The sequence below is a fragment of the Nothobranchius furzeri genome, chromosome 16 (genome assembly GCF_043380555.1).
Source record: "Nothobranchius furzeri strain GRZ-AD chromosome 16, NfurGRZ-RIMD1, whole genome shotgun sequence".
NCBI lineage: Eukaryota > Metazoa > Chordata > Actinopteri > Cyprinodontiformes > Nothobranchiidae > Nothobranchius > Nothobranchius furzeri.
In genome coordinates this window covers 39,776,320-39,909,392 of record NC_091756.1, presented here as the reverse complement: position 1 = coordinate 39,909,392, position 133,073 = coordinate 39,776,320, and the positions used below count along the sequence as shown (strand labels likewise).

Below are 133,073 nucleotides of genomic sequence, written 5' to 3'. Positions count from 1 at the left end.
TAGTGAAAAAGTCTCTTGGAAAACTGAATGGAGTAAAACATACTGATGCCAAAAGAAATACAGTTCTTAAGAAGATTATGAACTTCTTCACCGAGAAGTACAACTCTGTCAAACCTTATTTGTCTGCAACCTGGTAGTTTAATACATATGTAGAACTTGTTTTAGTTATACTATTTGTACCAAATTAGTACCAAAAATGGGGCTGCATGGGACACACTTACTCAAAGCAAGAAGATTGCAGGTTCAGGTTTCACCTGGGACTTCTCTTGCGTAGTTAACACGTTCTCCCAATGCATGCGTGGGTTTTCTTTGGGTGCTCCAGTTCCCCCCACAAACACCAAAAACATAGCAGGTTAGGTTTATTAGTCTATTTGAATTATCCTTGGGTGTGAGTTAGTCACCTGCCCAGGGTGTCTTATGTCTCTTACCTGGTGACTGCTAGAGGCGGCACCAGCTCATTCAGATAGTGAGTTATTTTCTGCTAGACTGAAGATACTTTTAATTACTCCTGTAGACACTAAGAAAAGCTAGGGAGACATTTCCGCTGTTAGATTCACCCCTTCTTTCCATCGGCCATGAAGGCAGTCACGTAATGTAATGGTGATGTTTTAACCGCAAACTTATTTCCAACTGGAAGCAATTCTGACGCGAACCGAGAGCGAAAGCGCTCCACACAGCTGATCCTGTGACGTCCAAAAATTCACGGGAGAATCACCACAACACACGTGATTTCAGAAGTCCACGCAAAGGCAAGGCAGCTTTATTTGTATAGCACCTTACAGCGGTATAAATCCGACCAAAGTGCTTCACAGAAATTAAAACATTAAAAAACAATACACAAGATAAAAATGCATCCAAACTAAAGCTTAAGAACTAACACTAAAAAGACTCTCATGCTGAGTTAAAAGCCAAATCATAAAAATAGGTTTTCAAAAGAGATTTACAACCAGACAGTGAAGAGGCCGATCTAACGCTCAAAGGCAGCGCATTCCAGAGCCTAGGGGCTCTGCAGAGACCTCTGAGCTTACATCTTGTTTTTGGGACTTCCAAGAGCATCAGCCGACCTCAGAGACCATGCAACGGAGTAAAAAACCATAGCTCAGAGAGGTAATCTGGAGCAAGGCCATGCAAAGAATTAAAAGCCCATAAAAGCGCCTTGTACTGGATTCTAAAACTAACAGGCAGCCAGTGCAGTGCTAAAGACCAAAGGTGACAGATCATTTGCTGCTGTGGCCCCCAGACTCTGGCACACTGCCATTGAACACACAAAATTAAAACTAATTAATTTTGTATATAATTAACTGATTAGTTTTTACAAATTTAGAGTGGCACACACTCAAAACAGAAAAGATTTTTCGATGTTTTTTTGCTAATTATTTCACTTTGGTAAATTGAAACTCTTAGAAAATTGATAGCACAACTCGCATGGCCGAGCCCCTCGATTTGATGTATGATTTGTGGGGTTGGACGCTTCCATTCGAGCCGCATTAACGTTTGCGGAAGAAAAATAACTAGAAACAAATTTCCTGAAGGAATTTTGAAAAGGGAACTGCCACCTGGCACAAGATAGTATTTATGCATATGTAAAAAATGCCACACACTCAAAGTCTGAATGGGTAACTCAGTCTGGCCAAAACTGAGAATTTTTGTTATGCACACTCCAGGTGCATAACAATAAGGGTCCTGTTTGCTGGAGCTTGGGGCCCTGTTAGTGCAGGGTTCCTTAATTAGTTGCTTAATTTATTCCTTGCTGCTCCCAGATTTTTATTATTTTTTTGCAGTTGCAAGTTCTTCATTCCCCTTGAATGCAGTTAAAACGTATTTATTTACCTCGGTTTACACAAAAACAAATTACTTCTGATCTGTACACAAAACATTATTAGTGGGCTGTGGTTTGAAAGTTTGGCATCAACCACCTCAGATATTTGGTGTATAATGTAAATAAATACAGCTTTATTATAAATAAAATTTTTAAATCAGGATTATGACGTGTTTTAATTGATCTGCTGATCTGTTGAAAGTGACAACTTGTTTTTGTAGTTTTACCAAAAAAAAAAAAAAAATAGATAAATGATAAATGACCCGCACTTGTATAGCACCTCTCAGAGTAAGGACTCCAAAGCGCTTTACACTACAGTGTATCATTCATCCATTCACACACACATTCACACACTGATGGTGATGAGCTACGATGTAGCCACAGCTGCCCTGGGGCGTACTGACAGAAACAAGGCTGCCGAGCACAGGCGCCACCAGTCCCTCCGACCACCACCAGCAGGCAAGGTGGGTTAAGTGTCTTGCCCAAGGACACAACAGCAGAATTCTCTGTCCGGAGCTGGGATCGAACCTGCAACACACACAAGAGGGTGACACCATATTTTTTACTTTCCTTTTATTGAGACAGAGCTTAATGATTTTTAGATTGATTCATTCCATTTTTGCTAATCCGTTTGTCTTTAATGTTTTAATTGGCCACAGGAGGGCAGCATTCGTGACTCTCAACTGGAAGAGTGCAGCCCTTATTAAGTGCTTTTCAGATTAAATTAATTCAGATTTTTGCTGAAGAAGGGGTGGGATTTACTAAGAATACTAAGATCATGTTCTCTTTCTGAAAAATAAAGTCTACTAGATTCGCCTGGAGTCTCATCTACAGGCTTTCTTTCAGACATGTTGATCTCTAAAAATTGAGTTACAGCCGAAGCAGGGACGAAATTTTGATTTCAGAAGTGGGGGGGACACAGCAGGCTTGTGCGGATTTGGGGTGGGGGGTGTTATGTAAATACCCCTTGACACGTCACGTGCCCATCTCAATAATTTTTCCATCCTCATATATATATATATATATCAAAGTTAAAAAATGTACAACTCTATTATTATTTTTATTTATTATCATTATTGAAGTGCAGTTTTGGCTGTTGACAATGGATAGGCCATTGTATTTATTGTTTTGGGTCTTTTTTATTGTTTTTGGTGCAACATTTTCTTACAGGGAGTGAGATTCCTTTTTTATTCAATTTTTGTTTGTTATTTTTATTCATTTAGAAGTTCTGGTTCTGGACATTTCAATGTTAAATGAAGGTTTATTTGTTGCATTTTAAAGGGTGTACTTGCATTATTATGATATATTAACATTATATTAGTGGTTATTTTGGTCTAGATAATGTTGACAATATCGTTTATCATCAACAATTTGTTGGACAAAATATCGTCCAGCAAAATTTGTTACATTCCCAGGCCTAGTCAAAAGTATAAAAATTATTTATACATAAACGGTCCTCCTGAGATCTGGCCGTTAGTTCATTTGCTGTGTTAGAGGACATGCTGAACTAATGTTTTACACATGATCATCACCCTAACATTTGAGTGTATAAAAACATATTAAATATGTTTTTTCCCTTAAAAGTGTTTAAACAGTTGTTGCATTTCAACACACAAAAAATAAATGGAAAAAATAAGATAAATCTAATGAAAAGTGTACATCTTTGACATTAAGCTTAAAAAAATCTGTTGACGATGATACTGTTCATTTTTCAGAGCTTTTTAATGTGAACATATACATTGCAATAGATAAGTTTACAATAAAGTTAAATGATAAAAGTTTTGAAGTTACACTTCTACTACTACTACTACTAGTAATAATAATTATGATGATAATAGTAATAATAATAAAACAATAATTATAATAATACGAATAAATTGTGTCTGAGGAGTCAGTTATGTGGAGGAGATGAGTTTGTAAAAGTTAGTTTTGAGTATGTGTGTGAAGGAGGAGGTGAGTCTGAGCTTAATGCAGGGGTGTCACATGTTCCAACTTACGTTTTGACTTTGAAAGAAGTCTCTTATATCCACTTTTCGTTTTCTTGACATGCTGCCTCCTGGCTGTGCCTAACTACCAAAGACTCACAAATGAACACTTATTCAAATGTTATGTAATGGAAGCTGAGCTGAGCTCTGATATTACACAGCGTCTAGTTGACGATGTGACTCAGTACCGGTGTTCCCTAGCGGCTCCAAACTAGCAACGTGAGCACGTTCTGACTGTTTCCAACTTGAGTGACAGCAGCAACAGCCAATAATACGTTAGCAAGTATCAGCAGAGCCAATAGATTAGCTTTTGGGCGGGTCTAATAGTAAACCGGTTTCCGTTTCGGTCCTAGTGCTCAACCAAATCCATTTAATGGAGCGTAACATTGTTTTTGGACGGAAAAAAGTGCAGGGGACCAAAACTGCCTTTTGAAAAAGTGGGGGGGACATGTCCCACCCGTCCCCCCCCAAAATTACGTCCCAGAGCCGAAGTAAAAGTGACTGCTCTAAACGAGACTTTAGTCCGACAGATCTGACGAATATATTGCTTAAATTTAGTGACGTCACAAAGGCACAATTTTTTCAAAAATTTTATTTATTTATTTATTTACAGGTTTTATTGACTTAATGTCGATACATTCAGAAAATACATTCAAAATTCCATGTATCACATTTTACAGTTGTATACAATTGCAATAACATATATGCAACATTAGGAAACTATTAAACAAAAAAACAAGTAATAAACAAAAAACTGACGAAAACATATATAACTTAGAAACATAACACTTAGGGCTCTGCTGTGTCTAAGTTGAAATGATGAAATAAGTTGATGGTCTTTGTTAGTTTGTTGTTCTTTTTTTAATTTTTCAATGCTGTTCCAATATTTCATAATGTCTGTAATTCTGAAATTATAGAAGGAGGGGATACTTTTCTGAAAAATCATTTTATGTAAATAATATTTTGCTAAAATAATGACTGAGTTAATTATGTATTTTTCATTGGATGATTTTACTTTGTGTCTTCGTAAAAAGGACTTGATCTCTACCTCTGTGGGGACGGGGTAGCGGGAGTTTGGGTGTCCACTACAGGTGTTTTGTAGACGACTTGGAGATGAGTTTTGAGCATGTCCCCCTGGAAACTCTGGGGGGGAGTACCAATAGGATAACAGAAAAGCTGGTTCATGTGTTTATTTAGTTTTCTCCTGATCACCATCTTCTGGATGTTCTGCAGACATGTCTCACTGATGGCTGAGCCAGGACTTACTGAAGAGGGATTGTGTTTCTCCTTTGTCCTTGGAATTCCTTGGCATAACTCGGGAGGGGCAGTGTCGCTGGAGTGAAGGATATTTGAGGTTTTCTTCTGGATCTGTACTCCTGGGTCTGCCGTGGCTCTTTTAAAAGAGGAAGAAGATGGACGGACGGATGCATTTTAAATACAGACTCAAGAATGAAAAAGTCCCAACATTTGACTTTTATTTACTTTTCATTCACTGAGAAATTAGAAAAATGTCTAATCTTGCTAAGTTCATGAAATCAATCCTAAAAACTTACAAAGATGTTCCATGTTGATGAGCTCTGATGTGTTCAACCATCTTTATTTTGCATTATAATATCATACAGATGTTAAATTCAAAATGTATGTTTTGTTATTAAAGCTCTTAATGGTCTGGTCCTCGTGGATATCAGAACTCCTTTCTCCTCTAATCCATCACGCTGTTATAGCAGAGCAAAACACTTCCTGTCCCCCACTTGAGTTTCACGCGACTGCAGAGTCACTTGAGTGTAATCCAGCAATAGAGCTTGGTGTCTAAGATCTGCAAACCAGTTTACTTTTAACTGTCCCTTTGTCTGGATGCATCAGAAAAGGAGATGGGACGTTTGCTGTATAGCTCAGGAATATTCTTCCGATTTGTGTAATTTGGAAACATCTATTTTCTTTAGCTTTTGGGTGTTCGTAAAGGTTTATTATTGTTTGATTGCTGTTTTTATTGTAATTTTATTGTTCTAATTTGGTTTTTCTGAAACACTGCTCAGCACTTTGGTAATCCTTGGTTGTTTTTAAACGTGCTAAACAAATAAAGCTCATTGATTGATTGATATTTTTAAATCAGAAATTTTTAAATAGTTTACAATAAAAATTAGAAAAAATGTTACAATTTTGGTCATATTTTCAATTAAAAATGTGTTTGAAATAGGGATGTCCGATATTATCGACCTACCATTAATATCGGCCGATACTGGCATTACAAATTAATGTCAGAAAACATCAGTATTGTTTTCAGTCTTATAATGACACAACCTTTACATACCATATCATACATATACACCATACATACTTATACATCAAAGTCTTCAGCTACTTCTCTCTCTCAAAATGTCAAAATATGACATATCTGGGGTTTAGTTTTTGAGATATTTGAGTTTTTTTGGGCACAATTTGTGAAGTAGAATTTTGTCCTGTGTAGTACTCATACGCTGTGTCCTCACAGCACGCAGCTCTGTTTCACTAGACACATAACAACAAAAACAAGAATCTTTGCCAAGTGCTTGCTTTTCTTCTCTGAAGATCTTTATAAATGCTTTATTACCACAGCTGCAATATACAGAATTCATACTGACATGAACATGCATATTTGAGTCCAGACAGAACAAAAACACAATTTTCCTGTGCAAGCTTGCTTTTGTAGTTCTGTGTAAGCTTCTAGCTCATTTAGTGGAAAATAACTGATGGGATTTGCATGAAATGCATGCAAATTTTCTTGCTTAAACTGATGCACTTAAGGGTTGCAGCTGAAAACAAAAAGAAAATCATGCATATCTGCTCTGAATTAGGACAAACTTCTAAACTTCTATTATTTGATCCCTTTAAAGCGACACTAACCAGTTTTGCTTGCTTTTAGCACCCCCTAGTTTCCATTATTAATTTTCTCTGGTCAAACTGAAAATTAAACTTATCTCCTTGCTGTGCATTTGTCTTTTTAACACCTTAATTTAACAGCTGAAATGTTTCCCCGGCCTTCGTTATTCTCTACTGGAATGATTCATCACTAAATTAAACAAATAGGCTGTGTTCATGATCTAAAACATTCTGGAACGATGCTGGAAGCAGACTGCAGTGCCAGGCATGTCAGCTCCATTTTTTTTTCTAAATCCAGTAGACCGGACCAGCACTCTGAAGTTGCAAGTGTGGTATTCTGGCCACAGAGAGCAGTGAGGTCTGAGTGACATTTCATTAACTCTGTAAAGGGTCATTTTAGCACATACTGGCTCAAGAAAGTAATTAAAAGTATGAAAAATTTGCTATGTATCCTTTTAAATTAAATTTTGTCTTGCTTCCACCTCCCAACATGATGCTTGTGTTTTAGAATCAGTTTACTCCATCAGTCTAGCATGCACAGAAAACCACAACACCAGCATATCTTACCCCTAACCATCTCATGCATAATGGTCACTACATTGACAATTGTACAGTTTTTTGCTTTTAAGCACAACTGTTGACGACTTTATTGCATGTGAGACCTCCCCCCCCCCCCATTGGAAGACAACATATTTCATGTTCAGAACACACGCTGTCCACTGAGGTGGACATGTAATAAACTATTTGTAAATAAAATGTTGCAAATTTATTTTGCTAAAATTTGTTTCATTCATACCTAAAGGTGAAAGAAAAAAATTGTTAAAAAAAATCATGGGTGAAGATTTTATAATTCATGCATGAAAGGGTTAAAACCAATCTAATTGGATGAAAATGTGCAATTCCATGTTTTTATGAGGAAAGATTAGTTCTATTTCTTCTAGTCTTAGCCCTTAAGCTAGCTGCTATTGGAAGGATGATCTCAGCATCAGCCAATCATGAAGAGCTTAAATGTACGCCCACTAATGGTGGGCACCCCTTGTGGGTATATAAGTGGAGCGACTCCACTGTTCGCCTCCGTTATCTCTTCAAGCCAAGCTTAAGAGCTTCCTTTAAAGAGCAATTATCCAAGAAGCATTCTACTCACCGACCATGTCCAGCGACGCCAGGAGTCGGCTGGCTCCTACCGACTGGACGATGTCATCGACAGTGAGGAGTACGACGAGGCTGGCTGCCATTGCCCTTCTTCCCTCCTGGACAACACGGAGGTCGACGAGCCTCGCTCAGCGGGTCCTTCTGCCCCAGTGGCTTCTCACTCCTCCCTGCCAGCAGTTAGAGCACTGCTCCAGGAACTGCCCGCCATCATCTCCGCGGCTGCGGTCCGCAAGGGGCTAGCCGTGCCAGAACCGGCTCCGCCTGAGGCAGATGATTTGGCGGGAATTTTCGGGGCAACACAGACGCACTGTCCAGACCCCGTCTGGCCGCGCTGCCCCGCTGCCATGAGCCGCTGGTCCGCCGCCTTCTCCGAACCTGCCAAGCTCAAGGCGCAAATTTCCACATATGCGCCCATTACCAAGGTCGAGGGCTTCTCCAACCAGGGCTGGCCAACCGTTCCTCCACTGGAGCCGGACTTTGCCTCGCTGTTTGGCGCCAAGAACCACCTCGCTGTCCCGCGAGCAGTTCCCGCTTCTAAGCATGACCAGCTGCTGATGCGGCTCACCGATCGCGCACACCAATGCGCCTTCCAGACCGGCGCTGCAGGAAATAACATCGTCCTTCTTGCCTTTGGCGTTTCCAAAATGGTGGAGGAGCTTGATGCTCCTGACGAGTCAAAAACCATCATTACTAAAACTGCTGATGCCATTCTCAATCTGTGCGCTGCTGTACTCACCGGATCTGCTCGCATTGCTGCCTGGCAGACCCTTATCCAACGGGCCTTGTGGCTCAAGGACCTGCTCTCCATTCCTGATCACATGCACAGGGAGATGCTGGAAGGCCCCATCACCTCTGACGTTCTGTTTGGTCCCCATCTTACGAGCGTCATCGAGAGGGCTCAGAAGACAGCTGAACTGTCAGCCACGGTGCGAGACCTGGTCCACCCTCGGTCAGCCTCGCACTCCGGCCGTTCCTCCAGAGGATGGGACGGACAGCGCGGAAACTTCAGGCACCCAGCTGCACCGCCCGCCCCGTGGAGCCGGCCTCCCGCTTCGGCTCCACCTCAGCGAGACCAGGGAGTTGGCGGTCAACGGTTTCGAATGAGCCAGCAGACACAGTCTTGGCAGTCATAGTCGCAGGAACCTCGCCGAAAGCAACCGCGAAAATGACTCACTGGGGGGAATGTGTGTGCTTCTGACTGTAATGTTAACTCTGTGAATGATTTTGGTTTTGAAATAAAACCCAAAAAACGTCACATAGAGAGCACAATCCTACAGTCCTCTGCTGAATCCTCACACATGTTCTCCACACCAAGCACTGCGACACATCTGCATGTTCCCGCAGTCAGTCATATTTCACGGCCAGCTGTATGGGTGCGCTCTGTTGAGGTTCCACCCTCATGAGGAAATTACTGTGCAGTGATTTTCTCCAAAAGACTGTGCTAAAGTGCTTTGAAAAGCATCTTTAAGCATCAGCGCCAAGAGACACTTCATTTCCCATGACGCTTTGCACACGGAAGCAGTGTGATGACGTCACCAAAGCGGAGCCGAGAGCACGAGTTCTGCACATGTGCGAGTTTTCCCGCCAGCCGAAAAAGCTATAAATTATAGCGAAGCGAAGTCGTTCTTTGTCTTTTGCCCAGAGTCGACTGGCTTGAAGACGTTTTGCTGCGGCCGCACCGATCAACGCGAGCACGCGGGAGGTCTAAGTGCTGAAGTGGAGCGAGCACGGGACAGCTGAAAAGCCAGGCCACACAAGCCCATCAGGTCTGCTCTCCTGTGCTGATCTCCAGCCAATGTGTGAGGAAACGTTCGCTGCTACGATCCAGTTTGTGTGAGGACAGAACCTGGCTGGGAAACAGTGGAGGACCATCAAACCGACGGAGAACGCTGGAAAACAGCGGAGGACCATCAAACCGACGGAGAACGCCGATCAAATCAACGGAGAACCGTCAGATCAAACAGTGGGGGATGCCTCGCTGTTCTGGTGATTAGAGTTCTTCCTCTCCCTTCTCTCTCTCTCCTTCTCTCGTTCTTCTTATAGTTCAGAATAAGCAATAAACCCGCGCTATTGCTTAAAAGTAGCTTCGTGTTTCTCTTTTTCGTACCAAAATACGTCATCGGGAGTATTCCAAGAGTACGCCGTTTCATTGGTCATTGTTTAATATCTTAAAATGGTTTCTGCTGTGGCCAAGCTGTTTAATCTATCAGATATTAATTTAAGATTAATCTTTGGTGAAGCTTCATGATCCTTTTGAAATGTTTTGAGTGATTTAAGGTTAAGTTACTCTGATTATAAGTGCTTCGGAAGTTGAAGTGCAAGTTGCCACCCACACTCAAACACACCTTCAGCCAGACAAAGGGGTCAGACATCTTATATTCAAGACTCCATTTTGAACACACACACACACACACACACACACACACACACACACACACACACACACACACACACACACACACACACACACACACACACACCTTGAACACCATTTTGATTACCACATCCTCAATTATATCACATTATTATTATTCATTATTTCATTGTTTATTCATTTGATAAATAGGATAGTTAATAAATGTTGTGAAATTCAATCCAGTTTGTGTCAGCAACTTTGTCTGTGTCGGCTGAAAATTTCTGCTCCTAAAAGATTCCACGAACTTCAGACAGATTGATAAAGTTTTGGATTCAATTAATTTTCCCTTTCTAATTAGATTGGGTGGTGGCCCGTAGATATATTTGATATCCAAATTAATTAATAAATCAATAAATATTTCCATATTTACGAATTTATTGAAGAATCCAAAAAGTAAGTAAAAGCTTACTAATTATTCGCCTTTGTTACCACTCGGCTGGATTACTGTAACGCACTCTACATTGGGGTCAGTGCATCTTGTATTAGTCAGCTACAGAGAGTGCAAAATGCCGCAGCTCGTCTTTTAACTGGCACTCGAAAGTTTGAGCACATTTCCCCTGTTTTAGCTTCACTTCACTGGCTGCCCATTTCTTTTAGGATTCATTTTAAAATTCTTTTATTTGCTTTTAAAGGTCTTCATGGCCTCGCCCCCTCTTATCTCTCGGATCTGATACAGCCTTACACTCCCTCCCGCTCTCTCAGGTCTGCTGATCAGCTGCTCCTGATTGTACCCAGGACTGAGCGTAAATTTAGAGGAGATCGCGCTTTTGCTGTTGCAGCTCCGAAACTGTGGAACGAACTTCCTTTAGAGACAAAACAGGCCAGTTCCTTATCTGTTTTTAAGGCACTCCTGAAAACACACCTCTTTACCCTGGCTTTTAATACCTTGTGAGATGTTCGTTTCTATTTTTTGTTTTATTTTAGCTGTTTTAGGTGATTCAAATGCGGTTTTATCAAGTTTTATCGAGTTTTTATTTTTTTAATATAGGGCTAGTTTAATTTTATGTATCATGTGTTTTATTTATCTTTGTTGTTTTCTGTCTAGTCAATTGTTTTAATGTACTTTCTGTACAGCACTTTGTTCCTGTGCTGGGTCTTTTAATGTGCTTTAGAAATAAACTGGATTGATTGATTGATTGATTATTCGTTCACCTAATAACCCCAACAGCTCCATTTGCGCATCGGCCCTAGCTTCCAGCCACGGGTCGCTCCCAGTTCTCTGGTGCGAGCGACGGTGGTAAGGGCGCAAACCCAGTCCTCAGATGTCGTTCACGTGACCTGGAACACACGTCCGCTGTCGGAACGCGCGCAAGAATGGCGCCGCCTTTGTCTCATGAGCAAATGGATATCGGACACCATTCATTACGGTCACACACTCCATTTTCAGTGCGCTCCTCCTCCCTTCAACGGGATTGTGGAGACGACGTTCACGTCACAGGAACAATCTCAGGCCCTGGAGCTAGAGCTGCGGGAACTTCTGTCCAAGGACGCCATTTCCCAAGTCCCTCGCGGACAAGAGCTCTCAGGCTTCTACTCCCGCTACTTCGTAGTACCGAAGAAGTCGGGAGGAATGAGACTAATTCTCGACCTTTCCCTGTTCAACTGCTCCATAGCAGTGATACATTTCCGCATGTTAACAATGAGGCAAGTCCTAGAATACGTGCGCTCCGGGGACTGGTTCACGTCAATAGACCTGAAAGACGCATACTTCCACATCCCAGTAATTCCCAAACACCGGAAGTTCCTGCGCTTTTCATTCAAGGGAGTTCAATACCAGTTCAATCGTCTCCCTTTCGGCTACTCGCTAGCCCTGCGCACCTTCTCCAGATGTCTGGAGACCGCTCTGCCGCCATTGCGCATGGCGGGAATGAGGGTTTTATTTTACCTGGACAATCTGCTCCTATGCGCCCGGCCAAGGACGAGGCGTCAGAGCAAACCAGGAAGTTAATAGAGCATCTGTCAACCCTGGGGTTTTCCATAAACTGGGAGAAGAGTTCCATCCTTCCATCCCAGTCGACTGTGCTTCTCGGAGTGGAGCTGAACGCCTCCCTAACGAGAGCACGTTTGTCTCCGGCGAGAGCGGCAGATCTCACCACGGTGATCTCCCGCGTGCAACCCCGCAAGATCGTGAGAGCCCTGTTAGTCATGAGACTTCTGGGCATGATGACTTGCTGTTAGGTTTACTGCACACGAGACGCCTACAGCATTGGTTCATCTGCCTCCGGGTACACCCGATACGTCAGAAGAGACGTATGTTATGGGTTCCCCCTTCAGTGGGCGGGGACCTCGCTCACTGGGGGAATCCCTGCATCCTCTCACACGGGGTCCCCATCGGACGTCCTATGTCACACATATCTGTGTTTACGGATGTGTCACTGTTGGGATGGGGGGGCACGTGCTTGTCCCATACGGTGGCAGATCGCTGGCCCTCCCACACGCACGAGCACATAAATGTGTTGGAGCTTATGACAGTGAGGAATGTGATCAGACACCGCTGCCCTTCTCGAGGGCCGTCATGTCGAAGTTCACACAGACAACCAGGCGGCGGCAGTGTGCATCTGAATGAATGCAGTGATTTGTGCCTTTGTACCTTATGTAGTACAATTCACCATCTCTAAGAAATAAAAGAAATACATGAGTAGTTTTAATCTGCTATAATATAGTCATAAATGTGGAATTATTACAGTACTGTAACATGGTCAAAAACAAATGATGTGTATGTGTAAATAAAATTATTTTCTCAATATCAATGTACCACACCAAAGAGTTAATGGTTAATTATAAATATTTCTTGAACAACACACCATAGTTCAGTATGAATTACAGTTATGAGTCAATGCACGCATTTAAAAATCAAAAGCAGGGCATTTTTCTTGAAATAAAAACCTCATAAAGGGGCAGCGGCAGATGTATTATTGACACGGATAGTATTAGCGCAGCAAAGTTAAAACAACAACATGCGAACAGAACACGTGACCTCACCATATAAATTCCTTATTTTTTCTAAATTTTCCCATTTTTCCAAATTATGTTTTTCATTTTAGAAAAATTACAAGACAAGAATAAAATGTTGTTGGTGTCATAAACAAAATCCCCATTTTAATTGTTCAAACAGAATTAAGTTGTAAACACTACAAACTTCTAACGCTAGCCAGTACTAGTTACAACACCGTCACACCTAGTAATGGCGGTGATGGCGATGATGTTGGTCACTTGGGAATTAGAACACACACTATACATGTTTTAGGAGAAATATTATGTATTCCTCAATGGATGTAACTAGGATGCCCTACTTTTGTTCGCTGTTGTGCGCAGCTGTAAATTGAACTCAAATTTGGCAAACAGTGGAAAGTTGAAAATTACGTAAAACATCCGACAAACTCACCTTGAACCTCAAAATTCTTTGCCTTTCGACGAAAATTAGACTTTTGTGTGGTGGAAAACCCACTGGGCAAGGTTCCATTGGTTTTAAACGAGAGGATATTGGCATAAAGAGTGGGGTCCATGACTCTGTAACGCTTTGCTTGCACTCTGCTAAATGAGGCAATTTGGGCCTACCGATTGAGCTCTAAGCCAAACAACAGGATGTAGAGTAAATTTAAATCGGAAAAACATTTTTTAAAGGGAAACGAAAAAATAATATTCTAAAACATCAGAAATATTTTATGAAAGAATGACTGAAAACCTTCCAAATCGTGAAATTCTCCATATATTTAGATAAGACAATGTATACAATCTAAAACAAATTTATTTTTATTTTCAAAAAGAAATGTCATGTCAGTATGTGCGTAATAAATTTTGTTTCTCTGACAACATATAGGCCACAATCACTTTTTGGCTTGTTGAAAATTGCATATTGTCAGTTTTATTGTTCCCTTTATGGTTATTTAGCAGTTCTGAGGGACTGTTTGAGATGTAATATGTCACATCTGACGGTTCTGAATGACATCCACCAAGTTTGAAGCAGAAATATTGTTTCAGTGAAAAGATATAGGCCACAATCACCTTTTGGCAGGTTGGAAATGTCATATTATGGGTATTAATGGTTCTTTAAAAGTAATTCTGCATTTCTGAGAGACTGTTTTGGATATGATGTGGCACATATGATCCTTTTGGATTATATCCAACAGGTTTGAAGCAGAAATATTGTTTCAGTGACAAGATATAGGCCACAATCACTTTTTGGCAGGTCGAAAATGTCATATTATGGGTATTAATGGTCCTTTAAAAGTAATTCTGCATTTCTGAGAGACTGTTTTGGATAAGATGTGGCACATATGATCCTTTTGGATTATATCCAACAGGTTTGAAGCAGAAATATTGTTTCAGTGACAAGATATAGGCCACAATCACTTTTTGGCAGGTCGAAAATGTCATATTATGGGTATTAATGGTCCTTTAAAAGTAATTCTGCATTTCTGAGAGACTGTTTTGGATAAGATGTGGCACATATGATCCTTTTGGATTATATCCAACAGGTTTGAAGCAGAAATATTGTTTCAGTGACAAGATATAGGCCACAATCACTTTTTGGCAGGTCGAAAATGTCATATTATGGCTATTAATGGTCCTTTAAAAGTAATTCTGCATTTCTTAGAGACTGTTTTGGATATGATGTGTCACATAAAACCACACTGTTAGACTTTACCTATCCACTTCACAGTAATAAACTGGCAACACTGTTGCCAGCATGATACCGTGATGCATGGTTAACGGTAACTTACCAATTAGTGTTGATCCCAGAATTATACCGTATGTTTTATTGCTGTAAAAAACCCTCTGACTGCATGGCGGTGAGATACTGGCAACGCTGTTGCCAGTATCTCACCGGCAACAGCGTTGCCAGTAAAGTACCGTAATATATTTCACAAGAAAATTACATCAATAATGCAACATTATACCGTGATTAATAAATATGTGTTGTGCTGTATCTTTATGGTATGTTACCGTAAGCTCATTTCAAGGTATGCTGCAATACCTTTTCCAGTGATTTACCGTAAACACACTTTTGCAACTGAAAATAGTCAACGCTGTCAGAGGGTACTGTGTTCTTGTGGGCAGTAATTTACCTTTTTCATGTCATATTTTACTAAGATATGAGTAAACGGTAACATACTGTAATGAAATAAAGGCTCCCAAAATAAAAGGTTTATACTTGTGTGCGCACACACACACCTGCACACTTGTTTATGTGATTGTTGGATATATTTAAAATCAATATGTAAACAAAATGCACAGGATTATCTTTTTTTTATTACTTGATTTCTTCCATTAAAACAGAAAAACATACCAATAAATTGCCTGTGATTTGGTTTCCCCAGGGAGAGATAATACAAAATTATGTTTTTTTGGAAATATTTGGAAGACAAAGGTAAGAAAAACAATAAGCGTCATACAAAAACAAATATATTTAACAGCCAGTTTCTTGGAACATGGGGAGAGAGGTTGACCATTCTTCTTAGCTTGTCAAGACAACTTGGGCCATGAGTGATCTGTGGAGACAGGTACGTTCCAAAAAGCAACAAGCTACACTTTAACACCTTGCCTGCTTTGCATAATTTATGCACTGTATTACAATCAAATTTAGAAAAATGAAAACTGTGCTACCTAGTTTGAGGTTTTCCACTCAAATTCTGTCAGCCGTTGGAGAAAAGTTGTGACACGAGGATTAATGTGGACAACCTTCCGCTTCACACTTGTCCCAGTCTTCCTGCTTGTGCCAAATTTGGAAGTACATTTTGTCCCTTCTTCGGGGTTAATTCTAACAACAAATCTTAAGGATATAAATCAGTATAATTCAAGAACCCTGGGTTTGTAGGAAAATGATGACTAACTTGGGGATAGTTCATTCATCATAGCACTGATCATAGAATTTTTAACATACCTTTGAATTAACTCCAATGTTGCACATGATGCCTCCTGGTTTTCCAGATTCAGGACATTAAATGACCCAAAGAATACTGACAGTGCATCAGCAAAGCAGTTTGCTGAATGCAGTTCAAAGATGATGTGCCTTTCTGCGCTCACCATCCAGCAGGTGGCAGTCAACAAACTCCTACCTAAATAAATAAGAGAAACACATTATGCAACATGCCATGGTAGCCAGTAGACGGACACTAGCTGGCATCTTCCAACCTGCTCAAAGTTTTCTAGCAGATGGCCATCCCTCTTTCCAGACACTGTCTGGGGCAGAGGTTTCAAATCGAAATGTGGAGACGTAAAAAGGGGCGAGGCTATATATAGATTTGGCTGCTGCTAGGTTACCGTTTTGCCCTCCTTTTCCAGAGAAAGCCCTTAAATTGAGAGCAAAATGTAATCAAGGAACAAAAAGATAACAGCTCACCAAGCATTATTAGTCTTGGTGTGACAGGCAGATTTCCCTCTGCTTCCAGGGACATCCTGGTAGAGATTTCCTGAAAGAAAACAAACCAAAACATTCTATGTGAAAATTAAATAAATAAACAGCATTTGTTCTAGAATTGCTGGAGAAAAAAAATACGTACATCTGCCAAAAGGAAAAGGGAGTCTTCATTTTCATTGTAGTACTTCATCATGAGAAGTATAGCTGCTGTGCCGACCTTGTTGTTGGTTAAAACTCCTTCATCTTCTATCTCCTGAATGAAATTTCTAATACCAAGGTTCCATTTGAGCTTTTGGCTGGAAAAATAGTTGAGTATTCTCCTGCCTTTGGTAATGAGGGCCTAACTCAAACGTTCACAGATTTCGATACCTGTAAGTCTTTCAAAGTGGCTAGACAAACATTTACGTGTAAACAAGAAAGGCCATTGCTCATGAATTTGAGCTACTGAAACTGAGGGACAGTTGTTGATGAGCTGCCGCTGAGAAATGTATGTGAGGAGTATAAGATCCTCTACCTCAGGTCTTTCCACAGCTTCGGGGCCTTGAGAACTGAAAATTGCTAACAATCTATTCTTTTTTTCTTCCAAAGAAGCTTGACTTTCCCCCTCAGGAAGCTGAACTGGATGCCAATTGATACAACCATAGCGATCAACAAGGCGCCGAACCACTTTTGAAGTATCATCTCTCTCTGGACTGCAGTCTTCCTCATTCCTGGTTCTCTTTGGTCGACGTAATCTGTGTGTTACATTATCCCAGTTAACATGCTCAACTCTACATTTGATGCTTCTCAGTAATGAATAATGGCCAGAACCTAGTCTTTCTCCTTTGTTAGTAAAATCTGCAAATGTTTGTGGATGTGTATTTACAATGAACTTGGCAATCTCTTCACAAGCTGAGCGTTTAGGAGTTTTGCAGTGAACTTGCATGGCCTCCACAACAATTCTGACCATACTCCTCCTGTCTTCTGGATGAGCTCTCACCCCACTGGTGATTGCCTGTGACAGTCTAAGTGGAAATCTTTGCCAAGGAATCTGAAAGTCTGAAACCCATGAGCTGGAATGATAGCAAGAGGTGGATGTTGAGGAAGGTGGATGAATAGTTTGCGTTGATGTTTCCTCTGATACAGCAGGGTAAAGGTCCAGAGTAATGGTGTCATTTAGGTCCTCTGCTTCACTGCGTTCTTTAAAAAGAAAAATAATTATAAAACCAATAGTCTATTCATCTAACATGTTCTCAATAAGAAATATCTTCATTGGATGTAGAGCAATAAAAAGGGCAGTAATGGAGACTGTGAGGAGGAAAATATAAAGAAGCAATCTCATCACTGCAAACAAAGAATGAACTCATTATCTGTCTTGTATGCCACAATTTGCCTGAATTTCCAAACTTTATTTCAAGACTACTTATGGAAGGTGAATGGTGTAAAATTTAGTGTCCACCTTTAATGTTTTCCATGTTGATTTCAAAAAGTCTCTTCAATAAAATGCTTTGTAGTTAAACATCCAGAATGGTATAGTGAGAAGAAATTGGCAACTGATGGTCATAATGTACAAAAGAAATGAATCAGTGACCTGTGTGACCTACAGCTGATAAATAGTCAGATTTATACAAAATGTATACAAACCTTTCTTAAATGCAAGTAGTAGTTTATGTAATTGAATTGGTGTAAGAAAATGTTTGAGATCATCTACCTCTACCAACAGAAGGTCACTTTTTTGTTGGACACTGATGACATCTTTCAGGTGGTCTGCAATGGACAGTACTTTCTGTCTCTCCAATTCCGGCAGGATGCATGTGATTTCATCCTCAATTTCCATCACTGAAATATAAGAGGAAAAAATCATGAAGAAACTGAATGGTGCAGGGAGACAACAAAAAGATCTGCCATGTTATAAAGGGGTACTGGGTAATAATCCATCAGTCTGTCAGCATTTACACACAAACTTCTGTCTGTAGGGCAGTGTAGGCAATAAAGTCCAAGGTCAATAAGGCGTACTGACTGATGCTATTCTAGCAAAAAGTACAATTTAGAATCATTAACAAGTATCACAACTATCTACCCAAAGTCAGTGCTCTCATCAGTGTGATCTACTACAACAACATGACCTTTGACACATTTGGTACCTTTGTAGACAACTGCTGACACATCTAGCATGTTATGATTTGAGACATTTGCTTTTGTCACAGCATCCTGAGTGGCAGAGTTGTTAAGATGATGTCTATAATCATTCGCTTCCCCAATGATTTGAATTGTAGGTGGAAATATTTGCCCTGCCAAGAGGTAGGACTGCAGTAGCTGATGCCGTTCAGCCAGAGTCTTGCATAAATTGACAAAGTTATGCACTTTTCTTGAACATTGTTTGAAATAAGAAAGCTTGCTCTCAAACCTAAGAGTCCAAAAATGAATAAGTGGCCCAAAGTGAAGTATTAGCTCTGGATAATGTCACAATTAGTGGTGCTTCGGTTTCAAAGCCTTGTCAGGAAACATACTGTGCCTCAGATATATATACTCCTCTATCATTATCTTTAGGTAGGCAATGTCATTGTGACTGATTTGGGGGGCACATACAAGTTCAACAATGTCTCTGAGCTTAAGACATAACTGCCAAACCTCATTATCCACAGGATCTTTTATCTTTTCACCAATGTACAGAGGTGTAAGTCGCAGAAGGCACCGGTTTTGTGCTGCTGAACCTGCCAACCTCTGTCCTGTTTTCACCTCACATGGCTTACTTAAAGCATCACTTCCTATGTGTTTGAACTTTGCAATAGCTCTGTTTAACTCTATATGTGAAATGCTTCTCAACTCGAGCAAGGGTATCAATATATAGTGACAAGTCACCTGAAACTACTCCTTCAAATAGGTCATGGTCCAAAAATGGAGGTAGCCCAGAGCACACATGGAAGTACTTCAGTGAATTGAATACAGAGTTACATTTTATGCCATTCACTACAGACTGGTCAGTTGTGGAGAGGATCTCTATACTATCTTTATAGTTGTCAGCAGTTCTTTGTGGGCCAAGTGCTAGTGGGTTTTTAATGAAGCCTTCCCTGTCAACTAAGCAGTATCTGCAAAAATGTTTGCTGCAACTGAAATTCTCAGTAAAACCACCAATGCAGTGTGAGCCCAGATTGTCCCCTAAGAATGCTATCAAAACTGCTTTGATCATGTTTCTGTCTGCTGCCAGAAACCCCGTCTCTTCCAAATCTTTAAGGTCTGCAATAAGACTGGCAAAAACTTTGTTGTGGCCAAAAGTCTTGAAATCGGCTTCTCTGCAAAGCAAAACAAGTTGCATCGCATCAACAGAAGACCGGTTGTGCGGTAAAAGCTCACCTAGTGTCATGTACACTGCTAGGATTTTGTGTTTTGTTTTGCCTAGACCTAATGGATTGACCACTTCGAATGCATCTTGGTAGAGCATAAGGGACAGAGATAATGGATACTGCTGCAAAAGTAAATTATCTTTGACATTTTGACCATCTGAGACATCCTCTAAGAGCATGTCTTTTGATTGATGGAGTTTTGACTGTTTGTACTGCTCCTGCACTGTGGGTTGTCCTAGGAGAGACTTTAGGGTTTTTTTAATTGGCACATAATAAAGAAAACACTTTTCCCCTGTACAGTCACACCCTAAATAAATTTGAGTGGGCTCTATATAGCTGAAGTTTTCTTTGAAAAATGTCTTTCTTGTTTTGTCTGACCTCAACACACCTTTATTGCACTGTGTTAGGAAGTCATTTTGTGAAAGTTCCTGAATAATATTGTGTATAGATGCTTCAGGTATATCAAATGCAGAAAGTTTATCAAACAGTTTTCCAAGAACATTGTGCACTCCAGAGCTGTGAAGATCTTGGAATTCCTCTATGATGCACTGTATAGTGCTGGCTGGCAAAAGCATTTTAGCTTGCATTTTTAAATAAAACAGTGCCAATTGATTTAGAAATGGCTCTTCAGTATTTGTAGCATTCTGTAAATGTCTGTCTTCTAAGGTGTCCTGTTCTGTCCTTGTGTCTTGTCCTTGTACCATGTTAATGTCACCAATTTCTTGTTGACTTGTCTGTTGAAAAGTCTTTGACTGCATGTGTTTCTGAGAAATATGACTAGAGAATGATGTTCGAACACTGAAATATTTAGAGCAACCTTCAAATGGGCATAATACTTTTTTCCATCTTTAATATGGAACCTCAGATGGACACAAAGAGTTTTAATATTTTGTCCAACATACCCACATCCAGGAACTTGACAGCTAAGATTTCCAGTGAACTTCCAGATCTCCTCCTCAATGTCCTCCCCTCTTCTATGATTTCTGTGCATATGGGAATGAAAGGCAGTGAATGTTTTAAAAGTGGCTTTACAATTCTCAATTCCACAAGAAAACATATAGTTTGCATTGTGTTTATGGCTTCTAACATGTGAACTAAACAATATAAATTTGTGTGCACGGAATCCACAATATTTACAGAGAAACATTCTAAGTACCCTATATCTTCAATAGTTTCTTTTCCAGGGATATTTCGGCTCAAATATGCCTAAAATGTAACATCCCCTCAAAAATGGCCACAAAAAGGAAAATTATTTGACCTCAATATCAGAGTTAACCTCTCCAACTTGTTCTGCATATCACAGAATGCACTGCCAGCAGCCTTCACCTGCAAACACTTACTGCCAAATTAGCCTTTGTTTTTTTTGCTCCTAACTTTATTGAAAACAAATGTCATACACAAGAGAAGTCAAGGAAACAAACTGACTTTGATAGCAGTCTCCATTACAGAAAATGTGAAGCAAATCCTTTTACCTTTGAAAAGAAAAAAAGAAACATAAAAAAATGATCAAGAGCAAAACAATAAGTAGCAGAAACATTTTGGCACAAGCAGTTTTCTTATTCATATCTGAGATGTGACTAAAAATATAGGGAAATGTTATTCAAGAAAATGGTAAACAGAGAACTGTTTTTCCAGTTACATGAATGAATAAATTATTTACATAGAATATTTACAAAAAGAAAACATCAGCTATTTTAGAATCTGGATTGTCCATGAGGTAAAGAACATCATTAAATGTGAAGGAAGGTGGCCTACATTGTATATTTTAAGTTAAATCTAGCTTTGGCTATCAGTCCAAAATACAATCACATGACAATTGAAAAATAGATTATGCATTGTTTGTAGATCCTAACAAATTTGGTTTTAAGCATCACATTACTTTGCATGGGTAGCAGCTGAAAATTAATCACGTTGTTTGTCAGTTTTTAAAACATTCGGGTAACTTCAATAAGGTGTTTACACATTTATGGACAGGGACCATTTTGCAGAATGTGCATGAAGATCACAGCTATAGCTAGTTTAAAAGCCAAAACATGCAGTAAAATACTTACCAGACTGACCAAATCTATGGCGTCAGAGGCGTGCCACAACCCGTGCACGCGGATTGGGTCCACATCGCGCGTGTGAACGGGAATCGCGAGTGAAAATATACATGGCGAGAGGTCATTTGTGCACTGAGAGGGAGCAAACTGTGTCTGTGAGCGCACAAGGATGTGCACAAGTGACAAACCTGCGTGCGCGCGTTGCCAACGAGCACACGGCAGAGGAAAACGTGTGCGCGCGGCAGCCTGCGCGCTCGGCAGCCTCTCTGCGCGCTCGGTTTCTGACTCTGCTCTCTCGGCTGTAAGGGTTTTGGCACTCTGGAGGCGTGGCCTGTGGCAGATCTTCTCTGTCCTCTGATTAGTTAGTTTACCCCGCACTTTACCCTCTACCTATCTATATAAGAAAATCCAATGTCCAGTAGTTGTTGTCATAGCTCAGCTGGGAGAGCAGGTGACTCTCCCCCCGGAGGATCCAGGTTCGAGGCTGGGCAAGGAAAATAGAGTAGATGTTGTGTTATTTTTTCCTAATTCCTGTGATATTATTTTGTGTTATTTTTTCCTAATTCCTGTGATATTATTTTACAGTTGTGACCGTTCAACTGTCATTAAACGTCCGAATGTTTGCTGGGCAGTGTTTTAAAAAGTGCACATAAGCTAGATGGTTTTAACCATATAAAATTATATTTTTTGTGATACTGGAAAAATACATACTGAAATAAAACTACTGATTGAAAACTTTATGACTGTGGTTGTACTCACTAATACACTGCAAACCCCCTTAGAGTGGGGCTTCCAGAAAGAGAGAGAGAGAGAGAGAGAGAATTTGTATTCTGTCAAAGTTGTAATATTAATTCAGCCACTCTTGAGAGGAGACTCCAGGTAAAAATAGACTTGTGGGTGTAGGTATGTTCAAGTTTAAAAAGTTCTTGCCTCATTAATGTATTGTTTATTTTTTTCAGCATTTAATTGACAAATTATCCATTCAAATAATTAATTGATGAGTTACATAATTGTCCATTTAGAATTGTTGAATGGACTGAGTCAAGTTTGGTGTACTTTATATATTTCAAAACATGTTTTTTTTATTTTAATGATGCATTTAAATAATTTAAATGTTAATTTAATGAAATATTTCTATTTTTTCATTACCTCACTCTTGTTTTGACAAAAACAAGACCTTGCTGGATAATATCATGGAGAAACTATTTGTTCACAGTACTTGGCTCAGTGAGGATCTGTATACCAAAGGAGGAGATGCTCTGAAATCTGTCTGCAGATTGTTACAACCCAGACTGGAAGTGGTGGGCTGTAATAAGAAAGGAGACCAAACAGAGGAGTGGGGGGTTCAACAACTGATTTATTTAACCAAAGTAAGGATTGAGTGAGTACGACTTAAAGAAACCAGACTGGTGTGGAGGTGAGCAAAACAGCTGGAAAAGTGTAGTTGTTGAATGATCTCAATAAGAAAAGTGTGTGTGTTGCATCCCCCCCATCCCCCACGGGTGCGATGCCCATGCGAGCGACCGGTACCGGCTGCTGTCACCTGTTGTGAGCAGCTCTCTGCTGTCTGAGGGTAGGCCCCGCCCACAACGCTGCGGTTACTGCGGTGTTTTCTTTACTGTGGGAAATGGGTAATAATGGCTCTTTGATTGGAAATTCTCCCGTTCCCAGCAAGCAAGTAGCCACATGCCCCGTGTTACTCGCTCCTCTCACACTGTCATTCCAGCTAGTTAATTGCTCAACTTGCACATCATGAGGAGTTCCCAGTGCACATGGATCAATTACTATGTGTAATATTTCACGCTGTGGACCCACCACCCGCAGGAGGAACATGAAGGGTCCGGTGCAATGCGAATCGGGTGGCAGACCAAGGCGGGAGCCTTGGCGGTCCAATCCCCGGACAAGAAAACTAGTTTTTGGGACATGGAACGTCACCTCGCTGGCGGGGAAGGAGCCGGAGCTTGTGGCAGAGGTTGAGCGGTACCGGCTAGATATAGTCGGACTCACCTCGACACATTGCATTGGCTCTGGAACCCGAGACCTGGAGAGGGGTTGGACACTCTACTTTGCTGGAGTTGCTCCGGGTGAGAGGCGGAGGGCTGGGGTTGGCTTTTTGTTAGCCCCGAGACTCTCTGCCTGTGTGTTGGGGTTTACCCCGGGGGACAAGAGGGTAGCTTCCTTGCGCCTTCGGGTCGGGGAACGGGTCCTGACTGTTGTTTGTGCTTATGGGCCAAATATCAGTTCAGAGTACCCACCCTTTTTGGAGTCCCTGGGACGAGTGCTAGATAGTGCTTCATCAGGGGACTCCATTGTCCTGCTGGGGGACTTCAATGCTCACGTGGGCAATGACAGCTTGACCTGGAGGGGTGTGATTGGGAGGAACGGCCCACCTAATCTGAACTCGAGCGGTGTTTTGTTATTGGACTTCTGTGCAAGCCGCAGTTTGGCCATAACGAACACCATGTTCGAACATAAGGATGCCCACCGGTACACTTGGTACCAGGGCAGCCTAGGTCACAGGTCGATGATAGATTTTGTAGTTGTATCATCTGACCTGCGGCCGTATGTTTTGGACACCCGAGTGAAGAGAGGGGCGGAGCTGTCAACTGATCACCACCTGGTGGTGAGTTGGATCAGATGGCAAGGGAACATGCCGCATAGACCTGGCAGACCCAAACGCATAGTGAGGGTCTGCTGGGAACGCCTGGCAGAAGAACCTGTCAAGACGGTCTTCAACTCCCACCTCCGGCAGAGCTTTGACCACGTCCCGAGAGCAGTGGGGGACATTGAGTCCGAGTGGGCCTTGTTCCACTCTGTGATTGTCGAGGCGGCTGTTGCTAGCTGTGGTCTTAAGGTGGCCGGTGCCAGTCGTGGTGGCAACCCCCGTACCCGCTGGTGGACACCAGAGGTTCGGGGAGCCGTCAGGCTGAAGAAGGAGGCTACAGGGCGTGGCTGGTCTGTGGGTCTCCAGAGGCAGCAGACAGGTACCGGATAGCCAAGCGGGGTGCAGCAGTGGCAGTTGCCGAGGCAAAATCTCGGGCGTGGGAGGAGTTTGGTGAGGCCATGGAGAAAGACTATCGATCGGCTCCAAAGAGGTTCTGGCAAACTGTCCGGCGCCTCAGGCGAGGAAGGCAGCAACTCGCTCACACTGTTTACAGTGGGGATGGGGAGCTGCTGACGTCAACTGAGGCTATAGTCGGACGGTGGAAGGAATACTTTGAGGAGCTCCTCAATCCCACCAATGCGCATTCCGAGGAGGAACCAGAGCTGGGAGGCCTGGGGATGGACTGTCCGATCTCGGGGGCAGAAGTTGCTGAGGTAGTCAAACAACTACGCAGCGGCGGAGCCCCGGGGGCGGATGAGGTTCGTCCTGGGTATCTCAAGGCTATGGATGTTGTAGGGCTGTCATGGTTGACACGTCTCTACAACGTTGCGTGGTCATCGGGGGCAGTTCCTAGGGAGTGGCAGACCGGGGTGGTGGTCCCCATCTTTAAGAAGGGTGACCTGAGGGTGTGTTCCAACTATAGGGGGATCACACTCCTCAGCCTCCCTGGAAAGGTCTACTCCAAGGTACTGGAGAGGAGGGTCCGATCGATAGTTGAATCTCAGATAGAGGAGGAGCAATGTGGTTTTCGTCCTGGCCGTGGAACTGTGGACCAGCTCTATACCCTTGCAAGGGTGATGGAGGGGGCATGGGAGTTTGCCCAACCAATCCACATGTGCTTTGTGGATTTGGAGAAGGCTTATGACCGTGTCCCCAGGGGCACCCTGTGGGGGACGCTCCAGGAGTATGGGGTGGGTGGCTTTCTGTTAAGGGCCATTCAGTCCCTTTACCAGAGGAGCGTGAGTTTGGTCCGCATAGCCGGTAGTAAGTCGGACCTGTTCCCAGTGAGGGTTGGACTCCGCCAGGGCTGCCCTTTTTCACCGGTTCTGTTCATCACTTTTATGGACAGAATTTCTAGACGCAGCCGTGGTGTGGAGTGTGTCAAGTTTGGTGGCAGGAGAATCTCGTCTCTGCTTTTTGCGGATGATGTGGTCCTCCTAGCTTCATCCAGCTCTGACCTTCAGCTCTTGCTGGGTAGGTTCGCGGCCGAATGTGAAGCGGCTGGGATGAGGATCAGCACCTCCAAATCTGAGACCATGGTTCTCGACCGGAAAAGGGTGGCTTGCCACCTCCGGGTCGGAGGAGAGGTCCTACCTCAAGTGGAGGAGTTTAAGTATCTCGGGGTCTTGTTCACGAGTGAGGGTAGGAGGGATCGGGAGATCGACAGGCGGATTGGTTCGGCGTCTGCAGTGATGCGGACGCTGAGCCGATCTGTCGTGGGGAAGAGGGAGCTGAGCCAGAAAGCCAGGCTCTCGATTTACCGGTCGATCTACGTCCCAATCCTCACCTATGGTCATGAGCTTTGGGTAATGACCGAAAGAACGAGATCGCGGATACAAGCGGCCGAAATTAGTTTCCTCCGTAGGGTGGCCGGGCTCAGCCTTAGAGATAGGTTGAGGAGCTCGGACATTCGGGAGGGACTCGGAGTAGAACCGCTGCTCCTCCGGATCGAAAGGAGCCAGTTGAGGTGGTTTGGGCATCTGGTCAGGATGCCTCCTGGACGCCTCCCCGGGGAGGTGTTTCGGGCATGTCCTGTCGGCAGAAGGCCCCCGGGTCGACCCAGGACACGTTGGAGAGGTTACATCTCCAATCTGGTCTGGGAACGCCTTGGGGTCCTGCCGGAGGAGCTGGTGGACAAGGCCGGGGAGAGGACGACCTGGAGCTCCCTAGTTGGGATGCTGCCCCCGCGATCCGGACCCGGATAAGCGGAGGAAGACGAGACGAGAATATTTCACGCACCCCATCCCCAGCTTCAATCGCAGACCGTCTGCACACCATTACGTTTCCTATAGCAAATGGAGGATTTTGAGCCATGATTGCACTATGACTTTGTGGATACCTGCGCTTTATCGCCAGCGCAACACCAGATTCTGATGTACCGTTCACATTAATCGCATTCACCAATGATGCTGGAGGCTCGAAACACACTCTGGAATAGTCAGAAAATATCGCTCGCACTCTAGCTGGGTCATCACGAGCCCACAAGCTCTCAATATCAGCCATTCTCTCACCGCGTTCCTCCTCCCCGGAGACATATTCGCTTACTGCAGCCATCCCTAAATTTCCCTCAGTTACACGAGTATCTTTACTCATAAAGATCACCTCGCATCAAAATCGTTGTCCTTTAAAGGCAGGGTGTGCGTGCACACACACCAGCAACAACTTAGCGGCTCTGCCTCGGATTCCGTCCATGAGGTCAGGAATTGCAACCTGCGATTTAATTCTATTTTGTGAGAATCTTTTACGAGGCCACTCACTTTCCTGCGTGTGAGAATCTTTTAAGAGGCTCCCACAAAACCTCCTTGCGCCGTGTGCACTTGGTGGAGGGAACGTACCCCCACAGAACCGATTCAATCAGACCAGGGCGTTCCAAACACTTCCAGCTACTGGACTTCAGAATCAAAACTCATAGGCTTCCCTAAGCGGCCTCGTGACCAATATAGCTGGCTCTTTGGGGACAAATTGTCCGCCCTTGCGGAGAATCTCCCAGTTCCGGACTTTCTAAGCTCACAAACAGGCTTCTTTCTACACAACTGCGAAATCACCGCCCCACGTTACGGGCGCCATGTTACAAGTTATCTTCCCAAACTAGCTGACTCTTTAATAAACACTACGTCTCAGGGTTGACTTGTACTTCTATTTATGCGTGAGCGTGATTATCCAGTTGACCTGCACACTAATATGAGCTGATCAGCGATCATCATTAACCTAGGTTTAGATTCTGGCACACACACTACTACTAGCAGCTCAAAGGAAGACTCTGCTCAAACCCAAACACACCTTAGTCACCTGCAGCTTATGTAGTGCTCAGGTTAATGACTCTAAACTGTGTTATGAACCTCTTGGAGTGGGATTGAAAGTAACCAGCACCTCACCTTTCTGCGGTTATGCGACACCAAGGAGACCCCAGGCAGGAGATCCGTGTTAAAGCTCCTTATAAGAAGGAACAAAAGTTTTTATTTTATATGATGAAGTAAAAAAATATTCCAAATTCCCGACGCAGCGGGTCAAAAACACCGAACAGGTACAGACTCAACAACAACCAACAACTCCCCAAGAACTCTCTCTCGAACCAACCGGGCCCCCCTCTTTTATTGCTTCACAACAACTCCCCTTCTCGCCCATCTTCGTCTCCATGACAACTCCCGCCTCGGAAGCATTCTCCGGCCTTGAGACTCCTCCCAGCGTCTCTCGCTTGGTGTCCTTCTTCTGGTTATCAGTACACAGGGGGAGGTCTCCCCCCCTTCCTTCCTCTTCTCCAACTCAGAGATCTGCTCAAGTCAACCATAAACAATTTCCAGACATGGGTGTCCCTGAAACTCTAATCACATCCTGGACTACTCCCATAAAAGTCAGTAAAAGGCTAAAACTACAACATATATTTGCCATGAATAGCAGATTAGTGAAGCACACTCATTATTTACGACATCAGGAGATCAGGAGTCAAGTCATGCACACACATTTTACACACAGACCTTTTTGTGAACCCTGCAGCCTGGTTTCATTAACACACAGATTGAGATGTAATTCAGAACTGCTTTAATATAATAAAACAGGTCTGGAGAAATCGAAAATCCTTGTTCAACAATCTGCAGCTGGCTTTATTGGAAGGAATGAAGGCTGGTTATGTAGAAAAAGAATCGTTAGATTATCTGGCAAATCGGTGATCTCTTTGACATGATTCTAGACTTTTTAGTTAACTTTTAACCTGTAGTAAAGTAAACTAATAATAGTTACTGTGATATAAAAAGCACATCTTGATTTTTTAAGAGAAAAATATAATTTTTCTTTTTTTAACCATCGCTATTTGTTTTCTGGAATATTTTTCGTCTTAATTTCAGTGTTCAGATAAAAATACAACTTAAAATGTTGCTGCACTTGCATTGTGTTTCAGGGCAGTGCCAAAATACTCAACCAACTGAAAAGAAAGGTTTGGGCAAGTTTTAGGCAGCAATCACTTTTTGGCAGGTTGGAAATTGCATATTATCAGTTTTATTTTTCCCTTTAAGATTATCCAGCAGTTATACGTTATATCAGTTGCACAGAAATAGCTAGCAACGCAAGTAATCCAGGCGCTGCAGCTTTTAGCAGCTGCGCGCGCTCCCGCGGATGGCAATCAGTTTCTGGCAGACGATCACTTTTGGGCACAACACCTGGCCGACCCGAGGGCCTAGGGCTTCAGTGCAGGGCTCTAGTTGAACCTTTAAAATGTTTTTTTTTTTCCCCTGACAGAGAAGAGTAGCAGGAAGCAACTGCTTCCTTTCCCTTCAAATGTTGCTAAAGAAATTGGTCAGCCGCATGCACCCTAGGGGGAAAATTAGTTTTGGCAGGGATCCATGGGAGTTTATTACTTTGATGATAAAGTGGCTTACACCGAGACTGGATGTCTCGTTTTCACATGTGGATTATTAACATCAGGTTCTACTGGTGACTCCTCCAGCACATGTTTACATGTGTTCATGGAGAAGAATCTCAGATCAGCTTTGCACCACAGGACCTGACCACTATTACTTGTTTGGATCAGATTTAGCTGGTAATCTGCGGTCTTATTGCAAACCAGTGATTTCTGCAAGGTCAGGTAATGTTATTTGAGTAAATTCACCCTTTCGTGTTTGTAAAGCATTTTACCGCAATATGAACTCAAGTGCGGCCAGCATTTATAAAATACTATATGCAAACCAAGTGCTAGTGCAGATCCATATTTTATTGTAGGTGGCACACAAGTGAACTATGTAGACAAGAGGAGACAGAGCTGTAAGTTTATCTGGGCTTTAGGCAGATTGTCATAACAAATAAAAACTTTGGTTGGGTACATTTACTTGAGTGAGAATAAAAGCAACTTTTCTTTTAGGGCAATTTGAACAAATCCAGCATTTTCTGTACAAGAGTTTGTACAAAACATACACACACCTCCAAGTGTTAAAAATGCTTTATTACAAAAACTGTGAACAATGCTTAAGCAGAATTATGTTCCAACACGTTTAAACCCAACAAAGCTGCATATCCTTACAAAAAAAATAAACACATGGTTTGCATAGAGAATAATGTGATTATTTAGAAGTCCTAAACCAGGCCCAGCTTTCAAAATAAACCTTCAACAAAAATAGTTTGAACAAATTACCACTAGGGCAATTCGTATGAATGATATTAACATTGTAGAATTTGTTTCATTAGAAATAAACTTTATGGCAAGGCACATAAATTGGCATTAGGTATTAAAATGATACTTACACACACATTAAAAATAAAGAATCTTCAATTGTCACAAAAAAGGCCGGTTGTGTTTAGTGTTGAGACATACCAACATTCATATCAAAGTTCTGCTCTTTCCCTCGATTATCTTGAAGAGTGCTATTAATAAGTAAAACATGAAATGTGCACTAAAATACACATTATGTGTTGTGTTTACATAAGAACATCTGACATTATTGGTGTTCTGTTGGCTTGTTGAGGGAAAAAGGAGTAAAGAAAATTGCTTTTAAGCTTAAAAGTGAAGGACAATGCTGTTATTGTGCACTGTCTCAACGCAGCAGTAACACTCACCTTGAATGAACAGAGTTATTTAGCTCCTTAAAAACCCTTCTAAAATATGCATTATGCAATATGCTGTATATGTCTAGCAGTACTAAGGACTGCTACAACTCCTTTACAGTGTTTCTCTTTCACTCATTATGATGCAGGATATTGTAAACAAATGCAACACCACTGAATCTGTGCTTCAGCTGTACTTGTAACAGCTCCTAAAGATCACGTGCTTATCCTAGCAAAACTGATAGTGATCATAAAATAATCAGTACAAAGATATAAAAACATCTCAACAACAGGCTATCAATCAAATTTAAATTAATGTAGTCGGGTCTAGAACAGGCCAGAAACAGACACCTTTATAATGCATGGAAACAACTTTTGATCTATATATATGCATCACCCTGGGATTTATCAAGATAAGCCTTCAAATATATTTGTACACACTTGCCAAAACGCACTGACCATAGAACTAACAGTCCCATCATTACTTTAGATCAGAACAGCAGTCATTGGACAGGACATGCCCAGGTATCATAGCTTTGATGAAGTCTGTCCCATTAATGTCCTAATGAACAGCTGGACAGATGCAGCACAGAGCCCATCTCCTACTGGTACCAGGGGGTCTTTCTGACCCAGTGGAGGGTGAAACCTGCATCTGTTCTGATCTTAATAGAAGCTGCCTCAGCCTCTCTGACCGTCTCCTTTACCGACTGCATCAAGTTCTGAGCGTTGTGGACCAACATCTCAGTGGCCTGCAGGGGAGAGAACAGTGATGAGTGAGACTTCAAGACTCGACCCAAAAGCTGTTGTAAAATTCATCTGGACTGCACCCACCTGTTCGGACTCCTCGTCACTGATATTGGTACGACCCAACATGGTGGCCTTGACTGTGGACAGGATTTTAAGCTGTGTGCTGATGGTGGGAATACGCTCACACACCTGAAGCAAAGAGGCAGGTTAAGTTCAAAATAATAAGGAGTTAAATGCTGCTGCTCCACCAAATGCTGCCGTGTTCAGACCTGGAGCAGGTTGGTCCGGATACGTTTGTCAGTACACTGCTTAGCCACCTCCTTAGCCAGCCGTGTGACCTCATCAGAGGCCTTAGCTATGTCCTTGGCACACTGGATTAGGGCACGCTTGTTTCCACTTCCTCCACGCACCAAACGGGACATCTCTGCCATGAGCAGGGCCATTCGTTTGGCAGCACCGATGATGTCATTTCCCTACAAGAGACACATGATCACCCTGAACACAAAGGTTTTCAATGCACCTGTCGGGAGTTAATATATCCTTAAGGTTCGTGCTCATTGGACAGTAAATCTAAAAGTTTTAATCCTGCAGAAACATAAATAAAGGCATTTTAATAGTGGTTTATGGATGACTGAGAAAAAAAATACCATTTCTCTTATAAAAAGATGTTTTACACTGAAACCAAGCAAATGCCAGGATGCAAATAATATGCTAAGTGTATGCTGAATAAAAGGAAAGATCATCTCAAACTGAAATTCAAAGGCAGCTGTCCCAGCTGTACACTGAATAAGTCAGTTTCAGTTATCAGACAGCTGATCCAACCTCAGCTTATCAAGACACATGATCCCTTTTCACAGATGAGAACCATCTCACGTTGTTTTCCTTTCACAGGCCTTTAACACCTTCTATTGGTGTGTTTTTCGTTGTTTGGACCACATGTGAAGATTTAAGTGTTTAAATTCCACTTTTTGTTACACAGTCTGATTAATGTTAGCTGAACAAGCCAGTCAGCTGTTGTGAGCAACAGTTATTAAATCTAATTTATAACACCACAAATCAATTAAAATATATTGTCCAACATGATGGATGTTGTGTTTCACATCTACTGGAGTCATGTTTTATTATATCATTGTTTAGAGAGCTGGTATCTAATAGACATCACTCATTAGATGTAAAAGGATCATTAATGGTGATAGACTGGAGATCTGAGACAGATCTAAGTATTCAGTTTGCATCAGCACTCAAGTCTGCTTCCAGGATGGACTCAAGCATCAGGTGCATGCTGGGAAATAGTGCTGACTTACTTTGCTGGACCATTTTCGGGCTTCATCGTGAAGCTGCCTGGCAGCCACCATCATGGGCTCATTGACGATATCGCCAGCCTTGTGTTCAGGGAACTCCTCATCTTTCTCCTCAGGAGGAGGGGGCCTGGGGGGAGGAACCTCACCCTCTGGAAGAGGGGGCTTAGGAGGTGCTGGGTAGTCGTCAATCTAGAAGATCACTTTTATTTCTTAGTCAAAGGTGAATCAGTTTTATAAAGTTAGTTTTTTCTGATGACTTACATTAAGCTGTCCGATATCAGGAGGAGGTGGAGGGAAGTCTGGCTCTTGGGGCTGGAAGGCTTCCCTGACCTTTGCTACAGCACCAAGAATCCTATAGCCCGAGTCCAGAAAGCCCTTTTGAAGATCTGGCAGTGAAACACAAATACTCATCTGTTAGCTCCACAGAAACAAAACCAAATGTTTCGATCCTGTCGGATACAGAAACCTACGTGGATCCTGAATGTTTCCAGCCACAGCCTTTGCATTCATCACCATGGGAGAAATGGTCTTGCTCAGTTCATCGGATGCAGCCTTCACCACCTCCCTGAATTTGGGATCTTCAGAATTTTCCACTTCTCGTTTTGCCACCAGGAGGATCCGGTTGGCTCTGCGGGCGATGCTGGTGGCCCCAGCCACCAGCATCTGAGGCTGGTGATTGGCCATGGCCACACGGCACTTATCCAAGTCCTTCTTTATGGCGTCTTCTGAGGCATCCAGCAGAGATTTAGTATCGATGGCCTCATCCACCAAACCTAAGGAAACCACCAGGGATTTAACTGGAGGGTCTTATAGAGTGTCCATCAGTGATTTATACATTTATGACACCCTTACCAGTCATTTTCTCCACGTTATCAATCCACTGATTCTTCATAGTCTCAAAATGTTCATAAGCTGCTTGGTTGCCAGGATTTCTCAGCAGAATTCGAGCGGCAGAAACCACCTAAAATAATCCCATCCATTAATTATGAATCCACTGACGGGGAGAAACTCCTAGGCTCTGTGGCTCAGGGTGGAGGGAGGACCAAAACAGAAGCAGACAAACACTCAACTATCACATACTTGTGGCGTCAAGTCTCTTGTTGACTTGACGGCAGCCTGGATTCCCTCCACGGTGCTCTTGTTCGCTGTGCCGACAGCGGCAGCCTTCTCTGCTGTGGCACCCAGCCTGTTGGCATGATTCTCAAAGTTGGCAGCTCTTTCATCAAAGACCTATAAAAATGAAATAAAGCATTTTTCTGAAGTGTTGCTGGAAATAATATCGCACCCTGCTGCTAAGTAATACAGTGACATGAGGAGCGGCATGACTGTCTACTGACCTCATCTCTGTTGGGGGCATCCAGAGGGGCAGTGGCAGCCACCGCCAGTAATTTGATGGGAGTTGTTGTGTCACTGAAGATATCAGAAACCTCCTGGGTCATCGCTTCCTGCATCTTTCCTTTCAGGTCCTGAATGGAAGACAACAACATGTTGAAAACAGTCGGCAACTTCAGAGAAAGAAGGTTGATACTGAGCTGCAAAATAATTTACAAGAGACTAGCTGTTTTTACCCAGCTCAGGTCTAAAACACTCCCAAAGCACATTTAGACATTCATGTCTAAGCATTTCTCGTCAGAAAAAAAATAAACAAACAAACATTTTATTATTATTCTGTTAATTTATACAGTCAACTTATTTTCTGGAATGAAACTGAAAGTAACATCAAATGTGTGAATTCTCAAAAAGCTGAACAGTAGGTGAGAAATAATTTCTGTAGATTTACAAGACCTCAACCTGTTTTTTCACAATGAAAATGTGTGATTTCCCTGCAGAGTGCAGCTTTAGTTTCAGCAGCAGAAGAGATAACTATGACTGGCTTAGTCTTCACATCCATTTAATGTAACTACATTGAAGGCTGACTAATACAAGATTATCTCACCTGAAATAAGTTCAGGAAATTTGGAAGAATAGTAAAATTTTATTTTCATATTTATGAAAAAAGTAAAAAAATCTGTAAGAATTTTATAAATTTGAAAAGATGCATTTTTTGTCACCATTTCCAACACACACTGTGCATTTTTGTTTTCCAACAAGATTTTTCCATCACAACTTACATTTTCCATCCTACATAACCAGCAGGGGGAGCTGTTCCCCCAGAACCCTGTATGAATCCTGACTGAAACTACAGGTCTGATTGTTGGTCTTACTTTCAAGGCCTCTCGGAGCTGCTGGGCCACAGCCCGTGCCTGAGGGGAGTCCCCTTCACCTCGTGCTGCCAGGTCAGCCAGCTGGGCCATGAGCTGCTCCACCTGCTCGCACTTACCCTGCAGCTCCGCCCTGTACGGGCCGGGCATAGCGCTGGCCAGCCTGCGGCCCTCTGCCACCAAGCCACGGATGGCTGCTTGACCTGAAAACACACAGATTTTTGGATTACAATAAATGAAGAAAAAAATTGAATGGTTAGATGTTAGTCATTAATTTTGGATGCATCAATGAAGAAAAATCTGAAAATTAGAGGAAAAAAGCTAAATGATGCTTTAAGGTGCTTTTTTTTTCATCAGTTCTCGGAAAACAAATCAGTCACAAATCATCCACCCTCCTGTAGAGACGTCTAAAATGGTGTTGGTGGAGTCCTGCCAAAACCAACGAGCACCACAACAAGCCTAATGCGCATGTTCACTCTCTACAGTGTGCTATTAGGTCACAGCAGAAGTGAAGGGCTGTGAGGAAAAACAAAGATGAAGACATTCGAGGGAAGATGAAAGCCAGGCTCACCCACACCACTGTCATCCACAGTGGGGTTGTCGATCCAACGCTGAGCCTGCTCGGTCTTCCCCTCCAAGTGCACAGCTGCTTTTGCTGGCCTGCTGTTGGCCACGGCCTTGTTGGTCTTGGATTGCAGGTTCTGGAGGGCCGTTGCGATCTGTTTGGCTAAAGCTCTAGCCTCAGGCGTGTCACCTTTACCCCTTTGAAGAGTTAAGCTTCATTTATTATAAAGCTTTAGCTGACATGTAGGCAACGAGTTAAGCTTAATTTATTATAAAGCTTTAGCTGACATGTAGGCAACGAGTAGGGAGATTACTGAACCAATTTATCCAAAACTTGTCCATTTAGTTCAGAACAGCATGACAAATGCAGCTCCGGTTTATAGTATGAAGCCCTTTGGTTTTTTTCTTTCTTAGACACAGAAGTTAAAACTTGAGCTTTGGTGTTGTGATAATCACACACAATTCAGATCATCAAAGCATCTGAACAACTGTCAAAGTGTGAGAACAGTTCAGCTTGGTTAATTTTGACAACTGGCGATCAGCCTCAGATTTAACCTCAACCATAAACCCGTTATAAGCAGGACTCGTGTTTCAGATGGTCATTAACTTACTGTCTTCTGAGATCTGAGAGCTTGGCACTCATGGCAGCCAGCTCTCCGACTGAGCGCAGAATCTCATCTCTTTCTTTGGGGTCTTCACACAAGTCTGCAATCTTTCTGGCCTCTAAGAGGAGAGCCCTGATGTTCTCCTCTCCTTCTGGTCCGCCGTTAGGGTCTGCGAGCCAGCTCTATAGGACAAGAGAAGACAAAGCACAATTAAGACACCATAAAAATAGTTACAGTTACTGCTCTGTGAGCTCTCAGCTAAGAAGCATTTACTTGTGCAGCATCAATCCTTTTGGCGATGGCCTGCTTGGAGTTAGTCATGGCCTCCAGTTTACGAGCAGCATTTTCCACCTTGCTGGTGAGCACGTCGAGCCCCTGGGAAACCTGCTGTGCCTTCTGCATGGCTGCTGGGGACGCTCCCTGACCTCTGAAGAACACAAAAAGCATATGGATGTCATTAGGAGAAGTATTCAAAAAGCCACTGCTGCTATTTTGTTGTTTGTTTATTCAAAAGGTTTGTTTGGAAACAGTAATTTCTAACGAAGACTTCATTTTTAGATAATGGCTCAAAGCCTTTTCATCAGAGTGAGTCTGTCTCTGGTGATAACACACTACCATCCTATATACCCCTCTAGTAGAATTTCGACAATAAACCACTTAATCCATTGGGATGCAAAGTGGAAATTATGTAAATGAGGAGCAATCATTACGAATGAAAATTATACTTTCAAACAAATATCAAGTAAAAGTTTCACATTAAATTAAGTATTATAATCCCAGTAGCTAATAAGGAAATACAAAGTAAGGTATTTTTAGTGAGCACCTTACCTGGCTCTCATCTCAGACACTTGGTCGGTCATCTGTCCCAGAGTCTTGGCTGTACCCAGAATATCTCTACGCTCCTTCCCAGCACACAGTTCACCAACTTTACCAGCTTCATCCAGGATCTGTCGGACAGCCTGCTCGCCAGCATCACCTGAAAGCAAAACCGATCATGTCAGATGACGTTCTTACTGAACCTGATAGAAATATTTGTGTTATTGTATTTAATCATTTTCTTACCAGGTGAAGCGTTTGGATCCCTAAGCCAGTTTTTGGCCTGAGCCATCTTTGAGTCAATCAGCCCCAAAGCCCTCTTCATGGCCTCAGTGTCCTTTAAGTGTACATAGGTGGCACAAAATTATTCTCACAAGGAATCAATTGAGACCAGAACAAGTAGGTGATGGAAACTCAAAATCATCTTGAGCAGACACGGGTTTGTTTCTATTCTGCACTCCTGTTAGGTCTAGCATGTTAAAGCAAATCATTATTTTCTCAATCGGGTCATGATTAATGGAGACTGAGCTGGTTACTTAATAAGGCAGAGTATTAATGCTCTGGTCATCGTCATGACTAACCCACAGCATGGAGTTATTTCAGGAACAGAAACATTTGATCATAGTCCTTACACAGCATTGCTAACATCTGGCAGGCAAAACGATCCAAACCATGCTGTTTCCATCACTCTTCACAATGATCTAAACAAGTGTGTCATGTTATAAAAGCCATGGTTTCTCATTCAGAGGATGGAAACACAAGTTTATCCAACAGCAACGAGTCAACAATGAGACTCCTCATTACTGACGACTACACAACAAAGCAGAGTCCTTGTGGGAGATGGAGCGCAGCAGGAGCCCGGGTCAGAGAAAGGAGATGTTACTTTAGCTCGTTTCTTATTGCAAAATGGGACAAACTAACAAAAAAAGTTAAATTATTAGAGTTACAATTCAGTTTCTGAATCAAATCAGTTTAAAAACTTATTTAAAATGTCACAAATAAAGTGATTACATTTTAAGCTAAAACACAAAATGTGTGTTAGAGTAGATATCCTGTTATGAACACTGTGAGAGAAAAAGAGGAAGTAAAAAGGTGTGAGGTGACGAAAGAAGTGGAAGTGTACGTTGTTATTGCTCAAAAACATGCAGAGCATGCAGCTGCTGTTCTGGTGTAATGCATTGTGTGTGAGTGGAAAAAGACAGTTAAGTAAACAAATAGACAAGCACATGGGAGTTAAGCACCAATATCCATTCTGAAGTAAGAAGAAAAGATTAATATTGTTTAAAAATGATATACTGTGTGATTTACTGGAATAATATTGTGGACAAAGCATGTTTAGAGCTGTAAATTAAAAAGACATTGTTGGATTAAAGCAGAGAGCTTGCCATGAGTCTGCTCCATCAGGAGAAACCTGATGCTCATGACCAGACGAGATTAACCCTCAGCGTTCTCCTTAATGACACTAAAATCAATACTGCATGAGTCAGGTCAATCAATAAGCAACCGTCAAGGATGTAGCAGGGTTTTAGTGTCAAAGGAGAAGGACACACAGATGTTGTCACGTTATTGAGCAAAGGGAAAGTAACTAAAGGCTTTATAAGCCAACATGTCAAAACTTCAACCTCAAAACAAAAAAACACTTTCAACCAGTAATGCAGAAATTCTTCATCTAAAGGTCTCTTAGTTGTCCAACAACTGAGGAAAACTGCAAAGCACAATACAGCACACTCATCGGTCAAACATGCTGCAGCTGCACAACCAGGGAGCGACAGAGGTGGAGCTTACCTTCTACAGGGAGTGAGGGGAGAACAAACAGTAAAAAGAAAGGAAGAACAATATAAACGTTCAACGAGACATACCAGCCAACAGCAACGGAAAATAGTGTACAATACAAAGACTCTCATGCAAGAAATGTTTCCTTCAGGGTGGTGAGAACAGAAAACGTAGAGCTGAAATATTTTTAAAAACACGGACACCTCTACAAAGATGGAGAATGAGTGGAAGTGTGTACATTTTTTTTACCTACAGTATGGAGGCCTAAATAGAGCAAAAACATTAACCCATGCCACAGGTTCATTCTGCTCAAGATGAAACTTTTATTTTGTTTCAATATCTGGTCTTCAGCCCAGAAATTTACTCGAATTATATGAAGATTTAGCAAAACAGCTTCAACTCAAATAAAAGCTGAAAAATAACCCTGAAGGACGAGGATCTCGGTCATGTTCTCTGTCTAAATAAAACCTACGTTCTAACTTTGCCAGTTAGACCGTTGATGTAATATCTGACCATCCGTCTGGATGTGTGTGTGCATCAGGGCCGGCTTTGACAACTTGAACAGAATGATTTATTTGTTTTTAATCGTCCTAAAGTTGACTTTTTGTGAATGAATAAGCCTAAATCATATTTAGCTATATTGCTCCAACCTTATTGGCCCACGCGTCTTCATCCCAGGATGTGAGCTGCAACACTCTGATGATCTCGTTGATCTCAGCGCTCATCTTCTCGAAGGTAAAGTTTCGGTTCTTTAAGGCCTCTTCCACCCCCTGGCTCCCAGATGTCTTGGTGGTTACAAAAATCTTAATACCTGGAAAACCCAACAGAAATAAACATCTTTTATAAATAAACAGAGAAGGAAGTGACGCTGCCGTTAGCAGCTAGCTCTGAAGAAGATTGCAGGAGTGATTGAAACTGTTAGCAAGGTTTAAAAAAAAACTTTCCTGTGTTTAACATTTAACATGAACATTAGGTCTATTTTTTCTAAGACTTTGTTAGTTAATGACCTGATTTGTGATAATCAGATTTCTTTGCTCTCTCTCACAGAATCCTGGCTGCAGCAAGAGGACTATGTTAGTTTAAACGAGTCGATTCCTAATTATTTAAATAATCATATTGCTCAAAATACAGCGTGAGGAGTAGCAACCATTTTTTATTCAGACCTATTAATCAATCCCTTACCTATTAATAGTTACAGTTCTTTTGAACATCTTATTCTTATGGGCCATTCCCATCTGTACCGGGTCGGCCCGGGCCGGGTAGCCCCAGTCGGCCCCAGCCTGGCCCGGTTGATTCCACACATCCTTGTCTTAAGCCCATGTGGGCTGATTCTACCCACCAATCAGAGGCTTGCTCTAATGGAAGGTGTGAATTTGCTGTCAGCAGTGGGTGTGTTGGCCCTGGTCGGCCTGAAGCAGACCCCCTCGAGAAGAGGGCTGAGAATGAGCCTTGGTTGGCCCGGAAAAATACCAGACCACCCAGATATGTAAACAACCTACGCTACCCGGCCCGGGCCGACCCGGTACAGATGGGAATGGCCCATAAGTTTTCCTAATCCAGATTGCAAAACTGTAAAACCACTCTTGTTTGTAGTTTTGTATTGTCCACCAGGCACTTACTCTGAGTTTTTGGATCAGATCTGATTTTTTATCTGATTTGGTGCTAAATACTGATAAGGTCATTGTAGTGGGGGATTTTAACATTCATGTGGACACTGAAAATGATAGCTTCAATGTAGCCTTTAGTAATATCTTAGACTCAGTTGGTTTCACCCACGGAATACATAGCTCCACCCACTCCTGCCATCATACATTAGACCTTGTGCTGACTTATGGCATAGAGTGTGAGGAAATAACGATATTTCCACCTAATCCAGTCCTCTCGGACCACTTTTTGATAACCTTTGAGTTTTTAATAACAGAGTTCTCGAGACATGAAAGTAAATTTCACTATAGTTGGTCTCTATCTGACAACGTTGTTGCATCTTTTGAATCAACTGTTCCATCTTTACTGTCCTCAGCATCTCAGAGGAACATAGCAGAGGGATATATTTTCATTTCTCGCCCTTCACAAATTGATGATCTAGTTCATAATGTTACTTCTTTACGTGTGGCATTAGATGATGTTGACCCTTTAAAAAAAGGTACTTAAACACAGGAAGTTGGCTCCCTGGTTTAATTCTCATTTACGAACTTTAAAACAAAACTCTAGAAAATTGGAGAGAACATGGCATTCTACACACCAGAAGGAGTCCTACTTGTCCTGGAAAAATAGTCTTGTGCTTTTTAAAATAAACTTCGACAAGCTAGAATTGCTTATTTTTCATCGCTAATTGAGGAGAATAAGAATAATCCAAAGTTTCTTTCAGTACAGTTGCTGAACACAGAATCATAGCTCTGAACCATCTATTCCCTTAGCCCTCAGCAGCATAAATTTTATTCAATTTCAATTCAATTCAATTCAAGTTTATTTATATAGCGCCAAATCACGACAAGAGTCGTCTCAAGGCACTTCACATAATAAACATTCCAATTCAGGTCAGTTCATTAAGCCAATCAGAAATAATGTTTCCTATATAAGGAACCCAGCAAATTGCATCAAGTCACTGACTAGTGTCAGTGACTATACAGCAATCCTCATACTAAGCAAGCATAAAGCGACAGTGGAGAGGAAAACTCCCTTTTAACAGGAAGAAACCTCCAGAGAATCCCGGCTACGTATAAGCAGCCATCCTCCACGACTCACTGGGGATCGAGAAGACAGAGCAGACACACACGCACGCACGCATGCACGCACGCACACACGCACACACACACACACACACACACAAAGACAAGTAATGTGTCTATAGTTATATTGTGATATCTTAGTAAATATTCTATTTGGTGAAAGATACATTTTATTGTATTTATCCTAGTGGATCAACGGATAAACTAGTATTAGCACATCAAACGTCAAGGAAAGCAAAAAGTTATTATCAGGAGAGAGAGATAATGTTTTAGTGGTTAGCAGCAGTGTGCTAGTCGATGGCCCCCTCCATGAGGCCACCACAGCTCAGCAGAACGTCGTTGTAGCTTCTTCTGAGGAGAAAAACACTTACAGAGAAAATAAAGTTAACAGCTTAAATTGCACAAAATAGTACAGTTAAAGAGCACACTGTAGAAGAAAGCAGTAGAGTGTGAAAAGTGGTCAGTGTATCCTCCAGCAGTCTAAGCCTATAGCAGCATAACTACAGAGATAACTCTGGATAATCTATCCTATTTAGATGGAGGTATGTTGGAGGCAGGGCAAGGGAGAGCCGTCTTTACCGACTGTACACTCCACCTCCCTCTACTCCCCCACTTGTCAAAGATTTAGGCTAACATCAGATTTTATCAATGGGCCTTATCAAATAAAAATGTTTTAAGCCTATTCTTAAAAGTAGACAAAGTGTCTGCCTCACGGACTAAAGCTGGGAGCTGGTTCCACAGGAGAGGAGCCTGGGATTTTTCATGAGTAAAATTTATTTTGTTAGAAACAAAATCATTAGCATCCTCCCTAATGCGACTTCTTCCTCAGTGAGGCAGCATCAGAGGTAACTGTAGAACCTCATCTGTGTTTGAACAGTTTTGACCCAGCTGAACTTTCAGAGTTATCAAAAATATTAGCTTAATCTAAACCTTCAACTTGCATTTTAGATCCAATCCCAACCAACTTCTTTAAATATGCATTTCCTTTGGTTACTGCCCCCATTCTAGATATAATCAAACTATCCTTAGTAAATGGATACGTACCACGGGATTTTAAGGTTGCTGTAATCAAACCTTTACTTAAGAAATCTTCTCTGGATCCAGATGACCCAATGAATTATAGACCAATATCTAACCTTCCATTTTAATCCAAAGTCCTTGAGAAACTAGTGGCCAACCAAGTATGTGAGCATTTACACACTAATGATCTGTTTGAGGAATTTCAGTCTGGTTTTAGAGAGTATCTTTAAAAAGAGATCATATCTTAGCTTCCCTACATTGGCTGTCTGTTAAATTCAGAAAAGATTTTAAAGTCCTCCTCACTTAGAAAGCTCTTAATAGTCGAGCTCCATACATCAGTGACCTGATTGTTCCATGTTCCCAACACAGCACTTCGCTCTCAGACTCCAGGTTTACTGGTGGTTCCCCGAATATCAAAAAATAGGATGGGAGGCAGATCCTTCAGCCATCAGGCTCCTCTCCTGTGGAACCAACTCCCAGCTTTAGTCTGTGAGGCAGACACCTTGTCTACTTTTAAGACTAGGCTTAAAACATTTTTATTTGATAGGGCCTATGGTTAAAATCTGATGTTAGCCCAGATCTGGACAAGCGACGGAGTAGAGGGAGGTGGAGAATACGGTCAGTAAAGACGGCTCTCCCTTGCCCTGCCTCCAACATACCTCCATCTAAAAGGCTAGGTTACCCAGAGTTATCTCTGTAGTTATGCTGCTTTTGGCTTAGACTGCTGGAGGACATACTGACCACTTTCCACACTCTACTACTTTCTACTACAATTTGCCCTTTAACTGTATCATTTCCTGCTATTTCAGTTGTTAACTTTATTTTTTTCTCTAAGTGTTTTGTCCCCAGAAGAAGCTACAACGATGTTCTGCTGAGCTGTAGTAGCCTCATGAAGGGGGCCATCGTCTTGAACACTGTTGCTAACCACTTAAACATTCTCCCTCTCCTGATAATAACATTTTACTTTCTTTGACATTAAATGTGCTACCACCAGTTTACCCGTTTAATTATAGAATCACTAGGATAAATAAAATAAAGTTTATCTCTCACCAAATAGAATATTTACTAAGAAATCATAATGTAATCATAGAAACACTACTTGGTATATATGTTGTGTGTGTGTGGGTGGGTTGGTGTTGGTGTACGCGTGTCTGCTCTGTCTTCTTGATCCCCAGTGAGTCGTGGCGGATGGCTGCTTATACTGAGCCAGGATCCCCTGGAGGTTTCTTCCTGTTAAAAGGGAGTTTTCCTCACCACTGTCACTAAATGCTTGCTTAGTATGAGGATTGCTGTAAAGTCACAGACACCAGACAGTAATTTGCCGAGTTCCTTATATAGGAAACTTTTTACTGATAAGCTTAATGAACTGGGGTCTCATTTATCAAACATTGCACTGAATCCTTACTAAAACCGTAACTAAGCTCAGCAAAAAAAATGTACTAACGCCAAGTAGGTTTGTGATCTATCAAACATGGTGTACGAACAGCTGCACGCAATCTCCGCTTCATAAACCAGAAACTATGTAGAAAGGTTCTCAGCTGCTTTTTAGTCACATCCCGCCCTCACCACACCCACTTACTGCCATAAATAGTCAATGCAAAGTGCCTTGTGGACCTCATGCATATATATATAAGCCGGCTGTTGCAGCGCAGCGCCAATGACGATGGCGACCGTAGATCAAGGCAGATCAAGGAAGCGCAATTTCACAGAAGCAGAAGTTGAGGTACTTGTGGGTGAGGTGGAGAAATGGAAGGAAGTGCTTTTGCAAAACAAATAAAGAGAAAATCCACGGAGTGGCACAGCGTTGCTGAAGCAGTCAGTGTTGTGAATTCTTCAGAGAGATCTGTGGCGGATATAAAAAAAAATGGTCCAATTGGGATTCGATCCCCAGACTCCCAGGTGAAAGTCGCACGCTAACCAGTCACCCAAACCGAGATCTCCCTTGTCCAAGTATCCAGGGTGCATGATCAATCGGATCACAGTGACAGGACACACACTGTCACAGACGCATGACATTCTGTCTCAAGCTATCCCCCTGCTGATATTCTGCATTCCGTATTCTGCGCTTCAGGCTGTGTGTGTGTGTGCACGTGTGTGTGTGTGTGTGGGGGGGGGGGGGGTCTTGTTCTGTGTGAAAACGAAGCAGTACAAGTGATAATGCTGCAGGATTTCATAATTTTATCCTTCTCAGCAGCTGCACGCAGGTGCTCTCCATGTCCAAAATGTGCGTAAGCAAGGTCCTTAGTCAACTTAAAGTTGCGCACATTTTTCCGCTAAGTTTTCTTTCATAAATCCCAAAGTTTGCATGGAAGGTTGCTTACGCAGTTTTTTGACCCCGTTTTGTGCGTAAGCAAGCTTGATAAATGAGGCCCCTGAACTGTATTTGAATGTTTACTATGTGAAGTGCCTTGAGACGACTCTTGTCATGATTTGGCGCTATATAATAAACTTGAATTGAATTTTTAAAAAAGCATTGAGAAATAAACATATTTAGATTTTAAGGTAGAGTTTAAGCTTAATAACAAATGAATTCACATACAGGGTGTGACAGACTCCTCTCCATAAAATCACCTGAGATGAGGATAGGCAGCAGCTCTTTGACAGTGTTCATGGAGTTGACCAGCATCACACGATGCTCCTGATGTGTGAGCTCCTGCTGTCGCTCATCTATCATCTTTGCCATCTTTGTCATTCCTGGAGACAAAAAGCAAAATAATGTAGACACCTGTTCAGTCTTTAGTCTAAAAACATCCACAGCTGTCAATTTTCATTTTCCTAATTTACGTTCCGCAGTCTGTAAGACTTTTAGTTGCCACCGGCTTTTGCTGTATGACCCAAGCAATATTTATTTACTTATTTATAAAAGATAAAAGCATATGGGCAGACTGACCTGGTCCCAGGTTCTTTGTGTAAGTGATCAAGTCCTCCATAGTTTCTACCACCTCTGCCACAGTCAAATACTCCAGAATACCTTTGCACACTCGGATTATTTTGCGGACCTATACAAGTGAATGAATAAACGAAATCACAAATGTTTACTGAAAAACACTGATGCATTCTTAGAAACAAATGCATAAAAAACACATTTCCTCTAGTTAGATGCTGCTAAAGCTGCACACCGACAGTCCAGCCTTTGTCCGGCTTTTTGCCAGCTTCATGTGGACTGCTGGAGTCACCCCTTCACCAAAGAGAGCTCCCTGAGCTGCATTGCAAAACATTTCTGATGGATGAGTCCTGCTGACTCCTGCAGACATGTCGGGATGCCTGATATGTGCTTCGAAATTGCTGATCTGCAACTTCTCTCTTTCAGTTACTGTCCCTGAGTGGAAAAGACGAATGGGCCCGATACAAGACACCTCTAATTTAGAACGTTGTTTCAATTACAAAAATGGAAAGACCCCCCACCCCCCACCTGTGCATCACTAATTATCGTTACTTTAGCCCATCATGTATAAGGTACAAAACTAACTATGGTGAGCAAGAATACATTTAGACTCGACATTAAAAGACAAGAAATAAATACCTCTGCCTCATCAAAGGTCAGTAGCAGGTCAGAAGTCCCAGACAGGATGCCCCGAGAGCCGTCAATGAGGTAATCTCGAGCAGGAACGGAGTATGGATCAGCTTTCAACATGGAGGCAGCCTGAACCAGCTTTGTGCATGCATTCTCCACTCTGGAAAACAAACGACATCCATCAGTTTAAGGGAGTCGCCACAACGATAGACAGTGGAAAGTAGGGATGCAAGAAAATATCGATATAGCAGTATATCAGGATAGAGTATAGGAGCGATATTATATCAATATTCAAAAGCCGTGTATCTAAGTTTTGGAAGAATTCACATGCAAACATTTGTGCATTTTCTTTTCTTTTGGTGCAGTTCAAACACCGACCGCTAGTTGGCAGTAGTGTGCAATGGGTTTAGCTTCCACCATTGAAATGTAAATCCCTCTATTATGGTTCAGATACCTTACTTAAAACATGTTAAGTATCAGTTTGGACTGTTTATTGAATTCTCCCACAATAAATTCAGCCTGTAAAATCGCTAAGATCGTCTGACTGAATGTATCGCAATAGATCGTATCGTCTCCCCTGCATCGTGATACATAATGTATCGCCATAACTTCACCAATACACATCCCTAGTGGAAAGGGCAAATTATTTTTTAGGAAAAACAAACAGCTACTCTTCACGCATTATTTGAATTACGCTTTAAGCCAATCTTATAAACATGAGCTGAAATAGATAAAACAGCACTGTAACAATTTACATAGTGTGAGACAAAGGCCAAGAAACAATTATTCAGATTTAGTAGTACACGGTTCTGAAATAAATCGAAGTAACTGATAGTTGTGTTCCTTTAGAATGAGGACAGAAAGAAGGGTCTCATAGTCTGTTCCTACTGTGATTGTACATCTGCCTGAAAATGAACTGCAAAGTACTTTAACAAAAGACGAAATAATTAGCAAAAAAGAGACCAATTGTAAAAAAGGTCAACACAAAACAGTCCTCAATACCAATGGCAGAGTAATCAAACCTCTGAAGTGTAGCAAGTGGAGGGTAAAAATAGAAAATGTGCTTATAATTCCCACCAGAGATTTCTATTAGACAATGTCACAATTTTACTGCTTTCAGAATGTGTGTTGGTGGGGTAATTAGAAATTTTTTTTGGGCAAGGTAAACAAAAACCCACTGACTTGACCCTAAACTAAGGATGCACCGATGGATCGGCATTTGATCGTAATCGGCCGATAGCGCCCCTATTGATTTTGATCGGAGTTTTCAAAATAGATCAAAGCAGACCGATCAGGTAGGGTTGTCACGGTAACCAGTGTAGCCATAAACCCCGGTAAAAAAAAAGTTGACAATAACAATAATAGTCTTGTTTTTTAAAAAACTATATTATCTTGGTGAGTTTACCGTGGCTGCGGTGTAGGTGCGGTGACCCTTACCAGCCACCGTATCATCTGCTGAAGTTGCCGGCGGCACATGCGCGCTTTGTTGTTTACAACCAAAACTTTCTTGAAGCTAAAGCTGAAATAATGGTCAAAGGAGGAGACGGCAGCCCTCAGGAGGACATTTATTATCCCTCAAAGAAGACAAAGTCGGAAGTATGGGCATATTTTAGATATTTGAAGAATGCCGAGGGAGTTTATAGAAGACGGCTATCCTGTTTGCAGCACGTGCAGAAAAAGTGTCTGTGAAATGCAGCAACGCTTCAAATCTCATGACACATCTGCGTGACCATCACCCACAACTCTACAGTCAACACAAGGCAAGTTAACGTTAGCGTTTTAGCTAAAATGCATGATCTGAGGATTTGGGTTGAGGGAGAATGCAACGAGTCGCTATATAAAGCAGCTGCAGCCCCGCTACCTGCATATAAACCGTGTCGCGGACACCCCCGTGTTGAAATGACGCTATGCATTACGGGGCTCCCAGGGGCAGATAAGAGTTTGTCTCTCCGAGAATAATTATGAATTTAACAATGATTACTGCCTGATGACATTTTCCCCACATCTGCAGAGCTCACTGGAAGGACACAAACAGAGGACTATATTTTCCTGATATAGGGTTTATTACTCAAGTAAGGGTAAAAAAGTATCTGATTAGAAGGCTACTTGAGTACTGAGTATCATCTGAACTAATATTTTTAAAATGATGACATCAAACAGACAAAAAAATAAGAAGTTATGGGCAAATACTGGTATTTTAAAGACTAAAGGGAAAAAATGTAAACAAATAAACAACATAATTACAAAATAACACATCTTAGGCAAAATTTAGACACAAACTGAGGACAATATTTCCTGACATACAGGGTTTATTTAATCGTGTGAAAATGTAGCACGTTTAAAAAAATACAGCGATAATACCGAAAACCGTGGTAATTTTGGTCACAATAACCGTGAGGTAAAATTTTCACACCGTGACAACCTTAATACCGACCATTTTAGATTAGGTTACATTTCCTTTATTCCCAGATTATGTAATTTGTAAAAAATTTCTGGCCAATCCACGTGATCGGTAGGGCTGCAACAAACGATTATTTGGATAATCAATGAATCGGATGGGGTCTCGACACGATTAATCGATTAATCGGATTACATGGGGACATTGTTAAAAACCGCTAGGGAAACGTTATTTCTCTCCTTCCTTTACTTTATTAAACACAACATTATTGGAAAACAGTTCAATAGCAGAAAAACAACATGCCATCACCTAAATTGTCTTATAAGGTGTATAGACAGAGACCCTAAGCTACACCTATCTGTGACCTAAAATGCTTGGTACAAGTTAAACCGCTTAAAGAGCAAGTCAACCCCTACCAGAGTCTAACTCCACTACCACTTCATGCTTGAAAAATGCAACACATGCTGTTGCCTGGCAGACCGAGAGGGCGGAGCCGCTAACAAATACACACACACTCAGGCTCACGACAGCATTGTGACATCATAATGTACCAGTTTACATCATAGCATACTTCTTAGCCAATAGCGGTGGCAGATTTAAATTAAAATACAGTGCAGAGTTTTTACCTGACAATGGCACAACACTGCCAGTTTTAGGCAGAATATTTAAATTTTAACTAAGATGCACTGAAGTGCCAAATTATTGATGACACGTGTCTGCAGCACGATTAGACACTCATTTATTTAGTTTATCAGCAAAAAAAAAAGTTTATTTGGGTGTGACTTGCTCTTTAAGGGGAATTCTCATCTGTTTTGTTTGATCTCATCTGTAGACATTTATTATAACTGGGGATGTCAAACAACTAATCTTTAAATGTAATTAAACATAGGCTTTGAATTAATCAAAATTAATCACTATTTCCGAAAATGACTGAAAAAATACCAAATAAAACAAAAGTAAATGAATGCCATCCTCCTTGTGATGATGCCCTGGGCAACTGCCATAAAGTCACATCAAGAAATGCTGCTGATTATTCCAATGATCCCAAATAGACTCACATTAGGCCACATGAAAGCAACTGAACCCAAAAATATATTAACCAGTAAATAACTGCACTCTCACACAACACGCCTGCAGTGAGAGTTAGTACTTCTCCCTCCCTTTTAAAAGCGTTTTCGCTTCTGAGGACATTGTGGTGCTAGTAGTCTGGCCCCGGTGTAATCAACCAGTTTCTGCAGGAATGTGACGGCGGAGCCGGTTCGCAGCAGCGCGAGTTCCCCCCCCCCCCCCCCCCCCCCCCGTTTATCTAATAGCGTCGAGCTCACGATTTTATAGACTTTTTTTTACGAGCTTAGGGCATGTCTAGCCTGTGTAATAATCCGGGGCTTGGGTGAATCACTTTTGAAAAGTTTTTAACTTACCCGGACACAGAGCTCTCTCCTTCCTCGCTGAAGATTCTGACATGCTTGCGTTTAAGATGCTGCATCATCACCGTAGTACCATGCTAAGTCTGACCTACAAACGTTGCAGGTAACGAATGTCTTCGCATGATTTAACTGAAAATGCTCCCAAACTTTAAAAGTTTTTACTTTTTTGGGTCTCGCTGCTTCTGCCATGTTCCTCTTCCGAACACCCCCCGGCTCCCCCTCGCGCTGATCTGACTTGCTTCCGGTCTGTGCGCAACGGCGGCCGGGGGGGGGGGGGGGCTTTTGGAAGAGTTGCGCAACACAACGAATCGATGACGCAATTCGGTGCCAGCGCTTTTAGTAATCGATTTTCATCGAATTTATCGATTCGTTGTTGCAGCCCTAGTGATCGTATCGGCGATCAGCATTCTTTGATATCGGTATCGGTGATCGGCAGCAAAAAACCTGATCGGTGCATCCCTACCCTAAACTGTAAAACAGCAAAGCAAAAGTAGAACATTTAACACTCTAAGTGCAGGCAAAAACTGAGACACAACAGTCGTGATGTGTGATGCATTGAAGAGCAGTGATGCAAATATGTAATAAGCCACAAAACCATAATTTATCTCATAAAATAACAGTAAACTTGCTTGAACAGGATTTGCGAGCCTAACTTAACCAGCGCTGACCTCATTCTAACATCAGCTTGCATAGAAATGTAAAAGTTTCAAATAGTTTCCTCCTGGGCGTGATGTCCTCTGGGATCTCTGAAAATTCTGCAAGCTCAGCAACAAGTCACTGTCATGTGTGCCACCTGCATCAGACCAACAGCAAGTCTGCACATGGAAACAGGCAACAAGCCAAGGACCAACATGTGTTCCAGTTCCCACAGAATGTAGACTTCCTACTTTAGCCCTGAAGGATAACTGTTGCAGTCAGAATTTTACTTACCTTTGTAACAATTTAGTTACAAAAGTACCAAACTGAAGGAGCTTATTACACATTTGTTAACAGAAGTTTTTATCCACTGTAACAGGAATGATCAGGGTTAATGTGCTTCTGCAGAGGAAGACAGCATCACACACAAACAGGACCCTGGCTGGCAGACACTATATTTAGTTAGGGGGGGTTGCATTCCAGTGCATGTGCTGATGGATGACGACAGGGTGACGATGTGACTTTGAGGCGCCAAATGTGTTGAGCCCTGACGACCTGTGCCTGCCAACGTGTTTCAGCCCTGACCTTGGTGGGGGCTCCCAGAGTCCCCTCCACCCCCCACATGAATGTATTTTCATTTAAAATCTGGTTAAAGAACACAGACAAGCTATTACACTAATGTTTTGTTCTTTTATGCCAATCAGAACACAAAGCAGCACTAAGAGTCTAGCAACTCACGTGACCCTGCTTCTGAAAACCAAACAACTCCTCCCTGACAAAGTATTTCAGTAACACCAGAGCAAGACTCAGACACTTAACATGCCATGTCTAACCTTTGCCTGGACACAACCAGCCATTCCTGCTGCAACAGATAAAAACAGAAAGAGACAGACTAGTAGGTTCCACGCTGCAGGGAGAGAGCTATTCTTAAAACATCCGAGAAGGTTGTCAGCGTTCAGGTTGGATGTGTTCACAGCTTACTTGATGAAAGCTGGTGGCATGTCCCTTTTCATGATCTGGTCCTCTGTGGTTTGTACCGTCTCCTTTCCAACCTGGAACATACAGAAAATCTTTTAGTAAACTCAAATCAGTTACTGCAAATATGAACATGAACACAGCAGGAAACTAAAGCTGTGTGCAGCAGAATGGACTCAAGCTTCCAAACCGTGTTCATGTCTTCAGGTGACATCATATAACACAAACTGGAATTCTTCACATATGTTTAACATTTTTTGTCTTAAATTTAAACATTTCTATGTTTTCCCTTTTTACGAGTTATTGTAGTTTACTGCAAGTGTAGAAAGAAAACAACTCTTGAATTTTATAAACAATATGAAATTCTTAGGAGACGTGGATGTGGGACCATGAACAGGGACGATGGAGTTTACACGTTGGACCGCGCATGGGACTGCATCGTCGGAGAGGGGAGAGCGGGCAGCAGAGGGCGACAACGTCCTCTGCTGCCCGCAGATAAACGGAGAAAGAAGTGACGCACCACCATCAGCGTCAGCCTGAGGAAGTCTGCAGCCACAAGCGAAACGTGGCGAAAAAACGGGTAACGAAACCGTTTCTGTGTTTTAAAAAAGAACGATAGCATGGAATATGAAATTCTTCATTTATGTAGGTTGCACCCCCATCAACAAACCAAAGTAGGTTTCATAGTTTTTATTCATAAAAGGAAGTAAGGTGATTCATGTTGAAACATTCAAAATGAACTTTATATAAATAGTTCACGCTGATTTTGGCTCCACCTTTCCAATCATGCAGTTTGACAGAATGTTGTGTTAAAACTTGACGTTCAAACCTCTGTTTCTTCTACAGCAGCTGTTGGGGGTGGTATTGTACATTTAGACTGTTAAAAGCAGATGAACTGCCCCAGAGGAGAGATCATGGTGTCTCAACTCACCCACTTACAGACACACCATGGATGAAGCCACATGTCCACAGTGCAGCATTAATCACAACTAATAAAGTCAAATAAACTGGAATGCTTCCAACCCCAAACAGGGAAAATGATGACATGTTCTGTTACATTTCCTAGGGGGAAAAAAAATAGGCCACCATAAAAAAGGCCTCTTTTTTTTAACGTGTTTCTACTTGTTGAACTTGACCCACAATACCTACATGCATCAGACCATATATGACAAAGGAAAAATAATGAAGCCACACATTCACAAAGCGCATTCCTCACTCTGGGCTTTCAAATATTGTCAATTTTACCATTTACACCAAGTTGTAATTCATTATTCATATAATAATAAACAAGCAGACCTATTGGAACACACAACAGAATCTCTTTTGTTTTGGTTCTAATGAGAACTCACAGAAAGCTTGTTAACATGTCAGACTACAAGCAGTAGCCAAGTCAATCCAGCTGGTTAACATGGAGGCAGTAATGGAGAAGAGCAAATGTGCACTTCTCACTTTGAATAGGCCTGAGGGACTTGGGAGTAACGATACGGTTGTAAATTAGGTTCAAAGGTTGTTCTGAAATAAAACTAAAAGAGAAGCAAAGGAAGCCATTCAGCTAAAAGGAGTGGCAGTGTGCATGTCACAGCACAGCGTTTGGAAAAATAAGATTCTCTAAATAACAATTTAAGTTGTCTTGTTTGAATTTGGACAGCCATGGCCAATCATATCTCAAAGACAGGGGTTATAATATTTTTACTGGCGATCACAAATAAAAGATTGCCATGGCATGTGGGGTCCCCCAAGGCTTCATTCTTGGACCAATTCTCTTCAATCTCTACATCTCCCCCTGGGCCAGCCGGCCAGGTCATACACAACCTAGCTTTATCACCTAGTGACTGTGGTCATCTAGACTCAATTTGCCAGTGTTTGGAGCAAGTTAATTACTGGATGCCGTCCAACTTCCTCCAGGTAAACAAAGACAAAACTGAAGTTATTGTCTTTGGAAATAAGGATAGGTTGGAGGTTGTTGCTCAACTTGGCTTCAGGAGAATAGTGGAATAGTTTCAATACATTTGTAGTGCAGTGAATTACATCAGTGTATAAAATGTGCTATACAAATTAAGCTGTCTTGCCAAAGAGACCAGCTAGGAATAAAAAATATCATTTTAAGTCAAATGACAATCATGCATTGCCTGAAAGTGCAAAAACACAGTCTTTAGAAAACTCAAAAAAACATTAGGAAGAAGTTGTTTCTGGAGAATATTATTATCATCATCATCATCATCAGGATACTAATGTGTTGAGTTTAAATGTACCGTAAATCCTCTAATACAGGCCGGTATTCAATTAAAGGCCGGGTCTCCAATTTTGGCCGGTGCCAGAGTCAGCGGAGGTAAATAATGGCCGGTCTCTTATTGTGGCCGGATGGAATGTGGTAACAAGCAAGTACAAGCGTCCCAGCGGCAGGGTTATAGTCCCTAAATCAACCAGCAGGGGGCAGTAGGGGTTCACGCAGACATTTATTAGGCTTTTTCTTCAAGCTTTATAACGCTTCAGACACGATCCTCTATCACGCTCCTACCACACAGAGTCACGGTGTCAGTTAACCATGCTAATTCAACCCGCTCCACAGAACACACATCACCTTCCCTGTGGCTTACATAACACTCACACAACACGCAAATCAGCACATAGGAACTAGCAGAACGATAGGAAACACATATAACACAATACCCAGAATGCACCTGGCTTACAACCCCAGCCAGGTCATTACACTATCAAGTTCAAAGAGAACGTGCTGATTATGCTGCAGAACACTATGGGGAGCAGCAGTAGGGGGTGTATGAACTACAGTAATCCCTCGTTTATCGCGGTAGATGCGTTCCAGACCTGGCCGCGATAGGTGAAAATCCGCGAAGTAGGGACTCCCAGCATGCCCCTCGCGGGGATTCCCTCCACGTCGCATCTACGTCACAAACCGCGGCTATAAACGGAAGTCGCCTTTACAGCTCAGTCATCGTTTCTTCAGATTCATGATCAGAGTTTCCAACCTACCGATCAATCCAACGAACTATCAGCTCATAGTAAGTTATCTTACTTACTTCTGGAAAGCCCGGCATTTCTGTGTCACTTCGTTGACGCTCGAACGCTCGGGGGTTTCCTAGAGCAGCCGGCGTTTCACCGACGCTCTCACTTCCGCGTCTGTGAAACCACGCTCCCTATTGAATTATCGTATGATCACATTCTCTGTGATCAGCAATGCGCTGTGCCAGACCGTAGGTACTGACACGCGATCGTTCATGTCGGTTCAATTCCTTTAATGTTTTCTGTCTTTTATTTGCGCCTGATGCATTTCGCTGCATGCTGTGGAGCGGGGCGGTGCGCGCATCAACTTGTCCTCCAACGCACTGATCACTGATACGGCCGCCAAACAGCGAGCGCTCCGCTGTTTTTGCGGTCGGTAGATATTTTAGAACTGCAGTTCAAAGGTAACTCATGAGGTGAATATATATGAACCCAGGCAGCAGTTTTTCTTTAGGATTGAGAGGAGATGCAGGAAGATAATAAACAGACAGGACAGAAAAATAGTCAAATAAAAACAAGTTAGTTTTTGTACCTGCTGTTGCAACAAACAGACACCACTGAAGGTCATCAGAAGTGAGGAACAGAAAATGAAATAATTATTTTAATGTTTAGAGCAGCAGGAACTCCGAGAGGCTGCAGGCACATCAGTGAGTTTGCGGCTGCTGCGCAGGGGGAGGGGGGAGAGGGCTGAAGCAGAAACTACCATTGTTAAAAGAAATGTGTTTGTCTTTGAAAATGTGGGCACAATTTTAATTGTCAAAAACTCCAGCAAACCATTAGTTCATTTTGCTCAAATAGAAATAGAGGCCTGCCTCTAATACTGGCCCTCCTTCCAATAAAGGCCTGGAGCTTGATGAGCTTGAGTCAAATACAGGCCCGGGCCTGTATTAGAGGATTTACGGTAGTTTGATTTGTTTCTTGAAAATAATTATTATTCAACAAAGTCTTCAGTTAAATCGACACTAACCATGTTAACTACAAGTTCCTGGAACAGCTTCATGTGATGACACACGAGAAAACTACCGCTCCGTTTGAAAAGCTTGCAGCACTTTCTTGCTTCATCTCTGAATTGTTGAGAAACACTAAAATTTTCAGAGCAAGTCAAGTTTAGACATGACCTAAACCAAACTAAAAGACAGAACTGTGCAGAGGCCTGACAAACACTAGCTGCTTTAATGAACATTGACTCATATCCCCAAAGCATCATGCAGGAATCTGAAAGCGTGCAGATTTGAAGCTCAAAGTGCATTCAACAGGTTATCGCTGTCTTCCTTTTCCTCTTTCCTTCCTTAGCCTCTTCCTGTTGTCTGAAGTTCAGAAACAATTTCGAGCTCACACTCAGAGCCTGGTTTATAGCTGTTATTGTTCAGCAGTGTGTGATGCTTGGCCTTTATTTTACCATTTTAAGCCTCCATCACAAATTCATTCCACATTCTTTTAATGCGAATATCAGCCAGCTTAGTCATTCTGCCAGTAAGTTTATAATTATCCTCTTACATCCCAGGATGACATGTTTAACCCTCCCACTGTCTTTATGGGTGGCGCCGCAAGGAAAGTTGACCATTGAGTAGGATTGATGGTTTATCCCCTGAGGTCCACGTGGCAGGGGTGAGGTGGTGCTCACTCCTCACCCCTGCCACATGGACCTCAAGAGATAAACCATCAACACTGCTCAATGGTCAACTTTCCTTGCGGGGTCACACCCATAAGGACAGTGGGACGGTTAAACTGTAACTGAATTAAAAACACCATCCTTTTACTTTTAAAGCCCTCATTAACTTATTTCAATTAATTTGAAGTCTCTATTATAAATGAATGCCTTGTGAGTCATTCTTTGTGGAAAAAAGCTTGGTTACTCCCATTTCAGAAGTAGAAGTTAGCTGCAGGAGTGTGGGTCAGAAAAGGCAGGAATTATAATCTCACGCATTATTATTCATAATACGGGAACATCTTTGCTCTGATTGGCTAACAGCAACGTGACTACCACTGCCTCTGTTCGCTCTGCAATGTTGTTTTAGCTCCACAAATAACACAAACCTGAAGAAGTTCTGCCATGTTGTGAAGTTGCTAACACTAACGGTTAGATTTTCCAATCACATGCACGCGTACTGAAAGAGACTATTCCTTTATACTTCTCCATTGGTGTGTCTGTGAAACAATTCTCCACTGGTGTGTCTGTGAAACAATTCTCCACCAGGACACTTTCTGGAGGATCCTGCCATCACGTCTCCAGTGTATTTACTATTGTGTGTTTACATTGTGTGGGTTTATTTCAGAGACTTAACACAGACCAAATTTTCCCCTCATTCTCCACCTTTTAATGTAGTCACCTTCAAACCCATGTTTCCCATAATTTCCATCCATGAATAAAAAGTCAGCTGTGCATCTTTCCTTCAGTCACTGATGTACTGACTTTTATATCGTCTGACTTTTTCCTGCAAGACATTCTTCAGTTTGCTCTATGTCTGCCACGAGATATCTTCAACACTCGCTCACTCACTTTATTTTCTTTAAGAGGGCAAAGTGGTGCAGCTCACAAAGTTAAAGGAAGCAACGTCTTGAACAATCACAAGCTCGCAGTCTGTTGCTTTTGCAGGATAGTCAGAAAAATTGGGCTCTACTCCATCTGTTCTTGCATGCCTATTGGAGAGCCCTTGCACCTCAGCAGATGGAGAAATATAAACTAGGCTCAAGTAAACAGCCTTCTCCATCAGGAACCAAGATGGGAGAGTCCATGAATGGGAATTTACAGTCAGACATAGATTTGAGTTGTTTTTCTGACCCTAGCATTTACCCGTCTATGTTCTTTCAGTGGTGAATGCAGGAAGCAAGAATTTGGTCTAGTTCACTAGGCTAGGAAACAGGTAGACCATTTTCACATTCAGCCTGCATGCATTCAGTTAAAGTGCTGTACAGACATGATCGTAGACCGTGAAACAGTACAAAATCCGCAAGTCAAAACATTTTTATCATGAAAAACAATCTAAACTTTTTTAATTGAATCCATTATTTTGTGGTCTTGTTGCATCAGTGAATTAAGACTGAAGGTGGGAAACGTTATGCCAAGAGAAGCACGAGGTAAGGCGATACCCACAACCCAAACCACAGCAAAAACGCTCTCCTCCTTGAATAGACTCAAACTGCCTTCGAAAAGTCAGCTGTTCACTTCCACATTCTTTTGTAAAACCTCTCACTGATTCAGTCTCATCCTCTTCCAAGCTGACATACACCATTAATGCTTAGCCTGGAATGGAAACACTGGCGGTCCTTTTAAACACCCAAGAGCATTCGGTGCACAAAGCCTGTTTTGTGAAGTAGCTTGATAAAGTGGCTGCTCCTTCAGAACAGACTTAGCTTTGTTGACAACAACCCATCCCTACAAGAGGAGAAGAAAAGACACTCTGAAAGCCTCAATGCTGCCAAGACAGAGCCTGCTTTTCACATGTTGGGCAGTTTGAGCACAATGGCACCACAGTCATGGTGACCATGAAGATATATGATGGCAGAATTCTGACAGAATTCTGGCAAACGCTCATAAATCTCCCCATAAAACCAAATTGGTAAACACACTACATCGAGATTTATTTCTGCATAATTGCAAAGCACAGCTTACCATTCAAACCTTTGATTAACACTCTTTAAAGCCAGCAACTTGAACATTCTAAGGTATCAATCGGCGAATAATGAATAGAGCAGGAGCTTCACTGAAGGTCAACGCCTTTATCACGCATCTGTCAAGAGGTGTCAAACGTTATTATTAATTTGGCTCTGGAAGCAGTTAGACGTGGCGTGTCCGAGGTAATGAAAGACACAAATCAAACGGCCTGCTTGGCCTCAGCAAAGCTGTTTCTGCAGCCAGTTGGAGTAGATCACAAGTATCTCATGTTGCAAGAGCTTAACAGCTCATGTAGTGAGTAGTATGAGCAGTGCTCATCAGCTTCTGCTTTAAAAGTACACTGAGTCAATATACGCATCTATGTTTTTCCACAGAACAAGGAATAATTAAGAGCAGCAGATGATTTAATGACATTTACTGTCTGTTGAGGAGGAAGTGATAGTACAAAGAAGAGTTCATAAATGATTTTTCAGTACCTATGCAGCTGTAGAAATGACTGCATTTACCACATTTAGATGTTTGACAAAGCAAGCATAGCCCTGAAGGCTCATATTTAAATGAAACTTTGCTCAAGTTCAAGGAAATCTGAAAGCAATGAGTTGTTTAATCATGAAATCACAGACAAGAACCAAATTTTCGACGTGCTAACAATTACCATGCCTGTCCTAATAAACGTGACATCTCTAAGTACTGGGAAGATACTTTCAAATAGCTTACCATAAGTTAAGTGAAATTGTTTACTTGAACTTGTTCCACATTCTAAATAAAACTTAACAAAAGAAGAGTGTAAATGATCAAGAGTGAAAACTATTATGTGTGAATGTGATAATATGGTCCAATCCAAAGGTATTAAAACTGAAAGCTAAAATCGATAAAACATTGGTTAATTCGTCACAAATGTAATTCATCAAGACCAGCAGCATCAGAGAGCCCGTGGCGGACACAGCTGGGTTTTCCAAAGCTAGCTCTCCTTTCTGTCCCAGAGTGGAGCAGACAGCTGACGGGTCTTCCTGACTTGGCCTCCTGCATTTCCTTTTCAACACACTCCTCCAAGTCACCCTATCCTGATAAATCATCCTGAAGCTGAAAAAATGACTGCAGATGTGTCACAAATCCTCAAAGCAGCCATGCATTTGTGTAAAGACTTAATGGTTTCTTCATTGAAACCACACACCTTTGGACAGTTCCCAAGATGATATTAAGTAGTAGGACATCAAATGGTCCCCTTTGTCAAACAGGAAGCTTGAACACCAGGTAATAGGAACCATTTTCTTTTGTTATGCCTTCAAAGCACTTAAATTAGTTTCCTGTCTGCCAAAGGCTTTCAGAAATTATTAATTATTTAAAAGAAAACTCAAGAGTGCTGCTAAAAACAAACCTAAAACCTAAATTTGTGAACCATTTCGTCAATCTGAATATTTTTCATTTCTATCAATAATAAAAAGAAACTAAGAATTAAGTGAAGAAGAACCTATCATTTCTATAGCGCCTCTCAAGATAAAAATCACAAGGCGCTTCACAAAAACAAAAAATGTAAGAATATAAAAAATAATTTAGAAAATGTTTAAAAATATATTTAAAATGAGCAAAAAATAGACAATTGTGATTAAAAAAAGTTAAGAAAGAGAGAGAGTGACTAGGAAAGAGGAAAATCAGTGGATCCTGAGGAAGGTGGAATTGGTGACTAGGTCACCTGGAATAGGTGAGAGCAGAATAAAGAGAGAGTGATGAAGAAGATTGCACAAAAGCCAGCTTGAACAAGTGAGTCTTCAGCTGTTTTTTAAAGGAGTCCACTGAGTCCACTGATCTCAGGCTCAGGGGGAGAGAGTTTCAGAGTCTGGGGGCCACAGCAGCAAATGATCTGTCACCTTTGGTCTTTAGCCTGGTGCACTGCACAACCAGTAGGCTTTGATCAATGGACCTCAGGGGCCTACTGGGGGTGTAGGGACCAAGAAGATCACCAATGTAAGATGGTGCTTGTCCATGCAAGGCCCTATAGACCAGAACCAGGATCTTGAAATGAACCCCGACTGATAGGTATTTTCTTTTTAAAAATCCCATATTACCTTAAAGGATGACACATGCAGAGGAATTAGATTGATTATTCGTAGTTTCCATGACCCTTTAACCTGAAATAAACACACATACATACACAAAGAGGATTTCATTTTACAATGTGTTGCTACGCAGCGGAGAGACGACGCTGGGTCAACCCCCTCCGGAGCTGCCCCCACATCTCTCTCCCACTCCTCAGTTTCACAGGGGTTTTATTGACAACCAGGACAGAGAAGGCGGGCCTTCTCAAGTTACAGACTTACAGGCTGTTCATCTCCCAGGACACCACATTCCAGAGATAACAGAGATAACAATGAGCTTACAGGAGCAAACGTTCTTTAAAGCCTGATTTATGCTTCTCCGTCTGCGTCAGTGTGGAGACACACAACGCCATTATCCGTCCTTGCGTAGGGCACGCAAGTACGTACAGAGTCGAGCCCACTTTTTTAAACATCCGTCGAACGAGACGGATTACGCAAGCTTGTGATTGGTCAGGATGCCGCTGTTGTTTACAGCGCCGCCATTGCAAAGAGAGCAGAGTTTAACTAGCGGCAGACACGGAGAAGCTTGAAGAATACCTCTCAAAAAAACTCTAAAAATATGAACGTTTCATCCTCTCATGACTGGAGGAGTCAAAAGATGCGCAGCAAGCGTTTTATTTGTGGATGCAAATGACAGGAGATGTGGGTTTAGAGGTGGGGAGCGCATGAAGCAGTGGGAGAATGAGATACAAATATGTCCGTGTTAAAAGTCTCTTATATACACAAAAAACACAATATAAACACACTATCTTGGACCGATACATGACAGGATACCACAGAACAGCGCTACGCCCTCTGTTGTCCTGCCGGACAATTGCTTTGCAACACTCCCCAGGAGACGGAGAAGTAAAAGAGCAAAACGCTTCCATCAATCCGTGCGTGTCTGTCCCTTGCGGAGCTGACGGAGAAGCATAAACCAGGCTTTAGACTCAAAAAGGAACATATAGAAAATACCTAACACTGACGTTGTCTGGCAGCCAATGAAGCTGGAGGAGAAGCGGGGTGATGTGGGTGTGTTTGGAGGACTTGGTCAGAAGCCAAGCACAGGCATTCTGAACCACCTGTAGATGGTTCAGGGAGGTTTTGCTCAGACACGTGAAAAGAGATTTACAGTAGTCTAAGCGTGAGGAGGTGTGGATAACTGTCTCAAGTTCAGAGCGGGACAGAATGGGACTCAGCTTTGCAATGTTCCTGAGATAGAAGGAAGAGCGAACAAGAGAACTGACATGAGAATCCAGGGTGCGAGCTGGGTCAAAGGTCACGCCAAGATTCCTGATGGAAGGTTTGGTGTGAGAAGCAAGCCGACCAAGAGAGTCTCTGACTTTGGGAACCAGCTTGTCTGGGGCACAGATGAGGATCTCAGTCTTATCTTCATTCGGCTGTAGAAAGCTCCAGGTTTTGATAGAGTCTAAGCAGGTGTGTAACAGCTGCAGCTTAGACATCTCATGGGGCTTAAAGGAGATGTACAGTTGGATGTCATCTGCATAAAGATGCTAGGAGACTCCTTTGAAGGAGCAAAGAATGTACTGAAGAGGGAGCAGATTGAGGAGGAAGAACAGAGGCCCCAGCACAGAACCTTGTGAGACACTATGGGTAAGAGAGGTGGTGGAGGACCTAAACTTGGAGACGGCCACAGAAAAGGAGTGCTCAGAAAGATAAGAGGAGAACCACTCCAGAGCAGTTCCTGATAGGCCTACCCAGTCTCTCAGCCTCTCCAGTGGCAGGTGATGGTCAACAGTGTCAAAGGCTGCAGTCAGGTGCAGCAGGACCAGAACAGTCCCCTGCATCGCTGTGAGTCAGAAGGTCATTAGAGACCCTAAGAAGAACTGTTTCAGTAGAATGAGCTCTACAAAAACCTGACTGTAAGCTATCATAGATGTTATGTTCATAAAGAGCAGCTGTGAGTTGTTTAGCCATAAGCTTTTCCAAGATCTTGGAGATGAACTGAAGTTTAGAGATTGGTTTGAAGCTGCTATGGAGAGAGGCGTCAAGACTCGGTTTTTTAAGAAGCGGGTGGATTACAGCATTCTTAAAGTAAGCAGGGACCTAACCAGAAACCAGAGAAGCATTAATAATGGAGAGCACGCTGGGACCGATGGACTGAAAAGCCCTTTTAAACAGAGATGAGGGTAAGATGTCGAGGGGGCATGCAGAGGTCTTCATAGAGTTAACTAGTTTGGTTAACTCAGGCAAAGAAACAGGAGCAAAGCTATCTAGGATGATGGGCCTGGTTGGAGTCGGGAGAGGCAGCGATAAGGCTGAAGGAGAGATGCTAGATCTAACCTTATTGACTTTGTCCACATAGAAAGACAGAAAGTTCTCACAGTCTGCAACAAAGTGGATGGAGGCTGTAGGAGAGGCAGGAGACACAATGCTGCTGATGGTGTTAAACAGCACCTTGAGGTTCCCTTTGCTCTGGGACACCAGGTTGGAAAAATAGGAAACCCTAGCGTCTCTGACTGCAGAGTTAAAGGATGTCAGAAGATCCTTTAGGTGCAGCAGATGGGTGTGGAGATGGGTTTTCTTCCACAAGCGCTCAATTTTTCTGCATTGGCGCTTTAAGCTGTGAAGGCTGTCATTAAACCAGGGAGTAGGGTTCACTGCAGGAACTGATCTGGTTCCGACAGGACAGATGTTGTCCAGAATGGAGAGGCAGTGCTCGTTAAACTGAGAAGTTAAGGAATCTGGGTTGTTATCAGAAGAACAACAGGGTGGATCAAAAGCAGCAGAAAAATTGCTAGCTGTGCTCTCATTAAGAAAATGAGAACTAACCATACGGTGTGCAGGAGGTGGGAATGCAGAAACTGACAAGTTGAAGAAAATGCAATGATGATCTAAAATATTAACGTCCTCAGGACAAACACTGTCAGCATTTAGACTCAGGGTAAAAACAAGGTCTAGAGTGTGTCCCCTGGTGTGTGTGGGGCCAGAAACATGCTGGGTAAAGCTGAAGGAGTCCATAAGGCTGGAGAAATTCATGGCAAAGTGATCAGAGGGATCATCAACGTGGATGTTAAAGTCACCCACGATCACCAGTCTGGACAGCTTCACAGTGGAGGATAGAAAGTCACTAAACTCCTGAAGGAAAGAACTGTTTGGACCAGGTGGATGATAAACCACAGCACAGCAGAACGGGTCCTTACGACCGACTTTAATCGGCTGCAGTTCAAAGGAAGCAAAGTGACCAGAGGTTGTAAAGCTACATGGAAGATGGTCTCTGAAAACAATAGCTAGGCCTCCACCATGACCAGAACCATGGGGCTGGCTAAGAAAAGAATAACCACTCGGGCAGAGTTCAATCAGACCAGAATAATAAGATGTTTGCTGCCAAACTTCAGTCAGAAACAGAAAATCCAGGTTTTTAAAGAGAATTAAATCATTGAGCAGGAAGGATGTATTGTTAGCAGAGCGGGTATTTATTAGAGCCATGCTGAGTGAGGTGGAGGAATCAGAAACTACAGAAACAGCTTGAGTTAGTGGACGTAAATTAGCAGGGTTAGATCCACGGAGTTTATAAAAACCACTTATGGAGGGAGCAGGAGGAGAAACCGAATGAGGATAAACTGACCTTAAAAAACTTGGACGGAGAAATTGCGTTGCAACGCGGCCTGGCGGGAATGCGGAAGTGGCGCTCAAGTCGCCAAACAAAGGACAAGAAGCTAGAAGACCACGCCGATGTTTACTAGATAAACCACGATAAACCAGGATTCCTGCTCGTTTACCTCTTTTCCTCCGACGTTTTCCCGGGACCGGATAAACATCGCTGGAGGCGCGCTGGTTGGGATCGTCGTTTGGCTCCGGGCCAGTGCGCCACTCAGATAAACAAACAGGGAGGTAAGTCCTCGGTGCATCTTGGACGATCGTGAACGAACGGAAGGACAAAAGAGTCTGGCGATCATAGGAGATGGTAGCAGGGACACTATTAAAAAGGATCGCAGACAGGAGCAAGGTGGAAAAGAGGAGATTAGTGGAGAAAGTTTGAAAAAGTGGCAGGTGACTGCGGCTAAGCCAAGCACAGGCGCCATCTTGTTACCGACCGGAAGCGACTGAGTGTGAAGTGAACCACCAGAGTGTCACAAATGCTTTGGAGTGAGCTCACTTATATCTATCAACACTTCACTTTTATTAATGGTGTATTTTTGGCATTGCATCAAGTACTGCTTTTTTTCCCCGTAACCACAGGAATATTGCAGAAGAGCCACTTTTGCAGCCAGTGAATGAACTACACATAGAAGCATCTAAAAGTCATGTCATGACAAATCCCTGTGCCTAAACTTATTGGTATTATTTTTCTTTTCTTACCCTTATAAAAATGATCTAGAATAGTAGTGAAGTGTTATCAGCCTTGCATGAAACAATCTGCAAATTCAACAGTAATTGCTGATCATCGACTCATGTAAAAAAGGCGAAAAACAGTCTTGTTGCACCCTGAAAAAAGGCAGGCCACCAAGATATGTAAGCAAGCTATGCTATCCGGGCCGGGCCGACCAGGTACAGATGGGAATGGCCCATTAGAAAGTTTGGTGCAGTTACGACCTCATCTGTAGAAGTTATTACAATTTTAAAGGTATGTAGGGGGTGCTGTGGTGATATTATATAACGTTCACCAACCATTTGTGCCTCGTTGGCTAAAGGGCATGATTGTTCATTGCCATGTTCAGTCTCGGGCAGATCGGAGGCTTTTTGTGGAAGTTACAGTCAAACGTAAGGTCACGGCATCAAGCCACAATTCGCCATGGCATCAAAGCCCCTCCCTATCTGGAAAGCTATCAGATCTGAATGGTCATTACAGCATCATGAAGACAGTCCATGACCTTAGTGTCATGTTGACTAAATTAGAGGGTACAAATATGGGCATTTCACCATAAAACAATAGACTTCCTGTAGTCAGGGGGCGGTGCTTAGGTGATGTCAGCTGTCCGCATTGTCATTGTCTTGAGATGTGGTCAGTGATCACACAAAGTTTGATATAGATCTAATCATGCACATGGGAGTTATTAAGTCAAGTAATGTAATGGCGAAAGGTCAAAGTTTGAGGCTTAGCCACGTCCACACTTTTATACTTATTTAAAATCTGACGGTTGAATTTTTTCCCCTTTGTCTTAAGAGTACATAGCAGAAGTTTGAAGGTGATCGGTGAAAAGGGCGACGGGGCATCAATGGCCAAACAACGTGTGCGAAAACCACTAAATCGAGTACTTGGACCAAAATGGCCGACCTCCTGTGCGACATTGCGCTTGGCTCCCAGAGACTTTTTTGTAGGTCCGGAGACACTACATTAGTGTACCAAATTTCGTGATCCTCAGTCAAAGCATGGCTTGGGGCTGACAGTTTTAATGTTCCTAGGAGGCGCTATTTCAGAAAATAGGCCACGCCCACAAACTTCAGCTGCCCAGTTCTATTGGGGGTCAGACTAGGATCACTCACCAGAAATTGTGTGGCAATGTCACGATAATTGAAGAAATGAGAGGCAAACGTATTTCCATGGCGTGATGGCGAATTTCGCCATGCTCCCAACAGTGTTAATTTTGACAGGAAATTTTTATTTTATTTTAGTCTTAGTCTTTTGGCTAAAAATAAATTTTTGTCTTAGTCCAATTTTAGTCATTAGATTTATTTTAGTTTTAGGCCCATTTCAGTCGATGAAAACAACAAGTAGTTTTAGTCGATAAAAATAAGCAATTTTAGTCAACAAAATGCATATGTTTTTTCTAATGACGTAATTTCCTACTTTTGTATAGAGCACGGAAAAAATAGTGCAATTTAATACACAGGGTCCAAACTCTTAACCACCACTGATCAGATATAGCACACACAGCTAAGAACATAGAATATTTGAATAAAATAAAAACACTTCACATGTTTAACACTTACGTGTTTAATAAAAAACAAAAAGCACACTGGAAATTACAAATGTGCTCTTTTTAGCAATTGCACAACAAGAATTTACAAGAACAGCAAATTTAAACACGTTAACCCAGAGTCTGTAGATATTCACTTGTTACAACACAGGCTCAACCAAACAGTGTGAATATTTATTTGCTCCGATTCATTTTGAGAAAAGCACTTCGTGCTAGTGTGACCTTTGCTCGGTTGCGTTTCCCTCTAGTGAGGTCACCTGTGATACTGAACACTCTTACTGCAAAAAATTGAGAAGCTGGCATTGCCAATATATCTAATGCTAATGGTTTCAGGCTGTGATAAAATGTGTCATATTTTCCAAGCCAAAACTCCATTCCCGTTTCACAAGTGATGGACTGTGAGAGCTCTTCCTTATACTGGCTTATATGCTGTCTAACACTACACTTGGAAGACTTTGGTTCAGGCTTTGCTCCGAATTTGGAGAGAAACCTAAAGACTGGTTGTCTGGAGGAAGAGGAGGCAGATGATGAAGAGGAGGCGGCAGCGGGTGGTGCCGGTTCAGGTCCATTCAATTCCTCCAGATCAGAATGGTTCTCCTGTGTCTGAGAGCACCGAACAACATACCCTTCTGCCTGCTTGAGCAGCTCCTGAATGTTATCATCAGCCACATTGAGGAGGGTCTGACACACAGTAGGATTGAGAAAGCAAGCAGCTGCTACAAGTGGGGAAAACTTGTCATCTGAGGGATCTTTAACACATGCAAAAGGCACACCGGGTTATAAAACGTACCGGTAAAACATCTGTGCGGGCTCGGGACTCGGATCATATTAGTGCAAACCAGACATTGTGAAAATTATAAACAGCCAACAGCATGCTTCACTTTACTGGTCTAGTCCTGGTTTAGAGCGCACGTGCAGCGAGCGGCTGCGACCCAAAAAGTACCAGAACCGCTCACGGCGCATGCGCAATCATGCATCAACACTGCTCGCCCACTATTTCCCTAATAACACACGTTATAGTCGTGAAAATACGGTACTTCCGAATTTTTATCCCAACATGACAGAGTTGATACAGTTTTATTTGCCTGTATATTACTTTTCGGGTCGTCACGTGTACATTTAAGTGGATTTACCTCGGAGAAAATGGCGAAGTGGCCATTCTGTAGATGCCTCTTCAGATTTGTTGTGTTCTTTCCTCGGAACGACAGTCCACACTCTCAGCATGTAGTTTTGGTAGCAATGTTATCATAAGAAAAATGACTCCACACATCTTCTCTTCTTTTTCGCCCAGAAGTTAGCATTTTCCTCTACTCCTTCTTCTTATGCCGTCGATATATTCAGTGAGCTATGTTTAGCATAACGCGCATACCTGCCCCTTTATACTATTCAGGGTCCATCTTCGCTCACGTCCTGCATGTTCACGGCATGCCACGCCCCTTGTCTTCTACTACGTTCGCGTCTCACAACACAATAGGCGCACCGCACCATAGAGTGCCATGTAGAAGATCGTCATCGTGGATTTTCGTCTCGTCTTTCATTCGTTGACTAAAAGTTTCAATCAATTGAATTATCGTGTTCGTCTTTTTCCAAGCTTTTATTTTGAAATTTTGTTTCATTTTCATCTGTAAATATATTTTTGTGACGAAAAAAAGACAAAAATATTTTTTCAACAAAATTAACACTGGCTCCCAAAGCCCCGCCATTTTTCGAAACCTGCCAGTACTGGAGATCAAGTGGCCTCAACTTGCCTGCTGCTATTTGCCAGAGATTGCTGGTGATTGGGTAAAAGGAGTCCAATAGGGAGCTGTGAAAAAAAGAGTGGCGTGGCGACAGGTCAAAGTTTGAGGCTTAGCCACGCCCAAACCTTTATACTTATTTAAAATCCGACGGTTGAATTTTTTCCTCTATGTCTTAAGAGTATATAGTAGAAGTTTGAAGGCGATTGGTGGAAAGGGCGTCGGGGCATCATTCTCAAAACAACGTGTGCGAAAACCACTAAATCGAGTACTTGGATCAAAATGGCCGACTTCCTGTGTGACTTTGCACTTGGCTCCAAGAGACTTTTTTGTAGGTCCTGAGACACCACATTAGTGTACCAAATTTCGTAATCCTCAGTCAAGCATGGCTTTTGGGCTGACAGTTTTAATGGCCCTAGGGGGAGCTATTTCAGAAAATAGGCCACGCCCACCAGATTTTCACATCAGATTTTTTGGAGGGCCGGACTAGGATCACTCGAAAGAAGTTTCGTGGCGATATCTTTAGAAATGACGAAATGGGAGGCAAACGTAAGACCACAGCGGTACGCCTGACTTCGCCGCGCCGCCACAGCCTCGCCTTCTGCAGAAAACTCCCATAAAGTGACGCCAAGCAACCCCAACTTGTCTTCAGTTACCTGCTACAAATTTGTGGTGATTGTTCGAAAGGGCGAATTTTGGAAAATTTTCCAGTAAAACTTGACCTTTTAAGTCCTGAGGCAGCGGGGCTTGTGTGACATCATCAATCGACCATTCATTTGTCTTCGGGGGGCGATGACGATTGTCCACAGAATTTTTTAACTGTAATTCTTTCATTTATGAAATGATAGAAATTAGAATTTTTTGGCGAGTGCTCGAAATTTGAGGCCTGGCCCCGCCCCTTCAGTATTTACGAAAAGTCAATTTTATTTTCTCATTTGAATCATCCATCGCTTCCGTTTGATCGCACACTATTTTTGAGACGATCGTGCGAAAAATTACCAAACTGTTCAACCAAATATAGACCCTAGAAATGGCCAAAACGGGGTCAAAATCGCTACTTTAGTCCAAAATGGCCGACTTCCTGTTTGATATTGACCATGGGTGCAAAAGGCTTTTCTGTGCGTACTGTTGAGTTCTACAAGTGTACCAAATTTCATCGCTCTACTATAAAAAAAAAAGGTCAAAGCGGAGGGGTGTTTTTAATTTTCCAGGGGGCGCTGTCGAAACATTTTTTTTTTAACCAACTTTCACTTTGCCAGTGAAATACGTAAATTTCCCGCACTTTCTATATTGGGCCAGAATTTGGTGAGTTTTTGGATATGCTAAGACCCCCTAAAGGCCAGTCAAAGACGCAGAAGAAAAAATAAATAAACGGAGCAGATAAATAAACGGAGCAGATACAATAGGCCTTCGCAGCTTTGCTGCTCGGGCCTAATAAAAGATGAACTCTACTGAAAGCCCTTGGTGAAACTCGTGTAGTTTTTGGTGTTACCAAACCTTCCTACCAGAGTCATGGCTGCACTTTTTAGTGTCCATGCGACTATAAAAATTTGATTAGACATTTTCAAGGAATAACTTAAAAGTTCTGCATATTTGCTTCTAATCTCATTGAACACACTAATGCATCATGAAAAGCAATTTTCTTTGTTCTATTAGAAATGGAGACATCTATTGCTACCATCTGAAAATGTTCTTTGATGGCTGCCATTAAAGTCTTGTGAACATTTCTGGTTCAAAAGCTGTTATTATTAGCTGTATTCAGACTTCTAGCTCTGAGCATTTAAGAAAGGAACTCATGAAAGATGAAAATCTGCTCAACATGTGGGCTCTCTGGGAACCACACACTGTGAGGTAATTAGCTTTTCTCTGACAACCCGTGACAATGTCCAGAGATGCAATTAGACAGCTTTATCCCTTTTTTCCCCCAAGGGTTAAATTTCAATGTTTTACTTACCAGTACTGGCCCAAACGAACTGGTCTAAAATAAGTGACAAACACAAAGAAAAGCATGACAACATGAAAAAACTTTAAGGATAGCTGTACAATAAATATAAGCAAAATGTTTTTTGTAGAAGATAGAGTAAAAGCCAGTATGTGGAGTTTATTCTTCCATTTGACCTTTGCAATGCATGACTCATGGGACATAAACCAGAGTAATTACATCTGGTGCTTAACGTCAGTGATCTCATAACACACTGTCTATGTTATAATGTTGCTACAGCAACTGGAAATAATTACAGAATCTTGTGTTCATTCATGCCACTGTTCGAAACATCTGATTATAATTCAGAATGTCCAGAGAGACCATAGGATTACATGAGGACATTCTTCCATGTCAGGACACAAAAGCAGAGCTTTTTTCATGTGGTTTCTAAATGTAAAACTTCAAGGACTTAATTACTCATTGCAACATTGCAGAGGCTATAATATCAACTAAAGTCACACTACCCAACGCATTGTGGAAATTATTTTTAGGAGAAATTCTCTCTTATATTGCTCTGATCAAATAAAGCTGACTTTATTGATCCCACAGTGGGGAAATGAGTGCATTACCACAGCTCAGGTAGCAAAGGAGTACAAAATTGACCAAGAATGCACAAAATATAAAAAATCAAATAAGACAAAACACTATATATGACACAAACAACAGTAGTTCCTATGTACTGTAGATACACACAGTAAGCATTATGGATAGGGGATTGTGAGACAATGTAGATGTTAAATTAAAATGAAAAATAAGACATTTGTTTAGCACTGACCAGGAAGTGATTTGAAGTTTGTTAAATATGCTCCACATATTCATAAATGACAGAAAATAAACACTTGACTATTTAACAGAAGATGTAGATATTCAAATATTTTAAGGCATACCGTATTTTCCGGAGTATAAGTCGCACCAGCCATAAAATGTATAATGAAGAAGAAAATAAGTCGCACTGGACTATAAATCGCATTTTGGGGGAAATTTTATTATTTTTCTTACAAAATCTGAGACCAAGCATTTCACATTGCAGGCAAGACAAGTATCGGTAAAAATAACAATAAATAACGCAGGCGCAGCAGTGCGCCAGTCTCCAGCAGAGGATGGTGGTGTTTGAACCCCCCACCCCCCCAGCGGGACAGGGGAGCTCATTCCTGGGTCGGAGCCGGCCCGCAGCAGCGCGCCACAGGCTGCAGCAGGTGATAGCGGGGCAGAGGAGCTGAAACCTGGGCCAGATCCAGTGCGCAACGGCGCGCAACAGGCTCCAGCGGGTGATGGCTGTGTGGTTTTTATTCCCAGCGGGGCAGGGGAGCTCATTCCTGGTCCAGAGCCGGTCTGCAGCTGCGCGGTATAGCCTACATAATTTGGTATATAAGTCGCTCCGGAGTATAAGTCACAGGATCGGCCAGACTATGAAAAAAAAGTGACTTATAGTCCGGAAAATACGGTACTTGGAAGTATGTGCGACTGTTGTATTTTGCTAATGCTGATGACATAATCAACCGTTCTAACAGCTTTATTGTAATGTAATATTCAGTGTGTGTTTAATACTTGTGCAATTCCAGATGAACATTAGTATGTCTGTATCCTTTAAGCTGCATAGTTCTGGAAACCCAAGTTTCCATTTTATTTGTGGCTTTTAGTGGTTGAATGTCACAATATTTGTGTGTTTATCCATAATCTTGTTATTATCTTTCTTCTTCCTTTTCTTTAAGTGTATGTGCTGCTGTAGCAAGTGAATTCCCCCACTGTGGGATCAATAAAGTCTATTAAATTCCTGAGTAGATCAGAAGCAATTTTGCTGAAGTTCAGTCATAAACATACCACATACAATATAACTGTCTGTCCCCACACAGGAAGGAAGTCTGGTGGATGCAGGCATAGCTAATGGACAATCTGAGGTAAGGGTTTGCAGTTTCAGATCGGTCAATGGAGGAAAAAAAAACTGCTTGAAATATTTTAAGACACTAAAACTTAAAACTGTTATAATAAATCTGCAAACAAGCTTGGTTCTTAATGAAAAACATGGTCATGGAACACTCAACCCTCCCCTCGGGTATCTTCCCTAAAGGTAGTTTTCCAGGAGCTTTACTCAGTAACTCGGGCCGATGCAGCTCAGCCCGACCACAGTTTCCAAGGGCACGGTTCGGTATTTTCCCTCTACTTTCTCCCCAAGTTTTAGTCCGTGCTGCACTGAAGTACCTGGCAAGGCTGAGTCGGGCGGCATCGTGACTTTGGCTGCTGACAGGCTGAGCCACTGGTTGCTCAGAGTTTTCTGCCTTCTGCTTCACTGCCTGCAGCCATTTCCTGGTTCAGAGTCTGACAAAAAGCCATAAAATTGAGGAACATGTCCAGCAACGCCACCATTTTTGTGCCGAGTTGTGTTTCTGTAGCGAATACAGGTAACCTTACACTGTTTACTGTTCACCTCATGCTACTTTGTCATGAGTAAAATAATATATCCCTCGCACCATCAGAGCTGTTTCAGGCTTAGTGCTCATGGAAAATTTATTTTCGATGCTTCTGCCAGAACCGAAAACCCTCAATGCCAGACGAAACAAGCTAGCACTGAATTAGGGTTGTCACAGTAACGGGTGTAGCGGTAAACCCCGGTAAAAAGGTTGACAACCGTCTTGTTTTAAAAAAATCTATTATCTCGGTGGATTACTGTGGCTGCGGTGTAGGCGCGGTGACCCTTACCAGCCATCGTATCATCTGCTGAAGTTGCCGGCGACACATGCACACTTTGTTGTTTACAACCAAAACTTTCTTGAAGCTAAAGCTGAAATAATGGTCAAAGGAGGAGACGGCAGCGCTCAGGACATTTATAATCCCTCAAAGAAGACAAAGTTGGAAGTATTTTTTGGATATTTGAAGAATGCCGAGGGACAGTTGATAGAAGACGGCTATCCTGTTTGCAGCACGTGCAGAAAAAGTGTCTGTGAAAGGCAGCAACGCTTCAAATCTCATGACATATCTGCGTGACCATCACCCACAACTCTACAGTCAACACAAGGCAAGTTAACGTTAGCGTTTTAGCTAAAATGCGTAATCCGAGGATTTGGGTTGAGGGAGAATGCAACGAGTCGTATATAAAGCAGCCGCAGCGCCGCCACCTGCATATAAACCGTGTCGTGGACACCCCCATGTTGAAATTACACTATGCATTACGGGGCTCCCAGGGGCAGATAAGAGTTGGTCTCTCTCTGAGAATAATTATGAATCTAACAATGATTACTGCCTGATGACATTTTCCCATATCTGCAAAGCTCACTGGAAGGACACAAACCGAGGACAATATTTTCCTGATATAGGGTTTATTACTCAAGTAAGGCTAAAAAAAAAGTATCTGATTAGAAGGCTACTTGAGTACTGAGTATCATCTGATCTAATATTTTTAAAATGATGACAGACAGAAAAAAATAAGAAGTTATGGGCAAATATTGGTATTTTAAAGACTAAAGGGGAAAAATGTAAACAAATAAACAACATAATTACAAAATAATAAATTTGAGGCAAAATTCAGACAAACTGAGGACAATGTTTTCCTGATATACAGGGTTTATTTAGTTGTCTGAAAATGTAACACGTTTAAAAAATACCGCGATAATACCAAAAACCATGATAATTTTGGTCACAATAACCGTGAGGTTAAATTTTCACACCGTGACAACCCTACACTTAACACCAGTTACTGTGTTCTATGTCCAGTTGTCTTTTGTTGTCCGTGACTTCAAATGGTGTTTTTCTTTTTGAGACTGGCAGTTTGTCCTAAAGTTAAAGTGGTAGCAGCCGGTTATTTCTCCTCTGATATTATTGAGCGGAGAACCTCTCACACCAGCGGTGTTATGCTGTTGAATTCACAAGAGCGTAATGAGTGAAAGACCAAGGGAAGTGCAGCGGTTCAGCTAGACTGACAACTGGATGGTCCAGTAGTTGCTTTTGGTCTGAAACATGTTATTGATAGAGGTTTTCAGACAGAAGCAAGAGAACCACTTTATCTTGTCTTTTCTTTTTATTAATCTTCACATTATATTTATAGCAATATGGTGTTAGAACATTGTTAAGAAGCATGGAAAAATGTTTAGGCTAATCTGTTTTCCAAATTTGCTATCGCAGCTTTAATTAAATCAATTACAGAGGACAGGGAGGCTGTCTTTCTAAAAGAAACATTCCTTTGTTGTGGCCAGAATAATTGTCCAAACTCATTGCCTGACAAATAACAGGACATTTTCTGGTTTGACCAGAATGACAGAAAAAGCAACACACTGTTCAAATGTCCGTTTTAATTTAGCCAGTATCCCAAAAGCAACTGACAGTCGCTTCATACCATCTTGTTTCCTGTATAAAAGTTGTCATGCAGTGTTGTTGCAGGATAAAATTTGGGGAAACAAAAAGTGTTATCTTTTCCGCATGTGCTGAAAAGATAGGGTAGTTTTGAGAAACACTCATTTAGTTAACAATTTTAAACTCAAAATATCAACAAAACCACATTTGCCCTGGTCAAAGGGTTGCAAGTCATGTCGTGTTTTTCAAAATTTGGTGGAGAAATACATTAAGTGAATATTTTAAGGCAGTGTGGCCAAGAAAACATGCTTGTCAATAAAACTGTATATGTGATGGTCAAAATTATAGATTTACTTTTACAAAGATAGGGATCTGTAAACTTGTATATACGATATAAAAGGTCTGTAAAAGTTAGGATTAGATATAAAGATTCACTTTTCATGACAAAAGTAGACAAACATCACACCTGGTCATAGGAGGCTTACTTAAAATACTCTAACGTCAAGGAATGCAATGCTCATTTTGATGGAGCTTATGTGTTTCCCAATAATATTATTGTTAAAACATAAACTAATTTCCTCGTCATAATAAAAGGAAGGTGTCTAATAATGGAGCTGCATGTACGATCTCTGGTGCACGTGCTGGTACGTGTTATCCCTGGTTTAAAATGCCCTGCAGCAGGCTACGAAAAGCCATGGCAGTCGGATAAAGAGGGCAGGGCAAACTTTCAAGGGGGGAAAGGGCGTCACTGTCCTTTTGCCCCGAGATGGCCCAGTTTGAGAAAGTTTTATAGCCCCTGTACATCTTCTGTAACACTAACCACAAAAAGCAACCCGTCTAGAACTCGTACAGGTAAAAGCGCTACGTTCAGTTAACTTATTACGAAAGTAGACGACGTGGGGAAAACTAGCGACAGGTAGGCTACAGCCCCCGTCAAGCTTAGCCAAATTAAACAACACCTCTTTTTTAAAAAATAAAACAAAGTTGCTCACCCGAACAAGGTTGCTAACAGCCGCTTGAACGGCAGCCACCGGCGCCGAGAGATCTGGAATAGCTTTCCCGTCAACTTCACCTTCTTCGTGCATTATCACCAGATGGGATATCTGCTGAGCCACCGGCTCCAGGATACTTTCTATCGTCTTCGTGTGGAAAACCGGCATTTTGACAGGTTTAGGTCACTTGTCCAAGAGAAATTCCCACCACCTGAAGCAGTTTCTACAAACTTTCAAGCAGAGACGCTCAAAACAGTCCCCAGCTGCCTTTTTATCCAACGAGTGAGAGAGGACTCCTACTAGTCCCGTGAAAGCATCAGCGAGGGGGGAAGAAAGAAGCCAGACAGAGGGTGACCGCGAGCCACTTAGACGTCACGCAACTTATTCGTCCACTAGCCAATAAGACAGCGACAAGACTAGCTTTGACGCATCTGATTGGCTGGTTGAAGTGTCACTCGATTTACGCACCGCCCATTTCCACACAGCAGGGTTTGCTAGAGATCCGAGCGCTCCCTAAATTACGTAATAGCTCCACATGTCCAAAAACGGAAATATATGTCTGCTGTTAGAGCAGAGAGGAATTCCTGTCGCTGTGAATTTTCTGCTCGTAAAAGTTCCGATTTCGGCACATTTATGGCGTCATGGAGGCTTTGTCTCATGGGAGGTGAGGTCATGATTCTTGAAAAATTAATCACAGAGATGACACAATAATGAATTGCACTTTTCATTATATTAGCAAACTTGTGACTGGAAAAAACCCTAAGAGCTTCACTGAAATAAGTTTACACTTATTACAGAAAAATATGATGATGTCAAAGATCAGTCCCAGCAGTCCTTGCACAAAAAGACAGACTTGGAACGTTTTTTTCCTCTTCTTTTGCTGTCCATGTCCTGAAACCAAAAAAGCAAAGATTGAAAACCAGCTGCTAAGCAAGAATCAAAGGAATTCCCACAGATTCCCAGGAGGGCCTGCAAGGCAGCAGCCTATTGCCTAAAAAGGAAGAGTCCCAAATGAAAGAATCAAGGAAGTTAAACAAGGTTGAACCCTTTACACACACAGGGGGCTGATATGATTTTCTTCTGTGTAAAAGGTTTGTTCTATTTTAAAGCATACCTCCCTTTCTTCACCCTGATAAAAAATAGCTTAACACTAAAACTACTGCATGATCCTGAAAGTCAGTTGAGCGTACTGTCTAGCAGAGTTCAACCTGAATATAGACATCAAAGATGGCCTGCTGTTTTCTTAGCTCTCCAGTTACAGATGAGGCCACCTCTTGTGTCCATACTGGAATGTGCAGGACAGGTCAGTATGGGTGGTCCACACCTTCCCCTGCAGTCCTGCTCCTCTGTTGATAAGACACTGACAGGCTCCTGTTGCTGCAGGGATTTCTAAGCAGTGTGCAAACTCAGCATGCACTCAAAACCAAACCGTTTAACATCACCAGGTATGCAAACACGTTATTACAGGAATGAAGCAACCAAAAACAGAGATATGTATTATTCATTGTGATGATATGTGCTGGAATTTAATATCTGAACATAACCGATGCTTATTTTCAGCATCAAGTTATATCATAAAATAATAATATATGAAAATATACAAGATGGATGTAACATAAAAACGAATGAATTAGAAATGTTATTAAAATAAAATAAAAATTAATGTTTTTTATGTAAAGGTTTTTCCATTGTTTATAGCTGGTTGCCTGTTGTTTTTCTTTTATCTGCACAAGCAGTTGGCGCCATCTTGTGGTATAAAAAGATAAATACAGGAAATTAAAATCTGAAAATTTGAGCACAGTGGACTTGACTGAATTCTTCTCTAATTTTCTGACCGTAACAAATGAAATGCTTCGGCCCTAAAGAAGATAGCTCTGCATAGAGATGTTGCCAGGCAGTGTCAACAATTATTTGATGTTATTTAAGCTTATTATTGGCAATTATATATCTTATTGAAGCTCTTTTAAAAATGTTTTTCAGTGAACTACACCTTTAATAGTTGAATCACTTCTTCAGCATGTCTTCAACAACATGTCATTCATCCACTGCATCAAATCAGGAGTGTTGAAGCAGAGAAACGTCTAAAACCTGCAGGAAAGTAATCCACGAGGAGTGACAATGAAAAGAAAACACAAGGGCACCAAAATCTGCAAAAACTTAATTTCCCTGGAACTCCTTTTCCATTTTAATCCCCATAAAGAAATATTTAACAAAGTGACAGAATATATGCACGTAAATGTCTTCTAATGCAGCAACAGCATGCCTTTTTGTGTTTTTCTTTTTTTAACTGAACATTTTAGGGAGCTATAGCTTACTTTCCATCATTGCCTTGAGTTTGTAAAAAAAATGTAGAGTCCTAATAGGACACAACAGAACTGGGACTAAATTCATCCAAATAGTTTTAGAGAATAAAGTAAGAACAAGTAAACATCTTGTCTGATTGCTGATCTTTGTATAGTTTTACTCATCTTGCTGATTTGGAGTTGTTTTATGACCCAGAGAGACTCTTAAGCAGTGTTAGAGGGGTCTGTCTAGATTGTTTTGTGGTAGAAGCAGATTTAAAAGCACTATAGGAAAAACAGAACTACTTTTTCCTCAGAAAAACATGTAACTGCACATTTTCATCCAATTAGATTGGTTTTAACCCTTTCATGCATGAATTATGAAACCTTCACCCATGATTTTTTTAAACAATTTTTTTCTTTCACCTTTAGGTATGAATGAAACAAATTTCAGCAAAAAAATTGCAACATTTTATTTACCAATAGTTTATTACATGTCCAACCTCAGTGGACAGCGTGTGTTCTGAACATGAAATATGTTGGCTTGCAATAAAGTCGTCAACAGTTGTGCTTAATAGCAAAAAACTGTACAATTGTCAATGTAGTGACCATTATGCATGGGGTTGGGGTAAGATATGTTGGTGTTGTGGTTTTCTGTGCATGCTAGACTGATGGAGTAAACTGCTTCTAAAACACAAGCATCATGTTGGGAGGTGGAAGCAAGACAAAATTTAATTTAAAAGGATACATAGCAAATTTTTCATACTTTTAATTACTTTCTTGAGCCAGTATGTGCTAAAATGACAGACCTCACTGCTCTCTGTGGCCAGAATACCACACTTGCAACTTCAGAGTGCTGGTCCGGTCTACTGGATTTAGAAAAAAAAATGGAGCTGACATGCCTGGCACTGCAGTCTGCTTCCAGCATCGTTCCAGAATGTTTTAGATCATGAACACAGCCTATTTGTTTAATTTAGTGATGAATCATTCCAGTAGAGAATAACGAAGGCCGGGGAAACATTTCAGCTGTTAAATTAAGGTGTTAAAATGACAAATGCACAGCAAGGAGATAAGTTTAATTTTCAGTTTGACCAGAGAAAATTAATAATGGAAACTAGGGGGTGCTAAAAGCAAGCAAAACTGGTTAGTGTCGCTTTAAAGGGATCAAATAATAGAAGTTTAGAAGTTTGTCCTAATTCAGAGCAGATATGCATGATTTTCTTTTTGTTTTCAGCTGCAACCCTTAAGTGCATCACTTTAAGCAAGAAAATTTGCATGCATTTCATGCAAATTCCATCAGTTATTTTCCACTAAATGAGCTAGAAGCTTACACAGAACTACAAAAGCAGGCTTGCACAGGAAAATTGTGTTTTTGTTCTGTCTGGACTCAAATATGCATGTTCAGCATGACAACATGATTTTTACATATTTTAATACATTTTACTTGTGTTCTTCTAAAAACCCCAACTTCTTATGATATGGAACATCATGTCAGTATGAATCTCTGCTGCAGATATAACTGCCAAATTAATTAGGAGCATAAGGAAAAGCCAGCTGGAGGAGAAAAACTCAATTGTGTTTACCTTGGCTGTTCCTTATATTACCTTTACATTTTTTCATGGACTACCTGCTTTCAAGCTGGTTCAATCAGACTGTGTCACAGCTGTCATTTTGGCCCAATCGCAGGTAAAATATAATTCATGATATTTATAGCAGCTGCATTCTGTTAAGCCGCTGCAGTTCCAGGGACTTCTGTAATGAATCCAGGCTCTCGATCATGACCCACCTGAACGTTTGAGGCTTCACTAAAAATATTCTCATCATAACTGTGAATCAGGAGACAAATGGCAGCTAAAGAAGCAACTTTTCTCCAGAGCAGGTAGACTGAACTGTGTTAAAGGAACAATGACAATTTAAAATTTTCTGATTTAAAAATATCAATCAATCAATCAATCAATGAGCTTTATTTGTTTAGCATGTTTAAAAACAGCCAAGGATTACCAAAGTGCTGAGCAGTGTTTCAGAAAAACCAAATTAGAACAATAAAATTACAATAAAAACAGCAATCAAACAGGAATCTGCAGGAATTAAAGTTTACGTTAATGGAGTAAAAGTTCTGCTGACGCGTTTGTTTATATCTGGCCGCTGCGCGCCGGGTGGGGGAGGGGGGACTCGGTGCTGCACACAGACAGCTGGTGTGATCAGCTCTGAAAAGCGTTGATCACAATTTGCAGATCACGTTTATTTTTCACGGAGATCGGCCACGGATTCCTCTTCCGGTCAGCATTCTAGGAATTGAAAAACTAACAGTTGGTCCCATGCTCGATGCTCGATTCCCAACCCTAGTACTGAGGGATGATGCTCACTGTCTCCTCCCCTTGCTTCTTTTCCTTTTTTCCCCCCTCTCATGCTGACTTGCTCTCCCTCCTCTCCTCCTTACTCTCTCCTCATGCTCTGGTCCATTCCTCCTCTCCTTCTCTCAGCTCTGTCAGTCACTCAGACTCACACCAGCTCTCTCTGGGCACCTTCTCCATCCTCAGTGATCCCCTTGTGTCTGTGCTTTGCCAGGTGGACGCACCCCCGCCCCCACAGTCACCATTTCAGCCCCGGAGAGTTCTAGGCTGGCAGCACAGCCCCTTCCCAGGCTGAGCATCGGGCGCAAGACCCTGGTGGCAGCTGCAGTAGGGGTCATGCTGGTGCTTGTTCTTGTGGTCCTCATCCCTGTGCTCGTCAGCTCCGTTGGCACAGGCGGCACAGATGACAGTTCCAGCCACTACGAGATGCTGGGCACCTGCCGGATGGTGTGCGACCCCTTTCCCAGCACCACAGGAACGGACGTGCACCCGGGCACGGACACGTCAACTTCCAGCTTTCTGGTGGACAATGAGGAAGATCTAATCGACCACAGCATTGGCCCTCCGCTGCCCACGTATAGGGCTTACGGTCCGCAAGGTAAACCAGGACGTCCAGGTAAGCCTGGACCCCCAGGGCCCCCTGGAGAGCCAGGTCCACCAGGACCAAGAGGACCACCTGGAGACAGTGGAGATTTCGTCCAAACGGGGATTCTAGGGGCAGTTAGCACAACCACATACAACACCACGCCCCGAGTGGCATTTTACGCAGGACTTAGAAACCCTCAAGAAGGTTACGACACACTGCGGTTTGATGACATTGTGACTAATGTTGGTGGGAGCTATGAAGGTGCAACAGGCAAGTTCACCTGTAAGGTTCCAGGAACGTACTTTTTCATCTACAACGTGCTGATGAGAGGAGGAGATGGTACCAGCATGTGGGCTGATCTGATCAAAAACGGTCTGGTAGGTGAGACTTTTAACACTGATCGATCTCAGCTTTAGAAACTAACTGTTGATGTTGAGGAATGCCAAAACTATACATTTGTAAAACACGGACAACTATGGAGTTATTGTTAAAAATATCCCTTTAAATGTAATGAACTCACATCAAACTGCCCAGGGAACAATGCAACCAGTGTGCAGGCGGTTGAAATTGTGTATTCATGTGTGCAATGCTTTTAGACTCAGCCTGGTGTTATAATCTGGCATTATGACAATCCACACTGGCACTCTGCCAGATCGTTTGTCCGTGCATGTTGCATATCCAGAGAAGTACACATTGACATGAGTGGAAGAGGTGCAGCCCCCTATCAGTGATGTGCACACATCAGAATACACCCTGGGGTACTGGCTAGTTCAAAGCTGCCTCCCTTTAAAATACAACAAACTTCCAAGGTTGTATCGGTGCGTGTTATCAAGCTGCCTGTCAAGCCGAAGCATTTAAATACTCATTCACGATGTTTGCTAAATTCATGGATACATTTGCAATGTCCAGAAGGCCCCAGGCAATGACGACGATCAAACAACTTGCACATCTCTGGCATAACACTGTGGAGCAAAAGTCTCACCCTGACTGCAGCAGGAATGGAAAAAGTAATGCAAACTTCGGTAGATCTCTGTTTCTTAGTAAAGAACAATAGCATTAGAAGTTTTATTTGACTAAGTAAAATAAAAAAACACACTTTGTATATAAAAAAGAACAAGGTAGTTGTTTCTTGCTGCTGTCATATTTGATTTAATCAAATTACAAGGTGTCTGTTCTCAAGAGGCAAAATGCCTTAGACATTAAAAACAAAGGCAACAAAAACAAATCCGAAAAATATATCACTTTATCAACAAACATGTCACTAACGCTGTATTGTGCAGCTGTCATGTGGGGTTTGTTATTGTCTTAGTGTTTTTAGCTCAAGCCTGATTGCCTGCATAGATGCGTGAACATTGTTGTCTGTGGAACAAACAAAAATACACATGTCTTGGCAGAGATGTGCGTTATCTTCCTAAAAAGTATGCATTTAACACAGATTAACATTTACACTTCAGATTTATAAGAGGTACATGTGTAAAAGATTTAGCCCTTTACAGACTGAGCCATGAAGTACTAGTCAGAATATTTTGTTTATAATTAGGCATTTGTTGGCTAATGTTGAAACAAAAATTATGTTATATCCATAATCTCTATATGTATTTATATTACAGAACTACAATAATAAAATAAATAATATTGGCACTTACCACCCACTCATCAGAAGACATGGAGAGGATTAGTTTCAGCAGGTTTTAGAGGAATGCACTAGTCCTGTTAAAGAGGTAGAGGCCTTCGAAAATGTAGAAGTAGGAGGTTCAGATATTATAGATGTTGAACAGAAACTTTGTATCTCTAAAACCAGTACTTCCCACAAAAATAAAATATACTTATTCATTTTAATAATGAATATATTTTGCCCGGTCACGTTTTGACACATTGAATTAAATTGTCATTCTTTTAAATATGTGGAACCCTGAAAAAACATTTTTTCTTAATCTTATTTCTGATTATAATGGGTCACTCTGAGTTTTTCATGCAGGCTGAACAAGACTCCTACACTTATCTCCTGTATTAGCTTCTGGTAGAAAACAGACGGTGAAACTCTAGGATTGGAAAATTCTGACAGATCTACGTCACACTGTCACTGATCATTCAAGGACTCACACATCCTGAGTCACAATGAGGAAGGCTGTTGTTGGTTTAGGATCCAGGAAACAGCAGAGAACGTCTCAGTAAGTAGAAGCTAACATTAGCATTGGTAACTACCACACAGCAGAACTCCTACTTTTTTTGCCTACCTGTTAGGATATTTTAATTTAATATATTGATATTTTAACTATCACGCCATACCGTATGTCTGATTTTGTGAAAAAGCATTATAAAATGTGTTTTTAGTTGGGTAAGCACCTTCCTCAGTGGAAATAAATGCACTGGGGGCAAATAGAGACCCATCCAAAATGGCAGCCAGCTACAGGTAATGGGGATATATGCTTCATGCCCAACAACAAAAAAAAAAAAAAAAAAAAAAAAACATTTGACCGGCATAGGACTTTAAATAGAGGTTATGAAATGGAAAAGTAAACAACTAACACACGTCAGCTCCATCAGGGGGTCTGATGGATCTGACAGTTTATTATAATCTTTTGGGCTTTTGCAAAAATCCCTCACTCTCAAATATAAAATTTCAAATAAATTTTAAGGGTGTTTTTCACCTCATAAATAATCCATTGAGACATGATGAATAAAGTTTTGAATTATAGCTATTAAGTGACATCAAAGAATAAAAAAAAAACATTTAATCCTAAAGCAAAAGCTCGCCATATATCGTGTTCTGTTATTGGAAGATCAGCTATGTAAACTTGGCTGAGAGCCAATCAGATACAAACTAATCATAATGACTAAACATGGAGATGATAAAATGAAAAATAACGTCTATGTCTTCACATATAGTCAAGAAAAAAGACAGTAAAGTGGTTCTGTTTGGTCATTGAGCTTGACAGGCTTTGACATAATTAAGATAATTGAGAGAAAAACAGCTGCAACAATTACCACATGATTACATCTCATTTTCTTTCTGGGCTGCTTCTTTGTAACTTCTTTTCACATAGAAAGGGACATTTTAATTAATGTAAATTCATGATTGTTTGCTGCTCAAGCAAAGAGTAGCGTTTGCTTTAATGTCATAAAAATCCATCATGGTGCTGTCATCGGCCCCTTAACCTTTCCTCTCTGACTGCGCTTGGCTCCTCACAGGCACTTGGAGTCCGTGCACGCTCACTGGAGGACGAATCTTAGTTTGACTAACCTGCTGCACGGTTTTGCCGAAGCTGGGATTATATTTATACGGTTGGTGGGGGTAAAGCTGGAGATCACTAGACATTAGCTTAAGCTCAGAAGGGATATGTCTCCCATGGGATAACTGTGCATGCAGAGGAACTTAACCAACCCTCTGTAATTACCCCGTGTTGACACCATGACACTTAGATGCAGCGAAACATGACATTTTTCTGAGCTTCACCCAGAGAAAGGTGGATGTTAAAGCACAGTACAAGATGAGGGGAAGAACTTTTGCTGGCATCCTTCCTCACAGGCATCTGACTCAAAGCCTGACCCTTCCATCTGACTCATAAGATAAAAAACAAGATATTCACCAAAGGAGACAAACTTATACAAAGAAAAACTGCTTAATTCGGGACTCTGTGTGTGTGCAAGCTTGCTTTGGATGACATGAAATCGGTTCATCTTTGTGCAAAAAGTCATGATTTCTTTTCTTCTTTCATCTGCTTTTGTGTTTCTTCACTCATCCGCTGTTGGTTTTTTGTGTGTAATCTTCCAGGTCAGGGCCAGCGCCATCGCCCAGGACCAGGACCAGAGTTATGACTACGCCAGCAACAGTGTCATTCTTCATTTGGATGCAGGCGATCAGGTTTTTATAAAACTGGACGGGGGCAAGGCTCACGGGGGCAACAGCAACAAATACAGCACCTTCTCAGGGTTCATCCTCTATGCGGACTGATCCAGGCTCAAAGGTGAAAGGTCACAGCCTGCAGACATTCTTATAGTGAGGTTGCCCACAGCCACTGATCCACAGTCAGACGGCTCGTGGCGATCTTTACAGTCAGTGGTTCTCACTGTGGATTTGTAGTTATTGGTAACTCTGCCTCTTTATCGATTTTCATTTGCTGTATTCTGGGTGCCTATGTTGCTATGCTCATGAAACACGGGCGACGTAACAGTGTCAGTCACTGCCATGTGTCATCCTGGGCACCGTAAGAATTGTGATAATGCAGCGGCCTCACCATCATTCCTGAGCTGTCATGTCAAATTCACGTCTGGAGATTTCACAACGAGGATGGCTAGAATCTTGGTTAATGTGATCTTTGGATTTGTGCTCAAATCAGGATCCTGCTTCTTACAGTGCTGTGAAAAATATTAACCTGCTTACAGATTTATTCTGTTTTTGTGTCTTTATATGTCCCTGTTAAATCTTTCAGATCAGCACATTTCAATATCAGACAAAGAAGTTCCAATTTTGTCCCCTCTGTCTGCAGAATATTCTCCCAAAAGTCTCAAGGATCATCAAAACGTTATTTTGGGGGAGATGAAATGTGTTTTCTTTTGGTCAACATAGATTTTGGCCTAAAAATTCCCCATGGAGGCTACTTTTTTTATCTGCCCCTACCTCTCGTCTCTTTACTATTGTAGAATCATGACCTCTGACCTTAACCACGTGAAAACTTTAGGACTTAAAGGACCTGTAGCATGTTATTTTACACCTTCCAGACAGGACAATACATGAAAAAATGTCATAGTAATTTTTTATGAAATGTGTTATTTTTGTGACTTATTTCTTCAGTCTATAAATAAGACGCTTAGATTTGATCAAACCTCGCCTCTTTTTGCATCAATTCCACAAATTTCATGCCCCACACAGCTCTTACCGCCTCCCCGTCCCACTGTTAAGTCACCAATATTTGCATATGTGTACACACATATATATATACACACACACACTACAAAGAGAGAAAAGCCAGCTGAGGTAATAGCAGATTTCCATCTTGTATCTGGAATTGTCGCAGAATTTTATAACCATTCAGTTAGCAGCTAGTGGTAAGACTTTCAGTTTTACTCACCGCTCTGAACTGTTCACTGGGCTAATTTTAAAGTTGGAATGACGCTGCTTTGAAGACATAATCCATCTGAAAAGCCACTACAGTACTTGCAGAGCTTTGACAAGCAGTCTGTGAAGTTACGATCACATTCTGGCTCGGTTTTTGAGAGTTCCTGACAACAAAATCTAACAATTTCTGCATATCAAACTCTTCTTTGAGAAGACTGGACAGGAATCCTATTCCTCTCACAGACAAATATATATATATATATATATATATATATATATATATGTACATTTTTTTTTTTTTTTTTTTTGCATTCCGGGTTATATTTAAAGTGCAGGCTAGATAAGAAAAAAATCACTTCTTCACAACTGTGGAGATTAAACGTCCTGCTAGCTACATGGAGAGACTGGTTGTTATTGTTTACAGTTCAACTGAGGAGGGACCCAGACCCCCTCAGTAGGGGAGGAACAGGCCAGGTCACGCAGCAACAACTCATCCAGACAGCAGAGGATCTGCAGATGACGCAGGAAAAGGCATGTGTGAATTAAAAAAGCACGTTGGGGTGTGTTTTGTGGTGAAATAGCAATACAATATGGTAAAAACTCCAAAATGTGGATTTTTGCATGATTTAGGACAATGCCATACTGGGATTTTCTAGTCAAAGTCAAGTCAAAGTCATTTTTATTGTCATTTCTACCACATGTGCAGGACATACAGAGAAACGAAATTGAGTTTCAGTACACACAATTCAGAGATCAGACATACATGGGTAAGACACATGACAAGAATTGGTGACTGCGGTCATTCGCAACATGGGTCGCGCAACCTTAATAGATAGGTGAAAAGGGTGTTACATGAGGATAATTTGGGGGTAAGGTAAAAAAAAAGGCATAGCAGAGTTAGACCCAGCGGGGAGTAACTCTATTATACAAAAAAAAAACTCCTCAAACATAGAAGAACAAACAGCACAGATACAAAACATCAGAGTCCGATGGGGAGGCGGGGTTGGGCGGGATCCTGAAGCCTCCAATGGGAGCTGCCAGTACGGTGCATCAACCAGCTGCAGACCAGCAGGTGGGAGGGAGAGAGAAGGAACAGAGAGCACATTGAGTTTCCCGCAGGTCGCTGACCTCAGCAGAAGTCACAATCTGAAGGCAGGGGGGGAAGGTCCGGACACAGCATCTGTCAGCATTCTTCCTTTCGTGGGGGTGTGTTGAAGCAGCCTTGAGAGGCTGCCTTGGCGTCAGATAAGGATAAACATGGCTTTGTTTGGGACAGGCAGAGATAATTTTCCTCTCTGCCTTGAAGTCTATAAGTGGTCATTCATGTCCACCAGTGAAGCCAATTTTATTTCTAAACATCCCCACATCGTCCGGCGACTCTCTCCGAGATGACATCCATCTTGCGCACTAACACAGGCAACGCCGCGAGGACATTATCCAGCTTACGGTTCACCTCGAGTAACGTCCCAGTCTGTGAGGTCACCGCACGAGCGGCACATTCCATGGGCACGGGTCGCACTCCAATCGCTCCCGTCTTCCCAAATTTCCAGAAAACCAGATATCCTCCCACTCCAATCAGAAGAAATCCAGTGATCATCAGGCCGAACGTCCACAAATCTTCCACGTCCTCGATGGACAACTGAAAGAGGCACACGATTCGCCAGACCTCCCAAGAATCGAGTTCATATCCCGCTGCGAATGTCCCCTCGGGACAGGTGGGAGCCCCCTTCTCCGTTCTCATCGTAGAAAAAATTGTATCACTCGCGTTGAATGACCAGTTAATTAAGTCCATATTTCCAAAAATGGTAGTGATTTCAGGAGAAATGCAGAGAAGTGCTCTGTAGGCAGACAGGACAAGAGCCTTGGGGAAGCAGATAAGGGAGCAATCAGGTCTGGACTCATGATCCATCTCAAAGGGTCAGTCTTCACATTTGGATTTGTTTAGTTTATTCTCTCAATCACTGAAATCATCACTTTAAAAGTACATTTTATAATTTTTTGGATTGTCTTTATTCCTGAGATATGTTGCCTGATCTGAAACACTTTAAAAGTCACAATAAAGGATAAACAGAAGAAATCTGTAAGGATGCAAATCCCTTTTCACAACACTCTGGTTTGCAGAAAGGAATTATGCCTCAAGAAATTTGGAAAAGCATGTCACCTCAGCACATTATATTTGGCATATTGTGTGTGTGTGTGAGATGTAAATTCAGTATCGAATCTCGTTGTTTCAAGCAAGTCAAATCAGTATCTGCTTTGTGTATGTTTAATTATAATGTACCTGATGATTGATGGCTGTATGATTTCATCATGTAATGTGCTTCTTTGTAGAGATTTATTTCTCTGATTAATGCATGCAACACAAGTCGAAGTGTCTGCTTGTTTTCATAAAAAGTAAATCATGTCTTTTGGGAAAAATCAGCCCTGGGCTTTGGAGGTATTTATTGTTGCTTTAACTTGTAAATTCTAATTAAAAGTTGGACTGTTTTATGAATTTTCCCAAATTATAAGCAGCCAATGTCACTCACCTCATCTGTTTTCTCAATCAGCTGTTCTGATCCTTCATTACTCTGTGGAACCAGCCCTCAGCGGTCTAAATGTTACACACAAAAGAGCCTCGGCAACGCGGCGAGGGGCAATCAACGCAGAGGATTTCACAGCTGTGTTAAATGCCAAATGAAACAGGAGATTATTGTGCTTCACAATCAAAAGAGAGGTGTTGTTTTTTCCACTCCCTGCCGTAATGGGTGTGGAGAAGGAGAGATACGGCGGGAGGAAGCGGGGAGACGGGTGTTAGGACGTATCACCACTAAGCTCAGATCCACGCTGAAGACTAATCCAGGGCAAATTAGGCTCCGCCGTGACTGCGACACAAGTGTCAGAGATGAAAAAACAGCTCCCAGGCACGAGCTGTTCAAAACTGTTGTTTTCTCAAGAGCCTCTTTCACAATGTGAAATTCTTTGGACATGATTCACCTTTTGACACGGGCCACCAAGCTGTCACTGATTCAGTCCGAAGCACACAGATAAAAGAAAGTTCAGGAGTGAAAGTTTTTAAAGACGTGCAAATGTGGAAACTGTACAGCTTTTCTCACTTACTGGGCATGAAAAAGTCATGAAAAGACCTAAAACTCATTAGATTTAGAGCTGATTCAGATGACAGAATGAGAATGACACGATGCTGTTGTTTAGCTGTTTAGCTGCTGTGTGCGTTAAAACGCCACAAAGCCTCCTGGTCTCAACTTAAGCTTGAGACAGCAGAATTCCTCCAGACACAATTAAGACTGAAGTTTTTGTACATAAGCAGAGGTCATCAGAGCCGCGCGGCCGTGGCGCAGGCCGCCTTCTCCTTGCAGGGTGTATGAGCACATCGTCACATTAGAGACTTCATGTCACCACGTCAAAGACAAACGCCCCTGGTCTGTGAGAAATGGCTCTCTGAGTGCTGCTGAGTGAAATCAATGCAGCCTGGATGTTTTTAGCTTTTCTTTGTTGCAAAAACCACTCATTTGTGGAAAATATGAGGAGTGTCTCCCAAAGCCTTTAAGACATGGTTCCAGGTTGCACGGATTAAAAAAATCCCCTCATTTAGCATCTTTTAGAGCTAGTTGTTGAGGTCCGATGAACACTGTCAACAGCTGTAAACATCAAAATATTTTAGGAAATAACAAATCATCTTTACCTTGTACTGAAAACTGGATTTCACCAGCTGTTTGGTCTTTAACTCCAACTTCAAACACCTTTAACCTGGAGTTATTCTCAATAAGTGAAGGTGTCAAGCTAAACTTCCAGAGGAATTTAACAGCAGGCTGCATCCCTTTCACCCCTTTTTGCAGAAAAAAAATATTTAACTTACCTGATCTCAGTTTCTGAAAACCCACCCATGTATTTTAAACATTTTCTTGACTTTCATGTACTGCCCATCAGGAAACTGAGACGGCCACAGCCTGACATTTTCAGGGGCAAGTTGCTGAGGCAAGAGGCTTATCAGGCTACTGCAGAGAGTGTGTTTGGTCATGTGTGTGTGTGCGTGTAAGTGTGTGTCAGGGTCAGGTTGCCTGTTCCTTCCCATCTCTGTGAGACAGGGAACTGCCCCCTCCTTCCCCCGAAAAATGACATTAATGAGCCCTTACTGTTGTTATCTTGAGCATCCTCACTTAACTCTCCGGGGGAGATCCAACTCAGAGGATAGATGTTTTAACTGTCGAGCTAAATTGCCCTTCACGCTCAAAACGCAGCGCAGAACCCCACCTCCTCCAACAAAACATGAGAGCCACCTTCAGAATAATTAATGCCATCATTTGTGCAACTTTTCTTGTCCTGTGCTAGGGGTTTGTCACAAAAATGCCCACTTCACTGCACACATTTTCTTTTTTATTATCCATTCTGACAAGGTGCAAACTCTGTACGCAATCTACTCCCATCTAAGAGACATTTGGAGGCTGTGGATGTTTTGAACAGAGCTGGATGAGACAAGATCACTTGTGATCATTAAAATGTTTCAGTGTGAATCAAAGGTTTGCAACAGCGACATCTTCCACGGGGTCATTCCACCTGCACAGATTTAGAAAAGGCAATATATATATATATATATATATATATATATATATATATATATATAAATGTATGAGTGTGTGTTGGTCATCTCAACACTTTCTTGATGCAGATGACTTCTGACATCTAACAGAATTTTCCCAGATGCGCTGCCAACTCTTTAAAATGTGTCATCTAAAGGGTCACCACAAGCTTGAATTTATCACCTTTTGTGCTAAAAATGTGCAGCTGAACTCTTTCCTGAGGCCACGGCATGAGCCGAAACACAACAAGCCTCCTGTGCTGCTTAAATAAAGGATGGACATCAATTTTTAGGTGTGGAAAATAACAGCCTCAGTGCAGAAATCTGTGTGGTAAAGGTGCATACAACCCTTGAACACTGCATAGTGGCTTCAAACGAACCAGTTTCTGAAAAACAAGCTGAGCAGATGCAAAGGATGCAAGAAGATCTATGATTAACTTTAAATCAGTATCAGGGATAATGAGAGGGTGTATTTCAAGCTGTGGTGGCACTAATCGCAGCGTCAATGTCCGCCCACCTAAAATATTACTTTGGACAGTCAAGCTTTAGAAAACACCAAGAGGTGGAATATTGAACAGGAGCTGGGTATCTGCTAGCTTTCTTAAGGAGATACTAGGCAACTATTTCATATTTTAAATCATTTTCTTGAGCCAGAATGTGTTAAATCGATCCTTTACAGGGTTAATGAAAGGCCACTCAGACCCCCACCACCCCCTGTGGCCAGAATACCGCACTTGCAACTTCAGAGTGTCAGGCCGCTCCCTGTTGGAATACGAAAAAAATGCAGCTTACGTACCTGGCACTGCAGTCTGCTTCCGGCACGTTTCCTGCATTTTTTAGATCACGAACACAGCTGATTTATTTAATTTAGTGATGAATCACTCTGTAGACACTCATGAAGGCTGAGAGACATTCAGATTAAGGTGTGTACAACGTTCGAGTGAGAGTGCGGCGGGGAGTAGGAGAGGTAAAGGTGTGGCGTGAGAGCGTGTGAAGAGGGCCAAAAGCGTGTGTCTCACACCTGTGCGAGAGTCGGCAGCCCTGCACACACGCCTGGCTCAGCAGGGACACATCTGTGGCAGAGGAGAGCTTAACACAGCAGGATTTTGGAGACTTGTTTCCTGATATTTGGACATCTTGCATCGGATTGGGTAATAGCAACATGACTACCACTGACTCTGTTCTGCAAAATGGATGTTTTATCTCCACAAATAACACAAGCCTGGAGGAGCTCTGTTGTGTTGTTGAGTCGCTAATGCTAACAGTTAGCTTCTGCTAGCCAAGATGTTCTCTGATGTTTCCTGGACGCTAAAACAACAGCCTTCCCCATCGCAAGCCAGTATGGGCAAGTCCAAGTGACAGTGCAACATAGATCTAGCCTGGCCTGCCAGAATCGCTCTCTATTTGATTCTACACAGAGAACTAGTCTGGTTACTCACAGCTAGAGAGGCATATCAGGGGCAGGACTAACCAGCTCAAAATTAACCAATCAGGAAAAAGGCGAAAGTACCGACTGTACCACTCAACGTTGTCGTTTTTTTTAGCTGTAGTCAGAAATGGCATCTAGCGACAGCACAAACATCTTTCTTTAGAAGAAAGGGTTTTAGCGCTTCTACTTGTTGTGGTTTTAAAAACGTGTCCAAGTCATTTAGAAGAGAGAAAAGAGCCGCAGCCAACTCAGATTCAGGTGCCATCTTCAATGTTTATTAGATACTCGGCGTTCCGGTGTGTGACGTACGCTGCACAGCGCTGATTGGCTCAGTTAGAATTCTCAAGGGACGGGGTTATATGAATAGAAGAGTTCCCAGCCCCATGCTTTCCATAAGGAAGGCTGGTCAGGCTAACTTGGATCTGTCAGGCTTTTCAAATCCTAGAGTTTCGTCTTCTATTTTTTATCATTGGGGACTACCAATGAAAATTAGTCTTTTGGCTATAATTGGGTACATTTACATTGTAAAATGTTTATTAATGCACACTGTCCCTCTAAATCAAATTAGTTATTCATCATAAGCTGACACAGGAGATTGGTGTAGGAGACTTTTTTCATGTTCAGTCTGCATGAAAAACTCAGACTGACCAATTGTTATCAGAAAAAAATCATTAAAAAACGTTTTTTCAGTGTTCTACACCTTTAAATTTGAGAGATATACTTATGTAGTTATTATATTGCCCGTATAAAAATGTGTTTATGTTGTTTTTGAAAACTGAATAAAACATTTCCAAGTATGAAAAATAGTGTGCTTGTACATAAGTAAAACCTTTTTTCTGATGTTCTGCAGGAAGTGAAGCCAGAAGCTTGGAGTAGTTTCTGTGTGTGAACTGCTGTTAGAATAGAAAACACTACATCTGATGCTGTGAATGTAGATGCTGTTACCTGATGCAACTTTGCACAAAAGGCTGGGATGAGATTAAGTCGGAGTACAGATGCACTAGTGCACACGTTACCTCGTGGCCTCACACTACACAAGAGGACATGACAGCGTGCAATCCTCACCCTTCCTCCTTCCCTCGTGATCACGCTGAATGTGGGCTGTGTCCACCGTGTCAGTGACTCAATTCCAACGGCCTTGTTCCCTCATGTCGCTGGCCGAGCCGGGCTAACGCACAGGGACAGGTTGAGTCATGTTTCTGGAGATGCTCCGCTGGCGTGTTGCCTGTCTCTTCACCTCACTGCAGACTCACGGATGCAGCCTGACATTAGACTATAGAAGCGCTGCGAGTGCTCCTTTCCTCAGCATGACACTAGATGCCAGAGTTCAAGAACACTACAGTTGTTGTAGTTTCTCAGGCCAGTTTGTTCTGCTTGTTGGTGTCGAGCTACAATTGTGGTCCTTTTTTGGTGCTGGCTGGGGCAGAGTGGACACTATCAGTTCTACATTTAAAACATCCCCTTTGTTAATTCTCCATGTCGACTTTGAATATTAAACTGAATTTAAAAATGGTTTCACATCATTTATAGCATTTAGTGCTGCTTAATCAAGACACCATCTAAAACTATTTAATATTGATCTAAATGAAAATGAAATAAAACATTCTTGCATTAAAGTTTTGTTTGAATTTATTTAGTCAGTAAAAATTTAGCAATTTTACACAGCAAATACATTTCAATTCCAACTATGCCGACAGTAGCATAACTAAAGGGGTGGCTCAGTGTTATCTGTCCCAGTATAAGGGTTTCACAAAGAAAAGTGTGGATTTTATGAAGCTTTAAAGTAACACAGAGCAGTTTCCTGCTCCTCTGCCCTAGTGGTTGAATACGGATTTACAACTGTCGTAAACAACCCTGCAGCAGCCTGCTGTAGCTAGCTGGTTAGCTACCCTAACATCAAGCTAGCACTAACATGAGCCAACTAATACTAAAATAAACCATGAAGTTAAAAGATTCACACTGTTGGACAAAAAATATAAGACCATATGCAATAAAGCCAGGTCACCATCAGTCCGTGACTTTGTAGCCACCTTCAAACTAGTGTAGGCTGTGTGTACTCTAGTTTTATATATTTGCTTTGCCTGCAAAGACACTATTATTCTCGTAGTTGTAAAATAGAATATGGACTGGGATTGGATTTGTGCGGTCCCAAATCACAGAAATCCTGTCAGTGCACTCACGGAAACGCGTTTACTCCAGAGAACACGCTGACAAATCCTTAATAATAATAAGAATAAGAAACGATCTTTATCTAGCGCATCTCAAGAAAAATCATGAGGTGTGTCACAAGGACAAAACTATAATATAATATAATAAAATTCAAATTACATCATAAAATAGGAAGAGTTACAAAACAATTAGGCAATTAGGCAGGGTACACCCTGGACAGAGAGCCAGTCCATCGCAGGGCAACACAGAGACATACAGGACAAACAATCACACACACACACACACACACACACACACACACACACTCACACCTATCAACCGAACAGTCATGTTTTTGGACTGTGGGAGGAAGCCGGAGTACCCGGAGAGAACCCACGCATGCACAGGGAGAACATGCTAACTCCATGCAGAAAGATCCCAGGCCAGGAAGCGAACGCAGGACCTTCTTGCTGCAAGGCAACAGCTCTAACCACTGCGCAGCCCTAGAGCAAAACAGTGTGTAGTATCACATCACACAAAATCTAAACTATTTAAAATAAGGGTAAGGCATAAAATAGAATATAAGACAGTTGAATAAAATAAAAGGAAGCAGATGAAATTCACCGACCAAAGTCCAAATGATAGAAGTGTGATAGAGAAGTGCACCAGCGTCAGAGCCAGGCGCACATCCAGAGTGAGAGCGTTCCACTGCTTAGGATCAGTGAAGACAAAAGCCTAGTCATCACGGGATTTATAGTTACAAATTTTTACCAGCATAAGTCTATGATTTCTAATCAAATATGTCAGATATCAAACTATTAGTTCAAAGACCAATAAACACCCAACCACATCTAACAAACACTCTCAGTCATTGATGCTGACACAGAATTCTTTTACAGGTCCATATTTTGTTTTAAACAAGAAAAGCATGAATGTATTTGGATTTCACAATGAATGTATAAATTACTCAAAAAATTCAATAAAAAGCCAAATACAACAAAAGGAACCAGTAACAGAATAGAAATGCAGTAACTACTTGTAAATCCTGTCTATAAAGGATTTACAGTAGACCCGCCACTGGGTGCTGAAGAGCGGCGGAACAGCATCTACACCAACTGGAGTCAATGCAGGTTGGATCACTATGCCTGTTTTTTTGTGCAGCTTACGGTTGCAAAACTATTGAAAAGAGATCACATGGAATTACTATTGACTGTTCTAGCCTACCTGTTGGCATTTTATATTTTTTATATTTTGTATTTTATTGTACCATACCAAACCACATTTATGATTTAGTGAAAAAGCATACTAAAGGTGTTTTTTAGTTAGGTAAAGACATTCCCCAGTAGAAGTAAATGCACTGGGGGCAAATCATGGAGCAAATCATGGGGCGAACAGAGATCCATCCAAGATGACGGTCGGCCACTGCGGCAGCTCCAATAGGCAGCACCAATCCACTTCGCGTCTACGTATATGATGTTCGTGAGTGTGACAACTAATGACACTTTAACTTTGGGTCAACTGAATGGAGACACTCTTTCCTTAAATGTCTGGCTTTCCACATTAAGGATCGTTTCCATCCTCTAGCAGCCCGCAATTGTTATTACAGGCAGCGTTCATGAAGCAAAACAGGACATTGCCCATTAGCACTTCCTGTAAACTCCTTCAAAATAAAACACAACTTAAAAATCAACACAGGTAACAACTTTGTTAGTCTAAATAACAGGAAAGCTATAACTTCATCAAAGATACAAAACATATGTGATGGTTTAGCCAGTTTTTTTTTTATTTAAGTCAAAAAAAGAGATTAAATTATTACAGAAAGTCAACAAAACAAGCTACAAGAACAGAGGCCTGGGAGCTTGAGGGTTGTGCACAGTATTGCCCAAACTGGAGCAGATCCCAGGAAAAACATCAGACATCTCAGTCCAGAAAAGTGCAGTTTTAGGAACAGCTAAGACGCTGCGCAGAACCCTCAAGCTCCCTATGGTAGAGGACCCGACCTTGGAAGGACGAGACCACCCGTGGAGTGTGAGATGGGTTTTTTATGTATATTTGCACAAATAATATCAGCATCCCCTATACTTTTGTAAAGCTTGCTACACACCTGGGATTAGGACACCACCAGTGCAGAGCTGCTGAGGTGAAAGGTTATCTGCATGCACAGTGAGGCTTTAGGAGGGTGGCCTGGTGTCAAGATGGGCAGCAAAGAAGCCATAAATCTCTAAAATAAACATCAGTGATAGATTGATATTCTGCCAAATGGACAAATGTACAAGAATAGCAGTGCTGAAGATAGAAATAATGTCATTTCTCTCATTTATTTGCATTGAAGTTGCAAAGATTATTTGAAAAAAGATTGTTCAACGTAGAAAAGGTGAGCACCACCGTCAGTCCTGCGTCATGCTACTGGCTCGCCTCTCAGTCAAGAGAGCGGACTCAGAACAGAGCCGTGAATAAAAAAATGGGACCTAAGCATCATCTTCCCACAACCATCCAACAACAGTTTGGTGATGCAAAAACTGAAAAAATCTAACAAACCCACGAGCACAGACAATGCAAGGGCTGGCCGTCATCAGTCAGGGGATGACTGACAGCATGCCAGGGCGAATTGTGTCTGACAAATAAATAAAAATCTAGTCACTCTGAAGAAACAAACTTTGTGAAAAACAGTACTTTGGTCATTCCCAGCGACTTTGACGAGCACTTTCATCAAGTGGAAGGTTTTACAGAACCCGATAGGACAGAGGAAAATGTCAGTGTCCAGCTGTCATGGGGCTTCAACACACAGAAAACAGAAATTTGATGTGTCACTTATGAAAATGTTGCGTCAGATCATGGAGGTAACAGGGGAAAGCATTGGCAACCATCTTTGCAGATACACTCACCCGCAATTTGTGGGAGATCTCAAAAGCTTCGGTTCCACCGAGGGGTCCGCGACGCACCGGAGCAGGTCGATGTGAACCGGTATGAACGTTATGGGTTAGTGATTTTAGAACAGCGTTTCCATCACCAGTTGAACTCTCTTGGCAGATGAGGTTAAACCAAAATGCATGCCGTTCCAAATGTGGCTATCAATGACTTCTAGTGAGGAATGGTTGGGGTTCTGAAGCTGACCCAACCTTGCAACAACTTCTTCTCACATCTGCGTACAAATAACGACACAAACAGCACACTGGTGTTTGCGTTGCTTGTCGCAAGCAGTGACATTTTTCTGTCCCCCAATCAATGGATTGTGTTGTGGCACCAGCTGCTCCGCCCTAGCCCCTAAAGTGAGCCCATGAATGTTGCAGTCTGAGTCAGTTGTATGGCCCACGTTTACCATGTAAACAATGGAACCAAAGCTAAAGCGTTCATTGTCTGCCCAAGGTCATCTTCACATGGAAGATGCTTGGAACACCTCTAAAGGGACGTGAACCCCACAAACAGGATTGGACTGGTCTCTTGCTTTGGTTGTGCTGGGACAGGAATTCCCAAATCCCACAGCATCCGTCATACATGTAAGTCTTCAAGTCCCAAGTTTACAGCAACTCTGTAAGGATGAAAGTCTGATTCTCTGTTCTACGACTGTGTCAATGGTTTACGCTCTACTCGTTTAACCTGTAAAAAGGCATGGGCCTTTAGGGCTGCACCAGAAAGTGTGACTCCTCCAGGCAAAGAATGGCGGTGAGGCCTAAGCCTGAATATAAAGTCTTTAATTCTGAGGTGTTGAGCTCTAAGGGGAAACGTCTGAAGTTGATTGACTTTGTGAAAGTGTACCAGCTGCTTTAGTGTCTGTAATGGGTCCTTTCCAGGAACAGACCCAGTAATTTTCTAACGGCGGGGGGTGAAGACGTGCACAATCTCACCATCTTGTTCAAAGAGCGAGCCCGTGGCACCGTGGTGCGTCGACATTTTGGAATCTCTTGTCTGACTGGGTTTTCATCGTCTCTCATGCTTTCCGCTACTGCCAAGAGGGACTGTAAAACAGCATGTGTGAGGGCAAAGAGGACTTTTACTGTGTGAGATACTCCACTACTTTAGAGCAGTAAAAAAATGTACAAGTAAATTAGGTGTGTACTTTAAGTTTAAAGTTTTCACTCTCTACTGCCACAACGTGTGCAGATATAAACTCCAGTCCTCATTCTGGTCCTGGCCTTTGAGAAAGAAGCTGGAACATCTTGTAAAGCCATTGGATGCTGGTATAAGTAGACCACAGTCGTCTCCATCACTCAAGCTGACAGGAAACCCCCAGAATGCCTGCATCAGGCCGCCGGCACTTAATGAAATTTACATGTAATTTTGTTTATTACATACGTGTCTTAACATGTTGCAGCACAGCCTACGGTTGACTGCCCCCGCATGCCTCAGCCCAAGTCACTTTGCATTACCGCTGCAGTGCCTTGAGAAAAACAAAGAACGGACCAATGTGTGGCTTTAGATGCAGCCAAGTGAGCCACGACTTGCGGGACCTCAATGCCAGGATGATGTAACCGCACCTGCCTGTGGGCCTGAGCTTTTTGCCCAAGCAGAGACATCATTCATAAGTGTCCACTAAATTCATTATTCCCTCTCCTGAAGGCCCGTCACTGAGACATTTTCCTGTAGGATCTAATTATTGAAACTTTGTTCCTAGAGAAGAAAAACGGAGCTGAAGATGATGTGTTTCTGTTCTGTTAATACGATTTATCATCAGAGACTCGACTCATTAGTCATCTGGCTCAGAAGAGGTTAGCATTGTTGTTTTAACAGCAAACACGCAAGACTGATAGAAGAGCTCAAAAATAGTCTGTTTAACCATGTAATGCCAATAAGAAATAAGAAATATTGACTTAAAAATTGTTCTTTAAACTGGAAAATGTATTGTCTGTTAACAAAACAGCTATATAATTTTTATTTTATTACATAATTAAAACAATTTATCAGTAATAAAGAAAAAAAATGGCCCTTACCACAGAGATCCTCCAGCAGAGGGCAGTAGACATGTAAAAGGCCAGACGGACAGGTTTCTGATGAAGGTACTAATCATGATACCATGTGGACGCTTTAAGGCAGAAGTGATTTGACTTGATGCTAACAATAGTTCAAAAGGGGTTGTTTCTTTCAAACAAAAAAAAGTTATCATTTTAGTAGATATTTGGACATCAAAACTATTAAATAAATAAAAAATACACACTATTTTGTTAGTTATATTTTGTTCTGTACAATAGTATCCTAAAAGTTTTTCTCCTTTTCTTGGCTTTTAAATACAGCAGAAAACCAAACATGGAATTTTGGACTTTTCCAAGTCAATGCTGACTAAACATGGCCTGGCAAGCCATCCTATGTATGTTAAATGTGTGGCTTATTTATTTATTCAATACATTTGCAGTGTTCTCTAGTGTAAATCAATACCTTATTAGTCATGTCATTAAAAAAAGCTATAATGCTCTTGTTCTGAGATGCAGAAGTTTGCTGATGCAGAGGTGGGCTGATAACAGCAGGATTGCTCGTTTTTATTAATGATATGCACATATCTCACTTCTGATTGGCTAACAGAACATGTTTGGTCATGTTGCAAAATTCACTATCCCCAACACACTGATCTCTTGTCGCTGCAAGAAAAAGAAACAAGCCCTCCTGTGGGCGGGCATGAGCCAAGATGGGCGAGGCCATGAATGCAAATTCAGTGTGACATAGATATGTGAGGATGTTTAAATCCTAGAGTTTCACTATTTTCTATCAGAAGTTAACAGATGAGATAGGCGTAGAAGACTGTTTTCATGTTCAGCCTGCATGAAAAACTCAGTGACCGATTATATAATCAGAAATAATTACAAAAAAAAATTCACTCAACCACACCTTTAATATCTGGTCTGTCCATGATCCACAGAGAGCTCGGTCGAGGGCCAAATCCACGGCTGTCATTCAAACTCTGTCCTCTTGGTCTTGGAAAAAGAAGAACGTGACATACTCACTGCTATAGATGTCAACCAACGTGGGCACTCACCATACACCGTTGGAGTCACGCCGAACAAAATAATTTTGCTTCGGCTCCTGTCTAGATTTCTAGGTTAGACCACATCAACCAAACACAACGAGCAGCTGCTCCAAATTACAGAAACTAACGTTCTTATTTTGCTCAACTGTGAAGTCATTTTTTAAATCAAATCCTAAACAATTTGTACACAAGCTGAAAAAATGTGTGCTCAAAAACGTATTTTCTTTACTTCATCTTGAGACGGTGAGCTACATATTTGCTATTTTCAGCTAAAGAGTTTGTTTTCTTGAGATAAAGGGTTAGTTGTTTTTTTAACTGAAAAAGTTGTTTTTGTCATGAAAACTAGGATATATTTAAAACATCTACCTAAAAAAGGTATACTACTTTCGGTTTTCTGTTATAATTTAAATCTTAGATAAAAATCCCCGTATCCCTTGAAAACAACATATTGTTTTCTTGAGATCAGATGAAACTGGCATGTTTGTGTCAAGAAAAGCTAAACATGTGATCTTGAGAAAACCAAGGGAACATGTCAACACCGGAGAGCAGACACGCACACAGAACAAAAACACAAGACACCATCGTTCTGCTGTTTCCTTCGAACAGTGCTGTGGTCTGTTAGAGTTAAAACAATCATATCAGAATAGAAATGTTTCAGTTACAAATGTGCAAAGAAAAAAAAATGACACACTTTTTACTATGAATGTAAAAAAATACAGTGATAAGTGTGAACTCGGCTGATTTCTGCTGTTCACAGTAAAAACAGATTGTCTAATACATTCAGTCAGACAGGCTCCATGACAACAGCACATGCTGTAGTTGGGTCAGAACCTCCTCAGAGCTCCAGCTTCATTCCTGCTAAGAGTTTAAAACCCACTTTAAAATGCTCTAAAGTGCAGACGGTAAAAAACGACTGTGTCAAATAGGAGAGCAAACTAAAAAGCTCAAGTTTCATGACACGTTTTTAAAAGGTAAATGTTTTTAAAATAATTAAATTAACTGTGGGTTTTAACTCTTTCCAACGACTGCTGTGAAAAGCACAGAGTTCACCAGCGTTCCTGGGCCGAGCCTTGAGGAGAATTTGTTTTATAACTAAGCAGAACTGAGTTTCTCCTGTGTTGCCTTCATCGTTTAGTGTTTCTGAGGAAAAGGGAGAATAAATTGCACGTAAAACCCTTCCCACTAAGTCGCATTTGTTAGTGAGTTGTCTAAGCTGTGTTAACACACTGCTGCGCCAAAATGGAAGACGCTGTGAAATTAATTTCACAGTGAATTGCATCGGTAACTTGGACCAGGCGTTTGTCTGACTCTACTCACAGCTTCACATTCAGCACACCTCAGACTAAGCCCTAGCTCTGATCCCTCTGTTAGGACAGGAGGATCTTGGCTGCGTACAGCAGGATCCCGCCCAAACCAGCCGTGGTGGCGATGGCGATGACCCTCACTAACAGGAAGTCCATGGAGTCCTCCAGCTTCGTGTGCAGCTTCAGGACCTGCCGGTGGGTTTCCTCCCGGCCGCCCGAGTTCTCGATGACATGACTGGCCAGACCACGCTTCTCGTTGAGAGGCATCTGAGCGGCCACACGCTGCTTGGCCTGCTCCTGGGTCAGGCCGTCCCTTTGCACCAGGCGCTGCAGCTGGGTCGCGGGGTCGCTGAGAAACAGACAGAGTGGAAGGTTCTGTCAGGAAGCAGTGAGTCACGCTAATAGGAGACAGCTGAAGGGTGCCTGCATGTGACAAAACTGCCCTTAATGGCCTGTTTGTGTCACAAACAAACCTCCAACTATCCAGTAACAACAAAAAGAAAAACTCTGCTGATGAAGGGAATGAACTTACCAGTAAACGACCACAGTGTGGGTCAGAAACTTAGTGAGACGCCTGGTTTCAAACAGGAGGGGGACATCCAAGACCACGTAACGGTACCCTGAGGTGTCAATAAAGATCAGGAATGATTAGCGTCAGCGTCTTTACACTCGGCACAATAAACGGTCAGAAAATGATGTTTCATGTAACAAATGGTGCATGAAAATGTTTCTTTAAGGCTCTTTTGATGTCGTGGCTAACACACGAGCCAGGAACACGATTCTGTTAACAGCACCTCTGAGGAAGAAGAACAGGATCTCTTTAAGCATGGCTTTGTGAATCTCTGGGTGGGTGATGGAGTTCAGCAGCCTCCTCTTCTCTTCGTCAGCAAAGATGAGTTGGCCCAGCTTCTGCCTGTCGATCTCCCCGTTCTCCAGCAGAATCTCAGGTCCAAAGTGGTAAACGATGCGGGAATAGGCGGGAGTGTGCGGCTCCACCACTTAGACCAGGAAAAGACATTTTGGATTCAATTGAACTAGATAATACATCAAATTAATATTAAACTCTTAAATCATTGCAGAATGGAATTACTGAATTAGAATGGGAGAAAATGGTGTAATTATGTAATTTTTACGAGCGGTTGTGGGTTTTAAACCCACTTTGTGACCTTTGTAATCTGTGCTACAACACTGAGACATCTTTCGTGATTCATAGTCTCTGGCAGCATTTATCTTAATGAACCCAGCTTCTATGAGGGAAGGCCGCCTGAAGAAGACGCCCAGTGGACGATTTTCTGACCAACATTTAGCCCCTGTTGACAAAGTGGGACTAGTTTAGTGGGAGAGGAAGAAGCTGACCTTTCCTGGCCACAACATCAGCGTCTATAACAGGACAGCCAAGCTCCCGCAGCATGGAAGACACTGTGCTTTTTCCTGAGGCGATGCCTCCCGTCAGTCCCACCAGGTACATCTAAAGCAGCAACAAACACAATCAGGCACCATCAGCAGCACTTCTCTCCATTTCTTCCTTTTGGATAGATGAACAACAGATTTATAAGATGTAAACAAGTGGGGAAAACGTAATATTTTTTATTATAAATATTATCACTAGAAAACCCCCAAAAATGCATTTGCTAGTTTTAAGCCACCTCTTAATTACCTGTATTCCTAAACGTGTAGCAGCATTTATTTTGAACTAGAGGCTCTATTAGTGTGTATTATAATTTACACTACAGGATTGTATATAACTGAGAATTTATTATACATGGTAGTTATTTTTTTCTGAACTAGGAGCCCCTGAAACTCCTCTAGCTCAGAATATTTTATTAAAAAAGGCTTTGACAAAGGGGATTTTTGATTCTAACAGATCATACACGTGAAAACATACAAACTGGATTAAATAAAAGACTATGAATAACCCGTAGTATTTTTGGGAGATTTGATTTCTTCAGGTTTAAAATAAACCAATTTCAAAGCCAAACGTGGCTCAATTATCAAAGTTAATTAGATTAAAAATATGTTTAGTTTGTTTTTCTGGCTCCTCTCCACACGCCCCCTGCTGGAACGCCACAGAACTCCACTATAATCACGTTTCATATATTTATTGATTATCAGACTGGTTCCACAGTTCAGAATGTCCCCCTGTCGAAGTTATTCTGATCAAACACAATGTTAAAACACTGACTGCACTTTTAACGGGCCAGTGACGCCAGTCTGACAGGTTATTTATGCCTGAGTTTATTTGTCGCATAAATCAAATCAGACTTGTCGTAAAATGATTTTCATTTACCTTAATTGGCGTCAAACACTCCGTCAACAGCAGGTGTTTAGCAGAAATCCGTGCGGGGTCACAACTGGAGCTTTAAACAGCCAGAGCAGCTAACAGGCTAACGTTAGCACAAGTTGTCAGGTGGAAACGACCTAAACTAACCGGTTAAACATGACCGCTGCCATTTTCACAAACTACGGTCACATTAAGGGACAAACAAATGAGTTTGGAAGCGGTTCTGTACCAAATTTATTGCTCTAAGTAACTGACTTTAACTCTACTTGGCTGCTAATAACCTCGCTCTGTAGATTGTGAAGAGTAACTCCCAAATTACTCCGACAGTCTTCCAGCATTACAATTAGTTCCGTTGTTTCAAAAACAACTCAAACACAAAAATCCCACAAAAGCGTTTATGTTTATTTATTTAGCAGACGCTTTTATCCAAAGCGACTTACAATTTATAACCTATAGGGCATGTTGTGATCTGTGGGGGAAACCGGAGTACCCGGAGGAAACCCACGCATGCATGGGGAGAACACGCAACTCCACTCAGAAAGGCCACAGCCGAGTTTATTTTATGCAAAACAAAAAAACTGCATGAATAAAAACGGTACAAGGAGGAAAAATCCAAATATGTTGTTCTATAACAGAAAATGTGACATATGGTCCAAAGTCTGTTTCCCACCAGGAGGTACAAGCAAATTAATCTGTTTTTGGATCACTAGTTAGTTTTGGCATCTCTGAGGAAAAAGACAAGCTGGAGGAATTGTGGGAATGTTTGGATTTTTTGCCTCTGTGCACCATTTCCTCCCCATTCTCCCCATCCTCTCGCTCCAGTCTGCCTTTTTTAACAAAATGGTTGATCCTGGACTCCAGGCTCTCACAGCACGGGCGCTCCAGCAGCGGTCGGTAGTTTTTCCGCCTGCTGCCTTCTATCAACAAGCAATGGTTAGAAGAAACACCACCTGAGGAGGGACAGCAATAAGAAATAAAGCAAAATGTGTTTCATTTTATTTTTCTTAAATTAGGCTCTGTCTAAAGTCCCAGTACAAAACATTATTATTATTAAGCACTCGCAAATTTCAGTCAGAAATTTTGTGTCTGAATAGTGTTTAAAGTTTCTCTGTTACGTTTTGCACACTTTTCCCTTAAAAGCATGCAACAAAAGAGTTTTAAAACAACCCATTCCATAAGCAAGTGACCAAAAACTAAGCAACAACATTAACCTCCGTCATCTTCTCACCTCTTTCTTCCAACCCTTGGATCATCCTGTGCAGTACGTGGGCCCTGACTGCACTCTGAGTCCAATGCTGCTGCAGCGATGACAGGACGTGGTTCACTTCATCAGCCTCCGTTTGCCAGGTCAAACCATCAAAGTGGCAGTTGTACAGGACCAGAGGATAATCCACCGCCATGCTGCAGGCCAGAGAAAACATGAAAACAAACATTTGTACTGTGCTCTTAACTGCTTATAATTTAAATTGAGTTTAAGAAGCAGTTTTCATATTTGTCCAAAAACATCTCACATTAGAGGAAAAATAGAATAGTTCACCTGTACTGAGGTTTTCTGGGGTTATTTTTAACATCCAGAAGTTCATCGATTATGTCTGGAGCTTCCAGCTTCTGCCCAATCAAAAGAAGCACCGCCATCATGCAACGGACCTGAGGTAAAATATAACAGGTCGGTGTTTTATATGGCAGTTTGTAACATTTTAATGTAAAAATAACCTCTTGGATAAGTATTTTTGGTACCTGGTGGTAAAGAAAGGCTAATCCCTTAATCTCAAACACAAAGAAATCCCATTGGTCTGTGCTGGAAACCTGCTGGGGCTGCAAGGGTTTGACTGTGGCTGACAGAATGGTTCTCTCAAACTGCAGGACTCCATTCCCCACGTCCATTTTACACAGGTTACGGAAGTCATGAGTCCCCTCGTATCTGTTGATTTAACAGCATCTTCTAATTAGGATTTAAAATGGAGAACTTGTAATTACAACTCTGTATTTTTAGGCACCTTTTTGCTGCATCTGCCATCAACACAACATCCAAGGATCCTCGGGGGAAGTAGTAGTGGTACGTGCGGGACTGGCAGTCAAAGCGGGCGCTGAATCCTTGCTCTACTGGTGCCCAATCCAAGATTTGAATGTCCTGAGGTAAAACTCTGTTCAGCATCTTTACATAAGGGAGTTCAGACGTACAACCTTTTGTGTTGGAGCTCAGGTCAGTATTTTCAGGCAGGGTGATGCCTGGTCCTCCACAAAACTGTGTAGAGCGCAGGTCAATTGTAATGACCTGAAATGAACAGAAAATTTCCAGTTTATGTTGAAAAAATTGTTAGGAAACTACACAAAATCAAAGTTTTAGACAAAGTTTTCAATCCACACAAACTCACCTGGGAAAAAGCACTGACTCCTTTATCTGTGCGCCCACACCGATGGTAGTTGGAGCTCTGTCTGTCCTTAATCAGGCGGGTCTTTAGTAATGCTTCAAAGAGCCTGGCCTCCACAGTGTTGTCCGTGTTCTCCTGAACGGCAAAGCCCTGGTAGGCCCAGCCCAGGTAAGCCAGTCTGAGAGCCACATGGCGTCGGGGATGTGCTGTGAAGTCAAAAGGACGCTCTTTTCCTGATTTCTTCCCCTCCTTTTTACTGCTAACGGTACTCCCATCAGACCTGCAGTCTGTCATCGTTTCATCACCATCTCCAGCTTCCTCCTTTAACTGGGACTGGAGCTTTTCCAGTTCTGCCTCCAGCGCCTCAATTCTCCGCTTTAAAGACTCAGACATGCTGCTTTAGAAGAAAAAAAAACATTGATTAAAAAGTTAAACATTTCCAAAGATATGTACAGAAAACATTATACATAATCATGCTAATAATAACGAGCTGTTTACTTGATGAAAGCTAGTTCAGAGCTAGCTTGAGTTTGTTATGAATGTTGGCTACATCATGTTAGCTTGTCTGGGAAGTTTAATAAAAACACGAGTAAAGTCTAACCTGGTCTGGAGTTTTCTCCCATTAAATGCAGAGCTTTACCTTGTTTTGGAGACTCGAAATTTGTGAAGAAGCTCCACTTTTCTTTCTGCTTGCTGTTGAGCACGCGCCACTTCCTGTGTGTGGATACGGACGGTTTTCACGTGCGGACGCATTTCCTGTAAAGGGGTTCTGGGAAATGTAGTGAAATTAATTCAATTCAATTCATTTCAATTCAATTAAATTTTTTAGTTATATAGCGCCAAATCACGACAAGAGTAATCTCAAGGGACTTCACATAATAAACATTCCAATCCAGGTCAGTTCATTAAGCCAATCAGAAAAAAATGTTTCCTATGTAAGAAACCCAGCAAATTGCATCAAGTCACTGACTAGTGTCAGTGACTTTACAGCAATCCTCATACTAAGCAAGCATATAGCAACAATGGAGAGGAAAACTCCCTTTTAACAGGAAGAAACCTCCAGAGAATCCTGGCTCAGTATAAGCAGCCATCCTCCACGACTCACTGGGGATCAAGAAGACAGAGCACACACACACACACACACACACACACACACACACACACACACACACACACACACACACACACACACACACACACACACACACACACACACACACACACACACACACACACACACACACACACACACACACACACACAATTAATTGAAGCAAAGGGACGGGCGAGGTGTTGCCGGTCAAAATTAAATTCCATAATTCTATATTTTATGTTTTAAAAGTATTATTTATTTATTTATTTATTATACATTCCATTAAGCATTTTCTTTCTGCTATAGGTTTTTCTAGACATTCTCAACCAATCACGAATCCCAAAGAGTTAATTATAATTACACAAAGGAGGAAATTCAAATGTGAGACTATTGCAGATGTGTTAACGTGTACATGTGTCACACACGACTTTTCTTATTTAGATGCTTTGCTGGAATAGTTCAAACCAAAGAATTTTAAATGATCAAGGATGTTTTCATGCGTTTTGTCACATAATCATTTGCAGAACACATTGAAAGATGATCTGCTGTGGCAGACTAATAATTTAACAGCTGTTGTTGATGATCATTGTGATGAGTAGATGTCTTCATAGCGCCTTTGTTTTATATCCAGACACAAACACACACCAACTAATATTCCAAAGATCTGCAATAAACAAAAGGTTAGAACAGGACATATTTAAAATTTATTCATTTATGTATGAACTTATTAACCACTTGTGACCATCTTGTTTGCTTTGTCTTAGAAAATGAAGACATTTTGATTGAACCACAGGATGGTTCTTTCACAAGTTCTTGGTGATTTTCAGAGATTTGTGCACAGATTTACAGCTTATTATTTCTACTACTAACAATATTAACTTTATTTATATAGCTCCTTGAAACAAAGCTCTGTACAGATACAATCAGTGTACCTCTGTGACTCCAAGATTAATGCAGACACCACCGACCCACACCAGATTCTTCAGCAGAAAGAGTTTGATAGCTCCAGTACATCCCTGAGGAGGACAGCACATCCCTGAAATGTTTGTTTCTCAGAATAGAAGTGGGATTCTTCAGATCTCCCCGCAGACCTTGGTGTGCACGTTCTCTTTGCTCTGTCCACAGCTCTCCTTTTTCTGCTTGCAGCAGGAATCTGGCACAGCATCGGGATTTCTCCAGCCAACGCTTCTGGACCAGTCGGTGTAAGTGTCTGCACCACAGCAGAGGAACTGCAGCAAAAGTTACAAGATTTTACCAAACATAAAAACGGCCACGACTCAGTCAGCTTCACAAACATTGAGATTAAATCTGGTCTTTTAACAGCTGACAGAGGGGCAACAGAATCTTGTGACATTAGCTCAGATTACAGATTATTTTATTTTCAAAATTTGACAAAAATAACTGGAACTCCATCATGTCTCAACATCAAACGATCCTAGTCGACAGGTCTGGTAGAAAGACAGCTCTGTCTTTAAATAAGAAATATGGTTTAAATAAAGTTAAATTACACACTTCAAAAACTTTTATTATGTGTACAAATGCTTTTACATCATTTGTACTATTTTTCACCTAATCTCAGGTTTTCAGGTATATTTTACAAATCTCAAACATTAAGTTGTTCTTGTCACCTTTTCCTGAATTCTGTCGATGGCGTGTTTGTGTTTTGGGTCATATTCATTGATCACCATCCGTGCTTTGGTGTTGATCCCGCTGTTCATCTGCAGAGAAAACAGGATTAAGATGCTGCTTTTGGTGGCATCAAAGCAACATCACCTCTATTATACCATCAGAGGCAGTCTTCATTTCTTTGACCTGGCTTGAATTAAAATTGTTCCCCTTTGGGGAAGGATTAAAGTGTCTCACCCTGCTGCGAAAGACATAAAATGCTCCGATGAGGATCTCCAAAAGGATGATCACTATCAGGATGCAGATGAACTATATGGGAAATAAAGAGAGTGATACCAATCAGCCTCATCTAAAAAGTGAAATATGTGAGAAGACAACTTGATTCAGGGGTGAGAAGCACTTACGCAAGCCACCATGGAGGAATTATCAAGAAAAGCACCAAAATGTCCCAAAAGGGACACCAAAGCGATGGTGACGCCTACTGCAATGAGGACTATGGCAACTTTAGACAAACCGCTTCCTGCAAAGGTGCCGACCTGCATGTAAATGGAGTACTGCAGGGCTCCAATTGTGATGAGGACGATTCCAGATGCCTGAAAAATAAAGGCAACAACCTAAGTGTAATGCTGTGATTCATACAGTAGGGAGATCTGTTCTACTGCTAACTTAATTAATCTCAAATCAAAAAGGAGAAACTAAAGGAAGTAATCTTGTGAGTTTTTCTGGCTGCATTGTGGTGCAAGGTGGTAGCACTGTTGACTCACAGCAAAAATGTCTCAGGCTCAAAACCCACTTGAAACCTTTCTGTGCAGAGCTAGCATGTTCTCTCTAGTTCTCTCCGGGACTCCAGGTTCTTCCTTGTTGCTCCAAAGGGTTCAAATGCTGCTGTATCCATAACTGTAGGCAGCTTTGTATAATGCACCAGCTAAATAATACACATAAACATAGTAATAACAGAGTAATACACTCTGTTATTCATTTAGCATCCATCCACTCATCCATCTATTCATCCACCCACTCATCTATCTATCTATCTATCTATCTATCTATCTATCTATCTATCTATCTATCTATCTATCTATCTATCTATCTATCTATCTATCTATCTATCTATCTATCTATCTATCTATCTATCTATCTATCCATCCATCCATCCATCCATCCATCCATCCATCCATCCATCCATCCATCCATCCATCCATCCATCCATCCATCCATCCATCCGTCCGTCCGTCCGTCCGTCCATCATCCATCATCCATCAACTATAACTGTCTGTCCATCCATCCATAGAACAGTTTCATCCTCACAGCATATATCAGGCGGGGGGACACTCCAGACAGGTCAGTAGTCCATCACATGGTCAGGCTCACTCACACTGAGGGACATTTAGAGTCTCCAGCTAATCTAATATGCATGTTTATGGTCAGTCGGAGTTAATCGGGGGTAACAAGAGAATCAATCAATCAAAACTTTATTAATCCCAGAGGGAAATTAGAGTTTCAGTACACACGATTCAGAGATCAGACATACATGGGCAAGACACATAACAAGAATTGGTGACTGTGGTCCTTCGCAACACGAGTCGCGCTACCTTAATAGATGAAAAGGGAATTACATGAGGATAAATTGGGGGAGGGAAAAAAGGCATACCAGAGTTACTCCCAGCAGGGCGTAGCTTTACTATGTAAAAACAAAAAAACGCCTCAAACATATAAGCACGAACATCACAGTTCAAAACATGAGGCTCCAATGGGGGGGGGGGGGGGGGGGGGGGGCTGGGATCCTGTTTCCCCAGCGGGAGCAGCCCTGTATGGCGCTCAGCCAACTGTAGCCACAGGTGGGAGGGAGATCTTGGGAGGAGGGCAGAGCACATTGATTCCTGCAGGTTGAAGACCTTGCCAGGCAGAAGTCTATAATCCGATGGCGGGGGGGGGGGGGGGGGGGGGTCACAGCATCTGTCTGCATTCCTTCCTTCGTGGGGGTTGTTGTTAGCAGCTTGAAGGCTGCCTTGGCATCAGATTTGGATAACAAGTCTTTGTTTGGGTCAGGCAGAGATAATTTTCCTCTCTGCCTTCAGTCTGTAACCGATCATTCACGTCCTCCAGTGAAGCCAATTGAGGTTTTAAACATCTCCACACCGTCCGGTGACCCTCTCCGAGATGACATCCATTTTGTGCACTAATACCGGTAACGCAGCTAGGACATTGTCCAGCTTACAGTTCACCTCGAGTAACATCCCAGTCTGTGAGGCATCCGCCCGGGCAGTGCCTTCCGTGGGTGCGGGTCGCCCTCCAATTGCTCCCGTCTTCCCAAATTTCCAGAAAACCAGATATCCTGCCACCCAATCAGAAGAAATCCAGTGATCATCAGGCCAAATATCCACATTTCTTCGACATCCTCAATGGACAACTGAGAGAGGCATAGGATCATTCTTTCCAGGAATCGAGCGCATATCCCGCTGCGTGTGTCCCTTGAGGGCAATTGGGAGCCCCCTCCTCCGTTCTCATCGTAGAAAAAAAATCTTATCAATCGAGTTAATTAAGTCCATTTCCAAAAAATAGGGATTTTCAGAAGAAATGCAGAGAAGCGCTCTGTAGGCAGACAGGACAAAGAGCCTTGGGAAAAAAAGATAAGGGAGCAAAAGCAGAAGGGTCTGTACTCTGCGAGTGCCGGAAGATTTCATTTCATGAGAAAACCCTCAGAAGCACGGCGAGAACATGCTGGCTCCATGCAGAAATGTTTTTCAGGTGTGATTCAAACCTGCAACCATCGTGCTAGATCTGGGATCCTGTATGAATCCTTTTATTTTTGTACCTGCAGGAACTTGTTGCTTTATGTGAGTGTGACACTGATAATCAACCAAATTCTGTTTCTTTTGTTTCAACTACCCATGAAAATTCAAAGAAGCGCCTCAGACGCGCACCTCTAATCGTTTTTAAAGATTACATTAATCCTTTTGATGCTACAAAAATGTAAACTCAGTGGAAACGTTAGTGTTCTTTCATCAATTTTGTCAAATGTAAAATATCTGCATCATAATCAGTGTTTTAATTACTTTCACCAAAAGTAAGGGTTTGCTGTTAAAATCCCCCGTTGTTTAAAAGCTCAGTTTATCATTAACAAATGACCTCATCAGCACATTGACTCTCAAGGTAAATCATTGACTTTATACTTACCAAGAACAGAGAGTTGAAGAAAACAAACAAACATTTGATGCAGCAAATTGAGCACATAGCGAGGCAAAGCTGTGGTCTTCAATTCAAACTCAGAGACTTTCCTCCATCTGCATGTGAGAGGAGACCATCGGAGCTCCTGCTCTGTTGTGAGTGACACTCGATGATAGGAAAATGAGGCAGCCGAAAGATAAAAAATTAAAATTATGTATCAGATGAAAATATAAAGTTCTTTTCTCAATATTTGCATTTCGAGAACAGTGGAAGATATACCACAGAAAGTATTCACTGAAACATTTAGTAGCATTCTACTAGAAATAGATGTAATCTGGGGATTATAAAGAAGAGAACCCGCAAGAGACACAAAACTAACATGAGTTTCTTAGGTGTGTTCTTGCTGTGTCGTATCTCTAATTCCATGCTGTAGTTCTTTTTATTAAACACAGAGCAGTTTTGTTTACCTGTTTTACATAGCGGTAATACAGGTAAACAAAACTGCTCTGTGTTTTAAAAAAGAACTACAGCATGGAATTAATCATGAGAGTTGTTTTGTAACTCCAGTGTTTGTTTCTTATGGAGGGAAAATTGCTGTAACTTCAATCATTAAGGTTTTTTTCCCCCTTAGTGTCTTTTTTTGTCATTTTCACTTCCATCTCAGTTATTTTTGTCATCTTTGTGTCCCCTTGGTCCCCAGCTCCCTCCTGTTCTTCCTCAGGTTCTCCTCAAGCGTCTTCTTGTGTTCCCCAGCTCTCTTTAGGCTTCCCTCATGTCTCCTCCTAGTCACTCCCTTATAGTTCGTGGTTTGTATTAGTCCTCCTCACCCCGCCAGTCATTAGTTGTTTATCTTTTTGTCCTTAGTCTTTAAGTTTAGTTATTTAGCACTTTTGAGATGATGGTTTATCTTCCCCTCTGCTTTAGTTCTTCCCCCCATTTAGTTATATTAATGGCACTTGTCCTCCCTCCAGACCTCACTCCTCACACCTGTCACCTGTTCCCCTGATTGCTCCCCTCTGTGTTAAAAGCCCTGTCTTGTCCCTCCGTGTTTGTTGGTTCATTGTCATATGTGTCTACGTTGGTCGCTCCCCTCTCGAGTATTTCCGAGTTTGTGCTCATATGTGAGCTTTTGTTTATTTTTTGAGCATTCAGTTAGCCTTTGAGAACTTAATCTTATTTTTGTGCTTTGGATTTCTTGCACATCCTCCTTAATGAAGGAATTATTTTCTTAAGACCTCTCCTGCCTTGAGTCGTTCTGGGGATTTCTGCATCTTGGGTCCAACCTCCTACACTCAACGTAACAATTTTACGCCATAACTGAGATCTCTCTCTTTTAACACACACACACACACACACACACACACACACACACACACACACACACACACACACACACACACACACACACACGTTCTCTGGTCTCCTTTAAGTCTGTAAGGATGTGAATGTAGGCCCTTTCCATCATTCTCATCAACACCAGTGTGCATGAGTTCATTTTTCGCTGGACTCATAAAAGTTAAGTTAGAATTTTTTAGATCACATTGCTCATAAAGCTCAGAAGATGAAAATATAACGAACATTTTAACAAACTCTTAACAATGAGATTTTAGTAAGTGAAGTCACAAACATTAACATTCCAGATTGCTGTTGTGTTTATTTGTGCGTTGAGTTGTTTGCTGAATGTAAACATGTTTATTCATGTGTAAAAGCATAAAACGAGGGATAAGTAACAGTAAAGTGACACAAACGCTTATTCTGTGTTATCCAGACAAAATGAAATATCACAAAAGTTTCTTTAGCATATAAATAAAACTTCCAGCCACAGCCTGAACCATCTGAGCTCCTTCGCCAGCGTTTGGTGCTGCGGGAAACCTGGTTCGACTCCATCAAGGCCTCTGGCTGCAGCGCAGCAGCCTCCATCAGAGAGTGCTCCAGGAATGCCCGAATGACTTCTGTTCCACAAATCTTCTTTTTCTCAGAGTTCATGCCAGGACACATTAGCCTCCAAGGAGCAGAGCTGCTTTCTTTCATTTCATATCACCAGATTTTCTGCACTTTTCCCTCATTAACTACTGGCTCTGTGACTGGATGTAAGGGAAACATGACAAAACAGACTCACCCAGAACTCAGAGCTTTTCTAGGATTGAAAGTTCTCCACTAGAGGGTGCTTCTTCCTCTCATTCAGCTGGAACATGTTGAAACAATCCACCAGGCGCATGGTTTGTTCTCTATTGTCTTTTGTCCCACAGAGATGGAATGATGGACTAATGAAGAGGGCATGTCTGGAAACAAAAGGAACAATTTTTGACAAAGAAGCTTCATGTCTTTGAAGGATTTCATGGGAACAGGAAGTAGAATGATTATCATAGCTGGAGTCTGATTCTGGGAGAGGACTTTGTGCTTCCCACGCTGCTCTGCATTTCCTGTTTTGAATTCCAACAGAGTTGGTGAAAACTTCGAAGGATTTCAGTGTGATAAGATCAATAATCAGGGCAACAAGTGGTGCAGCAGTTGTGTTTACCAATAAAATCCATGCATTATGACAGTAATAACACTAAATTAATGTGGAACCACACACATGAGTGCACCAGGTCTATAGTTAAATGTGGAGTCCCTCAGTAAACGTGCTGTTTGGGTTGAAAGCTGATTTATTGACTCGGACTATAAAAGGAATGAGGAGAGCTTCTTGGCACCAGGAGTGTAAACAAACTGCTTTTATTCTGGATAACCCTAAATAAATGTGCTGGCCATGAAATTAGAATATCATGACAAAGTTGATTTATTTCAGTAATTCAATTCAAATAGAGAAACTTGTATATTAGATTCATTCATTACACACAGACTAATATATTTTGAATGTTTATTTATTTTCATTTTGATGATTATAACTGACAACTAATGAAAATCCCAAATTCTGCATCAGAATATTGGAATATTGTGAAGCGATTCAATATTGAAGAACCCTGGTGCCACACTCTGATCAGCTAATTAACTCAAAACACCTGCAAAAGCCTTTAAATTAGGGGTGTCAGACTCCAGTCCTGCATCTTTTTGTTGTTTCCCTGCTCCAACACAGCTGATCCACCTGTTCAGCAGCTCATCAAGCTCTCCAGAAGCCTGTTAACCACCTGCTGATTGAAATCAGGAGTGTTGAAACAGGGAAAACACTAAAACATGTGGGATAGCGGCTCTCGAGGACCGGAGTTTGACACCTGTGCTTTAAATGGTCTCTCAGTCTAGTTCTATAGGCTACACCAAGGGCGTAGGAACGAGTTTAATATTGGGGAACACATTATGGAAATCTAACAAATCTGTGACAGGTCAATAGGTCAATACATACACTCACCTAAAGGATTATTAGGAACACCATGCTAATACGGTGTTTGACCCCCTTTCACCTTGAGAACTGCCTTAATTCTACATGGCATTGATTCAACAAGGTGCTGAAAGCATTCTTTAGAAATGTTGGCCCACATTGATAGGATAGCATCTTGCAGATGATGGAGATCTGTGGGATGCACATCCAGGGCACAAAGCTCCCGTTCCATCGCATCCCAAAGATGCTCTATCGGGTTGAGATCTGGTGACTGTGGGGGCCATTGTAGTACAGTGAACTCCTTGTCATGTTCAAGAAACCAATTTGAAATGATTGGAGCTTTATGACATGGTGCATTATCCTGCTGGAAGTAGCCATCAGAGGATGGGTACATGGTGATCATGAAAGGATAGACATGGTCAGAAACAATGCTCTGGAAGCCCGTGGCATTTAAACCATGCCCAATTGGCACTAAGGGGCCTAAAGTGTGCCAAGAAAACATCCCTCTCACAATTACACCACCACCACCAGCCTGCACAGTGGTAACAAAGCATGATGGATCCATATTCTCATTCTGATTACGTCAAATTCTGACTCTACCATTTGAATGTCTCAACAGAAATCGAGACTCATCAGACCAGGAAACATTTCTCCAGTCTTCAACTGTCCAATTTTGGTGAGCTCGTGCAAATTGTAGCCTCTTTTTCCAATTTGTAGTGTAGATGAGTGGTACCCGGTAGAGTCTTCTACTGTTGTAGCCCATCTGCCTCAAGGTTGTGCGTGTTGTGGCTTCACAAATGCTTTGCTGCATTCCTCGGTTGTTACGAGTGGTTATTTCAAAGTTGCTTTTCTATCAGCTTCAGTCAGTCCATTCTCCTCTGACCTCTAGCATCAACAAGACATTTTTGCCCACATGACTGCTGCATACTAGATGTTTTTCCCTTTTCACACAATTTTTTGTAAACCTAGAAACGGTTGTGGGTGAAAATCCCAGTAACTGAGCAGATTGTGAAATACTCAGACCGGCCCGGCTGGCACCAACTACCATGCCACACTCAAAATAGCTTAAATCACGTTTCTTTCCAATTCTGACATTCAGTCTGGAGTTCAGGAGATGGTCTTGACAAGGACCGCACCCCTAAATGCACTGAAGCAACTGCCATGTGATTGGTTGATTAGATAATTGGGCAGCAGTAGCTCAACAGGTTGAGTGGGTTGTCCAGTAATCGGAAGGTTGCAGGTTCGAGCCCCGCTCAGTCTGTCGCTGTCGTTGTGTCCTTGAGCAAGACACTTAACCCCCCTTGCCTGCTGGTGGTGGTCGGAGGGACCGGTGGCGCCTGTGCTTGGCAGCCTCGCCTCGGTCAGTGCACCCCAGGGCAGCTGTGGCTACATCGTAGCTCATCCCCCTCAGTGTGTGAATGTGTGTGTGAATGGATGAATGATACATTGTAGTGTAAAGCGCTTTGGAGTCCTTACTCTGAGAGATGCCATACAAGTGCGGGTCATTTATCAAAGTTGAGCAGGTGTTCCTAATAATCCTTTAGGTGAGTGTCAACCACAAAGACAAAATGTATTTAATGATTATTTCTGATTCTAATGGGTCACTCTGAGTTTTTCATGCAGGCTAAACATGAAAATAGTCTCCTACAGCTATCTCCTGCATTAGCTTCTGGTAGAAAATAGACGGTGAAACTCTAGGATATGAGAAGCCTGACAGATGTTACTCAGGGCATAAGGCAAAGCCCAGAAAGACAAGAAAATAACTTATAGTCCAGTTCACTAACATTAATTAATTTATTTATTTTTTGCTCGGGGACCCATGAGCCAACCAGAAGGGGAGGAGACATAGGCTCCCCATTAGCCAGATCCAGGTTTGATTATCGGCCATCGTGGATGTTTTATTTAAAAAACGCAGTTTTTCTGTCAGTACTGTTTTATTTTTATTTAAAAATCTGAATGTAGGATATATTACCTTATACATAAGAGAGATGTGTAAACAGATTTAATACAAGACTAAAGCTGTGAATATTCAGTCTGAATTGATTTGACTTTTATCAGAATACTTTAAAATACATCAGCCAACAATGCTGATCAACAATGCTGACAGAATGAAAAAGAAATAACAATTCACTCACAACAACAGCTGGAAATAAATTATTTTTCAGATGGCCAAAAGAAAAAAACAGTCTAAATGCACCAGAATGCAGACTTTAACACTTGTTTTTTCAAATATTTCTAAGGAATCATGCACACAATTATTTTATTTTTTAGCAACACTGCCCAACCCAACTTGTTACGGGATTACATAAATGTAACTGTGTTCACTTGTTATCAAATTCAAATCTTCCTCTCATCAGCCACCTAAAATCATCTCACTCTTCACTGTAGCACCTACCTGCACCTCAGCAGGTCTGGCTCTCCCTGTCTCACCCTCAGCAGGTCTGGCTCTCCCTGTCTCACCCTCAGCTGGTTCCTGCTGAACTTCATCTGATCTCTAGTAAAAAAAAAAGTGACATGAATAAGGTTTAAAAATAAAATTTGACGAGAATGTCACAAACAAGCAACAATCACACTTACAAACTCCATTTTTAAGTGGAGATTCTACTTTTTTTTATTTATTTCGTGTCAAGTGGTTTTTGTCTGTTACTGTCAAATTTGCCATTTTTGTTGACTAGTAATGCTGTTTAATGTTTATTGCTACCTAGCCAGATGTTTACGTTAATCAACCAGTCTAACGTTTGACCAAATTTACGATTATCCTCTTGGACTAAATTATTACCAACTCATGTCCTTTTTTTCTTTTTTTGCCCATGAGAAAGAACTCGCTGTTGAGCTGCTGCTGTCGTCTCATCTCCGACTCCTGCTTCACTTAGCCAGCCTGTCTGACTCCCTGAGGGGAGGGGCTGTGTCGGTGAATATAAAAGCCCGCGAGTCAAATATTTCAAAATCACTTTTTTTTTTTGGGGGGGGGGGGGGGGGGGATACGCGTTTGTCCAATATTGGAGGGGACACGTCCCCCCCGTCCCCCCCAGTTCTTACGACCCTGGGCTACACAATCATGGGGAAGACTGCTGCCTTGACATTTGTCTAAAAGACGACCATTGACACCTTCCACAAGAGGGCAAGACACAAATGATCATCGCTAAAGAGGCCGGCTGTTCACAGAGCTCTGTGTCCAAACACATTAATAGAGAGGTGAAGGGAAGGAGAAGATGTGGTAGAAAAAACGTGTGCAAGCAATAGAGATAACTGCACCCTGGAGGGGATTGTGAAACAAAACCTATTAAAAATGTGGAGGAGATTCACAAAAAAGTGGACTGCAGCTGGAGTCAGTGGCTTCAAGAACCACCACACACAGACGTACACGGTTTCAGCTGTCACACTCTTTGTGCCAATCTACTCTTGAACAAGAGACAGTGTCAGAAGCGCCTTGCCTGGGCTAAAGACAAAAAGACCCGGTCCTTGAGGACCAGAATTGAATAGCCCTAAAGGAGGATGCAATACACCTGACCTAACAATACAGGAGAGCTGAAGGCCTTTATCAGAGCAACATGAGCTCATAACACCTGAGCAGTGCCACAGACTGATGGACTCCATGCCACGCCGCATTGCTGCAGTAATCCAGGCTAAAGGAGCCCCAACTAAATACTGAGTGCTGTACATGCTCATACTGTTCAGGTGAACAGCCTTTCTAAAATTCCTTTGTTTGCATTGATCCAAATTTATATTCTAATATTCTGTGTACTGACTTTGAGATTTTCATTAGTTGTCAGTTATAATCATCAACATTAAATAAATAAACATTAAATAAACATGAAATATATCAGTGTGCGTGTAACGAAGGAATCTAATAAAGTTTCTCTTTTTGAATGGAATTACTGAAAAAAACTCAACTCTGTCATGATTTCATGACCAGCACCTGTATTAAATAAGCTGCGAAACACAATGTATGGACATGACTGAGAGTTTCACACGAACTTCAAAAGTTAAAGTCAATGCAAAGAAAATTTTAATCTGGAGTATGCACAACACTTCCACATGCTCTGTGGGGTTTCTGCCTAAATGTTTCTGTGGACTCCTGAGTTCATTTTGCTGCATCGTCCGCAACAGTACACAAAACATTAGAATTCCTGAGGCTCATCTTTGTACTTTTGGTCTGGTTTTATTATTGTCCTTGCTGATGGACGTCGGATCCTCTGGTGGTGCCATGATCTTAACGATTCTGCCTCTGGAGCTTGATGATGTCACCAAGAGTTGATTTATGGTTTTTCTTCAGAGCTCTCAAAATATTTCTGCTGTCAACTGTTATTCTTGGTCTTAAGGGGATTGTTTCTTCTTCAGAACATTACAAATGGTCTTTGTGAAGGCCAGTGGTTGCTTCTGCTTCTGCCAGCTTCACTATTGCCTGTTTTCACACTAACCTTACAGTCTGCACTCACCAAACAGATCAGGACCTGTGCAACGTATGACCCACCTGTCAGTCAAATGCTCCAATTCCTTTGATCGTCTAAAAATGTGGTGCACATTACAGATAATGCTAAGTTGTGTATCAGATACAGATAGAAAAACCTAATAATAAAGGCTCTTTTGCCAGATTCAGGCTTTCATGTCAAACCCAGATGTTTCCAGTCTACAGCTAAATCCTGTTATTTATCTATTTTTGAAAAAAAAGATCAAGAATTTGGACAATTCAGGGATTACTCACGTCTTTTTACCCTGCCCTCCACTAGAAATGCATCCACAGAGTGATGCATGATGCAGAAAACCTGCAAAACGTACAAACTGGATAAAAAAATCAGCAAGATAGAAAATAAAATGTTCAGAAACAACAGAAGCCATATCAAACACAGACAGATCACTAAAAATTTAACAGTTTTCACCAACATATTTGCTAAAATATAAAACCTGTTTTGTAAAACTTTAAACTGTCACAAACAGCGTTCCTGACGTCAGACGCTTTAAACATCTGACCTGATCCCAAAAACAAGACAGAAACATCTAAACAAACCATTTTAGATCCTAATAGAAGAATGGAACGTTTCTGTTTGTGTGTGGAGGCAGCCTTTCCTAATCTAAACAGGGTTTGTTTCCACAGGAAGTTATTTTTGTGTGAGATACGTGAGCCTGACTAATGAGCCACGCTGCAAGAATGTAAAGCAGCTTTTAGATGCTTTTATCAGTTTGCTCCATTAATCAGTCAGAACACCGTTACTGTGAGGGATATGTTTGTACATCACTTCACACACAGACACACACACACACACACACACACACACACACACACACACACACACACACACACACACACACACACACACACACACACACACACACACACACACACACACACACACACACACACACACACACACACACCAGGAAACATAAATGTTGCCTGGCATTTCTGCTGAGGGAAATCTTTGAGGACGACGTTTATATTATTCTGTCATTCTGAAACGTTTTGCCATACTGTGAAAATGTGTGAAGATTTTTACGTTTAGACATGACATTAACCTACATTTGCGTGGTGTTGCAGTGGTTAGAACTGTTGCCTCGCAGCACGAAGGTTGCAGGTTCGAAACTCGGCTCGGCTGCGGCCATTCTGCGTGGAGTTGCGTGTTCTCCCCATGCATGCGTGGGTTTCCTCCGGGTTTCCCCACAGATCACAACATGCCCTATAGGTTATAAATTGTAAGTCGCTTTGGATAAAAGCGTCTGCCAAATAAATAAACATAAACACATAAACATACATTTTATTTCATGTGTACCAGTTTCTACAAGCTTTTTAGCTTAAACAACTCACTTCTTTGCCACATTCAAATTTCAAAAAACTTTCCTGAAGGAAAGATATTCTGATTTTATTTTCAGTCTGTATTATTTTTTTTAAGTTTAGGGCTTAATGTAACCATTTGACCCTTTCATAGCTTTTAATCTCACTAACAGAAGCATACAGGTGGAATTCACAAAATCAGATATGCAAAAAAGAGTTAAAACAAGTTAGTAATTCAACTTAAAAGGTGAAACTAATACATGAGCTAGACTCATTCCATGCAAAACCAGATATTTCAGCCTTTATTTGTTATAATTGTGGTGATTACTTACAAATTATAAAAACCCACAATCACAATCTCAGACTATTAGAATATTGTGAAAAAGTGCAATATTCTAGACTCAAAGTGTCACACTCTAATCAGCTAATAAACCCAGAACACCTGCAAAGGGTTTCTAAGTCTTTAGATGGTTTCTCAGTCTAAGATGGATTAATGAATTAAATGAACTTTTGCATCAGATTCAGATTTTTCCATTTTTGAGGGAAAAAAACTCTTAATCAAAATCAATCCAATCCAAATATCATGTTTGAAGGCAATTTCTTAACCCACGACATGAAGAATCACCGCCAGGAGTCGGAAGGTAAGTAAAAGAGGTTTATTTGTATGGTGATGTGCGAAGCTGCTTCTGAGGGACGGGAAATGGATCCGTTGGGTTCTGAGAGAGGAAGTGGGGTCAGAGTCTGGGACAAACGTGGGAGGCTAATGAGAAAGGCAGAGAGCTTAAGGTTTCCTGGATGATCCGGGTTCTTTGGGGAGGGTATGCCAGGCCTGGCTGAGCAGGGAGACTGAGGAGCTCCAGGTGTGCAGGTGAGTGGCTGAGAGCAGGTGATCAGGGGCAAACGGCGGGTCTGGAATGTTGGCGATGGTTCAGGTGGTATTGCAGAAAGCAGGTTCTGGATAGATTAATGGAACCTGGAAGGATCAGGAGGACAGAGCGAGTTAATGGCCTGAAAGGCAGGAATAGACGGCAAACAGATTCTGGTTATCTTTCAGGAAAGATCAGGTGGCTAGAAACTACCCAAGACTGAGTATAATCCGGCGCTGGCGAGTTGTCCTGCCGCTCCTTAAATCCCCTGACCGCTGATGAGCTGATTAGACACAGCAGAGCTCTCCGGACACACCCACCTGCAAACAAAGCTCAGACGAGGATGGTGAGTTCAGCACAGAGCATGACACCAAATGTGTCTGTATGGCACATTTAAAAACAACATGTCAGCTGACCAAAGCGCTGCAGAGTAAAAGCATTGACACCTAAAAAGCCATAAAAATTCTAATTCAACCCTATTGCACATAAAACACAAATAAAAACAGTCATAAAATAAAAACATCTAAGACCAAAACAGAAAGATAAAACAGCCAATAAAAACAGAACAGCATGAAAGAACAATCGCTGGCCAAAAGCTAAATGAAAGAAATGTGTTTTCAGGCTGGATTTAAACTATGCCTAAAACTTAATTTTTACTAACATGCAGGTCTGAACAAAATGGAGTGACCACTATGGATGTAAGGGCTGGGCATGACTACATAAAGTATTTAATAAAAAAATAACAAACTTCTTATTACAAAACTATAAAACAGTTTTGTTATTTTAGATGAGAGTCACTTCCTTTTTGTGTCATTCTTGTGTCTGACCCCAGTTTGAGAAGAGAGATTAAAACAAAACAATCTTCTCATCAAACAATCTCCTGGTGTCTGACATGGCTGGGTCTCAGTTATTTCATCTCCTTGTTTTTATTATTACTCGTTATGAAAAATTATTAATTTGCCTGTATTTAGTCCCGAAACCCCCAAGGTGCTCTACAATGCAACAGTCATTTGCCACCACCGCTCCTGTCGACCACCACCAGCAGGAAAGGAGGATGAAGTATTTGCCCAAGGACACGATTGCAGAAGACTGAGCGGGGCTTGAACCTGCAACCCTCCGGTTACGAGGTGGGCACTTGCTTCCTCTGCCTCCGTCACTCCTCACCTGTTGGTATAAAACACATGAATTAAGATATTTCCATAAATGTCTAGTTTCTCCCTTTAGGAAGCACACTCTCTTATCACCACAAGCCCAGCTGTCAGGAGAAAGAAACAATAACCGCCTAAATGATCTCATCTGCCATCTTGTGTTCAGGGTTTGGCTGCATCTAGTTTTACAGCATTTCTGTCCAGGTAATGGTTGAATTAAAGAGAACCTGTGATGGGAACGTACACTAATGCACTTTCTAAAAGAAACAGAAGAGCAAACAGACCAATAAAGCACCTTCGTGTGTAAACTGACCAGAGAAAGCTCGCCTGACACGGATTCTGACACAACAAAAGGTCGATTAAAGCTCGACTCAAGTGGATGACAGACTGTGTGGACACACCAGCTTGCATTCATGTCGTGCAGAATCAGCTCCTGTGATTTGTTGGGATTTTTTTTTCTGGATGTTGTTTACCAGAGCAGACTGAAGGTTGGGAGAGTTGCTCTACAGGCTCTTCTTGTTTCCTGCTCTCGCTCTCATGCAACACAACATGGGAGAAACGTGTGTACGGAGGAGGAAATGGATACAAAAAGCTGACAGAGGACAAAAGTATCCGTGAAAGGAGAGATTTGTGTTTTCCAAGGTAAATCTACATTTTACTCCACTTTTATCTGTATTCCTTTGACCCTTGTTCATGCTGTAGCTTTCTGTTTCTGTCCAGAATGAATGTGTTCACCTCCTCTCTCTCTCTCTCTCTCTCTCTCTCTCTCTCTCTCTCTCTCTCTCTCTCTCTCTCTCTCTCTCTCTCTCTCTCTCTCTCTCTCTCTCTCTCTCTCTCTCTCTCTCTCTCTCTCTCTCTCTCTCTCTCTCTCTCTCTCTCTCTCTCTCTCTCTCTCTCTCTCTCTCTCTCTCTCTCTCTCTCTCTCTCTCTGTCCTCCAGTCCAGAGGGGCAGCAGGGGCTGGACATGTGTGCTTTTGATCAGCTTTCTGATAAAACAGTTTCCTGCCTAAGTTGGGACAGAGACAGCAAAAGGCTCCCCCCTTTTCTGTTTGCATCCAGGAGGATATGTAAACACACACACACACACACACTGACTGTGAGTGAGCATGGAGCGCTAGTAACTTTCTCCCCGTCTCAGTGAAAAGCAGTCAGGAGAGGAAGAGGAGGCCTGATAGATGAGCAAGGGTTTGAAGATCAGCTGCTGACGTGCCACTGGAGCTCAAAGATGGACAAAGGTGGTGAAAAACCAAAGACATATGTGTCTACCTTTCAACTGGCCCTCAGGCCTCGGCACTGTGTGAAGAAGCAGAAGAATGGACTGGATACCAGTAAGAGGACAATAACAGGAAACAACAAACTGGAAAGAGCACATGCAACAGGTAAAAGCCAGTAAAACTGAACAGTTTGATGTCAAAATGCAAAAATGGTTTAAATTTACTTTATTTTGGCTTAATTTTTGTTAAATAATGGGATGATTAATGATCACGCTTTGGTATGTAACACATCTCCCCAACTCTAGTCCTCACTATTAGCTGGCTCCTTCCTCCAGCTCGCTTGATTTAAATAAAGGGGGTGATCAAAAGGCTTCTCCTGAACCCAACGTGGTGAGGAGGTGAAACCATTTGATTCAGGTGTGCTGCTTATTGGTGACACCCGCTCTAATGTGTGTTCATTCCTTCTAACAACTTTAACGACAAAACGGATACATTTTCTAAAAGAAAATATGAAAATATGCCAAATCAAATACTGAAACTTAAAAAAATTGTGATTTACTCTCTGCCATTTATTTAAAAAGTTAATAATTTTGGGGAACTGTGAAGAATCAGCTGCTAAATCAGAAAAAATTACTGATTTTTTTAAAATTTGCATCAACTTTCATTTAAAACAGACAGAATTTCATATTAAAAATCTTTGTGGCAGTGATGAATCAGTAACAGCAAAGCTGCATTTAAAATTAAAAGTTAAAACTACACAAACTAAATCCTGTCCAACTGCTTTCTGTTTAGGACAATAACATTCCAGTAAATAAACACTGATTCATTTGGACATAGTATAAAAATAGCTCTGGTATTTCAGTCCTTTTTTGGTATGTGAAGCCATGATTTCTAGTGTGCAGGTCCCTGCAGGTGTGCTGTTTTGCTAATTACAACTAAACCTATTCGAATAAAATGTAACAGGTCAACAAGGTGAGAACTATGTGAAGAGAGATCTGGAAATCCATCAAGAAAAAGTCCCATTTATTTAAACAGAGGGGGCGGGACTTAAACCATTATGGGAACCAGCCACCAGGGGGAGTTTGTTTAATAATAAATAAACTGTCCATTCACATCCTGTACATATTTAATACCCAGTCTCTTGACATTAAACAGGCTTTTCTTCATTATTTATAGAAAACATCTGGTGTGAGAGTAGCTAAATAAAATCAAATAAATCAAGATGGGTTTTTTTCCATTACCAAACATTTGCACAATGTTTAACAGGAGTGGTGATGCAACGCAGATGTGAAACTTGTTCCAATTATCTTTTTGCATGTCGCTGGCAAACAGCAAGAAGTTTCGACATGCATCATGTTGAATTAGTACAAATAATTGTGTAATATCAAAATAACTGATCAAACATGGCATTTATGTTGTAATTGAACCCTTGAAAGCATCAAAGTTCAGTTGAAAGATTGAATGACAAACATGTGGGGACAGATCCTTAGTCAGCTCCCTGTGGCTTTTGGAAGCTAAATTCTCCCATCCCCCCAGGTGTCCACATTCCCAAACTGAAAGCATTCCACCATCCTCTTGTTGGACATTCCAAGGCAAAAGCACATGTGGTGGGAAAAGCTCAAACACCTCTTTAACGCAATAGATATCCAAGGAATGTGAAAAACAGCAGGATTTTTACAAGTCCAAGCAACATCAGAGTCACCATGGCAACAACCAGCAGCTTCCGGTCACTCCGTGACATCAACGTTTGTCCTGGTGGTCACGTGTGTGCGTGCGTGCGTGCGTGCGTGTGTGTGTGTGTGTGTGTGTGTGTGTGTGTGTGTGTGTGTGTGTGTGTGTGTGTGTGTGTGTGTGTGTGTGTGTGTGTGTGAAATGTTTTTACAGCTTTCATTTAGGAGGTATGACCATGTAAAAAGACACTTTAGTTTCAGTTTTGTGCTAAAACTGATGTTAGTTCCAACTCTGAATGGCCCTATGGAGAAAAACACATTGTTCTTTTACCAAAAGTCCAAGCTCAATATTCGTGAATGAAAAGGTTTTTATGTAAGATTTGCATACGTTATGCACAGACGTCGTGACAGAATTGCAAAATAGATGATGACTAATGACCGACATCCATCATTTTTGCTTCCTTTCTGCAAAGACGGCAAACATGTCACATTTCAGAGAATGGAAGCTCCTTGCTTCAAAGAGTCACTCAGAGACCTTTCAATCTGTGATGGAGGTGATGCTACGTTTCATGGTGTCATCACAGGAAGCGAACTGCTGAGTGTTTCCTGGCTGCACAACGGTAGGTCAATCAAAAATACAAACTTAGAGCAACAAAAGGGAAGAAAGTTCCATTTCTACGTGCTCACCGAAACATATTTATTCTTACATTTAGGTGTTGAGCTGAACTCCTGTAACGCCTCCTTCAAAAACAGCCTTGCCACACTGACTGTGAGACAGTGTTCAGCAGGAAACGCTGGGGTGTACACCTGTGTGGCTGAGAATGGTGCAGGAAGGAGATCGTGCAGTGCTGTGTTACAAGTCACAGGTAAGGTTACAAAATCCTTAGAAAACACCAAAACCAGCATAACCAGTAGTAGCTGCAAAGCTGTGTGGATAACACAATGTGTCACTCTGCTCACAAAGCAGCAGCAGCAACACAACCCCCCTCCAGAACAAGCAACCATAGGCTGTCCAGTGAGGAAGCACTCAGGACGTCAAATGAAAACAACGACCAGTCCTCCACTGCTGATGGGAAAAATCAACACACAGGAGAATTAGATAAAGGTATGACCTCATAAATCTCCATTTCTGCTTTGTTTCTCCTTCCTTTGAATATAAAACTACATATGATTTTTTTTAAAGTAGCATTTTAAGAAAAGGAAGAAATACAGTTTTCAGAACTTTGTTTCCAAAAAAGGACAAGGTGCAATGTTTGTCCTCAAAGCCAAACAAGCCGTGTGATTGGTTGGTTTAAACCTCCCTATCATGGTGCACACTTGTAGGTCAACCTACTGCTTCCTCTCTCACAGCTATCAGAGACAGCAGGCCTCCTACTAAAGTCCCAGCACACAAAGGTAAGCAGGGATGTTCCACTACAAGCAAAGATAGTTCATTAATTCTCACAGAAAAGAGTTCAGTTTGGTGCATGTTTATTTTTAAAATCAGGGCCTTGTGTGGAGTTTGTTAACCCACCAGAGAAGGTGGAGGCCCGTGTGGGTGAGCAGGCTCGGCTACGCTGTGAGTTCAGGAGCAGCTCTCTTCCTGTGGCCTGCTGCTGGATTTACAACAGAACCAAAGTAAACCGCAAAACCACCACAGACTGATTTGATTAAAGAAGTGATTTGTTTGTTTACATATAGCTGTTTAAACACTTTGGACTCTTTGGCCTTCCTCTTCCTGTCCAGGTGGTGGCAGGAGGGCCTCGGACGGCGGTTAGGATCGACGGGACCCAAAGCAGCGTGGAGATCTCTCAGGCCCTTCTGGAAGACTCGGGCTCGTACACTTTTGTTGTTCGGACCAGACACGGCTCTGCTCGGCACACGGTGTCCCTCAGTGTTGTTGGTAAATATAAGGGAACTAAATAGTTTCCTAAATGCTTGTCTCAATACAAATGACAAATCAGAAGCATAAAATGTTTTAAAGTTAGGGAAAAAAGGAAAATCCCAATAGAATGCGCTAGAACAACGTGTTTGACCTTTGTCCTCAGATCGACCCGCTCCTCCTTCATCCCAGCCCGTAGTGTCTAGTGTGTCCTCCCAGTCCCTGGTTCTGTCCTGGACGGGACCTGGCTACGACGGAGGCACAGCTGTGTTGGGATACATTGTGGAGGTCAGTCAAGAGGGTTCTGACAAGAGTGGGAGCTGGACTGCAATCGGCAGGAGTAAAAACACGTCATACCACATCTGCTCAGGCCTGGAGGCTCTGAAACAGTACCGGTTCCGCGTCAAGGCCTACAACTCAGCGGGGACCAGCGAGCCGAGCCAGGAATCTGTGTGTGTCAGGATGGCAACATCAAGTGAGTGATGTCGGTAATAAATTGAATGGCAGAAAGTTTGGCTTTTGACTTTAAAACCTGACTTTTTTTTCCTCTTTTGTGCTCAAAGGGGAGAAGAAAGAAGAGTCAGAGCCATATGTCATGGTGACTATCGACACCAAGCATAAGGTCAACGATCATTACAATGTGCACGAGAAGCTGGGAGTGTACGTTTCTGTAAACTTTGGGTGTTTAGTTTGGTAGGTGTCAGTCCTGATGCTTCTAAATGTTATCTTTGAATGCTCCAGTGGAAAGTTCGGCCAGGTGTTCCGAATGACCCACAAGATAACGGGCCAAGAGTGTGCAGGCAAGTTCTACCGAGCTCGAGTCTCCAAGGACAAGGCTGCTGCTCGCAAAGAGATGCAAATCATGAACAAGCTGCACCACCCCAAACTTGTGCGGTGTCTAGCTGCCTACGATACCCGCTCAGAGATGGCCTTGATCATGGAATAGTAAGAAATCTACATCTGATGACGTTTTTGGAGTTCACTCAAGATTTAGGGAAGATCTTGTGTCTGACCTGTGACCCTGACTCGTTGTTACTGTCTAGTATTGCAGGTGGGGAGCTCTTTAAACGCATTGTAGATGAAAACTTTGAGCACACCGAACCCACCAGTGCACGCTACATGAAGCAGATCCTAGAGGGCATGCAGTACGTCCACAAGCAGAACATCATCCACCTGGACCTGAAACCCGAGAACATCGTCTGCGTGGATCCATCTGGTACACGGATCAAGATAATCGACTTTGGCTTGGCCTGTGAACTAGGTGAGAGGATCGATGGCATTGAATGCCTGCCAGAGATAAGCTTGGACGAGGGTCCGAATTCCTGGAGGAATAGCACAGCGGTGACATCATTGCAGCTCTTTGCCCCTGCAAACACACGAGATTGTTTTTTCCCAGAGCCATAATAATAATTACGTCTGTAAAGACTGTTTTCAAGGACATTTAAGCAGCATTCTTCTTGTTTTTCAGATCCGACTAAAGATCTGACAGTGATGCATGGTACTCCGGAGTTTGTGGCCCCTGAGGTCATCAACTTTGAGCCTGTGGGATTGGAAACAGACATGTGGAGCATCGGAGTCATCTGCTTCATCTTGTGAGTGAAGCGTCTAAGATGGTAGTTTTAACTGGAATCAGAGCATTCTGTTGGGGGAAACATTTTTTATTAAGTGTTTAGAAAAAGAAATTCGTTTTATTTGTTACAACAGATTTCCAGTTTAAGGCAGGACTTTCAATTCCTCGAGGGCCGGTATCCAGCACGTTCAAGTGTTTCTTTGATCCAACACACTCAGTGGTTGAATCCCCAGTGCAGCAGCTCACCGGGCTCTGCAGAAGCCTGTTAATCACCTACTAATTGAAATCAGGTGTGTTGAAGCAGGAAGCAAAACATACCGGCCCTCGAGGCCCGGAATTGAATAGCCCTGGTTTAAGGAATTTAAAAGGAGGATTTGGTGCCATCTGCTGGCTCTCCTTAGCCTGGCAAGCCAGACTAAATAAATGTATTATTTAGTCTGGCCATGCTCAATTGACGGCTCTCGGTTGTGGGGCGGGTTCTACCGTTGTCTTTCAAATGATCTCCGCATTCCACTGGACAATGAATGTGACATACTCTTGTTTCACTCTGTTGCATCATCCCACCCACCAGGCATATAGAGTGCCCTGATTGGCCCACAAAGCGGATAAAGCTCTGTGATTTGTTCACTAAGCAGATAGAGCATGATTGGCCCACCATTATGGACCAATCACAGCTCTTTATGTGTTTGAAACCCCTCTAGAGAGCTGTGATTGGCAAGCCAGAGTCCTGGTAGGAGCTGCTGAGGTTCCAATGGAGCATGCCTAGACCATTCTTTGCAAAGCAAGAATTTGGTCTAGTTCACTAGGCTAGGCTCTCCTACTATAACCAGAACCTCATTTAAAGCAGGACATTGGCTTGTACATTTCATTTAGTTATTTTTATTCATTTGAGTAAAATAAAACATATTTTACCCTGAATTCAGATTGGGGACCCTTGCCTCTGCCTGTGGTGGTTTATGATGTTTTGTGATCCAGGCTCAGTGGAGAATCCCCCTTCCAAGGAAACAACGATGCCGAGACGCTAGCTCTTGTGACTGCAGCCCAATATGAGTTTGACCCAGAGAGTTTTGAAGACATCTCTGATGAAGCGAAAGACTTTATCAGCTCGCTGCTGAAGAAGAACAAAAGGTTTGGTCTGTCATTTCCTTACTCATCAGACTAAATAAATCAGTTTTAATATTTCTGTTTGGTCTGTCAGAGGCAGGATGTCATGCACAGAGGCCCTCGCCCACTCCTGGATGGCGTCTTTCACCCCTCTGACCCGCAGACCCACCAAGTCGCTGAATAAAGAGAAAATGAAGCGTTTCCTGGCTAGACGCAAATGGAAGGTAGCTCAATTTCAAACGAATGAAACGTCTACAGAGCAAAAGTTTGTAGTTTAAGATTCCCCCCCCCCCAACTTCCAGAAAGCCGGCAAAGCGGTTCTGGCTCTGAAGCGGATGACTAACCTCTCCAACAGGCCAGACTCTCCAGGCCACTCCTTAGAGGGTAACTGACACAATGTGCTTCGTCTCCCAGATCTGCTCATCAAACGGTCTCAGATTGTCACTTTGGGTTCACGCTCTTGTGATCAAGGAGGCCTTCTTTCTATTTCCCCTGCATCATCACCCCCTTCCTCCCTCTGATCTAGAGCCAGGCTGGAGCCGGGAGGCTGAGGAGGCCATCCAGTCGCTGGACAAGCAGCTGCAGATGGAGCCGCACTTCCAGCTGACCCTGAAGGATGTCACCCTTCCCAAAGGAGCAACCACTGTGCTAACGTGCCTCGTTGACGGTAGTGGCTAAAAAAAATCATTTTCCAACGGAAACATAGCTACAAGTGCTTTGCTTGTTCTAGAATGATGGAATAATGTTTCCCAACCCCAGGATACCCACGTCCAGAGGTGAAGTGGCTTCACGACAACCGGCCGCTGTCTGAATTGCGCAGAGCAGTGATAATGCAACATGAGGACGGACTCTGTGTTCTGGTTCTGGATGATCTGATGCCCTCTGACTCCGGGGTTTATGTGTGCCGAGCCAGAAACGAGCTGGGGGAAGCTAAATGCTCTGCCAAGTTGAATGTGGAACGCTGAGAGAATGTGAGTGGGTGGATTTAGGATTTCCTTTCTTATTGTTCTACCAGTAAATGGACACGCGTCACACACAAGACTGCTTTCACACTGGATCCCAACCAAATAGGAAGATTTAACCAGTTACCTTCAATCACAGTTTCTGCTGTTCATACACTTCATCTATGTCCTAAATTAGCTCTGTTGAGTTATTTAAACACACACAGGGACTCACATTAGCTTCACTATTAACACACCTGCACATTTTGTATATTGGAATGTTTTTTTAAGTTTTATTAAAGGTAATAAAATGTAAGGTTTACAGAAATACCTTGAGGTGACGTGAGGAAAAGGTTGTTTTTATGCCAGATTGTTAGTTTGATGCTTTAGTTGTTAGACAAACACGTTAACATTAAATGTTTTTATACAAGTATGACCAAAGCAGAAAGCATCTTCTTGTTTTGTAAACTTTTATGAATAAATTATCTGTTGCTTGTGACAATTACAGCTCTTTTGGTTTTATTTAGATAAAGTGCTGAATGACACATGGTCATGTGACAGATGGGATCATATCTTATTTCACATTTAAAGACACAAGTCTTTCTTCATTTATGGAGAACTAGGCGGCTTACTTTTACCACCCCCTAGTGTAAGTTTGTAGAACTGAAAGCCAAACCTATTTCCTCGCTGTTGTTGGGGTCCTGCCCTCATGAGAAAATTACTACGCAGTATTTTCTCCAAAGGACTGTGCCATCTACGCCCTGAAGCGTAGACAAAGCATGTTGATATCAGCGCCAGCAGGGACTCCATGTCCCATGATCCTGTGCAGCCGGCAGCAGCTTGATGATGTCATCAAGTGACACCAAGTCTGACATGCCCCGGTGGATACCGGCCCCTACAGAGACTGCCCGCTGGACGAGTCTATAAAGCCGAGGCGCAGAGCGGAACTCTTTCTCTTCCCTGTCCAGTTCACCTGGTGTAAGGAGACCCCCGCCTCTGCTCCTACCGCTCCAGACGGCGTGTGTGTGAGGCCTAGCTGCTGGGATCAATGGACCAACGCCATCTGATCTGCTCAGCCCCGGACACAGAGGGACGCCTTGTGTCCGTTCATTCAAGATTTTTCTTTTTTTTTCTCTCTTTCTCTTCCGCTTCTCTTAATGGGCCATTCCCATCTGTACCGGGTCGGCCCGGCCCGGGTAGCGTAGGTTGTTTACATATCTGGGTGACCTGGTATTTTTCCGGGCCAACCAAGGCTCATTCTCAGCCCTCTTCTCGAGGGGGTCTGCTTCAGGCCGACCAGGGCCAACACACCCACTGCTGACAGCAAATTCACACCTTCCATTAGAGCAAGCCTCTGATTGGTGGGTAGAATCAGCCCACATGGGCTTAAGACAAGGATGTGTGGAATCAACCGGGCCAGGCGGCCGACTGGGGCTACCCGGCCCGGGCCGACCCGGTACAGATGGGAATGGCCCATAATAGTCAAAAACAAGCGGTCGACCACGTGACTGCTTTAAAATAATAGACGGTCTCTCTCTTCCGTACTAAAAACGCCAATGGACCATCTCGAAGTAAGCTCCGTTTCTCTTGTTTTTAATATCTAAGTTTGTTTATGCTGTGGCCAGGCCAGACAGACTGTTTAGATAGTTAATTTGCCTTTATGATTGATCTGTTGTTTTCTTTTCTTGAGCTTTGTAAAGCGATTAAGTGTTTTGATCAAATTTACTGTGAATGTTGCTCACACCGTCAAATACGCGTCCGATCAGGGGCCCACTACCACTGATTATACGTGTTTTTGGAAGCCAGGCTAAATTCCACACACACACACACACACACACACACACACACACACACACACACACACACACACACACACACACACACACACACACACACACACACACACACACACACACACACACACACACACACACACACACACACACACACACACACACACACACACACACACACACCTAGTTTCGATCCTTTGTTCAACCAAACAAAGGATCCGCCATTTTGTTTTTCAAAACTCCCTCCAGTTTGGTAATCAGACTATCTCTGTCTGATTACATCATTAAGCAACCCCACCTTTGCTTGATTAAATCACCATCTCACCCCACCAGTCTGATTAGATTGTTTCTTCACAGTATCATTCCATTGTTTCCTTGCTTGTTGTTTGTTTGATAAAATCAGTTGGTTGACATGTTGATTGGCTAGCGCCTTGGAGGAGCTGAGGTGGTTATAATAGTTAATAAATGTTACTGCCAATTAAGTTTTGTCTCAAGTGAATTTGTCTGTGTTGGATAGAATATGACCGCCGCTCGTTAAAAGAATTTTACAAACTTTAGACAGATTGATAGAGGTTTGGATTCAATTTTCCCCTGTTAAAAGGGGTGGTGCCCTGAGGCATATCCACGGAAATCCTAATTAAGTAAGAAATCGATAAATATTTCCATATTTACAAATTTTATTGATGAATCCAGAGGGT

At 42.0% G+C, this 133,073-nt stretch overlaps 6 protein-coding genes, 1 long non-coding RNA gene and 1 pseudogene across 16 annotated transcripts; 2 read left to right on the top strand and 6 right to left on the bottom strand.

Moving 5' to 3' along the window:
• Positions 1–16,312: 16,312 nt before the first annotated feature.
• Positions 16,313–17,801, bottom strand: LOC107387530 (uncharacterized; annotated as a pseudogene).
• Positions 17,802–30,487: 12,686 nt separating this feature from the next.
• LOC107387561 (vinculin) lies at positions 30,488–75,211 on the bottom strand. 3 transcript variants are annotated; one of them, XM_054749759.2, is made up of 21 exons: positions 74,889–75,211; positions 51,305–51,375; positions 45,872–46,022; positions 45,239–45,347; positions 44,920–45,042; positions 39,250–39,410; positions 37,073–37,166; positions 36,839–36,986; positions 36,284–36,437; positions 36,017–36,192; positions 35,413–35,603; positions 34,845–35,044; positions 33,978–34,106; positions 33,721–33,870; positions 33,493–33,601; positions 33,111–33,413; positions 32,902–33,026; positions 32,644–32,829; positions 31,609–31,812; positions 31,424–31,528; positions 30,488–31,341 (listed from the first exon to the last, which is right to left on the bottom strand). In XM_054749759.2, exons 1-21 carry the CDS (start codon positions 75,054–75,056, stop codon positions 31,195–31,197), a joined length of 3,204 nt encoding a protein of 1,067 aa, XP_054605734.2. In that variant the 5' UTR covers positions 75,057–75,211; the 3' UTR covers positions 30,488–31,194. The 3 variants fall into 3 exon arrangements, with proteins under 3 accessions (XP_054605734.2, XP_015818068.3, XP_054605735.2); XM_015962582.3 differs by having other exon boundaries at positions 37,073–37,163; XM_054749760.2 differs by lacking the exon at positions 74,889–75,211 and adding an exon at positions 60,002–60,291.
• Positions 75,212–79,729: 4,518 nt separating this feature from the next.
• LOC107387562 (C1q-related factor) lies at positions 79,730–84,203 on the top strand. Its single transcript, XM_015962583.3, has 2 exons — positions 79,730–80,487; positions 83,886–84,203. Exons 1-2 carry the CDS (start codon positions 79,861–79,863, stop codon positions 84,063–84,065), a joined length of 807 nt encoding a protein of 268 aa, XP_015818069.3. The 5' UTR covers positions 79,730–79,860; the 3' UTR covers positions 84,066–84,203.
• A 15,655-nt stretch (positions 84,204–99,858) lies between these two features.
• On the bottom strand, positions 99,859–103,084 carry dcakd (dephospho-CoA kinase domain containing). Its single transcript, XM_015962588.3, has 5 exons — positions 102,870–103,084; positions 101,939–102,050; positions 101,377–101,580; positions 101,115–101,202; positions 99,859–100,931 (listed from the first exon to the last, which is right to left on the bottom strand). Exons 2-5 carry the CDS (start codon positions 102,048–102,050, stop codon positions 100,646–100,648), a joined length of 690 nt encoding a protein of 229 aa, XP_015818074.3. The 5' UTR covers positions 102,870–103,084; the 3' UTR covers positions 99,859–100,645.
• A 160-nt stretch (positions 103,085–103,244) lies between these two features.
• Positions 103,245–106,195, bottom strand: pus3 (pseudouridylate synthase 3). Of its 4 annotated transcripts, none has more exons than XM_015962584.3 (7): positions 105,876–106,195; positions 105,239–105,632; positions 104,861–105,138; positions 104,601–104,784; positions 104,401–104,510; positions 104,092–104,264; positions 103,245–103,813 (listed from the first exon to the last, which is right to left on the bottom strand). In XM_015962584.3, the coding sequence occupies exons 1-7, from the start codon at positions 105,986–105,988 to the stop codon at positions 103,551–103,553; spliced, it is 1,515 nt and encodes a 504-aa protein (XP_015818070.1). In that variant the 5' UTR covers positions 105,989–106,195; the 3' UTR covers positions 103,245–103,550. The 4 variants fall into 4 exon arrangements, with proteins under 4 accessions (XP_015818070.1, XP_015818071.1, XP_015818073.1 ...); XM_015962585.3 differs by having other exon boundaries at positions 105,239–105,629; XM_015962587.3 differs by having other exon boundaries at positions 105,239–105,629; positions 105,837–105,967.
• A 440-nt stretch (positions 106,196–106,635) lies between these two features.
• LOC129166620 (CD63 antigen-like) lies at positions 106,636–111,245 on the bottom strand. The gene is made up of 7 exons (XM_054749764.2): positions 111,132–111,245; positions 108,359–108,547; positions 108,187–108,263; positions 107,957–108,056; positions 107,420–107,557; positions 107,261–107,344; positions 106,636–106,992 (listed from the first exon to the last, which is right to left on the bottom strand). Exons 1-7 carry the CDS (start codon positions 111,186–111,188, stop codon positions 106,912–106,914), a joined length of 726 nt encoding a protein of 241 aa, XP_054605739.2. The 5' UTR covers positions 111,189–111,245; the 3' UTR covers positions 106,636–106,911.
• Positions 111,246–120,849: 9,604 nt separating this feature from the next.
• On the bottom strand, positions 120,850–121,556 carry LOC139063530 (uncharacterized). Its single transcript, XR_011516904.1, has 2 exons — positions 121,288–121,556; positions 120,850–121,181 (listed from the first exon to the last, which is right to left on the bottom strand). It is a non-coding gene; the product is annotated as an uncharacterized lncRNA (long non-coding RNA).
• A 1,748-nt stretch (positions 121,557–123,304) lies between these two features.
• Positions 123,305–131,104, top strand: LOC107387566 (myosin light chain kinase, smooth muscle). 5 transcript variants are annotated; one of them, XM_015962593.3, is made up of 17 exons: positions 123,305–123,601; positions 125,580–125,726; positions 125,820–125,972; positions 126,074–126,211; positions 126,457–126,501; positions 126,593–126,723; positions 126,832–126,988; positions 127,134–127,442; positions 127,531–127,627; positions 127,709–127,912; positions 128,011–128,228; positions 128,436–128,559; positions 129,513–129,665; positions 129,736–129,865; positions 129,944–130,025; positions 130,168–130,308; positions 130,401–131,104. In XM_015962593.3, the coding sequence occupies exons 1-17, from the start codon at positions 123,448–123,450 to the stop codon at positions 130,604–130,606; spliced, it is 2,589 nt and encodes an 862-aa protein (XP_015818079.1). In that variant the 5' UTR covers positions 123,305–123,447; the 3' UTR covers positions 130,607–131,104. The 5 variants fall into 5 exon arrangements, with proteins under 5 accessions (XP_015818079.1, XP_015818077.1, XP_015818078.1 ...); XM_015962591.3 differs by having other exon boundaries at positions 126,430–126,501; XM_015962592.3 differs by having other exon boundaries at positions 126,071–126,211.
• Positions 131,105–133,073: the final 1,969 nt, after the last annotated feature.

Coding starts and splice junctions, on each gene's coding strand:
- LOC107387561 (XM_054749759.2), bottom strand. CDS start 75,056: ATGCCGGTTTTCCACACGAAGACGATAGAAAGTATCCTGGAGCCGGTG. Junction 36,987..37,072: donor GGATCCAAACGCTTCACCTG/GTAAGAAAATGA, acceptor TTTTGCTTTCAG/GTGATGCTGGCGAGCAGGCT. Junction 31,342..31,423: donor GTGACGAGGAGTCCGAACAG/GTGGGTGCAGTC, acceptor TCTCCCCTGCAG/GCCACTGAGATGTTGGTCCA.
- LOC107387562 (XM_015962583.3), top strand. CDS start 79,861: ATGCTGGTGCTTGTTCTTGTGGTCCTCATCCCTGTGCTCGTCAGCTCC. Junction 80,488..83,885: donor ATCTGATCAAAAACGGTCTG/GTAGGTGAGACT, acceptor GTAATCTTCCAG/GTCAGGGCCAGCGCCATCGC.
- dcakd (XM_015962588.3), bottom strand. CDS start 102,050: ATGTACCTGGTGGGACTGACGGGAGGCATCGCCTCAGGAAAAAGCACA. Junction 101,581..101,938: donor TGATGTTGTGGCCAGGAAAG/GTCAGCTTCTTC, acceptor TCCTGGTCTAAG/TGGTGGAGCCGCACACTCCC. Junction 101,203..101,376: donor CCTGTTCTTCTTCCTCAGAG/GTGCTGTTAACA, acceptor TTGACACCTCAG/GGTACCGTTACGTGGTCTTG.
- pus3 (XM_015962584.3), bottom strand. CDS start 105,988: ATGCGTCCGCACGTGAAAACCGTCCGTATCCACACACAGGAAGTGGCG. Junction 105,633..105,875: donor TTTCGAGTCTCCAAAACAAG/GTAAAGCTCTGC, acceptor TTTCTTCTAAAG/CAGCATGTCTGAGTCTTTAA. Junction 105,139..105,238: donor GAGTCAGTGCTTTTTCCCAG/GTGAGTTTGTGT, acceptor TGTTCATTTCAG/GTCATTACAATTGACCTGCG.
- LOC129166620 (XM_054749764.2), bottom strand. CDS start 111,188: ATGTGCTCAATTTGCTGCATCAAATGTTTGTTTGTTTTCTTCAACTCT. Junction 108,264..108,358: donor ATTCCTCCATGGTGGCTTGC/GTAAGTGCTTCT, acceptor TTTCCCATATAG/TTCATCTGCATCCTGATAGT. Junction 107,558..107,956: donor TCGACAGAATTCAGGAAAAG/GTGACAAGAACA, acceptor CTTTTGCTGCAG/TTCCTCTGCTGTGGTGCAGA.
- LOC107387566 (XM_015962590.3), top strand. CDS start 123,448: ATGGACAAAGGTGGTGAAAAACCAAAGACATATGTGTCTACCTTTCAA. Junction 126,502..126,592: donor TAAAGTCCCAGCACACAAAG/GTAAGCAGGGAT, acceptor TTTTAAAATCAG/GGCCTTGTGTGGAGTTTGTT. Junction 126,724..126,831: donor GGATTTACAACAGAACCAAA/GTAAACCGCAAA, acceptor CTTCCTGTCCAG/GTGGTGGCAGGAGGGCCTCG.